The sequence below is a fragment of the Urocampus carinirostris genome, chromosome 9 (genome assembly GCF_059441175.1).
Source record: "Urocampus carinirostris isolate Australia breed hairy pipefish chromosome 9, RoL_Ucar_1.0, whole genome shotgun sequence".
In the NCBI taxonomy this organism is placed as follows: domain Eukaryota; kingdom Metazoa; phylum Chordata; class Actinopteri; order Syngnathiformes; family Syngnathidae; genus Urocampus; species Urocampus carinirostris.
The window spans coordinates 31,059,413-31,203,319 of NC_142357.1; the positions used below are offsets into that span (position 1 = coordinate 31,059,413).

Sequence of the window (143,907 nt, forward strand, 5' to 3'; positions counted from 1 at the left end):
TGAGTCTGTAAAAATGGAAGCTTCCAAGATTGTAAAAACGCTTGAACAGATAAAGGCCAATTTACTCGAGGTGGAAAGTAAAGTTCCATCTTATAAGGCTGTGAAGTCAGATTGTAAAATGGGAAGAGCATACCGGACATTTTAATTTACAATTCATGCAGCTTTTCAATTTATTCAATAGGTCTTAAAACCAAAGTTTTTTCATTATTATTTTATCTTTTATCAGTTTTTTGTACTCCTTTGAGAAGAAAATAATAATTTACTGTAACAAACTTTGTGTACTAATCCATGGCGACTGTTTTCAGATATTCAATTCCATGATTTACTTTTTTCTTTTCATTTCCCAAATAAGGTCTAGGAAGGATGATTGTAGCACTGAAGTGCCAAGATGGCTTGGTACTATTCTGGCTGCCCAATTATTTTTAGTCGAAATGCGACCTAAAAAAAACAGTTATCAACACAGCCCAGAAAATCACTGACTGCCATCTGTCCTATCTAAAGAAATTTATCAAGCGGTCTGTTCATCCAGGCCAACCTCAACCCTAAAATGATCTACACATGTGCGGCCACGATCCATTATCCCAAATCTTGTATTGCTAAGAGTGGGGATCGGCGGAAGGAACTTTTGACGGTAGGTGTGCATTTCTCGCCTACTTGAAAAAAAATGCAGGGTTGTTCCCACGTTCCCATGATCCATTATCCCAGGTTGACTACTGCTGTAATAAATGGGTAGGAATACCTACTTCACAGATTTTTGCATATTGCAGGGGGGTCTGGTCCCCATGAACCGTGATAAACAAGGGATTACAGTATTGTTCATTAATCCTAATATTTATTTTATTGCTATTTTACCTTTATTTTTATTCCATCTTTATCCTGGCATGCCATGTTTAATCTCATTGTAAATAATGTAAACTACAATGTAACCAATGATAATAAGGACAATTATATTCTACATATTATATGTAAAACTGATTACCAAACAAAAGGAACTTCTGATATAACCTAATTTTATTTGATGGTAATCAAGCAAATTGTGGATCTTTGCATGACTTGTTAAGGCGGTTTCAATCATGTTGATCTCAACAGACTGTCATTGTTTCTCTACAACCATTTACACTACAGTGAGCCCAGTAGCTCCTAAACAACTGGACACCATCCTACAGTGAACTGTGTAAAACATTATCTACGTTTTTTTCCATTCGGAAGCACTAAAATTATACAAATTTGCTGTTTTTTTATTTTACAAGTAGCGCATTATTAAGGATGTCTGTCATTTTTACCGAAAATGTTGTGCAAGTTAATGCAATGCGACAAAGAACATCTTTAATAGACCGCACAGCCTGAAAGTGTCCTCAATGACTTGATACTTAGTAGGATCACTCGATAGGGGCCGGAGTGGAATAAAGAACCCACTGAGAAAAGCTCTTATGAGGCAGACTTCATTAAAATCTATTCATCCACTATCTGAAAGGCTTTTTCCTCATGAGGGTAGAAGGTGAGCGGGAATCATCTCAGCTGACTCAGAAGGCAGGAAACAACCTGAACTTGTCACCAGCTAATTATATGAAATGATAATCTTTTAGACGCATCAGATAAACAGGACTTTTAGAGACTAAGGGTAATAAAATCAGAATGCATCATTTGAAATAAGCCCACTGGGGTTTCAAATGTTTAAATCAATACAATTTCTGACTTTCCAGAGTGTTCTTAGCATGTTCTCCTCTTGTAGATGTTCTTATGTTAGATCCAAACGACAAACATATCCTAAGACAAAACACACAGCTGATGTGAAAAGTCAATAAGTATTCACCATGTTCAAATACAAGCTGATTCTGACATGTGCATACATCTCCGTGCTATTTTAGTTCTACTCCTGAAACACTCCAGTCACACATTGTGCCCATTCTGTAGTTACCGCGTAGTCCGCAACAGAAACCGGTGTAGCCCATGGTTCTGTTCCGAAAATAGCTCACCAGTGATAGGTTATTGTGATTCTGAGAAATTTGAAAACGTTTACATTGGAAAAAAATATAGATTGTGTAGCATCTGTTTTAACTAGCAAAAGATCATTACCGCGATTTGTCTCATCTCATCTCATCTCATTAGCTGCACCGCTTATCCTCAGTAGGGTCGCGGGGGTGCTGGAGCCCATCCCAGCAATCATCAGGCAGTAGGCAGGGGACACCCTGAACTGGACGCCAGCCAATCGCAGGGCACACTGGGACAGACAACTCGCTCGCTCATTCACACCTAGGGACAATTTGAACCGGCCAATCCACCTGAAATGCATGTCTTTGGAATGTGGGAGGAAACCGGAGTGCCCGGAGGAAACCCACGCAAGCACGGGGAGAACATACAAACTCCACACAGGAAGTCCGGTAGCTGGAGGTTCCCAAGACCTTAGAACTGTGCTGTACACGCGCTAACCACTGCGCCGCCGTGCTGCCCCACCGCGATATGTGTCTTTACATAATTGATTAATTCATAATATCTCTGTTAACATATTTATATATAATTATCTCATTAATTATATATGCCATGACATGGTTCCCTTTTAAAGAAATATGAACTTGTGGGTAATTCAGCCTATTTATACACCATTCTTACCTAGAAACCTAGTAATACAGATACTATAGTAATAACAGGAATTATTTCAGAACTGCATATCAAACTGGTGGTACTAATCGGTAACAAAGAAGTAGCCCTCATGTCCAAAAACGTAGGTGATCTCTGATAAAGGCAATACTTATAGATAAGAATTGCGTTCGTATTCCAATCCCCCACCCTCTTCTGTCTGTGGGTGTGACGTCATTTTCAGGAATTGTGCAGTGTTGCTTTTTGGCCACACGTGGCAGTAGAGATTGGCACTTCAACTGCCTACATGGACAAGCTTCAGTTACAAGTTTTAATCATTAAAAGTGAAAGACAACCAATGTAACTCACATTTTCAAAGGAATTGAAATAGAATGAATCTTTGCCTTTTGTCTTAAACATTAGAAAGGACAAATGGCTAAAAAAAATGATAAGTGACGAAGTAATATAAATTCAAAAACAGATTATCAATATAATTCCAATGGAACTTGTGAATGTCTCCTAAGAGAAATGTGTAGGCTGGGATATGACACAGTTGATTTGCCTCAAATCAGTTTTGCAGATGATAAACTTAAACATGCGTACCTCGCTTTTTAGTATCCGTCGTATATTTGTTTTTAATGCTCATTAATTCCTATTCTATTCCGGTTCTTTCTGTCCCAACAAACATGTAAAGGAATTTAAAAGTAATTATCGAATTATGTTATGTCTTCAAGAAAAGTACAAAAAATTAAAGTAATTTAAAAGTAATTTTTGAAGTGTGTCATTTTTTTCAGAAAAAGTACGATACATAAAACATTTCTTATACCCACAAATGTAATTATTTTAAATATAAGTCAACATTCATCTTAAGAGCCCCAAGGAGTAATGTCTTGCTCAAAATGTATTGCAAGATAATTTTGCTTATTATAAGTGTTGTTCTTGTCTTACGATGAAGAAAATGTTGGGTGAAAAAAAAGATCCATTTTTAAAACATGCATTTCCTGTTTTTTTAATTACTATTTTCTTATTTTACCAAAGAAAACGTTTTAAATAAAATGTAAACTTAAGAGCCAATCGTAATAAAAGAAACATAATATTTTAGAATGAGCTAAGTTATCAAAATTCCAATTTTGAAAAATGTTCAAATTAACTTTTTTGCTTTATTTTACTACATTTTCCCCTCAATTGATTGGAATGTATGCAGCATAGAAGCCTTTCGTTATTGAATTGAAATCTTTATTGTCATAGATATCAATGTTGTGAAACATTGTATGCAGCAAGATTAGACGTGGCACACCAGGTTAAATGAATGAATGAATGAAAACTTTATTTCGAACATTATAAAGTAAAAACTGGACCAAAATAACGACTTAACAACAAAACTAATGTTAACATAACATGTTCGAAAAAGGGTAGTAAGAAGCAGACGCTTATTTTCCCTACCCCTTCATCTTCCATATTAAATACATTTTACAGATAACTCCTCTTGTGTCTGATATAACAAAGTATCACGGATATACATGTTAAACATGAAATAAAGACTGCAAAGAGGAAAAAAAAGATAAAAGACTGTCAGGATAAATAGGCAGAAATATTTGCAAAGTAGTGCTTTGGGACTGGCATTAAATAATAATAATAGTGAAATGCGTATGAATCATAAGTTATAATTGAAAAAGAATAGTGCATCGTAACAGTAGAGCAATGGGGAAAAGTTTAAAATAAGTTATCATTTTTGTTAAATCCTTTGAGGCGACAATAGTTTTTAAAGTTTAATACATTTGATACATATATATTTTTGTCATTGTTATTATTATTTTAGTTATTTTGGTTTGGGGTGTTTGGCTAAAACCTATTTTAACGGAGGGTTTCGCGTCCACTACTGCAACCAAAAGACTATCATTATTGTAAACAACCACATGATGGCAGCGTTGACTCACGTTTGCAACATACTGTAAATATTTTTCTGTTCTGCCTCTAAAAAGGGTCTGAAAAATCATGTTTACTGTAATTAAATTTTAAGTACCCTCTTTCTAAACGATACAGACACAAGCAATTCTGTTCTGTCATTCACAAATATTCTCCTTTGCTTGTCGTACATTTCAGCACCACGGAGAGAGTCAATTCAACACCAAGGACAGCGCTACGGCGTTTTGCTGTCGACGACGGTATAAATGGGGATTAGTTAATACCACGAGATGTCATGGTTTGACGCTTTTGAAGTGAAACAGAGTTTCTCCTCACATCGTCGTTTAGCTGTGTTACTCGAATGTAGGACAACATGGCGGCCACGCTCTTGTTGTTCGTGGTGGCCCACTAATGACAAAAGAGGTGGAATAGTTCAAGCGCACTCTGGGTAGCTAGGATTTCCTATCACCTAAAATAAGTTTGGTGGATGGATTTGTGATCACCTGCCGATGTCACCAAGGACTGCGTCACTATATACACGTCAGAAATGAGAAGGGGGGTGGAATGGTGGGTGGGTGGATTCTTTAACCACTCGGATTGTATTTCCTGTGGTAGAATAGACTCATAAAAAAGGCAAGGTGGTGGGGTTCAGTTTCGTTGTGTGAATCCCACGTGGATTCACGTGTAATCCCTGTAAGTAATACTTTGTCCTGGTACCCCTTAAACACATCAATATGATGGTCATATAGAGACATCAATGATCTCTTAATTTGGTAATTCACATGAAAAGTTTAATAATACATAATTATTAGTAGGTTTCATCTCTTAGGTATGTATGTAGGTAGGTAGGTAGGTAGTTGGTTAGCTAGCTAAGTAGATAGCTAGATATAATAGAATAGTTAAGTAGGTAGGTGGTTAGCTAGACAGTTAGCTAAGGAGGTGGCTAAATAGGTAAGTATCTAGGATAAAATAGAATAGAATAGGTCTTTAGACTATATATTTTTTTTAATCTTACAGTCTACATTGTTCATGAGATTAGACATGGCACTCTATGATAGACATAGAACAAAAGTGAAAAATAAAATAACAATAATTAGGATTAAATATGGGGCAGCACGGCGGCGCAGTGGTTAGCGCTTGTGCGGCACAGTTCATGTCATGGGAACCTGTCGTGGGTTCAAATCCAGCTCCAGACTTCCTGTGCGGAGTTTATATGTTCTCCCCGTGCTTGAGTGGGTTTCCTCCGGGCACTCCGGTTTCCTCCCACGTTCCAAAAACATGCATTTCAGGTGAATTGGCCGGTCCAAATTGTCCCTAGGAGCGAATGAGTGTTCTGTCCCTGTGTGCCCTGCGATTGGCTGGCAACCAGCTCAGGGTCTCCCCTGCCCACTGCCCGGAGATGGCTGGGATGGGCTCCAGCCCCCCCGCGACCCTAATGAGGATAAGCGATACGGCTAATGAGATGAGATGAGATGAGATGAGATGAGGATAAATATGCAACCTTCACAAAGAGGTGGTTGTAGACTTGCCTAAGTTGTAAGTGTATCAGAAAATAGTGCAGTTACATTACAGTGTGCTTACTGCCAGGGGGAAGCAGGTCAAAAAGGTGGTGGCCAGGATGTAGAGTCCTTAACCCTCGTGTTGTCTTCATTTTAAGGATCATCGTTGTACCTTTTTATACAGCTTACATGGAAATGTGGATAAACAGCATTTCATTTTTTCTACTGTCAAACCAATCTAAGAAAGGTCATAACATTTAAAGATAAATAAAATATAATTTGAAGGATCGTTTTTTGGGGTTTTTAACAACACAGTGGTGAGTCATTTTGATTTTAAGACAACACTAGGGTTAGTAATATTGTCAGCTCTGTTGAGATCATGGGAGCCGGAAATGTTCTCCAGACTGGGCAGATTCCAAGTCACATTCAAGTCAAGTCACATTTATTTGTATAGCCCTTAATCACAAAAATGTCTCAGGCTCCGTGCTGGAACATAGGCGGAAATCAAATCTGAAAGATAAGAGGGCACAAGTCCATGCAGACATTTGTATGTTAGTAAGAGAACCTTAAAATCACATCTTAAGTGGACTGGGAGCCAGTGCAAGTTGGCCAATACAGGAGTAACGTTCTCAAACTTTTTGTCATAGGCAAGAGTCTCGCTGCCACATTCCAGGTTTTGTATCTTAGCTAGGTAGGCAGCTGGCTAGCTAGGTAGGCAGCTGGCTAGCTAGATAGGCAGCTGGCTAGCTAGGTATGCAGCTGGCTAGCTTGGTAGGCAGGGTTCAAGTCCAGCTACTGCAGTCTCCCTGTGTGGAATCTGCATGTTCTGCGTGTGTTTTCTCCAGGCACTCCGGTTTCCTCCCACATTCCAAAAAACATGTATGTCAGGTTAATTGTCCTAGGTGTGAATGAACAAGTGAGTTGTCTGTCTCTGTGTGCCCTGCGACAGTTCAGGGTGTCTCCGCCCGCTGCCCAAAGACGGCTGGGATGGGCTCCATCACCCGCGACCATACTGAGGATAAGCGGTGCAGATAATGGATGGATGGATGGATGGTTTGAATTTGCAACGTGGAACATGAATTGATAACAAAAACGTCTGGGGACTCACTTTACAAAACAAAGAGAAGTCCCTGCAAATTAGATTAGAAATGCATACAACTTAATCTTCAAGGTTGTATAATAAGATAAGGTTGATGTATCCATCAGAAGACCATTTCTGGAAAAGTACTGATATGAAACAATACATTAATTTGAATACAGCAAGTAAAAACTTCAGTAAAATATGTGGATAAACATGAGTGCGTTTATAACAACTGTATGAATCGTATAGTTATCAAAGTAATAATAGATAGATAGATCGATAGATAGATACTTTATTCATCCCCGAAGGGAAATTCACATTTCCAGCAGCATCCCTGAGCTGAGAACAATACAATAATAAAGCAAAAAGAATACAATATACAAATACCCAGTGTGACGTGCAAATGCCCACTGTAGCGTGTTATATAGAATAACTAAATAGTGCTACACAGAATACATATTGCAATAAGATTCGGTAATATGCAATTTAGGTGGTGTGGTTTACTGTAGGCTTTTACTCTGCCGGGTAGAGTTAAAGAGCCTCATGGCATGAGGAAGAAAAGATCTCTTCAGTCTGTCCGTAGTACAAGACAGTGACAGCAGTCTGTCGCTGAAACTGCTCTTCTGTCTGGAGATAATGCTGTGTAGTGGATGCGATGGATTGTCCATGATTGACCGCAGCTTTTCCAGTGCCCGTCTCTCAGCTACTGTTGTTAGGCTGTCCAGCTCTTTGCCCACAACAGAGCTTGCTTTCCTAGCCAGTTTATTGAGACGAGAGGCATCCTTCTTCTTGACGCTGCCTCCCCAACACGCTGTCGCATAGAAGAGGGCGCTTGCCACAACTGTCTCATAGAATACTTTCAGGAGCTTTTCGCTGATTTTGAAGGAGGCCAGCCTTCTGAGGAAGTAAAGCCGGCTTTGCCCTTTCCTACATAGAGCTTCTGTGTTGGCAGTCCAGTCCAGTTTGTTGTCCAGCTGCACACCCAGGTATTTGTAGGTCTGGACAAATTCTACAAATATGATGTGATGATTAAATAATAAGAGAACATAGTAATTCTACAATTTTTACTTAAAGTCTTTAATAGGCCACATTGAAATGCATACATTGTTTTCAACAATAGGCTGTTTGAGTTATCATGCAGGGAGGAAAGTCAATATTCAATGCAAGCCCTATCTTAATGAAACGGTCCACCAACAACACATGCAAACGTGCAATGGACCGATCTCATGCAGGAGCACAGCTTGCCTAATACAGATGGTGTTGCCGAAGGCTTGTTCAAGGGGGGAATATATACTATGCTTTGGGATTCTGTATTTTCACACACAGATTCCAATTATTTGCACATTTTTTTTTTATTTTGGAAGGAGATTTTTATTCAATTATTTAATTACCTTTTTAGTTAATCCTCCTTTTGTGTTAGTTTTCAGGTAACAAGTAAGCATGTCGGTTGTGAGCTGTGTCTTCTAGCTGTAAAATACACTAAACACATTACTCCATCATCCATTATTGTCTTCTCTTGGTTACCTTGCCAGGATTTCCTATCCACGAAAATATTGTTTTTTTTCTGTTTTTGTTGTGGTTTTCTCTGCCTTTTCTCCGCCAGTATACCCCTCAATTTTGAAAGAAGTTAAAATCAACCTAAAATGTATGACATAAATCGATAAAAGGTTGTTTTGTTACCTATTACTTAGGGGTATTATCATGTGTGTGTGTTTGCAAGTAGGGGAGACCGGGTGCAGTTGTAACATGGTAAAGTTGTGATAATTAAAGTCTGACCAATTGGAAAAGAGTTTAATTGACGCCACTGATATGGAACACTCCCATTTCCATTTTGACCTCACACAAGTTTGAAGATTTTGAGTGAGATTGTCTGAATTATTTAGTTAAACATATATTCAGGTATATGGAGTTTGCATGTTCTCCCCGTGCTTGCGTGGGTTTCCTCTGGGCACTCCGGTTCCCTCCCACATTCCAAAAACATGCATTACAGGTGAATTGACCGGTCCGAATTGTCCCTAGGTGTAAATGAGCGAGTGAGTTGTATGTCTCTGTGTGCCCTGCGACTGGCTGGCAACCAGTTCAGGGTGTCCCCTGCCCACTGCCCAAAGATAGCTGGGATGGGCTCCAGCACCTCTGCGACCTTATTGAGGATAAGCGGTGCAGATAATGGATGGATGAATGGATGGATATATTCAGGTAGGATTTATAACTTTTTCTTTCTCACTGTTTTTGGATTTGTAATAAATATGCTAAACATTGACACATTTCTGACACATGGCTATAATGTACACATATCTGTCTTCAATTCCATATGTGTTTTTTTATCATTCTAGCTAACAACCTCATTGAAAAAATGTTAGCTTGATGATGGCTGATAGGTTCGGGATAATTGTAACACATCCAAAGACAGTAAAGTCTGTATAGTCTGTATGCACAAATGCAAGGGCAAAGAAAAGAAAAAGAAAAGTGCATACAGTGTTTGGATTTTAAGCAATTTGCCCACAAAGGCTGCACCCCAGGCACTGGCTTGACATTTGCCACAACTGCTTGGCAGACTCTGATTAGCAACGCTGTCCATACAGAAGGATAAATATGACGAAAGCAGGCAGCACGGAGGCGCAGTGGTTAGCGTGTGTGCGGCACATTTCTGAGGTCATAAGATCAAACCTTCCTGTGTGGAGTTTGCATGTTCTCCCCGTGCTTGTGTGGGTTTCCTCCAGGCACTCCGGTTTCCTCCCACAATCCAAAAACATTAATGTCAGGTAAATTGGCCAGACCAAATTGTGCCTATGTGTGAATGAGCGAGAGTTTTGTCTGTCTCTGTGTGCCCTGAGACTGGGTGGCAACCAGTTCAGGGTATCCTCTGCCCACTGCCTGAAGATACCTGGGATGGGCTCAAGCACCCCCGCGACCCTACTGAGGATAAGCAGTGGAGATAATGGATGGATGGATGAATGGATGGGTGACAAAAGCACTCAGTTCTATTCCATGCTCTTTTTGCAGATATTTCTATTAAATAAAGAGTAATTAAAATATTGGACTATCTGAAGCTTTTTTGTAATAATAAATCACACAGTCACAACTGTCCTCTAGCAGTGTTACAACCACACGAGTTACTGGGTAAGGTCATAACACTGTGTACATCTGTTCGAGAGACTGTCACAGATTTTTGGAGCTACTTAGCACTCTACCATTAATGTCAACTTGTAAAGGACCGACAGGGAGGGATACAGCAAAATGTGTTAGCACTAGACCCGGTCTCCCCAATGTGTTAAGAGGCATGTGTGGCAAAAATGATGTATTACTTGCAGTTGATGCACAAAATGTCCAGTCCATGAATGATTCTGGTGTTGGTCGCAGAGTGTTTTCTAATCTTGTTTTAGTAGTTGGCCTAAAAATGTAACAATTTCAATTACAGTATTTCATAACGTGGTTTTCTTTTATTTTGATATTAATTTTCCTCATGCTGGGGTTTTCGAATTTTCCCTCGCCCTCATGTAGGTTTTAGATCAGGGGATGGTGTAATAATAGTCCGCGGTTTGCAATAGTATGTGGTCTGTGCAGCCCTTTGAGACCCCTAGTGATTAAGGGCTATACAAATAAACAAAACTTGACTTGACGTAAAGTAGACATTTCTGACAAAGTCAAGAAGCATTGATGCAATAAACAAATGTGTCAGTGGCGACCCTACCTCAATAGGAGGCTTAAGTGGGGATAAGCGATGCAGAAATGGAAGGATATATATTAAAATTTATATCTATTTCTGGCAAAGAGTATAGATGTCTCCCCGTTTCAAAACGAATTCACTCGCCGTAACAAGTGACATCAAGCCAAGGGGGGATCAATACAGTGTGGGAGGCTCACGATGGGGGTGGAGGCGTGCAAGGGGTGGGAGGGGACGGGGAGGACGGGGTACGTGACGCTCTCAGCCGCACTCTTGGTGGAGATCGTCGTGAGGAAGGCCCACAATAGTAATCGTTGCGAGATATCAACCCTCCTCAAAGACGACACTTCCCCTGGATCGACCACGAAGCGGACCAGCCAAAACAATTTGTAAATAGGTAAGGACACCTTTCATGCATCACAATAGATATCTCTTGACGGGTTGAGCAGCTTACTACTCTTTGAAGACCCGTGCAATCGGCGTTAACGTAGCGGATACTTTTTATTTCCGATCCTATTATAAAGACTCTCAATCATTCAAACATATTCTGCATGCGATATTTTATCTGCAGCATTCGCGTTGGCGGCTGATTCAAAAATTAAACAGCTCATTTTTATGGTGCAACCCCGTTGTTACCCTTCGTGTGTGCTTAACACCGAGATGCGTGTAGAAATGGAGGTGTTCCCATCCCCCATTAATAAATGCCACCTCCGTGAATTTGCTGAGCAGTCCCCTTTTAAAAAAAAGAAATGGCCTGCTTTTTCCCAGTAAGGCATCTCCCCACCACTGAGCGTAGCATTACATGTGAGCAATAATTAATGACCCCCCTCCACAATTAACCATTTCATTGAAATCGTTTTACTTTTGAATATTTAATGCATGGTGGAGGATGCCGAAAGGAGCTCTGAATGCATGAGTGAGCACTGTGGCTATATTCCTACAAGCCAGTTGACCGGACTGCAGTGGTTACGTTCTACCACAAGGAGCGTTGCACCTCACATTTTCTCTAACCACATGATAGCCAATTGCTTGTTTTAAATGGAAGCATTGAGCTTCTTCACGCCTCTTCTGTTGGCAAGACACTTTGCATGACTATTCCCAGTAATTGACATCCATGTTCCCTTCTCAGTAACTCCGCCAAGATGGACGTGTTAATGAAGGGTTTGTCCAAAGCCAAGGAGGGTGTGGCTGTGGCTGCAGAGAAGACCAAGGAAGGAGTTGCTGTTGCAGCTGAGAAAACTAAAGAAGGAGTCATGTTTGTAGGTAAGATGCCTGGCATCAATATGAGGGAAATATCTGTGTCCCGAAGAACCATTGGTCACACGTGATGTGAATATTCCATTCGATTCTAACACCATGTGTCACATGTAAGTAAAGGATGGTTCCACCTGTTAAAAAATAGTTATCGTGACACCATTACGTCTATAATTCATTCAGCGAGGCGAAAGATCAATACCGGTGTTTAAAGTATCACGGATCAATGCGCTGTGCAATTAATTATAGAGGCCGTCTCAACAACCAGCTACTGGAGAGCATCAATTTCAATAGTTGTAAGATGTAGTGCACTGTGGTGAAGAGTAATCACAGCTGATGTGATGCCCTGAATATCCTTACGGCTTCTCGCCTCACTTGACTGGGGATGCGGTTGGGGGTGGGGCAGCACGTGCCACATGTCTGTGCATTTTATGGCAGGGCAAGTCTGCTGGCTCGCGAAATAATTTTACAGTATATTGTGCATGCAATATGACACGCATAATACTTTCCGGACATGCTGTTGTTTAAGTTATGTTTCAGCATCACATGTATTAATGCCATTATTATTAAGAGATCCCTATGAAATCAGGACTGTCACATAGCATGTTTATTCAAACTAATACCAAAAAGGACTGATAAGGGCACTCAACTCTGGAATACCATTACCAAGTACTGATACATGTAGTACTCTAATACATAATTTCCACTTAAGTCGAATTGTACTGTAAGGTGTGTGTTACATACAAAATTTGTAAAAAACCGAGATGAAAATCTCTCGCCTATAGGAGAAATTCCTAGTTTTGCAGTCAAAAGTGTCACCGACGTAAATTGTATTGATCCAAGGAGAAAATATTTTGATGTAGGGAGGGGGGTATTGTAGGGGGTTTTTCAGAATGAATTGGGCATTTGAGGTGGTGTCTTTCAATTGAAATCAGTGTACGTTGCGCAGGCAGGAGTTCTGTATTAATTGATGTGTAACACGCATTAAAATTCATCTTATTATCACACTATTTTTATTAAGGTACTAGAGACGAATGTAATAGAATGGAGACATCAGAAAGTGGTCCTAGAAGATATAAATAAATGCATAAAAGGACAATGAGGGGAACAACTCTTTGGTATATCTGATGATAAATGGGACTTTGAAGGACATTAAAGAAATACATTGTAGATGTAATGTCGATATTGCGTGGGTTTCCTTCGGGCACTCCGGTTTCCTCCCACATTCCAAAAATATGCACGTCAGGTTAATTGGCCGGCCCAAATTGTCCCTAGATGTGAATGCGTGAGAGAATTGTCTGTCTCTATGTGCCCTGTGACTGGCTGGCAACCAGTTCAGGGTGTCCCCTTCCCACTGCCTGAAGATAGCTGGGATGGGCTCCAGCACCCCGCGACCCTATTGAGGATAAGCGGTGCAGACAATGGATGGATGGATGGATGGATATCTGCCAACATAGGTCACAATCTCAATTTTTTTGCTTTGTTCTCCATTCATGAGACAAAAAATAACGATTTATTGGTTGCCCAAAGCCACTGTGGTGTCCCGCTCAGTTGATTACCACAATAAGTCTACACAAAGAACCTTCATTTATCCTGGTTGTTACGTTCCAAAAATTAACACGTTCACATCCTTTTTTACAATTATTCTATGAGTAATTAAGCTTTCATACACTGAAACCAAAGAAAAAAATACCTTTACGTGCTCAAACATTTGTTTAACAAATACAAGTAATGCATAAATGTATTTTTTACTAATAACTACTATACTGTCAAATAATAATTTTAATGAAAATGAAATGATCTGCATTTATATAGCGCTTTTCAAGTCAAGCGCTTTACAGTGTGCTTCACATTTCCCAATAGCGGCCGTGCAGCCATGTAAGGCGCTAACCTGCTTATTGGGGGCATTAGGGGTTCAGTGTCTTACCCAAGGACACTTCGACATGTAACACGGAGGAGCCGGGATTCGAACTGCGATCTCTTGATCCCAAGACGAGCGCTCTACCTAATCATCACTGTTGAATAAAGGAGGATGGACTCTTGAAGCAATCTGATTGCAGAACACAATGCAAAATGCAAATTAGTGAAGTGGCGAGACCGAGAAAATTGAACTGCGTTATATCGAGGGTTTACTGTAACTCACTATTGTTGCTGTCTAGAAAATGTTTAAAAAAAAGCCCCAAAATTAATCCTAAATATGCTTTATCAGTGTTTCAAGGTAGAAAACAACATACATAAGTCAATCTGAAGTACAACTCGCAGGAACTATGAAATTTGTGGAGGGGAAAAATGTGATTATTGTCTGGAAATTACAGTACACAAGTTGCACTGGAGCATAAGTCACATTTTTTTAGCTAATGGAGTCGTCTAATCATTGAAAAGGTTTACAGAAAGCTAGTAAAAAAATTTAATATTACTTCTAAGAAAATAAAAAGTATATAATTAGGTTGCTGTTGAGTGTTCTAGATGTTGAAGATTGAATGTGACGTGCAGAATTTTTCTATGGAAATACCTTAAATTTTTAAACTCCACAGCTTCAGGATAGTATTCCGGCTGCTTTATATATTTCTACGCTAGAAGGCGGAAACCCCTTGTGATTGTCACCTAGACATAGTCACACTGTGTTCTATACCGATGCATTCACCCATGATGCGGATACAAAAGAATTTGTCTGATGTATCCGCAACAAGATCTTAGCTGAAATCCAATTACCGAGTGCCTGTCACTCATTGTGAGCAGCAAACATGTCAGGCAGCAGTCAAACTGCATGCTGGCCCCTTTTCACATCCTCCACAGTCGTTGAGCTTGTTTGCTGTACACAAAATGGAACACGGCACAGCAGTGTGTCGGTGCTTCTGCATCCTGTTTGTTTGTGGTGCCGTGGGATAGTAACTCTCAGTAATTCTCAATCAGCATTTTCATTTATCCGAGACAATGATTCATGGTGGCATCCGGAATAATTAAATGCTGTCTTATTGGATGGTGGAAGCCAAGGTACAACGCTGCACCGTAACCTCGTATGTCAACAGGTGGAGTTCAAAAAAAGACTTGACTTCCTACCTCTGAAATATTTTGTATCAACTAATCATCTCTCCAATTTAACGACATGCCAATTACTTGATTTGATTAGTCCATAGCCATTGACACTGTTGGTAAATCATTTTCAAGCATTGTCGCCACATGGTAATTCTACAACATTTTTCAGACTAGTCTGTTGACTTGTGACTCAAGTCTTCATGGATACCGAATAATGGTTCCTCAGGAACATACAATTGCGTCCATTATTCAAAGAAAAACCTTTAAAACAAAAGCTGAAATTGCATTTATTAATGGAAATTTGCTATTCCTATCATTTCAGGTCCCATTGGTGAAGGGTGCGTAGTTTGTGGTGTCCTTAAAAGTTGAATAGTTTCTCTATTAAGTGCGGGTTACCACTGCCGACAGAGTTCAAACAGCCCTTATGCTTTATTTTCAGTTGAACCTTACTGCTTTATCCTACATTTATCAGACCTGTTTGGGGAGGTACATATTAGGTTAGAGGAAAGGGGGCTGGGTGAAATTCTGGAGAGATGTCACACTAGGCTCTGCACGGGTTTGTTTTTTAATTTTTATTTGTCAGTGGAGCATAGAAATTGTAAAAGTGAGAAAAGGCCTGCTTCTAGTACAGTCCAAATGTCAACTCAAACCGCAAAAAGGAAGACTTTATCCGACTGCGCCAAGGAAATGCATGCACGTATACGCAAATAATGAACATGCTGCCTAAGGCTGCAATCATGACTTAAAACCAGGAGATGGCGATAGAGAGAAACAAAACTTTTCATATCCCGCACGCCGACTTTAAATGGGCAGTGGAAAGTTGCCGATAGTGGTATCAGATAGCATGCTAGTACTGAAATATGTCAGACATCAACAACGATACAATTCCTGGTATCTCGCTATTAGATAGATAGATAGATAGATAGATAGATAGATAGATAGATAGATAGATAGATAGATAGATAGATAGATAGATAGATAGATAGATAGATAGATAGATAGATAGATAGATAGATAGATAGATACTTTATTAGCCCATCCCAATGTAAAACGTTCTTAGCCTCACTCATAGGTACATGTTTTCAATTGCCATTGGAAAGGAGCCGATAGTTGTATTGCCTATCATGTGAGTTCCAATGCTTTAAATTTGTATGGTATTAACCCCAATATGATTCCCGGTATCAGTAGTCACCCAACAATGCTAGCGTCATTGACAGAATGGATGTTTTCTGTGTTTTAGTACTTCATGCAACCATAATGAGGATACAGAGTGAGGCTGTCTGGCCAGATAGATAGAAGAAAAGATCCTATACTACCAAACGAACTGTTTAAATCAAAATGGTACACATATTTTCCTTTATAAGTGCTTATAACAACCTTAGACGTATTCAATTGAATTCTACCCAATGTTTTATTGACCTGATCATTTTTTAGAGGAAGCCTTTCTTATTTTTTTGAAGCGTATAACAAAACATTCCTTCTTTTACAAAAGCCTTCATTCCTAGGTTCGTCATAGTATTTCCTGCAGCACACACACCACAACAGCCTTGTTTTCACATGGATGCGTTTTGAGGATTTAGGTTTGCTCTGAGGCTGCCATTCGTAGAATGTTTCATCATTTGGCTTCTCCTTTGCTGATTTTCAATAGTGTCCTCAGGGACCAATCAAGCATGTGGATGCTACCCGCTTACTTCCAGAGCCCCGTGAGAACTGATACAGGACCGCCGAGCGCATATTGTTGTAGATTGGACAAATAGCTCAGTAAAGTGCAGACAGATGAGAGCTGCCAAAAGCTAAAACAATTGAACAATGCTTGGGTTGTGTTTCAAAGTTGTTTAGTTCTCTTTGGATCTGTGGCCAGTTTGAAAAAGTGTAAACTGTATATTCTGAGTTAATCTGATGGAATAATTAGATAAGACGTGACATAAATTGAAATAATTGATAGAAGAAGCACAGTTATTTGGATAATGGGTCTTCTATAAGCCATAAGCTTCAACGTGCCATGTTTTTTTGGTTCTTGTGTTTTTGTTTTTTTGTAAATGTTCTGCATTTACATAATGCTTTTCAAGTCAATAAAGACCTCCCAAAGCGCTTTACAATGTGCTTCACACTTTTCCCTTTTTCACACTAAATAACCGATGGCAGCGTCAGGCATGCAAGGCAACTACCTGCTATCGGGGGCATTAGGGATTCAGTGTATTGCCCAAGGACACTTCGACATATCGGGGATCGAACCTGCGACCTCTTGATGCAAAGACGAGCGCTCTACCTCCTGAGCTAATAAGATATTGAAAAAAAATTGCTGGCCTACCTTGGCTTGACCAGACCACACCAACCACCCCCTAGTTATTTAAGAAAAAATCTTATGTTACCACAGCAAGATGACAAGACACTCTAAAGCAGGAGTGGGCAACAATTTGGAGGGGCCGGTCTCATTGGAATAAAAAAATTCTAAAATAAACGAGCGGACATCTACTTTTTATTCATTTATATTTGTTTCTAAAAATAAAAATGTCATCAAATTGCATTAGAAACACTCACAATTAAAGCAAAATAATATTTTAGTACCCTGTTTTAAGCACGGAGTTTGATATTTAGTTTATAGTATGACTGCAGTATTGTATTATTTCCGCAGTAGTATTTTTGTCGTATTTATGTAGTATTTTTTAAGTATTTCCGTAGAAGAATTATTATAGTATATTTGTGGTATTTTTGTAGGATTACAGTGGCTGTATTTCTGTAGTAGTATTTTGGTATTATGGTATTACTGTAGAAGCACGGCGGTGCAGTGGTTAGTGCGTGTGCGGCACAGTTCTTAGGTCGTGGGAACCTCCTGCGTGGGTTCAAATCCAGCTACCGGCCTTACTGTGCGGAGTTTGTATGTCCCCGTGTGCCCTGCGATTGGCCGGCAACCAGTTCAGGGTGTCCCCTGCCCACTGCCCGGAGATGGCTGGGATGGGCTCCAGCCCCCCCGCGACCCTAATAAGGATAAGCGGTACAGCTAATGAGATGGGATGAGTATTACTGTAGTGGTATTTTTGATTTATTTCTTTAGAAGTATTTTTAAGTATTTACATTGTAGTAATTTAGTAGTATTTCTGTTGGAATGTTGTAGTACTTCCACAGTATTTGTAGTGTCATTGTAGTTGTATTTCTTTTTTCTTCTTCGTTTTTATGTATTATACCATCACTTTAGTGGTATTTCTATAGCATTTTTTTCTTTTCAGAATGAAAGCAAAATAATATATCAGGTCTTTGCTTTCAAGCACTAAATTCCCCATTTAGTTTTGTAGTAATTCTGTGGTAATGTTGTAGTATTTCTGTAGTAACTTTTCTGTAGTAGACACACAAAGGGACAAAGGAGGCAAAGTTGGTACCAAAAAATAAATCTTTATTAGCACATTGTTCCTACAGCTTAAGACAAGTCTTTTAAAGACTTTTTAATACATTTTGAAATCAAAATTAAAACCAAGTCGACAAAAAACACAATCGAAACAAACAAAACCAAAAACATACCACATGAACTAATGGGAATTTCAAACACATTTTTATTTTATTTCTGCTCTAGAGTATCAATTACAGCATCTGACACATTCTCCAGTTGGCTCTTTCACCCTCTCAATATGGTACGAAAAACACATTTTGGGGTTCTATGCTAAGCTTATCAAACAGTCGAACTGCATGTTGTTATTGTGCTGGACAACAACTAATCCCAACAAAGGCACTTATGTTCTTATAAAGTGAGGGAGGGGCGATCCAAGACAGCCTCCAAATGATATCAGTCTTAGCGACACTCCCCACTGAATCCTTAAAACAAAACAAAAATCCTACCCAATTTGCGGAAAATGTTGCTCCTTTAGAGTACTGTATTTTCCAGGCTATAAAGTGCACCAGATTATAAGGTGCACCCTCAAAAATAGTCTTTTGTAAAATGATTTTCATATATAAGGCGCACTGGACTAAAAGGTGTGTTAAATTAAAACTATTATAAGAGCTAGGGTTGCATAAAAACAATGGGGGGAAAACCCTTCAGTATATGAGCAGCCCAAAAAATAAGGCGCTCCTTTGAATTTATAGTCCAGAAAATACAGTCGATTTTTCTTATTTTAAGAAAATATCCCTGCCGCAAGCAAAATTGTTTTTGGGAGAGCAGACGTGGTCGGGATCAAAACAAGTCGGGAGCAAAGACGGGGCAGGTGGGAGTCAGGGTCAAAAAAGGCTTGCCTTGTATAAACAGAGGTTCACAGACGGACTGACAACAGGAGAGTGACAGGACTGGGTTTAAATAGGGACATGGAGCCAATCAGAGCCCGCAGTGGTTGGCGCCAAATGAGCGGGCACAGGTGATTCACATCGGTAATCACGACACTAGTTACCTAAAAAAAAAAACATGATCTACCAGCTGCAAGATAAGATCAGTTTACATGTTTTATTCTACTTGAAAAACAAGTTAAATAACTTGAAACTACAAAAAATGGACTTAAATTGAGCCGTTTTTTCCTGTAAATAGGGTAAAATACAATTTCTTTATCATGTAGAACTGAGAACAATTTATAGTAACGGTCTCCAACCTTTTACAAGCTGAGACCTACCTTTTGCTATTAATTAGCAGTTTGACAAGCATTTCTCAAATAACTACTTATCACGTTATTTGCTATGTTATTAAATTCCCAGGTTATTAAATGGAAGTAGGGTTAAAAGATGTGTTCAACCACTAGAAAAAAATAATGCAACCAGGATATCACAATGGCCGAGCACTGGTGAACTATTTTCAGGACAGGTCCGCAGGCACCTCAACTGTTCTTGGGGGACGCCCTTTGGCCCAAAGGCACCATGTTGGAGACCCCTGATTTACATCTACTGTCTAGATTTTTTTTGATTAACGTAGATGCTCAATGTTTTTTCTTGAAATGTAAGGTATATGCTCTGCTTGCTAGTCATGTTTGGGAATCATTCCATTTTGGGTGATACACTTGCAGTGATTCTAATGAAAAATAACCAACTTCTATTAAAATCTGATAACATTTTCATGCAGAGTCCAAGCAGTTCTTGCTAGACTATCATGACACGCTATCTTTTGAACTAGGAAATTAAAGTCTGTTGGGACTTTGGTGTTTGTTTTCAGGCAGACTGATGCAATTTTGGACTGAGGACAAGATGATATATTACATTTCACTAGACATTTTCACAGTCTGTCTCCTTTAGGACTTTGGATAAATGAATCATCCTTGTTGTGTCAGAGACACAAACTCCATATTTCTAAGGTGGTCATGAAAATACCTTGGCTGAACTTTCTCTTGTTATTTTATAGGTCTTTGCAACAAGGTCAGGAAACATCAAGTGGAATTCCCACAAGGCCGCAAAATGGGACTTCCAGACAGTTTTGAATTGCTGCGCTATGAGTAGCTTTAAAATCATTGGAGACCAAGTTTCTCTTACAATGGTGATATCAAATTCATTGACCGTTTATTAAATAACAAGAGAAATATATCTCATTGAAGGGAATTTGCTTGTAAATTTTTGAAATTGTTGCCATGTTTCTCAACAAGTCTGCTCAAAAATGACATCAACACTTCGCTCTGGAGGCTCTACTTTGCATTTGCATTTATTCATCCCTCGTGGTTAATGCAGCTGGCATTAGTTTGTAAGGCATTTTCTAATGGAGCGTCATTGTCGACTACGGGCCATGCCTAAGAGGACAGGTGCGTGCTACACCTAAACAGGGCACTATGAGTTGGGAATTAGTGCAAGGATTACAGATCATTTTTTTACATTTATTATGGGCCATGCAAAAAACTAAGGTTTTCCAGTGGTAAATCGTAATGGGTGTCCAGAAACGGACACAGGAGTCAATAGCGCTCGTCTTCTCAGTTTTTATTTGAAAAGAGAGGGAGGGTAAGGCTTGCTTGCTTGATCCGAGTGCTGACGGACAACAGGAGCGAGCGAGGTGGGAGTGACACTTCCGTGTCGGACGAGGAGGAACGGAGACAGGCGGGAGTAGCAAGTTGTTGGCCGGGACTGGAGACAAAAGGCGATATCGAGTTTGTAATAAAGGATGTAGGCAGGTAACGGGGCAAAACAGGTCAGGTAACAGGCAGGCGTAATCAGGTCCAGAAACAAGTCAGCAACGAAGATCAGGCAGGAAAAGGCTTTAGCAAAACAGGGTCAGACTAGAAGGCTAACTGAGCAGAAGGCAACAGTTTGCAACGATCTGACAGCTCCCAAGAGGAAGCCGGGGGTTTAAAAAAGGAGTGTCCACCAATCAGCTGTCCGGGCTTTTGGCGCTAATTATGCCACCGCAGGCAGCCGCGTTCAATCGGCAATCATGACAATGGGAGGAACTTTCTGCAATGGAAAATGTAAGCCACATTTTCACCCAACACCAATATGGGGAGAGATTTGTCTCAAACATATTGTTTAGATCTTTAAATATATTTGCGATTAACTTGAGATTTGAAAATCATATGTCTTGATGAATGCACACGCCGCCCCGGATTTCTTCTTTTAAAAGTAAGGAGGGATTGGAAAATTGGCTTTGAAAGGGTGCTCAAGTTTGGCCATGAAAAAAGGTGTATGAACTCTAGCCAGTGATTTAATACAATACTATTTTATTGTGTCTGAATTATTTCTTCAATTTGTTTTTGTTATTTAGGAAACAAGGCCAAAGACAGTGTCGGCACAGGTGAGTTTTTATTTTGACCTCAACTCTGCAGTTTGATTTAGCACACTCACATTGTGGTAAAAATGGACAATGTTATTAAGTGTGCCCTGGGAATGATAACATTTTATCCTCCGTAAAATTCAATTTTGGAATGATTTTGTGTTCATAGTGGCTGAGAAGACTACTGGAGCGATGGGGAACATTGCTGCCGCTACCGGCCTTCTGAAAAAGGACGAATTCCCATCCGACATGAATGTATGTACAATATGATGCCACTGTTTTACAGATATTATTCAATTCATGAATACAATTTACACTCAGTGGTTCTCAAATGGGGGTAGATGTATCACCGGGCATACATGAGGCATTTTAGGTTCATTTGTCCCTAAAAATTAGTTGTTTTAAAACCTTTAAAAAGTGTCCATTTAACGGCAATTGGGAAAAACTTGTATTCAAACCCGCCAAATCTGGGTTGTGCTGTACAAAATATCCCCCAAAACTGAATAGTGTTGTTTTAAGCAACCCATTTTGTTTTAAATTCCCCAAAATGTCTTTTCCTGATGAAGACAATCAAAAGAATCCGGTCATTTGAATTTAGATTTTTTTTTTTTTTTTACAAAACCACCTAGGAAATTAGACAAAATCGATTTAGGTGGTGGATTGGTCGACCTAAATGACTAACAATGAGTGCACCTTTAAATGTTTAAATGCACTTGCTCTGTGAGGGGCTCAGATGTCTGTGAGAGGAAACACTGTTAGGACAGCATTATGAAGACCAAAATACACACCAGGCAGCTCTAGGATAAACTTGTGGAAAGGCTCAAAGCAAGAATGGAATACCAGACAATTTTGCAATATTTACACATCTCCAAGAGCGGTTTGCCAACAATTTGGCGAAAGCAAAATGCCACTGGAAACCTACCAACACCTAGACGTTCTTTTTAAACTTCTGGCCAAAACAAGGAGAAAACTAATCAGAGAAGCAACCAAGAGGTCCATGATCACATTGGATGGTCTGCGGGCATGCACAGCTATACAAAAGACAACCAATAGTCATACTCTGCATAAATCTGCCTTTTATAGAAGAGTGGCAAGAAAAAAAGACCTTTCTGAAAGAATATCTTTCTTTATGCAAGAAGACACATAGGAGACACAATTCACATGTGGAACAAGATGGTCTGACAGGACTAAATGGAACATTTTGGGCTGAATGCAAAGCGGTACATTTGGCATAAGAGTAACACTGCACATTACCCTGAAAACACCATCCCCACTGTCAAACATGGTGGTGGATGCATCATGCTCCGGGATTGCATTTCTTCAGCAGGGACTGGGAAATTAGTTAGAGTTCATAGGAAGATGAAAGGAGCCTAATACAGGGCGATTCTGGCAGAGAATCTGTTGGAGGTCTGCAAGTGACCTGAGGATGGGGCACAGGTTTACCTTCCAACAGCAAAACAACCCTTAACATAAAGCAAAACCTTTTATGGAATAGTGGGCGGCAGTAGCTCAGGAGGTAGAGCGCTCGTCTTACGGATTAAGGGATCCCAGTTCGAATCCCGGCTTGTCCGTGTTACATGTCGAAGTGTCCTTGGGTAAGACACTAAACCCTTAATACCCCCAATAAGTCTTACATGGCTGCAATACAAGGCTGCTATTGGGAAATGTGAAGCACACTGTAAAGCGCTTTGGGAAGTCAGACTTGAAAAGCGCTATATAAATGCAGATCATTTAATCATTTCATTTAAAACTAACAGTATTAAGGTTTCATAATGACCAAGCCAAAGTCCAGAACTCAGTCCTATAGAGCAAATGTGTCAAACATGGGGCCCTGGGGCTAGATCAGGCCCATCAAGGGCTTTAATATGCCCCCCGAGACAACAACCAAAGAAGCACACGAGAGAAATTAGCTACAGTTGGAAATATGTACACTTGATTTTGACAAAGCCAGAGACCATTCACAAATTTTCTCTCTTTGTTCTTTTTGCCTGTCTGTTATTTGTTTTTCTCTTATTCTTTTTCTCTCTTGACTTGACTTGATAACTCTCATTTTCTTTCTCTCGTTCTCTCTCGCTTTTATTCCCTCTCTTTCTCTCTGTCTTTTTCTCTCTCGCTCGTATTCCCTCTCTCTTTCTCTCTTTATTGTTATGTCTCTCTTATTCTATCTCTCATTCTCACTCTCTTTTTTTTACTCGCTCATTGTTTTTCTTTCCCACTCTTTGTCTCATTCTCACTTTCTGTCTCTTTCTTGTGCACTGTTTTTGTCTTTCTTTCTTTCTCACTCTCTGTTTCTTTCATTCATGAGTTCTTTCTGTATCCCTTCATTTATTTATTTCTCCCTTTTGTTTTTTCTTACTTTTTTTTCAATTTTTAATCTACTTGTCTGGCCGCCAGGAAAGTTATTTTCTACCATGTGGCCCCCAAGCTAAAATAAGTTTGACACCCCCGCTATAGAGCATTTTTGGAAAAATCTGAAAAAATGCTGTGCACAAACGATCACCATAAAACCTTAAGTAGCTGTTTTTAAAGAACAATGGGCAAATATTTCTGTTTCAAAATGTACAAAACCTATAGTGACATACCCAAAATGACTTGTGGCTGTGATTGTAACAAAGGGGAAAATATTTGTTAGTGCAATATAAAATGTTGAATAAATTAGATTTCTTTTCACGATTGTGCCGCACGTGTTGATTCTTAGAAAAAAAATGAGTTTTTTTTTTTATCTATAACTTTGAAGCCTGAAACATGGCAATATATAAGTTCTTGGAGGGCGAATACATTTGCTAGGCACTGTAAGTCTGAAGTCATTTTTAGCCACAATGATGCTTTTCACCCTTTATCACCTTTTATGCATTAGTGCATTGTGTCAAATTTACACATTGTCATGGTCTGGAAAGCTGTGAGTAAAGGCAAGCTCCTCAACAGTTTTTTTCCAAGCTTTTATCTTCTTAGTTGGGCCCTCTGTATTTTCACATTGTTCACACTTCAGAAGGAGAAAAACTGCTGTCTATTTTTAAACACTGGCACAAGGTCTCTTACAGACAATTTTTCAACTTGTCTAATAAAGATTTTTAGAATCCAACCTGTGTGCTAAATCAGGTCACGTTCAAAAAGCGAGTTGTTTATGTGCGCTTTCACTCAGGGTGGTTCAGCCTTCACCTGTAGTAAGATTGAGCAGATAGGATTATAGCGAGTTCTCCGACCTAATTGACTAGATTAGCGAAGGTTTAAAAATAAGAGTGGTGACCCACTAGCTTTGTATTTAGGTCTCATTCTTGCATAGCTGAGAAAGGAAATTATCTATGCTTTGTTAAAAAAAGTGATTGACGTAGATCCCTCTACCACTGAAATAATAATCATGATGATGACAAGGACAACATTTTATACATATTGCAACTTCCATTTCATGGAAATCTAAAAAGAAGTACAGTTCACGGATCCTTTAACCACTGGGGTGGCAGGGGCACAACTTGGTGGTGTGTCTTGGGCAAGTACAGCCTGGCAGTGCCTTTCCCTCTCCAGGCTGTTTTATTGGGCAGGTGTTTTCTCCCCCACATGAAACAAAAAGTACTGGTTACCATGAATATCAGTAGCAGGAGAAGCCTCCTGATCTCCCTCTGATACAGCACCTTCATCATCTGGTCGCTGTTGTTTTTCAGTGTAAAGCAACATCCTGCTCTTCAGAGATGAGCCAGACCTCAGCATTGATGGGCAGCGGCTTGTGACAATACTCATACTGGGGAAACACATTCCTGGTCCAAAATAATGTCTGCTTTGACCTAATAAATCAGATTGAGTTATTGCAAAACATGAAGTTTATTTGCTTTGGTTTATTTTAGGGAATGGCCACATAATAATACTGGCCTGCTTCAAATTAGCAGGAGAAATAGGCAAGTTTTTCCCACAATGATACATCAAAATTCAAAAGGAAATATAATATAAATAAATTACATTGTATTTCATGTTTTTTTCCCTGGTTTATGTTTATATGCTCTCTAGATGGATGAAAATTGCCGTCTCTTTCAATTTCTCTTCTTTCTTTTAATTCCTATAATCTAAAGCACATTTGCTAATTATATATTTTTGTTAAACTAAAACAAAATGTATTTTGAGTCATATGTTGGACTGTCTTAGTAAATAAAAATATTTTAATCAAGTTTTTTCTGTAATTCAATTAAAAACACAAAAATATCATACATTCCTGGATTCACTACAAATCATCTTTATTGTATTAATATTGCTGATTATGGCGGCAACTCAAATATTTCAACTTAAAATACATGATATCACAAAAGAAATATACTGGACAGCCATAATTAGCAATATTTAACTAAGAAAAGGCTTGCAATATTTTAGTTAATTTGTAATGAATCCAAAATTCTTGACATTTTTTTGCAGAAAATAAACAACTTTATCACAATATTCAAATTTTCTGAGACACTCCTGCATACCACAAAATGAAATAAACATATTTATACACATTAACTTAAAATATTGATGGCATTTTTTACCTATCTTTATATTTTTAACACAAGCAGTCTTAAAACTCTTTTCATATGTGTCCTACAGCCTGAAGAGTATGGGCAGGAGGCCACAGAGGGCCAGTCAGAGGGAATGCTGGAGGCAGAAGGAGAGACATACGACTCCCAGCAGGTGATTATATTCCAGCACGGCGGCACAGTGGTTAGCGCTTGTGCGGCACAGTTCATGTCATGGGAACCTGTTGTGGGTTCAAATCCAGCTCCGGACTTCCTGTGCGGAGTTTGTATGTTCTCCCCGTGCTTGCGTGGGTTTCCTCCGGGCACTCCGGTTTCCTCCCACGTTCCAAAAACATGCATTTCAGGTGAATTGGCCGGTCCAAATTGTCCCTAGGTGTGAATGAGCGAGTGAGTTGTCTGTCCCCGTGTGCCCTGCGATTGGCTGGCAACCAGTTCAGGGTGTCCCCTGCCCACTGCCCAGAGATGGCTGGGATGGGCTCCAGCCCCCCCGCGACCCTAATGAGGATGAGCGGTACGGCTAATGAGATGAGATGAGATAAATATTCTCATCTGGTGCATCCAACTATGTATTTTTGAAACGCGGAAATATTTTTTTGCTTTACGATCAGGAGGAGTGTGTTGATTAACTGCTAGAAGATTATAAATGTAGCAGTATTTAAGGGCTTCATATGCTAAATATTGTTATCTATGGGCATTGCTTCTTGCTTTCTTATCATACACATGCTATGCTGCAAAACATAACTCTTGTTTTTTTTTTTCGCAGCCCTTATGATATGTGATTATTTACATGTGCATGTTTTTCAACCATAACTATCGATATACAAGTTGTCTGCAGTCATTCTTCAGCAAAATATATATTATATATACATATCTATTGTGTATATATTGTGCCTGTGTTCCTGTGTGTCTTTTTGACAGCACAGGTCAGCCAAATAAGCGATTTGGCATTTTCTATCATCCACATTCCTGCCAGGAAGAACCTCGTCCCATCCATGTCCTGTTTTTTTTTCTCCTCTCGTCCTGCATGTTCTTCCCCTCCCCCATGCCTCTCCACTCAGTGATGCACACGAGCATGGTTTTTATGGGTGTGGTGATGACGTCCAAACTTAGTGCATTGTGGGTAATGTCAGGGCCTCCCTGCATTGCTGTAAATGTGAAATCTGTTGTGGGGAGGATTTGCATTAAAGCCTGTCTTTGACTGGGATGATGGAAACCTCCCTTTTGTTAAATTTTAATGTGGGCATGGATAAAAATGTGGATAATATTACACAGCTTGTGAAATTTAAGGTTGTCATAATGTGAGGAGGCGTGAGCGAGGATGCTGGGGATGAGCTCACGACTTGTCCTTGAAGCTCTTGCACGGCCCAGTGCTGCCCTCTATAGGCTGTGTGGTGACATTGAATCGAGTGCAATTTTGAATGGTCGTCATCTTTTCTGTGCACATTAGGTCAAAAACTGTTTCCTAGAAACAATGACTCATGAGTAGTATTTAGTTATTACATAGTCACAATGGACAACTCATAGAACTACGCAAAATGCCGAAAATGGGTTACTATGAAAAACTTCAAACACAAAAAGTTGAAAGAATACAGTAATCTGAAGCAAGAGTTCTTTAATGTGTTGCAATTGTATTAACCATCTAGTTCATGATTACTCAAAGTTACATTTATATTTACATTTTAAAATTCTTGAATAATCTATTTTGCAATAATGCACAAGTAATGCAGTGGGTCTATTTTTCATTATCTCAGAGTTTTTTTCGTGAAGACTCGATAGGAAAGGTTATTTATAAGAAATTGAAGCATGTCTTTGTAACAATATCCAAGCTAAACAAGAAAGTAAAACATTTCATCTTTTAAGTCTCTGTGTCTGCAGAGGTTAGATAAACAATTTTTCATCATTGACAGATTTTTATTTTCAAGAGCTGACGGGAAAAGTTTAAGGCTGTCCGTCATTTTGACGGATTGAAAATAAAGCCATCAACTACAGCAGCAGTACGTCCTTAAGATTCTAGTGCTCCACTTTGAGAGAGAGAGGCAGAGAGACAAAAAGAACAATGACGGCTGGACTTTAGACCGCGACAGAAGGGAGTTCTTTGAATTGACATTGCAAGAGTTTAGTACAGTACATGTTGTGTTGTTGTTTTGTTTTTAGTTTAGCATCCACAGATTGTTTAAGTATACATTTTAAAAAAACTTGTATTTAGTTTTTTAAAAGTCAACGAGAGAGAAGCCCGGCCTGACCCACACATAATGATTAACATTATATACCTCACCTTGGATTAAATCCGGGTTTGGGCTTAAACTCTTACCTATGAATCTCAGCCATTTAGTTTAGCTCAGAGCAAATTTATGTTCTATATAATATCATGCTGTTCAGAAAGTATGATACTTATTATGTCATATTGCTTACAATGGTTAAATAAAGACAATTCTAGTTAGAGATTAATATGGAAAAAAACATTTTTGGTGTTTTGAAAACTGCAACCTGAACCTTGTTTGGGGGAAGGGGATTTTTTTTCTGATTTTATACTAGTCGTCACGGTAACAAACCCCCCAATTCCAACTCCTAATGTAGAGCGTCAATGGGAACCAATGATGTAAGTCTTAAGTATGACTCAGCCAAGGCTCGAACCTGTGACCTCCAGATCTCGGGGCAGGGGCCCATCCCTAAGGCCACCAAGATGGTGCAACCTTAACCTAAAACCTAGCGTCTGTAGAACTGTTCTAGCATATAGTGACAGTTTTCAGAAAGTAGAAATATGGTATACCCCTAGATACGGTTATTTAATCTGACAATTCATGACCTCATGTTTGTTTACCCCGCAGGAGAGCCAAGACTACGAACCAGAAGCATAAAAGCGTGAGTGCAAGCCACAATTCAACCAGCAGCACAATAATATTTATATCAATAAAGGACAAATACTATTCCAATTATTCTCCAGTTTAGACAAAAAATCTCCAAAAAGAAAAGAATGCCCACTGAAAAATGTTCTTCCTTCAAGACAAATCTTTTACGATTATATATTGTAAATGTTATTAATGTAATGTGTTGAGTGTCGGTAATTATTGAGCTGTAGGATTGTCCTTCACTGTCTCATTTCCTTGATTCCCTCCCAATGAAATGAGACCAGAAGCAGGGCTTGTGAATGTGTACTTTGTGTGTATATGTATTTAGAAAATAGTGTAATCGATGTTCATCAACTTCCAATGAGACATTGGGACCAGATAAAAGTGGTCCAAGTTGCAAGCAGATATTAATACAATGATATCCTCTTTTAAGTGTCGACAATGCCTGTTTGTGGGGTTCTTCTTTTTTTTTCTTTTGCATTTCCTTTGGGAACTTTTTTGAATGTTTTTAAAGTCAAAAGTTTATTGTTTTATTTTTTACTTGTATCTTTCTAGTTGCTTGTGAAATCATTCCAGTAAACTATTTGTTGGACATGAACAGTATACATGTTTTTGTGTGGGCGTGTTTGTGTGTACTGACGATTTTAACGAATTAAAATCAATATATTATGTCTTGAAATCATAATGGTTGTCATATCAAAAAATGTGCTTTAAATTGCGGGAAGTGTCAATAAAATGGTTTATGTGTAAAGCCAGACATGCAAATCTTCTGTAAATAAAAAAGTGAAAAATCATGATTCCTTATTTCTCATGTAACTGATTGTATTACCGAACTTGTCTTTGTTGCTTGTTCCCTTCAGACGGCTCAGGATGTTTAAAATTTGCCGTGATGGCCGGTCTGACCAGGCCTCTTTGAGGTGTTTTGTCTGAGTTAGAACAATTGAAGCGTGCAAGCTCACTACTGTCTGCTCCAAACCGAGGGTATTTAAAGGTGGGTCTGCTCTGATCAGTGGACCCTGCAGGGACCCAGAGTGGAGTCCTTTGAAAGCTTAAAGGGCAGCAGCCACTCTGCGGCTAAAGGGGTCACTGAAAGTGCAGGTAATTACACTTTTGCCATGATGATGCCTGCGTGTTTTGATTCGTTTCACAAAGCAGTTGTATGCCCTCAGTGCAGGTAGCTCAGGAGGTTGTGGAGCAGACTCCCGGTTGTTTGGATTCCTTAACAACTAGGGTCGTACGGGTCACAGTTTCCTGTAGTGTGTTTTGGGCAAGTACAGCCTAGTGGCGCCCATCCCTCTCCAGGCCAACAAAGGTTTTCACCCAGTCTCGAACTGGGTACCTTGGCGTGTTAGGGGAATGACCATTGCACTACGGAAACACTATGATATAATAATTCAAAAGGAACTGCACAAAATTTGAAACTTTGTTACTCTCTGTCATCATCTCTTGGCTAAAATTGTGATTGCAACCTTAACTCACTCGTGATGAGCGAGCAAGTACGTACATTTCTTCGACAGGCTCGGATAAACTCTTCCTTTTACGTCTTTATTTGGATTTGGGTTGGCATTTGGACTTTACTAGAAGCAGGCCTTTTCTTTCACAATTTTCATGCTACACTGACAACATGGTAACAAACCTGAGCATCCATCCATCACTCTTCAGCATCCCCCCATCCTTTTTTGCGAACCTAATGTGTTTTGCCCTGAACAGCTGTGATAAAAGTAAGATGAAAGCAAAAAGGCGAGAAGAAAAATAGATCATAATGGCTATTTGAACTAAGTTGGGCATTGATAAAGCATACTAAATAAAGGAGAAATTGTATTTAAAACTTTTTAAGGACACAGAAAACGACGCATCCTACCTTTAATGTATTTAGCAGGGGTTATCAACGGTTTTGAAGCTGAGAGGAACGTCCGTGTTACCTATTAGTGCGAAGTGCTACCAGTTTGATGTGTATTTCTAAAATTAATTATTATTACTATGTTATTACTATGTTATTATCAGTTTATTACTTGGTTATTACAAGGAGGGTTAGGAACTTAGATAGGTTCAGTCGTATACTATAATATTAGCCTTGTATTAAAGCACCGATTAATTTACACACACAAATTAAAGACAAATTTTAAATAATTGGTTGATATTTAAAGATTTCTCAGTTAGAAATTACATTTCTTAGAAAATCTCTAAGACTCATCACTGGTGAACTATTTTCACAACCAATCTGGTGTTTTTTTGTGGGCAACCTGGGCACCACATTTGTGACTTTTGGTATAAACAGTAGTTCAACAAAAATGATTTGAAACCAGAGGACATGTCTACTTTAACTATAAAGGCCCGGGAACTTGTTGATTGTATCTATATTTGTGCTCATCATTCTCAAAATACACTCAATTGGTCAGGAAGCCAGCAAAAAGAGCCAAGCTGCCATAGGCAATTCTGCAGAGGAGGCCACGGATGCCATGGATGCCATGAAGGAGTTGGGACAGAAACGAGAAACCAAGTAAAGCCAGCTCATCATTATCATCTTGAGAAGGGTTTTAGACTACTATGTCACAATGGGCTCATGAGAAACAACAGTTAACTAACATTCAAAAACATGTTGGTCCTCTAACTTGTCATTATAAAGTTTGTATGTGCCTGGTTTGGGGGAAAAAAAGGAAATACTTGTTTTTTTCTATGCATACAGATAACGATGTGGCTAGTTCTCATTGAGAAATCGTTACAAGCAAGCCTTGCTGATAAAATGGCCTGTGGCAGTCTCAGGAGTGTGTATGTGTGTTGGTTTACCTTGGCCCTGGGCAACACACCTCCATCCACCACACTATGTTGTTGCTAAGCAACAGAACTCAGCGGGGGCCAGGGATTGGTGGAGGCCTTTGAATTAGTGGTGAGAATACTTCAGTCAGGCACACAGTGTTCAAACCAAGCTACGACTGATTATTGTTGTCCGGCAGGAAAGAGAAAACCTGAAAATTAGGGAAACGCAAATAAATGCTCGTACACACGTAGAGCATATTTTGTGAAGCTTTTCAAGTCTTAAATTGGAGAATGGTGTGTGGATGTGTTATAAAAGATACAGTGGTGTGCAAGTGTTTATGTGTGGGTGGTTTCTTTCAGCCTCCTTCAAGCTCTAACCTTCTTTTCTGCACCACACAGACATTTTGACCATATTTGTGCTTTAAAGTCATTACATTACAAGTCAGTCTAAAACAATATTAAAATTGCAGAGAAAAAAATAGTTGTCATCTTTGCACAACACACACATTCCAACATGAATGTGACACAATTATTTCAAACATAAATTTTCAGAATCTTGTTTTAATACAAGATACTGTTGCGCAACACGTAGTTGAAGCCCCCCGTCCCCCATCCTCACCCCTGAATGACTCGTTAATTACTATGAAATGATGAATAGAAAGGAGCCAAACATAGAATTTTTTCTCCCCTCCCCTACATTACCACTTGCCACGAGAACCCGAGCGTGGTTTCCAGGGAAACTGGAAATGTGAAGCTTTTCAACAAGCAGAGCAGCCACAGTTTCAAGTGTGACGATTGCCTCAGACAGATTCTTCTACAGACGAACCTGTAGCCACGACAGTTTGTATCAATCAAGAGCAGGAAGGTCAAAAAACGAAGAAAGAGTGAGTCTATCAGCGTGAAGTTTGGACAATGGTTGACCTGAACGCAGAAGCTCATCTTGCAGAGACTCCTTTAGTTTGAATTGACTGCTCAGGTACGTCTTCTGCTGTTTGATATTTCGGCAATTCTGATTTAATGAGCATTGATTATGTACTTAGTTGAATTTAATGATCTCATCATTTACCAATGATTATTGATGAAGTTGAGGCAGATAAAATGAAAGACTATGACTTTATTACATGCAAAGTGACGACACATCTCAGTTCATAGTGCCTGTATTCAAAATAACGAATAAACATTGCACATTTTAGCCTGATTACTTTATGTGCTGGTTGGTTAAATAATATCAATCAGCACTATGTTTTTCCCAACAGGAATATCTTCCCCTGAAAAAAAAAAACAATGGGAAGTCTTAAGGACGAAATGAGAGGTTTTAGTAAAGACAATGGCGAGGATTTGGAAGGAGACCTCGCACTCAGAGAAAGTCTTCGAAAATCAACAGGTGAAGGGGGCAATCGGATCGGACTGGTCAGCACCAGCAAAGATGATGACAGTTTTGCAGAGAAAACAGCGGAAGAACAATCACTTAACGTCTGTGACGCGAGTCTGAAGTCCGATTTGAAAGATGAAGCCATCCTTTTGCAACAACAGCCTGACAATGACAATACAACAACTAACTGTGGAGATGACATCTTGTTTTCTCTCCCTTTAAATGCAAACCCCTCCGACCCAAACTCCCCTGCACCCTTCGGGCAGCACCACATGCGCACACAGGTCAGTTTGGAAGTTGTTCAATGTCGATCAGCAGCCACCAGCCCCATGACTCCTCCCAGGGGCGGCCATTCTTTTATTTTCCCAAGCTCATTTCGTAGCTCTGGAGCGGACTCTGCGATGCAGGTGGGTCAGCAGGTTGAGTTTTCCTCCGTGGCTACTTCTCCCATGACTCCAAAATCACCCTCCATCACAGCTTTCCCAGCACTCGCTGGAAGAGATGGGAGTGGGACTCAAACAAATACTCCAAAAATAAAACAGGTTGAGTTTTGCTCCGTGGCCACGTCTCCAATGACTCCAAAGACACCCTCGATCACAGCTTTCCCAGCACTCACCGGGGGAGATGGGAGTGGGACACAAACAGATACTTCCAAAATAAAGGGGTCCAATGTTATCACATACCCTTCAACAGAAAAGGCCACTGATTCTTCTGCCGCAGAGGCTCAAGTGGAAGATAACAACCACCAGTCTAAGCAACAAAGGACGGGGAGTATGGATCAAGACATCACCATCTTAGTTACCCACTATGATCACGATAAAGTGGAAGAGAAAGAACAGGATAGGTTATCTGGTAATCAGGTAGAATTTATCACGAAAGAAAAAGAAGAAAATGTCAACATGGATTTTAAAAGGGAAGAAAATGGAGGTGTCGACTGTGAGCAGGGATCAAACACAAATCAAACACCAAGCAAAATGCAAACAAGCCATACATCCTTCTGTTCCAATCAAACACCTCTAAAAACAGATTTACATGAGGAAATACAAGTCTCAAAAACACCTATCCCGGAATCTCCAGCGCCGGACGGCTGCCATAACATTCGCACGCAGGTGAGTCTGGAAGTAGTCCAGTGTCATTCTGTGGCGACCAGTCCGATGACCCCACCTGAAGGCGACCAAGCCTTTCTCTTTCCAAATAACAGCGAAAAATCCATAGCCTTTACAACCGACGCAGAGATACAAGCTTTTCCACAAGTGGAGTATCGCTCCGTCGCTACGGCACCCATGACACCGAGAACACCCACCAATACGACTTTTCCCGAGATTATAAAAAAGGAAATCAAAAACAATAATGGCATTGAAGAGGATGAGAAAGAGAAAGAAGAAGGAAAAGCTATAGACGAAGATAAGAAAGACACAAGAGAAGATGAAGCGGAAGAGGAAAATGACGTGGAGGAGAAGGACGACGAGGTGGTGCAGGAGGTGAGCTGGGACGAGAAGGGCATGACATGGGAGGTGTACGGTGCAGTGGTGGAAGTGGCAGTGTTGGGCTCCGCCATCCAGAAACACCTGGAAAAACAGGTAAAGAAGCAGAAGAGCCAGCCTTCGCTACCACCTCCTCCGCCCCTCAACCCTTCGGCCACACCTCTGGCTTTTGAGATAGGCCAGGGGGGGTCGGGCAGGTGCCGGGAAGGGAAAAGGAGAGAGCGAGATGACAAAGTGGAAGGCAACAGAAGAAACCCGTTTCGTCTTCTGATGGAGAACATGCAGCAGCCACACTGTTGCTCTCGAGCGCACACCACAGAATGACTTATGAGAAGGTTAATGACAATCAATCAGTGTGATACCCCCGGCAGTGTGCAAGGTCTTCAGTGATTTTGAGCAAAAAGTCGCATTGTGCTGCATGCATGAAGGCTGATGCATTGCCCAGGACTTTTCTTTCAAGGGTTAAAGTGGAACCTCCTATGTTTAACACAACCTTTTTCATGATGCTGGCGTCATTTTGAAATTGTTTAATTGTTAAGAAATGTTCACTCACAAAAAACTTTTGCCTACCATAGTCAGCCTAGTGTAATTTTAGGATGAACCTAACACTCTTGACAATCATTGTGTAACCTTACAAATGTTCACCTTCTCATTATCATTGTATTTTCGAACAACATAAGACAAGAGTTTGATCCATCTCCATGATTACATTTCCTTGTTTGATTTAAATTCGTATATCAACAGTCATCATCATAATTTGGTTTTGTAATATTTGACTTTAGGAGACATAAACGATCAAATAATTGATTCGGATCATGGATCAAACATTTAGCGATTTTCCAAACCAAGATAAGATAAGCTGTAACTAGTTTTAAATCAGTTGACAAAAATATTTCATTTAACACACATTTTTACCTGAAGAAAACTAAAGTAAACTTGAAGAAATCCCAACTTAACAATGACCAAAACTGAAATTGGTGTAAATAATCAGTCAATTTATCGACATTCATTAAGAATGTTGTTCACTTCATTAATGACTGGACCTAATACTGATGAATGATAAATCGTATGATTTTGTTTAAATACGAGCTTCGTATCCACCAGAAGACAAAATAACAATTTCTAGATATATTCATTGCATTGTTTTTCCTCAAAACTAGAAAAATGTTATGTGAACTAACTTTAAATTAGAATTAAACACTTAATAGAAACTAATGATAGAATCTAAAAGTTTACATGTTTTCTCCTGAGTAAAGCTCGACTAACATTTTGTTTAATTTGCAATGACTAAAACCCAAAGAATAAAATGTGTCCGAATAGGACAAAAAAAAAGGATACATTATCTTCTGGTACAGTATGTCTAAATTAAACATGATGAAGGTCACTAAATGTTATTTAAAGATAAATCAATTAAAAACAGGGCAACTGAAATTGGACTGAGACTGAATTTCAAAATGGTTGGTAAAATAAAAACACGCGGTTATATCTTTACTAAGCTATCACAAAACTTCGTTTATTTTTCAGGAACATGTAGATTTACTCTTATTAATGTTTTTAAGTTACATTTTTGCACCTATCATTCAGTGGTAAAGAAATTGAAAACTCACCCTTAGAAGAAACTCATCACTAATATGGAAACCGGACGAAAAGGTTTTTAGTAGAACAATGTCATCTAGTGGAGTTTTATATTATTGCTGTGGATATTGAGTAGACATTACTACATGTGAAAAATAATTTTAAAAAAAGGAATTCAAAGTCTTTTTGGAATACTTTTTAGCTTCCCTCAATTTCTGACGGAAAGCGTTTCTGTCAACAGGAAGTGCTCGAGCTTGACGTTTTCATTTTTGGTACTTAGCACTTTGTAACTTAAGTGATGTTTTTCTCAATTGTTTGTAAAATATTTTTTGAATAATATTTCCCCAAAATTATTTCTCTCAATTTTCATGTAATGTATTATTATTGTTGACACACAATGCATGCTAGTTATCTTAACAAGGGATGGATGGATGGATGGATGGATGGATAGATAGATAGATAGATAGATAGATAGATAGATAGATAGATAGATAGATAGATAGATAGATAGATAGATAGATAGATAGATAGATAGATAGATAGATAGATAGATAGATAGATAGATAGATAGATAGATAGATAGATAGATAGATAGATAGATAGATAGATAGATAGATAGATAGATAGATAGATAGATAGATAGATAGATAGATAGATAGATAGATAGATAGATAGATAGATAGATAGATGGTTGTACGGTTTGACTGAGGTGGATGGATGGGTAGTTGAGTGGATGGATGGACAGACGGATGGATGGATGGATGGATGGATGGGTGGGTGTGTTTATGGACGGGTGGATGGATGGGTAGGTGAGTGGATGATGGATGGATGGGTGCGTGGGTGTAATGGTTGTATGGATGGACAGATGGATGGATGGATGTGTGTGTGAACGGGTGGATGAATCAATGGATGGGTAGGTGAGTGGATGGATGGAGGGACGGATGGATGGATGGGTGGGTGGGTGCACGTATGGATGGAGGGAGGAAGGGAGGGAGGGACAGAGGGAGGGACAGATGGCTTGATGGATAGGTGGGTGTGTTTATGGACGGGTGGATGGATGGGTAGATGAGTGGATGGATGGACAGATGGATGGATGGGTGGGTGGGTGGACGGATGGATGAATGGAGGAAGGGGCAGAGGGAGGCACGGACGGACGGATAGATAGATAGATAGATAGATAGATAGATAGATAGATAGAATATACCTTTATTGTCATTGTTACAAATGGGCTAACATATTGTGACAACGAAATTGGGCATGACACTCCAGTTTTACACATAGTGAGGGTATGAGCAAGAAGATAAAGGAACAGAGAAGATAATGTTATAAAACAAGGGGAATAAGGCTATAGTTATAATTTACATGGTATTTACACAACAATGTCAGCATGTGGGATGTTACATACAGGGTTGTCGTGATAACGTTGTATCGTAACGGTTGTGCAATATTGCATTTGGTGCAAAGTCATCATGGTGCAAAAATAGTCCGCATATACATTGGTGCAAGCATAGACATCATAGTGCAAAAAAGGAAATGGTCAGACATTGTGCAATTTGAGCATTAAACGTAGTGCAGTCGACATGTGCAAGAACAAGACTTGAGTAACATTATATTCGTATGAGGTAGTGTTGGCACGAGTTTTCAGTTTTTGTGCGGTGTCTGTTGAGCAGTGAACAAACATAGTGCAGACAGCATGTACGTGAGTACCATTTTACATACGTGTGAGGTTTTTTTTTTTTTTTTTTGCAACAGTTTTCAGTTGTTTGTGCGGTGTCTGTTTAGGGTGGTAATGGCTGTGGGGAAGAAACTGTCTCTGAGTCTGTTCGTTTTTGCTTTGTGTGACCTGTAGCGCTTGCCGGAAGGCAGCAGGTCGAAGAGATGGTGGCCGGGGTGAGAAAAGTCCTTGACGATGTTTTCTGCTCTGCTGAGGTAGCGAGAGCAGGCAATGTCCTCCAGACTGGGCAGAGAGCAGCCGACGATTCTCTGGGCTGTTTTTATGATCCTCTGGAGCTTTTTCCTGTCTGCTGCTGTGCACCCCGCATACCACACCGTGATGCAGTATGTTAGGATGCTCTCCACTGTGGCTTTGTAGAAAGACACCTGCAGCTGCTGTTTTAGGTTATTTTTCCTGAGCAATCTCAGGAAGTGCAGTCGCTGCTGGGCCTTCCCTACCACCGCTCTGGTGTTTGCAGACCAGGAGAGGTCGTCGGAGATGTGCACGCCCAGAAATTTGAACGAGTGGACTCTCTCTACGCAGTCTCCTTTTATGATGAGTGGTGCTGGATTCCTGCCATTCCTTCTGAAATCCAGAATCAGTTCTTTTGTTTTTGTTGTGTTCAATATGAGGTGGTTTTCCGAGCACCACGTTGAAAGTGACTCAACCTCATCCCTGTATGCCGCCTCGTCCCCTTCAGAGATGTGGCCGATCAAGGTGGTATCGTCAGCAAACTTAATAATAGTGTTTGTGGGGTGGGTCGGTGAGCAGTCGGAGCTGTAGAGGGTGAAAAGCAGGGGGCTCAGTGCACAACCTTGGGGGGAGCCAGTGTTCAGTGTTAGGGTGGGAGAGACGTGGGTACCGAGTTTCACCGACTGTGGGCGGTTGGAGAGGAAGTCCATTATCCAGTGGCAGATGGAGGGAGAGAGTCCTAGGTGTGCAAGTTTCTCCACCAGGATCTCCGGGATAATGGTGTTGAAGGCTGAGCTGAAGTCCAGGAAGAGCATTCTGACGTAGCTCCCCCGGTGGTCCAGGTGTTTCAGCACGGTGTGAAGTGCTGTGTTTATGGCGTCATCAGTGGAGGATGGGTGTGTGTGTGGGTGGACAGATGAATAGATGGGTGCGTGGGTGTGATGGTTGGATGGATGGATGGATGGATGGACGGACCAATGGACAGATGTATGGATGGGTGTGTGTGTGTGTGTGGACGGGTGGATGAATGGATGGATGGGTAGGTGAGTGGATGGATGGATGGATGGATGGATGGATGGATGGACGGACGGACAGATGGATCAATGGATGGATGGATGGGTGTGTGGGTGGTCGTATGGATGTATAGATGTAGGGAGGAAGGCAGGGAGGGAGGGACAGAGGGCAGGACAGGCAGACAGAGTGATAAATGGATGTTTGGATGGGGGTGGACAGATGGATAGATGGATGGATGGATAGATGGGTAGGTAAGTGCGTGGATGGATGGATGGACGGACGGACGGACAAATGGATGGATGGATGGATGGATGAATGGATGGACGGACGGATGGATGGTTGTGTGTGTTGGGTAAGTATATTGATAGATAGATTTTATTGTCATCAGACGTGGCACGTTAGATCAGTGTTTCTCAATTAGAGGGTCAGGACCCAAAAGTGGGTCGCGGCCCTTTTCCTTGACAAAATAATGCCAAAAAGAAAAACAAATGGAGGTTATATTACACTTCTTAACAAGAAATGACAATAATACCCTGCTCTATCTCTTCTCCCTGTTCAGTCCATCTACTAGTTTGAAAGGGACCACATTTTATTTTATTGTGATTTTTTGGTTTTATTTCCTTTTTCTGCCCACAATAATCGGGCCAATGAAAATTTGTGAAAATAGGGAAAGAAGAGTGGTAAACAGTTACAACAATGATGGAGTCAAAATAGGAAGGTATTGCAATATACAAAAAAAGGTATATGGGTGTCTTCCATCGAAGCGCTGCTGGATGGTACAGAAGATGGTTTAATTTTATGCTTTTTACAAGTATATTAATCTTTATCAACCACATTATTAAATAATTAGCCATGTTTAGGTACACACTTTATTCATGTTTTGAATTTTGAATTTTAGTATGTGGCTATTTCTAAAGCAGTTATAGGGGTCACTTATGTGTTTTGTAGGTTTATATGAGAGTATTTACGGCACTTCGTCATTTTGGTTTTGCTTGTCATTTCGTTTTTTGAAAAAAAAGTAAATACATTTTTGGTTTTAAGAGGCACAATCCTTTCATTGGATAAATGTGAGAAGTGTAATTGTTTTCTTCATATGGGTTGTGCTTGTCATTAAGTGGAATGGTGGGTTAGACCACTTAGACCAGTTGAGAACTAATGCTTTAGTGTCAGGACCAGAACGAAGTTTGTCTGAGTTTTATTAGGAAGCAGGGAAAGGGTAGTAGAATACAGGATCCGGAGATCGTAGATCGTGGGGAGCAGGTTACTCAGACGCGGAAGTGGAATTTCCGTGGCGAGCGAAGGCAGTGTCGAGAGCGGGGAAAAACAGATCGATGGCCAGGACGGGAGAGCAAAAACGCAGTCAAGTTCAGAAAAGGGGTCGTAGCTGGGAATCAAACAGGAATCAGGACAGGAGAAAGTCAGTGTCGAAAAGGCTTGCCTAGCCTGAGCTGAGGTTCGCAGACAGACTGACAACCGGTGACAGGAAGACGGGAGTTTAAAAAGTGACAGGCAGCCAATCAGCGTCCGGGGCAGTTGGCACCAAAGGAGCAGGCATAGATAGATTAATCTTAATTGACGTAGCATTTCAGGACAAATGTGTCATAAAGGATCAAAAAATCAAAATAAAAGTATTAAGATATTGAGGTAAAATTGACAAGGTAGTGGTTGTAGACTGGCCTGTATAAAAATGAATATAAAATGTATCATACATAATCAATATATCATTTTTGCCCCACATTTTTTGTGCTTGTGCAGTTATACTGTCAATACACAAGACAATGAACTTCACTCGTTTTTTTCTGTTTAATTGAGGAGGTTCCACCATGTGTTCCATCAAAATCACTAATTTTGCTTCGTACTGTTTATTCCTATTGAGATCGTTTTGTAATGCTAAAGTACAAAATACATGAAAATGATCAAATCTTTTTGCTGAATTTGCTCCCATTTCCAGGCTGAAACTGAGTCACTGCCCAAAAATGACTAATTTTGTGTTGGTATTTGTGGACTTTTTTATTAGTTGGGATGTGAACTTGTTGTGTGTCAGTGCAGGCTCTTGTGTAGTCTCTAGTACTGTGCTTTTGAATTTGGCAGCTATATATATTTTCCAACTTGTTGTTTTAGTCCATAGTCAATTAAAGCACAAAAGCACAATCATAATGACCTACGGGGGTTGTACGCACACGCATTTTTGCTTTTTTGGGGCTTTTATTTAGAATGGAAATGAAGCAATCACGTTATACATATTTTATACGTTGGTGTTTTGTGCTTTGGTTTTGGAATTGTTGGTCTGTGATATTGCCGTGCAGACAACCACTTACATCAACATTTGACGTATTCGTTTATTCTGTATCGCTATAGATTCATTCAGATATGACTAAATGTATTTTATGCTTGTGGTAATGAACTCACATTTGCATGAAGTCACAAAAAGGCAACGTGAACACCAGCGAACGTGATATAGTTATACATTTTTTTTCCAGACGTACAATTTCGTCATTCACTAAGGCTTTGCAATACCCATTTTTTGTCAGTGTAGCATTAGCTGCATTGGATGTTGCTCAAAGCGGGACACTGTTTATTTGATAGCACATTGTTTTAAAATATCTGCTTTATAACAGACTGACCAAAATAAAGAATAGTCTGCATAAAATATGTGGGTTCTGCCTCCTTATCATGTGAGTGTGATTACAAAAAAGACATTGGCACAATGTAAACATAATTTAATAAGTAAAGTGCAATAATGGATGTGGAAATGAATGGATGTTAAAAAGGAGAGTGTTAAGAAGTATATGAAGCTGAAAGATTTCTTCAATCATACTTTGAAAATTCAGTAGAATTAGTACAGACGCTCCCCTACTTAAGAACATTCGACTTACATAAAACAGTAGATACGAACATTTTTTTGGGGATGTTGAAAAATATCCGGATATTGCTGTAAGTAAGATTTTGTATTGTGTACACCTTTTTCAGAGTACAGGACAGTACTGTAGTGCATCCACCCGAAGAAGAAATCCGGCTTCTAATTCCTAGTTTGTGTGTGAATATACAGTACTACGTGTACTGTATCTAGCGCCCTTGGAAAATTGTTGTTTGTATTGTTAAATATCTCATGCATCCATTCAATATTGTTTGTATAAAGTGTAAAGAAGAGGCGAGCCGTTTCTTTTGAAATGAAATTGGAATAAGGAAGCTTGATGGGGTAGAGAAAATGGTCGGAACGCTTTTTTTTCGGTCACTTTTTACCACGGAGGAGGACGTCTTGAAGCTCATCTTCCAAAAGTAAGTTAAACTCAACTTTATTTATCTTTATAGAGCATATTATTTTATCAAATGTTTTTTTTTGGGTACAAAACAATACAGGTTACTTATACAAGCCTTAAACATACAAAATATAGCACTGAAGCAACTTACGAACAAATTCCACTTGCGAACGATTGTCTCGTTCGTAAGTGGGGCAGCGTCTGTAGTTACCCTTATTGCTAGAGGTAAAAAGACCATGGCACAATTTGGAAATGTTCCTTTTCGTACAACAGATTTGAACAGTTAAGAACAGTCAATCCATTTTTGATCACTATTTACAAGACTAAAATGATCTCTGGATATACCCCCCACAACTGTTGGTTGATTCTATAAAGACAAGTAATGCAAAGCACGCATTTTATGTATTTGTCTTTAGAAACTTAAGTGTGTTTTATTATGACAATCATACTATAAAAATGATGTGATTATTATTTTACCTTTAATTAAAGTAATATTTTTTAAACTGGTTAATGAACCAATTAAAATGCTTCAAACAAGCAAGTGTATGATAATGACACGCATCTGATATAGAGACGTTGTTAATGTGGAGTCAATTTGGCCATTTTCTTTCATTTTTCTGTGAATAGATTCTCACAATAGTCAGTCCACCATTTTAATATTTACATGTCATCCAGTTATCTCAACAACATCTCCTGTGGAGCTGTGTTTTAATTTCAATTCGGTCATGAAATTGCAGAGCGGTCACATCTATAGTCCAGGTCCACGATCACATCACAGGTCTGTTGTGCTGAATGCAGGGTTGCTGATACCCACTTTGTAATCGTCTGAACCTTTTTTCTGGATCCTCTGAGCTAGTGCTGCACCCAGAGGTTCGATGTACTCAGGGGGCCCATTGTCATCTGGTTCCTCTTCTTCCTGGATCTTCTGCTGATAGGTATCAACTCTATATTAGGTGCCCTCCTCTACAAAAAAATCCAATAAATGTTCTTTCCAATGTGTTATTTACCATGGAAGGTTTTGCATCCTTTTCTTGTGTGTTCATGTCATCGCTGTAGTCCAGGGAGTCAAGACTTGAAATAACAAGGGAGGAAAAAAATGAAACAAAACATTTGAGGAGCATGGTTGTTTACATAAAATTATCATTCACAAAATGCACGGCTAGAGATCCAAATCTATCATGTCATTGAGTTGTGTAATTGGTTTGATGGACTCCACTGAAACCCTAATTCTTTCTCAATTCAAGTTTGGAATAAATCAGTGTCCCAATACCAACTTTGCAGAGACACTTGACTTTACCTGACTTTGTCTACATCTGAGCTGTCCCCATCTAGGTCCAGGACCATTGTTGTGTCAATGTTGAGATTTAGAACAGGGTTTGCCCTAACAGTGTGAAAAGATTTGAGTTAGGAACAAAGCAGGTTATCTACAGTTTATTGACAATGGGGTCGATAATAATTATTGTATTGTCTTCTAACCCCTCCATGGTGTACTTGTTGGTCCCTGGCACCACAGGTCCGCTTTTTAGTTTGTCAGATGCCACCATGGTCGCATTGTTCATGGCCTTAGCTGCCTTGAGCTTCCTCCTGTAGCTGTGGAAGGAGAAGTTGGTTAGCACATGCTGCAGGTCAAAAAATTAATGACGAGCCAAATACTTACTTTCTCCGAGTGCAAACCAGTGAGGTGATGAGGACAACAAGTACAATTAGGAGACCTAATATGACGCCAAGTAGGATGAACCTAAGAGGGTCAGATTCTGTCGGTTTGACTGACGAATCAGTCTGAGACAAAGCAGAGCATTTTTCAATTGGTTAAATGGTAATCGTCGGATGGATGGATTTCAAATGGCAGAATCTGAAACCTGGAACGTATATAAAAGTTTGAGGTCTTCTATTATGCTAGGATCTTGCAATGCGCTTAAATACTCACAATGTACATGAGCCCTAACTGTTCCAGTACAAGAGCATGCTGGGATTCAGCAATCATCAATTCCACTGCTTTTGGTGTGAGAGCAGTCCCGTTGGTATAGAGAAAATATGTCACCATTATTGCACCTACTGAAGCCCTGTGAGAAAGTAAATCAAACCGTTGATTTTTAAATCCGATGAACATATTGGAAGATTATTTAAACACCAAAGGTTGGTCGAAAGAACGCTCGTACCCTCTACTGAGTAAAATTGGCTCTCAGCTTTTATTATTGTCCCAAGTATGTATTTTTAGAAGTGAGTCAGTTTTAAGCTCAACTAAAAGAGTGATACTTCACCTGGATTCTTCAGGAGTGTTCTCCCTGATGGAAATCACCTCAACCACAGCTTTGGTAGCGGATGTGAGGGTTCTGGAGTGAAGGATAAGGGAGTGGTTGGTTCAAAAAGGTCATAGATAGTACTGTTTGTGTTTCTGTTAAATCAACCCATCGCTTCTAATGATAGATTATTAAACTTATCAAATATGGTGCCTTTTTATCCCCTTTTTACAGTATGCAGCATAATATTGTTAGCATACCTTATGATAGCAGGTTCATTCTGTTCAACTTCTTCTCTGGTTTTTCTAAATTGAAGTTCAACTCTATAAGATGTGTCAACAGTGAATATCTGCAATGTTGACATGGAAATTTAGAAATTAACAATGCACCACATAAAAGTTCAGAATCTATTTACTCACTTCCAGTGTTGTGTTGGTGGAGAGGCCACCAGAGTCGGTAGCAGACACGGTAACCCAATATTTTCCTTTCAGAGTTACATCAAGTCCTTCTGTGGTTCTAAATGCAGGAAGTGGGGAAAAAAAGATGATTTGTGATGAACATGTGTTTGAACATGCTGAATAGAGAGACGTGCACAAAAGTTGCTAACTTAACACTCACTGAATAATTCCAACGTAAATGTCCTTTTGCTGTGTGGTAACAGCCTCAAAGAGAGACCTTGTGCCACTTATGTTTTTGTTGATGTCCTCAAATCGCACTTCACCCACTTTAAACTCAAGCTGTGCATTTATTTCTGTATCCCGGTCTGTAGCCTAGGAAAACAGGACATGATATCACAATTTGTTTAATTTAAGGGCTTAATATATACAAGAATTTCATGTATACTCACATAGACTCCCCCAACAGATGTCCCCTTACTTGCGGTCTCTGATACCACAACTGACGAAGACAGAGAATACTTTGGTGAACTTTTTGATCATTTTTGCATGATACCTGGGTCAGTCAAGTAGAGTATTATACTATAGAACTTGCAAAGTGTCAAATACTCCAGTAATCCCCCAATCATATGTAATCTAACTATCCATTTTTGTATATTTTCAAGGCTATAAGAAGGAGAATCTGATACCAACTTTTTGATTGAAAGTCAGATAACAAAAGGACTGGTTCTGCACATGTAGTTAGACAATTAATGGGGAACCAATCAATCTAGTATGATAATAAACTAATTATATACAGTATCAAGAGATTTTTTATGCCTATAATTGTGTATATAAATTGATCATATTAAAAAAAAAATATCCCACCAAATATTTGATCTGAGAAGATAAATTGTGGGGCATTGTCATTGATGTCCTCGATGATGATCTCCATTTCTCCTGTAAAGGAGCAAACAAAGTCCAAATTGATGTTGATGCATGGTATTTAAATTCATACTGTAAAAAAAACTACTGGAGGAAGTTGTACTCAATTGCAAGCAGAGACAACATTTCCACATGGAAAGCTCTTACACAAAAAATATAAAACACGTGTATGTTTCAAGTGAGCAGACCTGCATTTACACTGTAGTTCTCCCCTTTCTCAGTGTACTCGTCGATCACCCGAGCCTCCATCACCGCCCAGTCACACAGCTCATAATCCAGAGTGCGTTCTGGATTGACCAGCACGTCTCCGTTCGGCTCCAGGACAAACCAGTCACAAAGTGATAAAGAGCCATTGCATCTGCATTTGAGGGACTCAAACTCATAAGTCAGTGAGTGGTTTCCATCTTTATCCCATGCTTGGTATCTCCCAGCAACCTCGGTCATTGTCGTGTTTTCTTTCACTTTCACCGGCTTTGATGGTAGGAACTCAGGCCTTTCATCATTCACGTCCAAAACATCCACCTCAACTGTCACCACTTCTTTTTTCTGTCCCAGATCTGTAGCTTCAACTTGGAGTTTGTATTTCTTCATAGCACTCTCATAATCCAGATCGATACCCAGGTCTACTGTGATGTTTCCCATGTAAACATTCCCGTCAGAAGAGGTGAGGACGGTAAAACTGTCAAAACTCCCAGAGACGATTCTAAGAGCGATGCGGTTAAAGTCCATTGTTTGGTCCAAGTCTTCAGCCAGGACCGTCCCCACATAGGCACCTGGTTGCGTGAAATAGTTTTCTGATCACAATCTACTGTATAAATATTAGAATTTACAAGGTTACACTGACCTTTTTCTCCTTCTGGGACACTGAATTTGTATGAGGAGTTCTTAAATGCTGGTGTGTTGTCATTTACATCCTGGGTTGAATAAGATTGAACATTTGAAGAGGATTTGCAGCACCAAACAACATTCTAACTCAACAGGACGCAGATACCTCTACATTGACGATCACGCTGACCATGCTGGACAGGGGAGGTATACCCTTGTCCGTGGCAGTAACATTGAGCTCGATCTTGCCCTTCAGCTCAACATCCAAAGCCTCACGGTCCAATTCCATCTTGTTCTTCAACACCCCGGTATCAGGATCAATGGTGAAGTTGTTGCTGTATGTGCTTGGCAGGATTTCAAACATGATTTGACTGTTTATTGTACCAGGCTCATCTGCATCAGTCGCCTATTGAAAGTGAAAGAAAACATACCCCCCTAAAAAAATGCTTGTGATCCCGGTTCATGGTTCACAAATCCCTTGACCACGAGGGTTGTAGGGGCACCACTTCATGTGGTGTGTCTTGCGCAAATACAGCCTGGTCGCACCCATCCCTCTCACGGCTGTTTTTTGGGTAGGGCTTTGCTCCCCTACCAGGAGCAGAAGCCTCGTGATCTGACTCAAAAGCAGCACCTTCATCATATGGTCGCTGTTACTGTAAAACGTCATCCTGCTCTTCAGAGATGAGCCAGACCTTACTATTGACAGGCTGAGGCATGTGACAATATAATGGAGCTGAAGCGTGTGCCTTCAAAGAAGGCACATCGTGGAAGCCCAAGTGACACTAAAGGAAGAAGTTGGGGGAGCTAACAATGATAATAGCAGCTCGCAACGAGTCATAGCTTGGAGCCAAGTGGCCAAGATGCGTGGCTAGAGGACACAACGGGGAAGAAAAGTTTTTTCTAAATATTTTAAAAATGTTCTGATCTATAATGCTAACAATCTACAACAAATAAACATGCTATCGGAAGAAACCTAGATGTGCTTGTGAGTTAAATTTGGATGATTGTTGAATGAGGATAAGCAATCTAAAATGTACTAGTAAGAAGCTGCCCACTTTCCTGATCCAGCACAATTTAAACAGCTGTCATATGGCACATCAGTGCGAGATGGACAGAGGAAGGGAAAGGTTATTACTGTATTCTACAGTTGTAAAGTAAGCTACTTTTAGTTATTGTGTATTTCTCAGACTCCTATGTTTCAAATTAATTTGCTAAGAAATTAACTTGTTTAACCTGATGAGAATAATTTGTTTAACCTGTTTTTCTATTTCAATACACAAGTAATCATTCACACACACACACACACATATATAGACTCACTCAAAGATAATCGCATTTCAGAATTTCTCCATTGTATGTAATGCGCATGCGTGACTTTTCAATAATTACGCGATACTGAACAGGAAGTGGTCAGAAAGATCCGGACAGCGAAAGGTGCCTCGTTGCAACTCGTCGCTGACGTATCTTTTTCCTACTGCAGTAGCAAAAACTTTAATTCTTGCCTTTGCCTGAATTCCTTGGTCAGCCTTGGGTTTACCTCTTTTAAACCTGACAACAGTATAATTAGAGTTTATTGTCCCTAGACCAAATCAACTTTTTTTCTATTGCCAACATGTGAATGTTTTGCTCATTTTGTAATACAAGACTTAAGTAATACATGCTATGCAGATTTAATTAACAATTGATGATAGCTAAATGGTTTCCAACCACAAACAATCCAGTACTGGTCCATGGATGATTTAGTGCTAAAAATTTTACTATTAGCCAAGCAGCAGAGTTTGTTTCCTCTCTTTCCACCTCCATCAATGTATGTCTGCTGCTCTCTTAATTAGAGTGAACTACTGTATATACTGTATACAGTACACAGGTTCAGAAAGATAATTCTTCACAACAGTGACATTTGCTACACCATCGGGATTTTGCTTTATGTATTGGCTTGAACTTAAAGGGACAGTGTGTAATATTTAGGAGTACCAAAAACCTTAATTCAGTAAAAAAAACAAAACATTGATTTAAATACTGGGAAAAAAATACATGAACTATGATACCAATTTTAACTTCTATAAATATTTCTACGTCGAGAAACGTGTACTTATTTTACATAGCAGAATCCATACCTGGTAGTCGCCACCATGTTTTTTTTTGCAACTTGCTGCTATGCTGTGCTCATTTGGCACCGGTTTTTGTTCGCAATAGACAAGACAGTGCCATCTAGTGGTCAAATATTATATAATTTTCTGTACCTTTAATGTAAAGTGGCCAATTGTTGTCAACAGCAGCAATCTCATGGGCATGGGTGGGCACACTTCAGTCTGGAGTTTTTTTCATTGCCCATCTTTTCAAACTCTCTCAATATCAAGGTATTGGATTGAAACTACGCATTCTTACATAAAAGTAACTAAATCAATCAATATTTTTTTTACTTCCTGTACTGGTCACTCTGCCAAATTTTTTAGCTCAATAAAAGTTTTCCCTCCTTTGCTCTAAGACCCTGACCATTTACTCTTTTTAACCTTACATCCTGTAATGATTACTGATGTGACTCATCTGTGCCCGCTCATTTGGCGCCAACCACCGCGGGTTCTGATTGGCTCCCTGTCACTATTTGAACCCAGTCCTGTCAGTCCCCTGTTGTCAGTCCGTCTGCGAACCTCAGCGTGTACTAGGCAAGCCTTTTTCGACCCCAACTCCCACCTGTCCCATTTTTGCTCCCGTCTGTCTACGGCTACGACCCGTTTTGATCCTGACCACATCTGCTCTCGCGTCCCGTCTTACGACCTATTTTTGTCCCCGACTACGTCTACTCTCCCTTTCTTGGTAATGACCCGTTTCCGACCCCGACCACGCCCGTTTTTCCGTCCCTGACACCGCCATCCACTTCTGTGTTCGGATCACAATCCAAGTACGAGAGCGACTTTCTTCCCACGTCCAGCGAACACCGGATCGTGGGCGCAACCCTTCCTCTTTCCTTCAATAAAACTTGTGAGAAACGTAACACAATTGGCTCCAGTTTCTGTTCTGGTCCTGACAACATCCCTCCTAATGAAGCAACATTGGGAAGAAATTAATGCAGTAATCAGCACATGCATGAAACAACATGGGCACTGGATTTTGTTTCAATAAAGCCCTGATATTGTAAAACAAAATACTCAATAAATAATTGTATCTTACCTCTACTTGAAGTTCGAGCAGTGAACCCTCTTTAACAAATGCCTGATAATATTCTTTGTTAATGACTGGAGGTTGGTCGTTGATGTCCAACAGAATGATTTCCAATAACGCAGTTGCAGGTTTGCCACCTGAGTCTTTAGCCTGAAGCGTGGCGGAGAACAAGGGTCTGACTTCACGATCCAACAGGGTCTTGTTTTTCACGTAAATCACGCCCGTCTTTGGTTCCACGTCAAAATAAGTCCGTCTAAAATACATATGGAGTTTGTGCCGTTTTTCAGATATTAGCTGACCACATTGAATCAAATGAAATGTGACCGACACATACATGCTTTCTGGAAGTAGAGTGTAGGTAATGTTGTCTCTGTCCATTGTGTCAGGATCGTCTGCCTGCAAACGGAAATTGATTTGATTTTAAAGTAAACTGTATTCTGCATCTACTTTGAAATTCGAAAAACTTACGGTGATGATATCGACTATAGTCCCAACATCAGAGTGTTCTGTCACGTGCAAGTCAAAGAAAGTATCCTTTGGAAATTTGGGACTGTTGTCATTGATATCTGTTATCATAATAGTGATGGTGGCAGTGGAGACAAAGGTGATTTCTTTTGGATCACTGGCAATCACCTGTGGCGTAACACAGTAAACGGCTTAAAATACACTGGTAACCCCCAACCCCGCCCACCCAAAAAAAAAAGTACAATACAATAGTATCACTCTGAAATAGTGTCACGGTTGCCATGGCGCCCAGTTGGCCCTGCCCGTGTGGCGCCAGCTGCGGCTTGTTGACAGATTGGCTTCAATTCTATTTAAGCTCACTCACCCTTGATCAGTCCGTCAACGAACCTCTGCACCCGCAAGATGTGTTTTGACTCTGTCTGGTTCCCTGTTGGTGTTTCCTGTATATTTTGTCCTGTTTAATATCGGTCTCCAGTTTCGTTCCCGTCTAGTTTGTCCCGTTTAATTTCGATATCCAGTTTTGATATCAATCCTGTCTGTCCCGGCCTGTCTGGTATTGACCCCATCTGCCCGATATGTGCTCGTGCAATTGGTATCGATCTTGTGGCATCGGGCTTCCTGTCATTCCACGCCAGACTGCTGCCTTACGTCTTCCGCCCAACTATCGCCGAATCACTGGGGTTTGGGTTAACCTGCATGACTGCCCCATTTTTCCCGTAAAATAAAAGCTTGCGTGAGAAACGTCACGCATTTGGGTTCTCCTCTTGTTCCGGTTGTTGACAAATAGAGTGCACTCCAACATCCTCAGTGTTCTCGATTCCTTTGTTGTATTTAAATTTGTTGGACAAATATCTATGCGGTAGTATGAAAAAGTATATTAACCTTTTGTAATTCATCGCACTTCTTCATAAAAATACCAGATCTGATCTTTGTCAAAATTACACTACGGAAAAAAACTGACTCTTTTAACTAAAACGACCCATTCAAAGGTTTCCATATTGTTTTAATGAGGACAGCATGTAAACACTGACTGAAGGGGGAGGATTAAGTAACTGAACCGTCGCATTTATTATTTTGCGGCCAGTTTAGCAGCAGTATCTTTAACCACACTAAGCCTGGTACATCGATCTGGACTGGTTTTGGTCGATTCTTCTTTACAAAACTGCTGTAGATCAGAGTCTCAGGTTCAGATACTTTTTCATACCACTGTGGCTTGTTCAGAAAGTGATTGTTAGTAACGTAGGTCCATCAGTGAGAAATTTTACTCAACAAAGTCATTTTATACTTGTCTTACCTCCACAACCATTTGCTGTGTTATTTCATAATCCAGTTTTTGTGGCTCCTTGACCACAAGTTGAACAATACTGTCGACTGTAGAAAATTGAGGCTCGATAGAAAACACGTCTTTGTCAGCTCCACTTAGGGTTAATTGAATGCTTTTAATCTATGAAATGACAAGTTGCAGTTTAGTCGCCCATCAATACAATGCTGAAAAGGATCCAGTAAGAAGTTCTTACCTTGTCTGGGTCCTTGACTGTCATATTAATGGGCACACTTCCCAGTGAATGCTCAGCTACTTCCACTTCAAACTGACTTGCTTTATCACAGACTTGCAGCTCTCCTGAGCCTTCACATTTGTAAAAATCTGGTTTATTGTCATTGATATCATTGATATTGATCCGTAGAGGAGCTGTGGTGCTGGCAGCCACGCCATTGATGTTTAGCTGGGATTCGGTTGCCTAAATTATGAAGTGCGTGGGCACAAAGTAAATTATCTCTTTAATGGTTGTCTTTTAACCCTTATTTTAAGAGCCTCAAGGGCAGTGTTCCCTCTAAGCTGCATGCGTGCGCAGTTGCGCACTGCTCGCCCATTCTCAGCGCACAAGAAAATCTAGCCAGCGCACAAAAATGAGGGCTCAAAATGACTAATTAAGAAGCGACTTAAGGCAAAGTTACAGTACATGAAGGTAAAAATACAAGGGTTCGCCTGACGTTGTGTCCTAAATGCGGTATTTTGAAGTCGAGTCGAAGGAGAACGAAGTTGAGTAAAGTTAGTAGAGTTTGTCGGGGAACCGGCTCCTTCGGCTCAGCTCACTAAAAGGAACCGGCTCTTTCGGGACCTAAACGGCTCTTCGGGTTGTTTTTGCTTCTTTAATCCCAACATGACCAGATATTATGTAAAATTATGCACAAAATGACTTAAAGGAAGGGGGAATAGAACAAAAAAGAAAGAAATACCAAAATAAAAAAGTAGTGAAAAGCTGAGAAAAAAAAGAATCAAAATGAAGATAAAAAAAAAGGAAAATTTAGAAAAAAGCCAGAAAAAAAGAAAAGAAAGAAATGTAGGGAAAAAGTTAGTAGAGAACAAAAAGAAAAAAGTAACTGCTCTGAAAAAATAAACACAATGAGATTTTTTTAAAGAATTTAAAAAAAAGTAGAAAAAAACACGGAAAAAATAAGAAAAAGTTTGTGTTGCATTCAAATAATTTCCAATTATATCAAGTGAATCTTGTTGCCAACATTGTACTTCCACTAAAAAATGTGATTAAGTACAGTTGTGTATCGTGCAACCGACTAAATAAGCCCCCAAAAATGGAAATATTATGCGACAAAAAAAATCAGGAAATGAAAAGAAATGGATATCTTGTGAAAGAATTGTAAGAATAAACGACGTAGGCCGTACAACCTTTGCAATAGTACACGAGTCACTTCATTCAAAAGAGAAAAATAATTTTGCATTGCCGGAAACTCAGCACAATGTAACTTGATGTCAAGTTTTGGACATGTTTGATAATTAATTATCTTGCCACACTTGGGATTATGGTGGCTCACTGTTGTTTCAAGCGCTGCTCACCGACTTTGTGTGAACGCTCAGACCCATGGAAAATTAGAGGGAACATTGCTCAAGGGCGTAGTTTTGGCATGGGTGGAGGGGAAGTGTCCCCACCAATATCGAGCAATCATTGTTTTGTTCCCACCAATATTATGTGATCACTTAAAAGTGCGCTATGTCCCCTCCAATGTTTAGCAATTACTGTTTTGTTCCCACCAATGGTATGTTATCAGTTAAAATCTACCTCCACCAATGCCAAGACCAAACCAACACTGTAAAGGTGAATAATAACCATACCTTGATCGTCATATGAACAACATCACCAATTGTTTCTCTGTCAATTTCTGACGCTACATAAATAATACCATTACTGCTGGAAATTGTAAAGAGGCCGTCCTCAGTGGAATCTGATGAGCATAAACAATGAAAGAGGTTAATTCAGGGGGGGCGCATTGGTTTGAAAACATTAGTATAAGTGCAAGGCTGGCTGGAGAAAATAAATAGCTTATTTATGTATTTAATGTTTTGTATATGCCGATAGAAAGTCCTCGTGGGGAAAATAGATAACGTAAGCAAATCCATTTTTTCTCGTTTTTGTTCACTTACACAATAGATGTGTTTCATTGTTCATATATTATAAAGGGACCATTTTATCTAATGGGTTTTTAACAAAACAAAGAAATACAAATAAAGATATTCATTAACAAAAAACTTTAATCAAGAGTAATAGCCAAGTAATATCTTCCTTTTGGCACTAAATTTAATCATTTCTATTGAAAAATTTACTGCAAAAGGGCTACTTCAAAACTATTTTATTACATGAAATATAATATCTTGATGAATGATTTGATTTTTAAAAAAGCATTTACAGAAAATTGAGTCCAGCTGTTTGAATTTTGGCTATGAGCACGATTAGAAAAATATCGTCTTTTTATAGGGGTAAACAAAGGGACACAGGCTAATTCAGAGTGAGTAAATTAGCATTGCCTTAAACAAAGACTTCTATTTTAAATCAAATAACATTCTGATGAGCATTTGTACAAATAGTCATAATAGAAAAATAGTGATAAGTACAGTAAGTAGTCCAAATATACGTCTACAGTGGGTGGAGTCGTGCGAGGCTTTGGCGACATCCAGTGGACATATTAAAATTGCACGTCATTGCTTGACTAGAAGCGGCTGATTTCTTTTTCTTATGTTCCTCTAAGCATCAATTATATATATATATATATATATATATATATATATATATATATATATATATATATATATATATATATATATATATATATATATATATATATATATATATATATAAAGAGAGAGAGAGAGAGAGCGAAAGAGAGACTGTATATATAAATATAGAATAGAATAGAATAGAATAGAATATGCCTTTATTGTCATTGTTACAACATGGGATATGCTGTGACAACGAAATTGGACAGATACTGTGGATATAGATATATATAGATAGAGATAGAGAGATAGAGATACAGAGATATAGGTATATCGATAGAGGTATATAGATATACTGTATATATATATATATATATATATATATATATATGTATATATATATATATATATATATATATATATTTATATATATATATATATATATATATATATATATATACTTATACACTATTTTTATTTAAATAGATTTTTTTTTAATTCAACCTTCAATGCTGTAGATGATCTCATCATTGATGTCCGTGTCTTGGTCTATGGCTTTAACAGTATAAACAAAATGGCCCTAATAAAAGTAAAACATTTCCAAGTTAAGATTTCAAAATGTATTTGGGCATAAAATACAAAATGCAAACTGGAAAAAGTAGGAACTCACAAATGAAGAGTTTTCATCTACGCTCCCGATGTAGGGTAGGTTTAAGAATATGGGGTCGAGATCTGGGACATCCAAAACGGTGATGAAGTAATAAGCAATGCTTGAGAAGTAATTAGTCTCACTGTAAAAACAATTGCCCCCGCCATCCTATTGCGGGAAATGTAGGAAGGTCAAAATTCTGCAGTAAAGATCATTTAAGCAATGCGTCTATTTCTAGGGAAAGTTGTAATATTGTCTTTTTTTTTCTTTTTTTACAAAATACAACATTATATTCATCAAATTATTTTGACATCGCACCCGATGAAATCAATACTCACAGTTGCATTAATCTTCAGCCGATAATAGCTACTAAGTCCGGTGAAATTTAGTACCCCGGTTAAAGTGACTTCACCCGATGTGGGATTGATAGTAAACGGACTAACTCCAACATTTGGGTTCACCTGAAAAGTAAATTATGTTTCGGGAATTTATAGTATATCGTCAACATTCGGCAACCACAAATTAGTACTTATTACATACTCACTTCATCAATGCTGTATTTAACCTGACCACCTTGGGAAATGTCGTCGTCAGTGGCCTGGACTTTAAAAAGACTTGTACCTCGTGTTGTATTCTAAGAAAGCAAAAACAGTGGAAGGAATGAATAACCATCGATTGTGTAAATATTTTGAACGATAATTAATGATTTCCATTCCAAATGTATTGTAAAGTTTAATCATAGTATTGGCGATATCAGGCAGAACAAACACTAATATAAGCATGTCAAACATACAACCCGTGGGCCAGATCTGGCCTGTTAGACGGTCTAATCTGGCCCACCACAAATTTCTGAGTATGTCAAAGAAAAAGTAAGTCTCTTGGTAATTTATTTTAAAAGTGATGATAACAGTGTCTGAAATAGAATTAGAAGAATAGAATTTACTTTTTACTGTCATTCTTTGTAACCATGCACACAGAACGAAATGTCGATACACCTGACCCGTACAGTTAAACTGTAGCGATGCAGCCGCAGCCAAACAGGGCGCCATCATTTTAGACCCAACTGCTGTGTTCGGAGTCATTAGGTGACCAAACCCCCCAATTCCAACCCTTAATGCCGAGCGCCAAGCAGGGAGGCAATGAGTACCAATGTTGTAAGTATGACTCGGTTGAGGCTTGAACCAGCGACCTCCCAGTCTCGGAGCGGGCGCCCTACCATCTAGGCTACCGAGCTGGTAAATAATGTCTGCTCGGACGCCCGGGGCGTGCATCATTTATGTCGGGCGTACAACTTACACAACGTCTCTGCCCGGGTGGCCGACAACTTGTTCAAGAAAGAAAAGAAGAAAAAAAATCTTGAGTTTTTTTTTTTCAAATCAAACATTTGCTTTATTCCGATTTCGAAATCTTCATTCGGTTTGGAAATTTCGGAATTTCGGTTTGTTTGGCAATTTGCATACACTGCAGCCAATGAGAAGCCTGCATCGAATAACTTCGTGCTTCCGGACTTTCCAGAGCCTTATAAGGTCGTGCATTTGCATATCATTTTCCAAAGTAGACGCATAGAGAACACAAGAAAAATGGATAAGGGGTTGGGAATCAAGCCAAAAACTCAGCCCCTGAAGAAAGATTCAAAAGAAGCTAACAAAATTGATGACGCTGCAAAACGTAAACATACATTAAAAGCATATTGGAAAGAGGAGTTTGCGTGGCTTGTAGAAGACAACGCCACGCAAACATTGCATGAATGAAGATGAATAAATACAGGTACATACTAATGCCAAATGGAAAACAGCGATGTCATATCCATGCAATGAATGCATATATGTATAATAAACTTAATTTTAAAGTGTTGTTCTGTTATGTATTCTGATTATCAATCTTTAATACGTTGCAACAATGGGTTTTTTTTTGCGATGAGTCATCTTATTGTGTTTCAGGTTGTGAAAAATGGGGCAGGCAACTTTGTGGCTGGGCAAGCAACTTTTCAGAGTTGTCTACCCTGGTGTCCGGTAACTTTTTCTCCTGAGTTTCAGACACTGATATATTTTAAATGAATTCAAACCAAATTTTCTCTCCCGCTGCTAGAGGGCAGTGCTGTTTGTATCGCATGGTGAGTTGGTTCAAGTGTAAAATGCATTCACTCAGTTTGTAATAACCCAGTTAGCCCATTCAATGCCAAACATGAAATATTTCTCCCCTTGTTTGTGAATAAATGTGTTGTGTATAAAAAAATATTTGTTGTTATCTGTGATTATAATCTGTAGGGTAGGTTACCAATGAGGGCTGATAAAGCATAATACTGAAAAACAAAAGTAAAAATTTGGAGTTGACGTCCCTTTACTGAGCTGGCCCACCCCAGAACAGAAGTTTTGGATCCAGCCCCACAGCATAAAAACATGAATTTAACAAACAAATGAGGAAGAAAGATATATAACAAACCTCTTTCACTGAGAATTCAAAATTAGAACCTTGAAATATGGGTCTATTGTCGTTTGCTTCCTTCAAACGTATGGGGATATTTCTTTCTGCCTGAAATACATTGCAAAGCACACAGAGTCATTACGGGGTTCATTTTAATCAAATGGGTAAGAAAATTAAAAGGGTTTATATGACTTACAGAAGAACTACCAACTGAAGCAGAAATTCCAAGAAACAATATATCAAAACGCTAGGAAAAGAAAAGAAAAAAAGCACTGCATTGATAAAAGGATGAGAAATTTGAATTGAAGGTATGTTGTTGTTATTTTTACCTCTCTATCAAGCGTCCTTGAAACTGCCACATCTCCGGTTTTACTGTCCACGCTGAAGTACGTTGCATTTTCTCCATAGAGGGAATATGTCAATGGTTGATTTTCGCTGTCCTCGGCATCGATTTTGAATGCATGACCACCTTGTGGAGATTTTCCGATTTATAGTTAGTAGTCAATGGAGCGGGAGTCACTATCCCTTTTGAAAATGAGAGCTACTTTTTTTGTTAAGCTCAAATTTGATATTCATTTATGAAATAACAAGTTATCATGGTAGTAATATGGTTGTGTTATGTTATTACCAGGTTTGTCATGATTACAGATGTGAATCACCTGTGCCCGCTCATTTGGCGCCAACCGCTGCGGGCTCTGATTGGCTCCCGGTCTCTATTTAACCCAGTCCTGTCAATCCCCTGTTGTCAGTCCGTCTGTGAACCCTATACCAGGCAAGCCTTTTTCGACCCTGACTCCCGCCTGTCCCGTTTTTGCTCCCGTTTGTCTCCGGCTACGACCTGTTTTGATCCCGATCACGTCTGCTCTCCCGTCCCCGCTTACGACCCATTTTTGATCCTGACTACGTCTACTCTCTCGTCCTGGCTTACGACTCGTTTCCGACACGACCATGCTTTGCACTCCATGTCCCGGCTACCAACCAGTTTTTCTGTCCCTGACACCGCCATCGCTCGCTACGGAAGATCCACTTCCGTGTTTGGATCACAGTCCGAGTGCGAGAGTGACCTGCTTCCTGCGTCCAGCAAACACCGGATCGTGGGGACAGCCCTTCCTCTCTCTTTCAATGAAACTTGTGGTAAACGTTACGCAATTGGGTCCTGTTTCTGTTCTGGTTCTGACAAGGTTGTGTTAAAAGTTATGTTAAAAGAAAGTTCAGTCAATCACTACAACAGGGGGTGTCAAACTCATTAGCATAATGGCTGTCCTCAAAGGGCCAAATATAACTTTTTGAATGATTTTTTTGTCATTGTCATTGATATCAACGCACAAATGCTTTATAGTGAACCCCCCCCCCCCCCCCCCCCCCCCCCCCCCTGTTTATTTTCGATATCCTGATTCGTTATCCATCCTGTCTGTCCCGTGCTGTCCGGTATCGACCCCATCTGTGTGATATCAACTCGGGCAATTGGAATCCATCTCGTCGGTCCCTGACTTCCTGTCTTTCCACGCCAGACAGGCTGCCTAACGTGCATGACTCCCCATTTCCCGTAAAATAAAAGGCTTGTGTGAGAATGTCACACGATTGGGTACTGGTCCTGTTCTGGTTCCTGACTAATACGCACACTTGTTTCAGCATTAAAGGTGGTCGAATGAGACTCACATCAAATAGGCCAGTACGCCGGAGCGGTCGCATCTAATAGGCCAGTGCGCCGTACGAGCCGACCAAAAAAATAATTCGAACCAAGGAGAGTGCGCCCTTTAAGACAGTGCGCCAAATGGGTGTGGAAATCCGGTGCAATAATGTGTTTTTATATTTTAACATAAAGGCATAATCGAACATACCATGAGACTGGAAATAGGCCAGGGCACGAAGCAGATTCACCCCTTTTCTCGGGAAATTTGGTTTATGGTGCTTTTGTATTGTTTAAATATCCATCCATCCATTATCTGCACCGCTTATCTTCAGTAGGGTCACTGGGGTGCTGGAGCCCATCCCAGCCATCTCCGGGCAGTGGGCAGGGGACACCCTGAACTAGTTGCCAGCCAGTCGTAGGGCACACAGGGACCGACAGTTCGCTCGCTCATTCACACCTAGGGACAATTTGGACCGGCCAATTAACCTGACGTGCATGTTATTGGAATGTGGGTGTAAACCGGAGTGCCCGGAGGAAACCCACGCAAGCACGGGGAGAACATGCAAACTCCGCACAGGAAGGTTGGTAGCTGGATTCGAACCCATGACCTCAGAACTGTGCCGCACACGCGCTAACCACCGCGTCGCCGTGCTGCACATTGTTTAAACATATTAGCGCATATTATTTACAGTTTTAACACAAATTTTTAAAACAATTTGAGGAAATAACAGTTAATTAACAACACTGATCAGTTAGAAATCAAATTTCCAGGCAAATCACCAATCACTGGTTAGCTATCTTTAGAACCAGTCTGTGGGCTACTAATCTTTTTAACTGGCACCAGGCAATCAAATGGACAACTACCTTCAGGAGTGTCTTCGCACACGCTAGCAAATGCGGTGTTGATTGAAGGAATACTTTGTGCAACTAAGAATAAAACACACAAGTTTTCAATAGATAAGTAACGTATATTTATTGTTGAAAAAACAACAACATTACTCACCATTAATTAGGCTAACGAAGCACAGGAGCAGGACACCTACGGGGATCCACTCCATGGCTAAAACAAACATAAGAAAATATGAATTAATAATGCCACACACAACTCCAGAAGCTAACATCTAATTAGTGCTGTTATATCATCAAATAGTGGTGCAATATAGACCGATATGAGTCACTGAAAAACTGTAAAAAAAACAACAACAACAAACTGTAAAAATAATCAGGGAAAAATATATATATATATATTTTTAATTAAAATTATATATACACACATCCATCCATTATCTGCTCCGCTCATCCTCAGTAGGGTCGCGGGGTGCTGGAGCCCATCCCAGCTATCTTCGGGCAGTGGGCAGGGGACCCCTTAAACTGGTTGCCAGCCAATCACAGGGCACACAGGGACAGACAAATCACTCGCTCATTCACACCTCGAGACAATTTGAATTGGCCAAATAACCTAATATGCATGTTTTTAGCATGTGGGAGGAAACCGTAGTGACCGGAGTAAACCCACGCAAGCACGGGGAGAACATGCAAGCTCCACACACAAAGGTTCGATCTCATGACCTCAGATTTGTGCCGCACACGCGCTTACCACTGCGCCGCCATGATGGCCATTCTAGTAACACTACCTTGTAAGTATTACCTATCTAGTTTAATATTCCTATTATCTTATCATTAAGTCGTTATTAAATGCATATATTACATACTGGGGTACCATGATGTAAACAATGTACAGTACTCTAAATTGTAATATATAAGAATACTGAAAATTCTATTTCATTATAAAAGTAATAATAATTATTATTGCTTGAAAAAAAATTATTTTTACAGAGACAGAATCACTAAAACATTTTCAAATGAATCTTTGGCAAATAGGTTTTAGCAATTTGAGTCATTTCCCATTTCAGAAATGAACGGTTTAAAAAAAACTATAAAATCTGGAGGCAGATGTTAAAAAAAATGCTTGCTAGGTTTTGCGGGTGGACCCAAGTGAAAAAAGGAGAAACTGAGGCGGGGTTACTTAGAATAAGGATAGTATTTATTAAAAAAAACTAGGAACAAAGTAGCAAACCAACAAGGGGACACAAAACAAATAACAGGTTTAAACAAAAACAAACCCGACAAAATTCACAAGAGAAAGAAAGACTAAACTGGAAATTAAACGCAAGGAATAAAGTAGCAAGCAAACAAACAAGCGGGTCACAAAGCAAATAACATTTCCAGACAAAATCAAACCTGATAATATTCAAACCAGAAATGGGTCGGATCATTCTGGCATGTTTGTGGAGCTGGCCCCAAATGCAGGGAAGATTGAACGGAGGCCGGTATGCTCGGCAAAGGATGACATTTTTCACCTCCACCATGTCTTAAGTAACCTTGTCCCGTTTGTGTTTTTGTTTCTGGTTTGAACGCTTTGTTAGTTGTCTCAAGACTTTCTTTGTATTTATTTTTGCCTGTTTTTTTTTTAAATAAAATCCATTCTTTGATGAGCACTCCTACCCCTGCGTTTGGGTCCACCTCCACAAACATGACGATGATTTTTATTAAAAACAGTTATGCTTCAATTGTTTTATATCCAAATAAGATTGTAAGTGGATGAATGTGTCTCTACTGACCGGATCATGTCAAATGTATAGATCTTACAACATGATCTTGAGCGAGAGATCATTTTAATTGTATAATTCCATAATCAGACTTACCTGGCGAGACGCGGAAGGCTCTTTTCCCTCCGCCGGTATGAGAAGACCTTTGGCTCCTGCTCCTTCGAGCGATAGCATCTCTATAAATATAAATGATTAACGCCGCCGACAGCCAATGACGTGGAAGCCGTCACCCATATGTGCGGTGGTCATAAAAACTCCAAAAACATGACATGAAATGTGGGAAGGGGGATCGTGGGAGACATGGCGAGGCTCCATGCTGTGATGTACAGTGAGCGATCCACAAGTAAACAAAAGGAATGTCCTGGTGAAAGCCCATGAGAGCTCGCCCGTAACAATCTGTATCGTCATTCAAGCATTCTGATGAATTTCAAAGCACCTCTAATGAGCTTTCCCAAATGAGGGGCTTCGCAGGGTCTTTGCACTCATACACACTGGCTTAATTCACAAACAACCGCTTCATGTTTCTATCACAATGTATTGTTTCCCCATAATAGTCCATAATAGTCATCTTTGGGGTGCAACAGATTTTAATTCCATATCAACAAAATGCCAGTGTCTAATTTAATGTACCGTATTTTCCGCACTATAAGGCGCACATAAAATCCGATTTTTTTTTTTTAAGCTGACTATGCGCCTTATAATCAATCCGGTGCGCCTTATATGTGGATCAATATTGAATTACAAGGTCTCGCAACTAAGAGAAGCAGCCACCGACTCCATTTTTCGCGTAGAAGAAGAACGTTTACTTTACCATAACAGTATCCGACGTTTTTTTGCGTGTTGACTAAATGGAGGAAAAGTAAAATGTTATGCCTTGCTGTTGTTCAAAGATGTTAAAGATGTGTCACGAAAATGCTTTACCTCAGAGAAAATAATAAAACAGCTGTTTATTCATTTTGGGAGTGAATGGAGTTGTGGAAAGCTTGTTTGTTATCTATTAATAAAGTTTGACTGACCTATCTGACTGTTTTGTTGACATTCCCTTTAGCGCGGCACCATCTAATGGTTGCATAACGTAACTACAGCCTCTACTGTAGCGCCCCATAATGCGGTGCGCCTTAAGCATGGAAAAAGTTTTAAAATATATCATTCATTGAAGGTGCGCCTTATAACACAGGGCGCCTTATAGTGCGGGAAATACGGTTTGTTTTTTTTGTTTTTTTTTAATTTAAAAAAGTTTTTGGGGTTGAAAATACAAATCTACTTGCAATGTTGAGAATATCAGTCATTTATAATCTGAAAAAAATATTTTGAATGTCACGGTTGCCATGGCGCCCAATTTGCCCCGCCTGTGTGGCACTAGCTGCAGCTTGTTGACTGATTAGCTTCCAGTCAGTATTTAAACTCAGTCCTGTCAGTCCCCTTTGGTCGGTCCGTCTGCGAATCTCTATTTTTACACGGCAAGCCTGTCCTGCTCCTTTTTGTCTCCCGTTACGACCTGTTTTGATCTTGACCACGTCGGTTCTCCCGTCCCGAATAACGATCCGTTTTTTATCTTGACCATGTCTACTCTCCTCTCCTGGCTTTCAACTTGTTTCCGATCCCGATCATGTTTTGCTCTTCTATCCCGGCTACTTACCCGTTTTTTTCCGTTCCCAACACTGCCATCGATCGCCACGGAAGTCCCACTTCCGCGTTCAGAGCGACCTGCTCCCCGCAACCAGCAATCACGGGATCATGTGTGTAATCCTTTCCCTTCTTCCCAATAAAACTGTGAGAAACGTTATGCGAGTGGGTCCTGTTCCCGTTCTGGTCCTGACATTGAATTGTTAATTAACATATTTGTTAATAATTTCACAATTTTAGGCAACTTTGTTTTGTTTGTTTTTTTAACACAAAAAGAAAAACAGCATTTTTTTAAATTAGTATTTTTATTATTATTTGTTTTTACTTTGAGAGAAAATTAAGTTAAATATCAGTCTTTTTTTCTTTTCGGCTCTTATTTTGTAATGTGCTTTTGGACAGAATGGGATCAATATAAATGATGCAAAAAATGTGTATCCATCAGTTCATTATCTGCGCTGCTTATCCTCAGTAGGGTCACCGGGGTGCTTGGAGCCCATCCAAGTCATCATCGGGCAGTGGGCAGGGGACACCCTGAACTGGTCGTTTTTTTTGTGTGTTTTTTTATTTTTTATTATTCATTGTTTTTAATTATTATGATTTCAGGCAACTTGTGTTTTCTGTTTTAACACAAACTTTGCCCAAGGAAAAAAAAGATATGTTCAATCTTTTTAATGACATAATAAGAGGTTAAATACCAGAGATAATTTTGAAGTCATATTTAGTAATATGCTTTTAAACTGATTGGTCTCACTATAAACGATACACTTAATATTAACCATGTTACAAGTAAATAGAATACTTTCAACACCAGGGTTAATCAACCTTTTTGAAGCTGATAGCTCCTTTTTTGTTACCGATTAGCACAAAGAACTACCAGTTTGACATGGATTTATTATATACCAACTTATTATGTGATTACAATGTTGTTACTTCAACTTTATTGTTAAATATGGTTTATCACCTCAAACAACGCACTCCACCGCTAAAAAATTGAGGTTCAAATGATACTCCTGTAATTTTGCTATTTATTCAAATCAATATTGATTTGTTTTTTTTAATTCACCATATTATTATCATATTACTACCAAGTTGTCATTACAAGGTTGAAATAGACTCAGTCCATGACAGGATCATGCTCTGGGGTGCTTTTCTTCAGCATGTACTGGGAAGAGAGTTTAGAATACTGACAGCCCAATGGAAGAAGCTGTCCTAGAGCCTACTGGTTCTGGCTTTGAGACTCTGTTGTCTTCCCCTGACTGCAGCAGGTTGAATAGGCAAACAAATGTAAAATACCTGGGGGCGAGCAAGAAAATTCTCTTTACACTACCACTGTCCACCCCATTCCTCCTACCTAATGTGTTTTGCCCCGATTGGCTCTACTAAATGTAAGATAAAGGCAGATAGGTGCAGTGGAAAATAAAGCATAAGTGCTTTTTGAGTTCAGTTGGAGTTTGCTATCACATACTTAGTAGGAAAATCTTAAAGCTTTTAAGTCACCTCAAACAACGCGCTCCACCGCTAAATAAATGCAGGTTCAAATGATACTCCTGCAATTTTGCTATTTATTCAAATCAATATTGATTTTTTTTTTTTTAATTCACCATATTATTATCATATCACCACCAAGTTGTCATTACAAGGTTGAAATAGACTCAGTCAACCAAGAAAAACTCACTTTAGTTAGAAATCTTTCCTAATTTCTCTAGAAAATGTCAAGGACCCATCACTGGTGAACTACTTCGGAACCAGACTGTAGGGTACTCAACTGTTCTTGGGGAGCTAGCCGGTGCCCAAGGGCATCACATCGGTGAACCCTGGTCTACAATATTAACTCTGGAAAACTGGACAAGAATAATGGATGACAGCATTATTCCTAATGTACATTCTTGCCTTAATCTTATCCAATAGACTTTGGTTTATGACTTTCAGTCCTGGCACACCTGTTTGAGCAATAGGAATACAAATTAAAACGGTGTGGCTGTTATAAAAGACTGCTTAAGCCCTCCTGATAAAGAAACAGTCTTTCCTTACCGTGCTACTGCCCTCGCCATTGATTTGGAAGCAGATAACATGTAAAAATACAAGACTTACAGTGTACTAGGAAATGTAAAGTGCCAAAAATGTAAATTAATGAGGCAAATTTCGTTATTTTAACTTAAAACTGGGTGCTAGTTTGGACGTTTTTCCCCTACTTCATAAAATCTGTTTGACTAATTTGGTCTACCTATGGAAAATTCATAGAAAAGAAACTTGCCATAAATCCACGAAATTACTAGTCAAATCTTATTCTATCTATCTGTCTACCCTGGTCATATCCCTCGAGAGGGGTGACCAACACATACACAAAAAACAAAGAAAAGAAAAAGGAAAAAGTAGCAAAAAACACACAAAAAATTGACAATGGCCAACCCAAATGCCCAAACACCCGAACAAGTTATGGACCTCGGCACCTAAGTTGGTCATGCTTTCGTCCCTCCAAATGAAATGGGACACAAGACAGAGGCCATGTCACTCGGGTCAGGGCGGACAATCATATCAGCTCCTCTCGGTGTGCCTCATATTCTGTAAAATAAAAACAAATTTATTAACCAACAATGGTTTACCCCTGCCGTATCATACGCATTGCATCAGTTGTGGCATTCTTATTTTGTTGATAAACAAACTCCATACCTGTCAACCTGTACGTTTTTGCAGTACAAAGTACGTTTATTATGCATTTTAAGACGTGTCCGACGTACAAGAAAATCTGTACGGAAAAACGCAACTTTGTCAATTATGGGTACCATCCGGTATACACCGACTATGACGAAACAGCAAATCAATCAAGTCAAATGAGTTTGCCGCGGTAGCCTCTATCTCTGTATTGGTTTTTTTTCGTTGCAAACGAAGCGAGGGGAGTTTGATGCTACTGTGCGCATGTATCTGCCGCCTCGGATTTCATGTGGTAGTTATGTAGTGAAAGGTAGTCCGTCTCTTTTTAGGGAACCGGCTTTTTCGGCTCAACTCATTAAAGAGAGCCGGCTCTCAAACTCCTCACTTGCTTTGATGCATTATATTACGAATCATTATTGTTGTATGAAGAAGTTAAGAAAAAAAAGAAATATAAAAGAAGATAAAAAAGACAGGTTTGTGGTTATCCCTTTAATCAGTATATTACCAACAATGATTTAATGCAGAAAATGAATTCATAATTTGAATAAGAAAATGTATTATTCTACTTAATTATATTTGCATGTATTTTTTCCTTCTTCAGTAGACATCCAACCTACTTAATTTTTGAACTTTTTTATAATAAACCTCATTCATGTCGAGCAACTCAGTATTTCACACCAAAATGTTCATTAACAATATATATGATACAACCAAACACATGTACAATATAACATGTTAAACTACATCAATAAACACGTTTGAAAAAAATATTATTTTGTATTATGTAAGGGAAAATACAACATTTTGTAAGGGCATGGAGCCGTGGAGCTTGACAGGTATGAAACTCAAATGCAACGGGATTATGTTCTTTGATTTTGTGACATATCAAAGGCTCTTTGTCGAGTTTTGGAGATATATTCAAATGAATTGTGTATTTATTTTGATAAAACTAGCCAAAGAGCAAAGCAAACCAAAAAAATAGAAATATGTGTTACATTTTTTTGCAGCTGTGTGTGCAATATAGATAAATCCACCACTAAATGCAAGATAGTCTAGATTTAGTTGCGTAATGTGAATTTTCTGATGAGTTTGGCACGTAGAGTTCTTGCAAATCCACAGTTTAAGGAAGTGCCGGAGGAAGAAGACAACGGTGGGCTGGACTACGACTCCCCAAAGCAGAAAATGGCGTGTGCGGGCTCAACGAAGCGTGCTGCAAAGACATAAAAGTCGCGTAATGTCCACACAAGACGAGCCCTCGCAAGATGTTTTGCAGGATTTGCATTTTCTAGCGTGTTTTATTTTTGCAGCAGTGGTAAAAATCACGGAATGTTCCACTCGGGAACATCAACGCCACAGGAAACCGCTCGAACGGACGAGATGTGAACATTACACGGGATATACCAGTGAGTGGATGTTTGCACGTTAACAATCAGGTAATAACACAAACTAGATAGATCAAACGGATCGCTGTATTTGTTTCTGAAAGCCGAAATGTTGTTATGGCGCTGATCGCGATCAGCCTCCAGCCACCTCACCGCCCCTCCTTGTTTTTGCTGCCACTGAGTGCGATGTTGTAATGTTTACATAGAGCGAAGCAGGCTGACATCCCTGAGCTTTAGTTTTACCTTTACCTAGAATTTGATCTTGAAATGCACACGATTCATGATTGAATGTTATTCAAACACCAGGCCTGGGGGGCGATCGTGTTTAACAGTACACGATACGTGCTAAATTCACCGGTGTGTAAAATGCAAAGTGAAAAAGTGCAGAAAAGCGGAAATTGAGGCTTCTTTCTCCCTTGATGTGCAAGTGCAAAATTACATAACCTATTGGATAATTCTTAGAGTCACAGGACACCGTGGCCTATGATTTTTAGAATAGAACAGAATATAATAGTCTTTACTGTCATTGAAAACAACGTATTAGACGTGGTCCTTTGGGATAAACATGTAATGAAAGACTTAAAAGAAAATAATCAGGTTTATTAAATAACATTGGTGGGTGGGTGGAACCTTTAACCACTATGGGCACTATTTCTGGTGGTGTGTCTTGGGCAAGTACACCCTGGTGGCGCCCATCCCTCTCCAGGCTAAGACATGTTTCCATGGGCAATGTTTACAGTGTAGTGCTTTGGCCTAATTCACACAACTTCAGCCAATTGCTACCTTTATTAGTATTGCAATTCCCCATATTGAGTAATAATAAACCTTGCAAACACACCGTGGCACCTAATTACTTACAGCAAGACAGACTCTGCAGAATAAAAACAACTATATTTTATGTAAACAGGTTTATTGACCAAGTAAACCATACAATTGTCATGAACCAGAACCGGATCAGGACCCAAACGTGTGACGTTCTCACACAAGCTTTTTAATTGACAAGAAATGGGGAGTCAAGCACATTAGGCAGTGGTCTGGCATCGAAAGACAGGAAGCCAGAAACCGACTCCAATTGCCAGAGTTGATATCGGACAGATGGGGTCGACAGGATAGATAATGAATCAGGATATCGAAAATAAACAGGACAAACTAGACGGGAACGAAAACTGGAGAAAATAATAAACAGGACGAATGTAGACGGAAACAAAACTGAAAACCGATATTAGACGGGACAAAATAAACGGGAACAATACCGGACAGGAAACACCAATAGGGACAGGACTGAGTGGAAACCCACGTCTTGCGGGGCAGAAGTTCATTGACGGGCTGACAAGGGAAGCGTGACAACGCTGAGCTTAAAATAGACAGAAAGCAAATCTGTTAACAAGCCGCAGCTGGCGCCAATCGGGCGGGGCCATTTGGGCGCCATGGCAACTGTGACAACAATTCTTCAAGCGTCTTTCCTATTTTTTCCCTCACTTGCAGTAAATTTAGCTTATTATATGTATTTGTATACTTTTCCCAAACAACATTTGTTATAGAGCTTACAAAATTTGAAATTATCAAAAAACGTACAAGTCGGCAGGTATGCTAATTGCAAGAGATTTACAAAATTGTCAAATGACAACATTTTTTTGTCACATTCATATTAATATTATTTTGGCGGCATTAGCTCAGGTCATGAGATCGAACCCCCTGTGTGGAGTGCGATGGTTGAGCGGTTGAGTTGGTAGAGCGCTAGTCTTGGGATCCAGAGGTCGCTGTTTCGATTGGTTCCTCCGTGTTAGATTTTGAAGTGTCCTTGGGCAAGACACTGAATCCCTAATGCCCCAAATAAGCAGATAGGCGCCTTGCATGGCTGACTCCCAATTGGTGTGTGAGAATGGGTAAGTGTGAAGCACATTGTAAAGCGCTTTGGGAGGTCTTCATTGACTTGAAAAGCGCAATATTATAATTATAATCATCTGATGTGACAAATCACATTTGGAATAGCTGGAAACTTGCATTGTTTGTTTTCTAGATTTTAAGACTACACACATTGGGAATACTGTTGAGTTAGCTTATTTACCGTTACGTTAGTTACTGTAATAAATAGAACCTCAACAAAGCATCTTACATGTCAACCTCAGCCAATTGGTCCCCTTGCATTTCCCCGTCTTATAAACATCACAAACACAACGCGGCACCTATTTATTCACAGGAAGACAGACGATGTAGAATAAAAACATAGATTTCGTGTGCCTAGATGTATTTAGCAAGTAAACAACTCAAACCATTCTTTCAGCATATTTCCTAGTTATTTTCCCACTCGCAGTAAATATTGTGTCGCATATTATACATAGCAGTGTATTTTTCCCCGTACAAATAAAAACACAATTTGAAAGAATAAAAAATGTTTAGAATACGGGAAAACGTATTAATCAACAGGTATGAGCCTCAGAAAAATAGTGAAACGACACGGGTCTTCCGTGTTATATGTCGAAGCGTCCTTGGGTTGCTTTGCATGGCTGACGCTGCTATCGGTTAGTTAGTGTGTATAAGGGTAAAGTGTGAAGCACATTGTAAAGTGCTTTGGGACGTCTTTATTGACTTGACCATTTCCAGATAAGGTCACCTTCCTGTGTGGAGTTTGCATGTTCTCCCCGTGCTTGCGTGGGTTTCCTTTGGCCGGTCCATATTGTCCCTAGGTGTGAATGAGTTGTCTGTGTGTACCCTGGCAACCAGTTCAGGGTGTCCCCTGCATGTAAGAGGTTGACATGTAAGATGCTTTGCTTAGGTTCTATTTACTACAGTAACTAAAGTAACGATAAATAAGCCAACTCAACAGTATTCCCAATGTGTCCCACTGCCCGAAGATAGCTGGGATGGGCTCCAGCATCCCCGCGACCCTACTGAGGATAAGCGGTGCGGATAATTGACGGATGGACATTAGATGCACAGTTCCGGGTCACAACCTCATAAACATTATTGACAATAATGTAACAAATCCCATTTGGAAATGACTGGAACCTCGCATTGTTTATTTTGCAGATTTTAAGTAAACGTGCAATTAAAATTCAGATTGCTCGATTACAGTTGCTATGGTGACTGTAATAAATCTAACTTAAGACAAGTATAGATTACTGTAAAATAGCTCACTTTTCACCAGCCCCGAGTTGAACGATGAGGCGCATAGAAATAAAATATGAATGTTTATATCAGCGATCTTTTGTTTGCATCTCGAAAAAAACAAAACGTTTGTTTTTGTACATCGCAGCCTTCGCCGTCTGGACGTCTGGCGTCTGCCGCTCTCCAATTGGTCGATACAAAATCCGGGGGCGGGGCTTCGCCATAACAATGCAGTGCAGGGAACGTGCAGGCGGCAAACGGGATTTCCTTTCTTCGATTATCAAAGAGACAACTTGAGTATATTTCAACGTCATTAAGTCGTTCTGTTATACGTGGCGCATAACGGACTGGTGCGCTTTTTATACGTATTGCGACGTGGTCCCTTTGCCGTGAAAGGAATGCGTGCGATCGCTGTCTCGTGCTAGCAAGCTGGACAGTCTGTTACTTTTTGAAATCGAAGACATCGCTTGTGGAATCAATTCGATTTACTTTATCGTATCGGGGATTTTTGTCCGGTTTGGGGGGCTTTTATACCCCAAACACGTGGATGGGAGACGGGATCTTTCAATCTGGAACACCTGCCATCGCTTCTCAAGGAGCACTAGCCACCAAAAGTAAGCTCTTCTGCTGCCACAGCGACTCCAATCATAATTTCGGTTTGTGCAAACAATATATGTCGTGCAACTCTTCTTTTGAGATGTTTTTATTTTGTTTTGACACAAATATCCCGAGGTTACGCGACTGTCCTTGCAGCGAGCCCGCTGCACAAAGCATAGCATTTATAGCATAGCTTTGCTAACCTAGCTAGCTCTTCTCCCCTTCAACAGGGGACGTTGAGTTTTACCCGGCAAAAAAGGAATAAATAAGCCGTCACCCGCCGCTAAGATCATGTCGCATATCGTTTGTGCAAAGGTTTGTTGTGCGTTTTTAAAAATGTCGGAGGGAAAGTGAAACGGAAGAGAAACGAGCGCCGCTGCAGCTTTTGTTGTTGCTTTGTCTGCTGAGCACATGGCTTCCATGTTTTTGTTCAGCCATGGAGCAACGACCCCTATTCATTCATACTCACTGGACTGGGGATGTTTTGGTTTGTCTAGGGATTATTCCTCTTTTCGAGTAACGATCACTGCACTGCGATATTTGGACAGTTAACGAATTTAATTTGCATCTCTTTCTAGTTTCTAGTCATGTTTGTCATTGAGGTACCGCAATCTTCCTACAATTTTTTTTAGGGTTTATATGGTTGCTTGAAAACGCTTGAATTTTAATGTATTTTTAAGGATTTTTAAGTGCGTGGAGTTTTGAGTTAAGTGCTTATAAATGCTGGAAATTGTTGCCATGTTTCATATCTCATTAGTTGCACCGCTTATCCTCAGTAGGGTCGCGGGGGTGCTGGAGCCCATCCCAGCAATCATCGGGCAGTGGGCAGGGGACATATCAAGTCTGCTTTAAAAGGACGCAGACAACAAATGCTCTGGCGACTTCACTTTACCATTGCATTTTTCTTCCCTTGTGATTTTCAGGAGCTGGAGTTGGTTGTATGGCATTGACCTGTGAAGCGTCATCATGATTAAAAATTGTATGTCGCAGATGTATTGGTCCTTCCAAAATACATGATTCACATTTATTTTTTTCTTTTAATGGTGCTGGAGAAATTGGAAAATTCGCTTTCAAAGTCCTTGAAAAGTGCTTGAATTTGGTCATTGGTTCAGTGCTCAAGGGAAATGTGCAAATATCCTTGTTTTTTCTATTATTTGTGGCGAATATTCCTACCAGGACTGCAAGGCTCTTGCCACATTTACTGTCCATTTTGATTACTTATTGTACTCATAGCTCTATTTCCCAAGATGGTTTCCAGTTTTGTAAAATGTAGATTTACTGGTCGTCTTTCTCTTTTTAGTTGCTGATTCTGCCCACTGAGGAAACTGAGCGCTTGTAATCACACAAACAAGCAGATTTTGTGTACAATTGCCAAAAGATAAATTATTTTTCACTTCAGTTGGGCATTATTCTGTGCACAATACAGTGCAGTGGTTAGCACCTGGAGTAGGCTGGGCACCACCAGGCTGAACTTGTCCAAGACACACTGCAGGAAATGGTGCCCCTACGCCCCTACTGGTTGAGGGGACCAACCAATCATAAATCATTACAATAACAAAGATGTTATATAATGAAATTGTGAATATGCTTGATTGCTATTAAGATTTTCGAGAAGGGTTGCTCAAAGCTCACATTGTGCTTGCTGTTAAAAAAGTCATATTGAAATATAATATTGTGAATGTGCTTAATTGCTGTTGAGATTGTCATGATTGTTTTTTCTGTTATTAGTGTCAATAAATTTGTTCAAAAAAATAAAATAAATAAATCATTACAATCGTATTGAAATATTTTAGGGATAAAAGCATAAAATACAGTGCAATTGTGTAGGGTAACAGGTATACAAGTCGGTCACTACCATGTATGTATAGTTCATGTTTTTTACTCCCTTAAAAGAATTGTTGCTGGTGTACGGAACAAATTAATGAGAACCATGAGCAGAGCAATAAAAACCGAGTAACTGTCACCGCTACCTACTTTTTTTCCCAGTGGAAAGCAGTTCATTGATTAGGGATGTTCAATACCACATTTTAATAATCCTGAGTGGCCATCAATACCAATTCCACCGATTAACCCCATTAGAAAATTAAATATCCTGAAAAAATGAGTGATAGGTTGAAAGAAATACCTAAAAATGTCAAAACTACTTATTTCCTTAGTAGTCATGTTTATTTGTATAGGCCTTAATCACAAGGAGTCTCAAAGGGCTGCACAGACCATAGATTATTGCAAACTGTAGACTATTATTACACCATTCCCTGATTGCAACTTAATATTCTTTTAATCCCAGGTTCTCGATTTTTATATGGCTACTATAAGGCACTCAGTACTGGTATCAGCTACCATTGCAGCGACAGAATCTGCACCAATACGTGGTCCCAGGTACTTACCCATCCCTTGATATGATAACTATTTGCGGGCATGCCAATAAAAGAGCGTTTTGGAGCGTCATATGAAACATTTGAAAACAGGAAAGAGTATTGTTAATTCCCATCCTGGCATAGTTTTTGTCTACATGTTCCCTGTAGCTATCTGGTGACCAGTCCAAGTTACCCGCCTAAAGTCATCTAAATAAAAAAGCTACCCAAGCTGTGACCCAAATAAAGAGAACCTCTATTGAAAGCAGTTGAAGGAATAAACAGCCATCAGAAAGCCCTCTTTAGGCCACATGCAATTCAGGGTCCGTACGTGTGCTTGAAATTTTTGTAAATGCTTGAATTTGAACGGTTTTACTGTTGATTTCAGGGATTGTAAAGTGCTTGAATTTTTAGTGAAATGCTGGGAATCGTTGCCATGTTTCTCAACAAGTCTGCATAAACACGAGGCAGGCACAGTCAGCTTTTACTATACAAGGCACAAAGGCCTGGAACTGTTTACCCACTGAACTAAAGGAAGAGTCACACTGGGTTCTTTATAAACATAAACTTAAAGACTTTTTAATCAGAGGTCAGATATCTGACTACCTGTAACCTCTGCAATTGTGAGATTTATAATATTGTGTATTTTATGTATATTTTCTTTCTGTAAAAAAAACCCTCTGGGGACAGACATCTAGAATAAGCCTTGTTATATAGTATGTGACATGAGTTTATGGAACGTACTTGCCCCTTTTCAAATAAGAGAAACTATAAACTGCTCACTAGTGGCTTTACTTTGCCATTGAATTTATTTTCCCCTCAAGATTAATGGCAGCTGCATTAGTTTGTATGGCATTGTCCCATGAAGTGTCATCCCCCTATGGGTCGCACCCAAGAGGACAGCGGTGCATACTACTCCTTAGCAGGGCACTAAAAATGTGTATTTGTGGACATTTATTATGGACCATGCTCAAAATGAAGGTAGTCTTATCCCAGCTGTAAATCATAAAAGGAAGAACTTCCTGCAACTGATAATGTAAGCCACATTGGACTATCATTTCTACCCAACACCTATATAGGTCGCTGGTTCGCGCCTCGGCCGAGTCATACCTGTGACTTATAACATTCCTAAGACTTAAAAAGTGGTCGGCGGCGCCCTCTGTTGGCTGCGGCTGCATCGGCTCGCTACAACGGGTCAGGTGCAATCGACATTTCGTTCTGTGTACATTGTTACACAGAATGACAATACAAGGAAATTATTATTATTATTATTATTATTGGTAAAATGGCGGCGCCCTCTGTTGGCTGCGGCTGCAACGGCTCGCTGCAACGGGTCAGGTGTATCGACATTTCGTTCTGTGTACATTGTTACAAAGAATGACAATACAAAGGAAATTATTATTATTATTATATGGGGAGAGATTTGTCTCATAAATATTCACAAGTATATTATTCAAATCCACAATTCTATTCATTTTACCCAACACTGATTCGGGGAGAGAGAGAGTTGTCTCAAAAACAAATATATTTGTAATTTATTAAAAATGTCTCCATAAATACACATGCAAGATTTAAAATCGGATATGTAAATCACCTTTATATTTGGGGTTTGCAAAATAAATGGTCCACACTGGATTTTTTCTTTTAATAGTGCTAAAAAAAATTGAAAATTGGCTTTGAAAGTCCCTATGCTTAAAATTGGCCAAGAAATATGTGTACAAACCCTGTAAATTGCACTGGTTCCTTTTGGGTGTATAACACAAAAGGTGCACCAGGCAACATACATTTTGTTTACCTCTTAAAATGACAAATACATTTGTTCATTATGATTGTACTTTGCTGTGCTAATCTTTTTTATCACTTATACAAGTTTTTTTACATTCTTTCAGTGCTTTATAAGGCTGTGAATTAATAGTAATGTCCACATTTTCTTTTCCCATAGGCAACTCCATTTGCCTTTTTTCACCCCAATTTGGAGATTTTATTAGTCAAGTCATGTTTAGTTGTATAGAACCCCTTAATCACAAGGAGTCTCAAAGTGCTGCACAGACTATTGCAAACCACAGACTATTATTACAGCATCCCATGATCTAAAACCTACAAAACTCAGAAACCTCAACATGAGGAAAATGAAGAAACCTTGAGAAGGGACCGCACTTGAGGTAATCCCCCTTCCAGGATGACCAGGCTGCAACAGATGTTGCAATGACAAATAATACACGGATGTTGTCAACGGGAAATATAGGTCATTCATAAGCTAGAGAATGTTTTCACTGTTTTCGACTCAAACTAATCATTGCAGCCCTTTGAAACCCTTTGTGACTAAGGGCTATACAAATAAACATGACATTGTCGGTGACAAATGTACAAATATACATTTCTATCTTTTCAAGACAATTCCTTCCCACAATTCATGCGATAAATATAAACACATTTGCCTGTTTATGTTGTTATTTTATGTTCTTTTTTAAAATCTTTATTATGTGTTAATCCTGAAGTGCCTTGTCAAATGTCGTGGCAAACAATATTTAATACATTGTTATTGATGACAATTAAGACGATTCTAAGTGTAAATAATCATATGTCGTTCATTGACGACTAACCATGACATAACCATGGCTACTAGACCTAGCAAGTTTTCTGAGGGAAAACGTTGCATTTTTCTTCTGCTCATAATTAAAAAAAAAACTTAGGAAAAGTATGAAAAGCGGTGCATGTGTGTACTTGTGACAGCTACTATCAGTTATGCCTCGTGTGTTTTCTACACAAATTTAATTCGTCTTTTTGCTGCGTTTTATCTCTCGTCTTCTCACAGGGTTAAGACAATCGGAGGCAACATCCAAGTGCCTCCTCCACTGTGTAGTTTCCTTTCCCGGAGAGTGACTCGTCTGCAAGACGTCACCAATGCGACCATGGGAAGTAGCAGTAAATAGGCTGCCCCCAACAGCCCCCTTGAACCCGAGGAGGTTCCTTGGAGAGCCCTGTACCGCCCCTGTGCATCTCAGAAGAAGGTACAGTATAATGCTGTTTATTGTGTTATATCTTTTTATTTGATTTTTTCATCTACTATTGTTCTTTGGACGGTTTGGTTCGGCTTGGTGTAAGCATGTACAATGGAACTTCGGTTCTCGACCATAATCCGTTCCAGGACCCTGTTCGAAAATCGATTTGTTCGATCACCGAAATCATTTTTCCCATTAAAAAAAATGTAAATCGTTTTAATCCGTTCCAACACCCTGAATGTTTACCTTGAATGTTTAACGTAAACATAAAGCTAACCCAGGCTAATCGTACATTCGCGTTATCGTAATCTTCCTTACGAAAGATTACGCTAACATGAACGTGTAAAAATAAAAAAATCAGGTCGTTTACAAGTCATTTAGCACCCGGGTCTCCACAACAAGTTGTGAGCGGTTCATTGGAAAGGGGGCTCCGTTCCAACACCAAGAATGTTGGGCTCCATTCCAGCACTCTGAATGTTTACCTTGAATGTATAACGTAAACATAAAGCTAACCCAGGCTAATCGTACGTTCACGTTATCGTAATCTTCTGTATGAAAGATTATGCTAACATGAACGTGTAAAAATGAAAAAAGGATAAAGAATAGAATTATGAATAGGATTTCTTACCTTTGTGGTGGTCAGCAGAAGGCGCAGGTGGACGGTGGGGAGAGGGATGGAGGAAGGAAAATTATTGTTTAGAAGTATGTTCTTTTCTCTTAAAATACCAATCTAATGACACTTGCTTCTGCCTTCTTTTTAGCACTTTTTTGAGTGACTCATGACAGTGTATTATTCTTTAGTATCGTACTGATCGTAGATTTAGCCATGCTGTATTCCCTAGCGGGATCAGACACTCGCACACCTCCTTTATATTTTGCCATTATTTCTTTCTTAAATCCAATAGTTGTACGCACTACTTTTCTTTTTTCACCTGTAGCAACTTTGCTGCTTGCACTGACTTTCTTCGGAGGCATACTTAAGGGCTAAAACACTTCGTACACCTATATTAAAAGCGAAAGCAAAACGAAACAAGTCCGCACATGATAACAGTTGGTCACGAAAAGAGCGGTCTACACCCGTACGCCGCTCAGCATCGCACCCTAGCGTACGCACTCACGCATTACCGGCATTCGAACTACGATTTTTTTGACGGAACAGCAAAGCGAGAATTTCTCGAAATTTTTGGTCGGACTCCGATTTCTTCGAACTGTAATACTTCAATTTTACTTCAGGGTTGTGATGCCCCTTTAACTGGTTGACACATTTTATATTCGCTCGCACAAATATGAGGTAATTAGTTGAAAAATATGAAAGAATGGCAACTTGTGAAAGTATAGTAAATGGTCTGCATTTATACAGCGCTTCTCAAGTCACTGAAGACCTCTCAAAGCGCTCTACAATGTGCTTCACGCTTACCCATTCGCACACACACTCACTCACCAATAGCCAGAGGCAGCCATGCAAGGTACCTAGCTGCCTATCAGGGGAAATCGGGGTTGAAGGGGTTAAAGAATAAACTGAAAGGTGATAAAATAGTACTCACCTTTTTTTCTATTTAATGAAATAAGTTTTAAAAATGTACTGTGAGTGATGTTGAACAAGTCACTGCTTTTTGCTAGTTTCGGTTCCGGTTAGCATGCTCCCTTAACGTAAATTTCTAGTCATTATTTGGTCATCATTTACTTTTACGCTCACACTCCTATTTGTAGTATTTGATCAACGGAATTAACATAACCCCTTTTAACCGCTGTCATTTACATTTTTAACAGCTTATGTCGCGAGCATTAGCAACTTGCGAAGCTCAGTAGTTGCAAATGGTTGCAGGCTATGTTAACTCTAATTTTTCATGTATCTGAGCAAACACAGAAGCTCCCTGAGCAAACTGAGGACTACTGTGAGCAACATCAGAAATGCACGCTTTATTTTTAAATAAGTCCACTTAAAAAAAAGACAAAAATCTGAAAAATAGGATGTGTGGATGTTATACATTATATGAGAGTCCTGCTTTGGCCATGGGAAGAGTCCTACTTTGGCTTGGCCGAGGGTCCTGTTCTGGAAGATATGAGACATATACAGGACTGTCTCAGAAAATTAGAATATTGTGATAAAGTTCTTTATTTTCTGTAATGCAATTAAAAAAACAAAAATGTCATACATTCTGGATTCATTACACATCAACTGAACTATTTCAAGCCTTTTATTATTTGAATATTGCTGATTTTGGCTTACAGCTGAAAAAAACTCAAAAATCCTATCTCAAAATATTAGAATACTTCCTCAGACCAAGTAAAAAAATAATTTTATAACAGCAAAACAATCAAACATTTGAAAATGTCCATTGATGCACTCAGTACTTGGTTGGGAATCTTTTTGCACGGATTACTGCATCAATCCGGCGTGGCATGGAGGCAATCAGCCTGTGGCATTGCTGAGGTGTTATTGATGCCCAGGGTGCTTCGATAGCGGCCTTCAGCTCATTTGCATTTGTAGGTCTGGTGTCTTTCATCTTCTTCTTAACTATACCCCACAAATTCTCGATGGGGTTCAGGTCAGGGGAATTAGCAGGCCAATCAAGGACAGTGATGCCATGGTCAGTGCGCCAGTTACTAGTGGTTTTGGCACTGTGGGCAGGTGCCAGATCATGCTGGAAAATGAAATCCTCATCTCCATAGAGCTTTTCAGCAGATGGAAGCATGTAGTGCTCTAAAATCTCTTGGTGCACAGTTGCATTAACTCTGGACTTGATGAAACACAGTGGACCAACACCAGCAGCTGACATGGCTCCCCAAACCATTGCTGACTGTGGGAACTTCACACTGGATTTCAAGCAACTTGGATTTGGCTCCTCTCCAGCCTTTCTCCAGACTCTGGCGCCTTGACTTCCAAATGAAATGCAAAACTTGCTTTCGTCTGAAAAGAGGACTTTGGACCACTCTGCAACTGTCCAGTGCTTCTTCTCCATAGCCCAAGTCAGACGCTTCTTCCGTTGTCTTGAGTTCAGAAGTGGTTTGACCATGGGAATACGGCTATTGTAGCCCATTTCCCGGACACGTCTGTGAACTGTGGCTTTTGATACCTGGACTCCAGCTTCAGCCCACTGTCTTTGAAGCTCCCCCAAATTCTGGAAGCGGCTCTTCGTCACAATTTTGTTAAGGCTGCGGTCATCTCTCTTGGTTGTGCAGCGTTTCCGGCCACATTTTTCCCTTCCAACAGACTTTTTGTGGATATGCTTTGAAACTGCCCTCTGTGAACAGCCTGCTCTTTGAGAAATTTCTTTTTGTGTCTTACCCTCCATTAGGAGGGTATCAATGATGGTCCTCTGGACAGCAGTCAGATCAGCAGTCTTCCCCATACTTGTGATTTAGTTTACTGAACCAAGCTGAGTGTTTTTAAGGCTCAGGAAACCCTCGCAAGGTGTTTCGAGTTAATTAGATGATTCAGGTGTAGTTGAATAGCCTACTTGTATACTTTTTCATGATATTCTAATATTTTGAGATATGATTTTTGAGTTTTCTTAAGCTGTAAGCCAAATTCAGCAATATTAAAATAATAAAAGGCTTGAAATAGTTCAGTTGATGTGTAATGAATCCAGAATGTATGACATTTTTGTTTTTTTAATTGCATTACAGAAAATAAAGAACTTTATCACAATATTCTAATTTTCTGAGACAGTCCTGTACATCTTTCAGACATAACATTTTGCTCACATTAAAACATTCACATTTTGCACAATGCAAGCAATACTACCAAAAATACTACAGAAAGACTACTATGGAAACATTACAAAAACACTACAGAAATAATACTACAAGAATACTACACAAATAATACAAAAAAAATATGACGGAAAAATTACTAAAGAAATACTCAAAAAAATACTACATAAATACCTCTATGGAAATACTGCTGTAACACTACAGAAATACAACTACAATATTACGACCAAAATACAACTATAAAAATACCCCATCAATTCCCCTACGAAAATACTACTACGAAAATACTGCAGTAATACTGCTATGGAAAAATGAAAACCGAAATACAATGTTTTGCAGAGTAGACCTTTCTCACTTGAAAAAGAAAAAATCTCACCCAATTTCACCGCTTTTTCTTCCATTTGCACATACTCCGTCAACCATTCCATCTTAAAAGAACTGCATTTCTTTTTTTATTGTGGCTTGGTGGGTGGATGTGTCGCTACCTGTTCGTTTCGCCATGATGCGGGGTTTATATTAGATAGATAGATAGATAGATACTTTATTCATCCCCGAAGGGAAATTCACATTTCCAGCAGCATCCCTGAGCTGAGAACAATACAATAATAAAGCAAAAAGGATACAATATACAAATACCCAGTGTGCTACACAGAGCTACACACACACACATTAGCATCTATTAACCTGCTAGCTAACCTGCACAGCGCATATAGGCGGGGTCCAGACGCAAGCACCGTCAATGCCATGATTGGCTTTGTACCGTAAGTGAACTGTATCGTATCATTGGCTAGACACCTGTCACTCACTGAGTGAGAAACAAAAAAAACTATTATTGGGCAAATTTATTAGATTAAGTTTTTTATGCGCAATTGCGCACGCGCGCAGTTTAGAGGGAACATAGGTTGCAGGTCTAGCTTTTTCCTATTTTGGCTGGTGTTGCTAATGTGGCTGCTAGCATTATCAGCTAACAAAACTTTGCAGAAGCGAATGGTTGCAGTTCGAGTTAGCCTGATGCTAATGTGACTGGTGTTGCTAATGTAGCCAATAGCAGCTAGCAAAGCTCACTAGGTGCAAATGGTTCCAGCTAGCGTTAGCCCAACGCTTATGTGACTGCTGTTGCTAATGTACCGTATTTTCTGCACTATAGGGCGCACTGGGTTATAGGGCGCACCCCCAAAAATAGTTTTTGGTCCTATATCTTCCATAGATAAGGCGCACCGGATTATCAGGCGCTACAATGGGAACGTGGACAAAACAGTCAGATGATTCAGTCCAACTGATTACCCCCTTAACATTCTCAAAGCTTGCAAAGAAGCAAATACGTGTCGTAGACACGTGCGGATGCGATGTCCGTACAATGTCACTAAAATGCGTCATTTCAAATATCATTCGGAAGGTTCAAGTCTTGGGATTCAAGAAATGCCAAACATTTCTATGTTTCTATTTTCTTTTTCGCTCACAACTTTACTGTGCATATGACAATAAACACTTGGAATTGAGTTGAATTCACTCAACTCATCACAGCAACATCAAGATCGTTCTAAAACAAGATACCGGGAAAATATAAAGCCGCATAAATCACCTAAGTTCTCACGTTCAATAATGATACGCAATCATGGTCTTCTTACAACCGTGAGTGAAGTAAATCCAGTAGAGTAAAATATTTGCAAATACAGACTAATAAAACATGTTTCTTTATGGTGTACTTTAGCAAGCTTGCTACGCCATTGCTAAACTCGGCCGATTGCAGGGTTTGTTTTGGCCAGCTAGCAAATCCGAGGCTCCGAATAATTTCAGCCAATAGCGATCGATTTAACGGATGATTGACACATCTTTTTCGGCCAATTGCAGGGTTTGTTTTGGCCCTCTAGCCAATCCGAGGCTCCGAATAATTTCAGCCAATAGCGATCGATTTAACGGATGATTGACACATCTTTTTCGGCCAATTGCAGGGTTTGTTTTGGCCCTCTAGCCAATCCGAGGCTCCGAATAACTTCAGCCAATAGCGATCGATTTAACGGATGATTGACACATTGATTAGCCAATGAAACGCCGGTATATAAATCCCAGCATACACCGCGGACTTGCTACGCCATTGCTAAACTCGGCCGATTGCAGGGTTTGTTTTGGCCATCTAGCCAATCCGAGGCTCCGAATAACTTCAGCCAATAGTGATCGATTCAAATGATGATTGACACATTGGTTAGCCAATAAAACGCCGGTATATAAATCCCAGCATACACCGCGGACTACTCCACGTTCGGGGTAAAATCGAGTCGGCGGCTGTAGAGTAAGTTGCGAGACCTTGCGAATTTAATATTGAGCCATATATAAGGCGCACTGTGTTATAAGGTGCATGGTCAGCTTTTGAAAAAAATTAAGACTTTTAGGTGCGCCTTATAGTGCGGAAAATACGGTAACCACTTGCCGCTAGGAAAGTTCACTAGATGCAAATGGTTCCTGCTAGGTAGCCTAATGCTTAGGTGACTAGTGTTGCTTCTGTGTACAGAACTTCCAAATACTACAAATGTTGCATTGTTTACGGCACCAGTGTGTAGCAAATTACAAAGTCCTCCTTTACTATTGGAAAAAAAAACATTTGTCATTTTTGTATTGAAAATGCTGTTAGAAATAATCATATAGAAATATTTTTACAAACATTAAACAGTTAATAATCCTAGGAAATTTGTTCTATTGTTATTAATGATGGCTTCTTTGTTAATTACATTGTTTTAAAGTGATGCTATTGTCATTGTCTAAGAACCACTTTCAACCTAAAATGGCACTCTTAAATGCTACTAGGAAAATGTCCTCCAAATCTTCTGAAATGTTATTTTCAAAGTTGGCCAGCTCCGGAGGCTAGCAAAGCTTAGTAGAAGCAAACGGTTGCAATTTGAGTTATCCTAATGGTAATGTGACTTTACATGGCCACTTGCAATAGCAGCTAGCAAAACCCTGTAGAGGCAAATGGTTGCCGCTTTAGTTAGCCTAGCTTTAACGTGACTGGCTAATGTTGCTGCTACCATTAGCGACTAGCATCACAATAAAAGTATCATGACGGACAGACTGACAATTTATAGAAAAGGATTCAAAGGCAAAATTTAGTCAAATCCCCACCTTGAATTTAGGATCACATAATCTCCTCTTGTACACAGAATGACTTGTTTGATTCGTTAAAAATAAATGCTTTGTTCATTCCAGCCCACCAGTGAGACGCCAGTGGGGCCTCCGAGACCGGCCTGTGCTGCACACTTCTCTGGTCCAGGATGAGAATCTCCATCATCTGCTTTTCTCCCAGCATCACCAACAGGTCCCTTTAGATGAATCCCGACAATACAGCCACACCAGCACAGCGCCACGCATGCTTCACCCTGCGGCCCACCTGCCCCAGCAGAACCCCATCATGGTGGATCTACACGAGCAGGTAAGGAATGTCGGCTTCTTTTTTTTTCATTTTACCATATTTTCAGGACCATAAGATACACCCAAAAAAACTAATGGACCCGAATAAATGTCTACTCTCTAATGGTCATCCTTTGGTTTTTAGATAAATGAATCAAATTAGAATTGTCAGAGCCTCCTTTGGTTTCCTTTTTCTCAGATGGTTAGTCTGTGCCATGCCATAAGTGTATTTATTTTATCATTTAATTGTTTTTAAATTGTTTTTTGTTTTTTATTTTATACATTATGGTTGTTCCCAGTTTCATATAATTGAATGAAACTGGAATTAAACCCAGTTTGTGGCGAAAGAACGTTGTATCCAATCCCCTAGAAGACGAGAGATATGCGTTTATATATTTCAGGGCAACCGAATTCCTTCCCACAAATCTGTTCTCTTCATTTAGTTCGGAACAACCGAGTAACTCCCCACAATGCCTTTCTCGTCATTCAATTCAGAACCTCATGGACTTAAGTTTTTGAAAGTTGGCTGTACCACAGACCGGTTTAATGTCTGACAATATTGTCACCGCCTGGCCTAATAGTACAGACGCTGCCCTACTTACGAACGAGATTCCGGAGGATCGTCCGTAAGTTTGATTTGTTTGTAAGTTGCTTCAGTGCTATATTTTGTATGTTTAAGGTTTGTATAAGTAACCTGTATTGTTTTGTACTAAAGAATAAACATTTAATAAAATAATGTACTCTATAAAGATAAATAAAGTTAAGTTTAACTTACTTTTAGGAAATGGGCTTCAAGAGTTAGGCTTCTTCCACCTCCGTAGTAAAAAGTGGCTGAAAAAAAGCAATCCAGTCATTTTCTCAACCGCATCAAGCTTTCTTATTCCACTTTCATTTAAAAAAAGACTCGCCTCTTCTTTACACTTTACACCAACGATAGTGAATGGATGCAGGAGATATTAAACAATAAAAATGTCAAGGTTCTTAGCGCGCTGCAGATACAGTATACGTAGTATGTTAACACACAAACTAGGAAGAGGAAGCGGATATTTTTTCTTCCGGGTGGATGCTGGGTGAGCTCTCACAGCGCTACACACCGGTAGCGGCGGAAAGAAGCACTACACTAAGGTCCTGGACTCGGAAAAAGGTGCACACAATACAAAAATATTTTTCGACATCACCCAAAAAATGTTCGTGTCTACCGTTTTTCGTAAATCGAATGGTCGTAAGTAGGGGAGCGTCTGTATAACCGATTTTGTACTGTGGCTAAAAATAGTGTGATAACGAGATAATACCTAATGCCTTTTCATGTGTTGTCTGTATCCCTGTCGGTCTAGTAGACAGGATCCAGGTCCCGTTGCATCAAATATGATGCAATTGTGATCGATTATGTATTCCAGCTGATTCATCATTGCGCAAATACGCACTTTGTATTTTTTTGTGCAACCCTAACTGTATTTTCAACTCTTTATATTTGCTAAATAAATCACAAAAGAACATTTTTGGGGGGATTGCGCCTTACAGTGGTAAAAATATGGTCTTTATTTATATTTCTGTGTTATTTCAGATGGCCCAGGGATCTGTCCCGATCTCATACACTGTTACGACGGTGACGACCCACGGGTTTCCCATCCACACCGGGCAGCCTTTGCCAGGGTGCAACACTCAGCAGCTCCCAGCATGCTCGGTAATGTTCAGCGGACAGCTCTCTCTGCTCTGCTGCCTTCCTCCTCCTGTGAGTTCGAAATGGGGGAAGCCCGATTGTCAGTGGCGTTCACGATTGCGAGCCGTCCGTGCAGAGTTTAAGCCGCAATGTGTCTCGTGAAGAAGCTGAACTAGGAGCATGAGTTTGTTTTCGGTGGAAATATGTCGGCATTGTTTGGTGTTCGCTGAACATCCGTTGTGGCAACACCGCCAGTGCTAGTCTTATGTAATGTGTCACTACATGTGTTTTTGATGGAGTTTTTTGGGGGGAAGGGCGGGGTTGTTCAATGAAACGTGCAAATTGTCCACTGTTAACTCAGCGTGTGAAAGAATGAGTGGGTCAAAATCTATAGAACCAAAGGGCCTCAAAGGTAAATTCCTCTCCTCACAACATTTTTTACAAGGCTAGCTGGTGTAGAAATGCTCAAATTTTATTTAAAGCGAGAACCACCAACTTTATGAAGCTGAGATGTACTTATTTTGTTACTGATTAGCAAGGAGGGCTACCAGTTTGATAGACAGATGATAGATAGATAGCTTATTCATCCCCATAGGGAAATTCACACTTCCAGCAGTATCCTTGTGTTGAAAAAAATAAAATAAAGATATAAAATAAAAAAATACCCAATATAACGTTTCGCTGTAGAGTATAGGGTAATATGCAAAATGTAGGGGTGGGGGTTTATTGTGGGCTTTAACTCCCCCGGGTGGAGTTAAAGAGCCTCGTGGCATGAGGAAGAAATGATCTCCTCAGTCTGTCCGTGGAACAAGACTGTAACAGCAGTCTGTCGCTGAAGCTCCTCTTCTGTTTGGAGATGATGCTGTGTAGTGTGATAGGAATTTCTGGAATAACATTGTTATTACTATGTTATTACCAGGTTGTAATTATCAGAAGTGAGGTTAAAATACGCTTAGTCGAACCTTGAAACATCTGCATTGGGTGATTTTACATGTATTAATTATTAGACATTTAAAAGAACATTGGAGGAATGGATCTTATATTTAAAGACAATGATCGTCTCAATGATTTCTCATACCAGTTGGGATTGAAGTTTCCTAAAAAATATTAATCACCCATCACATATATTATTAAGCATTGGGTTACTCAGGGGTTCTCTGGGACCTACAATGGGCACCCCATCGATATGTCCGTAGTACTAAATACAGGGTTTGTAGAGGTGCTCGAAATCCTTGAAAATGCTTGAATTTTAATGTTGTGTTTTTAAGCATTTAAGAGTGCTGGAATTTTAGTGAAGTGCTTGTAAATGCTTGAAATTGTGGCCATGTTTCTCAACAAGTCTGCTTGAAAATGATGACAACACCGTGTTCCGGTGGCTTCGCTTTGTCAAGGCATGTCTATTTGTCTAGTCCTCGATCATAAGAAGTCTCAAAGGGCTGTACAGACTACCATTACACTATCCCCTGATCTAAAACCTACATGATGGCAAGGAAAAACCCAAATACCTCAGCTTTAGGAAATTAAAAAAAACCTTGAAAAGCAGCCGCACATGAGAGCCGGCATTGTCCTATGATGCGTCATCGCCCCCTATGGGTGGCACTCAAGAGGATAGGTGTATTCGACACATAAACAGTGCACTATCAAATGCGTATTATTGTAAGGTTTATTTATTAGGAGCCATGCAAAATACTAAGATACTGTTTCCCAGTGGTAAATTGTAATGGAACCTCTTGCAACTGAAAATTTAAGCTACACTTGAGAATTTACTTTCTTTGGCTCGTTATTGTTTGAGGGATCAATAATGATAATGACGATCAATAATAGTTATTATTAAGAATATAATAATTGATTATTTCTTCTTTGAACTGTACTGGATTCATTGGAAAACTGGCTTTGAAAGTCCTTAGAAAGTGCTTGAATTTGGCCACGGAAAAGGTGTGCCAACACTGTTTGGATTTTATCTCATCACACTATTTTTACACTCTGTGCCACATTGTGCAATGTCATAATGGACCATTATGGGAAAGAGTTCAGTCCAGGTGAAATTGTACGACGTGGTACAGTGAGTAAAAGTAGTGTGATGATGAGATCAAATCTAATGCCTTTTCTTGCATCATCCACCCTAGTGTTTAAGATCCGGGGCCTTCATAGCCGCGAGCTGGGTTTGAATCCCGTTGCATCCAATGTTGCGCAAAAGTGGTCAGGAATATTGTTCAACTGGGCTAGCGATGATTTTCAACTCTGCTTTTGTGGCCGACCATGCTTAATTTGAGCTAAGAAAGGTGAAAATTAGGGGCCTTTGTTAGAGTGCGCATTATACACAAATAAGGAAATGTTGTTTAATCAGCTAAATGAGTCAGAACTCAATGTTACCGGTCTTAAATAGCATCTTTTGGAGTTGTTCGAAAATACCGCAAGTAGGATTGTTGCATAAAAGTCTCTCTGCCTTTTTTTCTCCCCTCAGCTCATTCAAGCATGTACCATGCAGCACATGCCGGTGTCTTACCAAGCTTTCCCGCCCCTGATCTCCAGCGAACATTTTGTATTGCACCCGACCCAATCCGTCCCTCCCCACCAGCCGCCGCACCTTGCTCCTTTGAGCCAGTTTGTCCCTTTACAGCCTCAGCACCCACGCATGGTGAGTTGTCGGCACGGAACAGTAACGACCGCGCAATCTCTGTTCGATCCTTACGCCGTTTCATTCGTACCGCCTCTCACATCCAGCCTCTGCAGAGGGTAGAGAATGAAGTTGACCTAAGAGGGGACCAGCACCCGCTAGGAACCTTCTCCTACCCTCCGTCACATCACCCACCAGCGCTGCCTCCTTCTCTGCCCATACAGTATCTTCCTCAAGAGCATCTGCATCAGGAGCTTCCCTTTGGAGTGGTAAGACAGCCTGAGAAATGTCCCGTGCGATCGTGTTGTTACTTTGTACTTTTTAGTTTGTACAGTCGTACCTATTCACAAGAGGTTCATTCGTTCCAGGATTGCGCTTGTAGCTCAAATTGTTTATGTAATGAGCATAGGGTGTTCAAAGTTCTCTGAAATGCTTGAGTTTTAGTGTTGTGTTTTCAAGGGCTGAAAAGTGTTTTGAATTGTGGGTAAAGTGCTTTAAGAATAGAATAGAATTTACTTTTACTGTCATTCTTTGTAACCATGCACACAAAACGAAATGTCGATACACCTGACCCGTACAGTTAAACTGTAGCAGGGCGCCGCCATTTTAGACCCAACTTGCTGTGTTGGGAGTCATTAGGTGACCAAACCCCCCAATTCCAACCCTTAAATGCCGAGCGCCAAGTAGGGAGGCAATGAGTACCAATGTTGTGGGTCTTGGGTATGACTCGGCCGGGGCTTGAGCCAGTGACCTCCCAGTCTCGCAGCGGGCGGCCTACCATCTAGGCTACCGAGCTGGTGACAAAAAAATGAAATGATCTGCATTTATGTAGCGCTTTCCAAGTCAAGACTTCCCAAAGCGCTTTACAGTGTGCTTCACATTTCCCAATAGCTGCCGTGCAGCCATGTAAGGCGCTAACCTGCTTATTGGGGGTATTAGGGGTTCGGTATCTTACCCAAGGACACTTTGACATGTGACACGGAGGAGCCGGTATTCGAACTGCGATCTCTTGATCCCAAAATGAGCGCTCTACCCCCTGATCCACTGCCGCCCTAAAATGCTTGAAATTGTTGCCGTGTTTCTCAACAAGTCTTCTCAAAAATCACGCTGACACTCCTCTCTTGTGGCTTCGCTTTGACTTTTGTTCTTCCCTTGTGATTAACGGCAGTTGGTATTAGTTTGTTTTGACATCGCATTTCTTCTTCCCTTGTGCAATTAGAACCATACACAGAGTAGGATATTGGGATCATACTAATATTTTATTCTTGCAGTCCAAATTATTAAAATTGGATAATTTAGTAAAATGTTTCACTTCACAACTGCTATTTAAGGTCAACAAAAACATAGTGCCAGAAAACACCCAAAAATGATTTACTCGGAAAAGTGAAATTATAACTTAAGGGGCTGTAGGAAATTCCAAATCCCAAATGTGCGAACTACCAGGAAAAGTACGTGTGTTTCTGTGTGTGAAGTCCAACCTTGGAACAATTTACAAGACGAGATCAAACAATGTCCAACTATTCACGTGTTCAAATCTAAATACAAAAAAACATTACTGGCAGAATACAGAGAAGAAGAAAATGGCGTATGAGTGATACTACAGATTAGAAGTACTGTATTTACAACTATAGTTAACCTTGTTGTTACTGTTACTATTATTATATCATAACTGTTATTATTGCTATTGTTGTTGTTATCATTGGTACCACAATGATATTTAGTTACTAGTAGCATTATAAAGTTCATAGATGGGTACTACGATGATTAGTGTATAAAATATCTGACTATTTTTATTATTACTATGTAATATGTATATCTGTGAGATTTTGTTATATTAGTCACAAAAGAGGAGCTATCTGTAAAATGTAATTAATAGGGAAGATGAAGGGGTAGGGAAAATAAGTGCCTGCTTCTTACTACCCCTTTTCGAACATGTTATGTTAACATTATTTTTGTTGTCGAGTCATTGTTTTTGTCCTGTTTTTATTTCATTTTAAATAAAGTTTTCATTCGTTCATTAACGGCAGTTGGCATTACTTTGTAATGTATTGTCCTATGACGCTTCCCGTACGGTTCGTGTGTATTGAAATGTAAATATTTCTGTCATTTTTACAAAACACTTCGATCCCTTCCCATATGTCTAAAAATATATATTCGCGATTTCTCAAGATATTAAAATCATGTCACGATAAATGCACACACAAGATGAAAAATTGCATACGTAAATCGCAGTGCCACAAAATCCCTGATTTCGCTCAATACACGAGTAATTTGAGCTACGAGCACGGTCCTGGAAGTAATAATCTCGTAAGAGGTACCACTGTATTAACTCTCTACTGTCCTATTCATTTCTCCCACTAGCCATATCACCACATGCTGCCCCGGCGAGCGAGTGGGCAGAGATACCGGCTGCAGCAGCCTCTCCCTCCTCCTCCGCCACCTCCATCTTACTACCCAGGCTTTCTCCCTTACTTCCTGTAAGTCCGCAGCAAGAAAGAGAATCGACTCGTCAACAGATGACAATTCTTGTTTTCAAAGACTGCGTTCCATTGTTATTTGTTTGTGCAGCTCAATGCTTCCTGTGCCTCCAACCGCAGTTGGCCCAGCAATCAGCCTCGACCTTGATGTGGATGATGTGGAAATGGAGAACTATGAGGCGAGTTTGACGAGTTTTATAACAGGGTTCCCGCGGGTCCTTAGAGTCTTAAAAGGCATAGATTTTTATTATTCTGAAAACGTGACTTTAATTGGTATAAAATGTCTTAAATCAAATTTTGGAAAGTCTTAAAACTTTGAACAGAAAGATTTAATAAAATTTAGCAATTATAACGTTTTTCTGATGCTACACTAAAAATTGTTCATGAAGATGGCAAAAAGTTTTAAACTGGACAAAATGGTAAATAAATCCCTAATACGGATCTTTGATTAGCTTTAAATTAATCATTCCAAAAATAAGGCCCTTATTGGCAGTAACAAGTCTTAAATCTAATTTTCAAAAGTTTTAATAAATGTGAACACATTGATAAGATTTATATTTGTTTAAACTAAAAACATTTCGTTAAAAAGTCGGTTTTTTTTTTCATGCTTCCTAATAAAAATGCTGAATGTAGTAGAAGAGTTCTTTGGAATTTGTAGTTATTTGCCAGTTTTGACTGAGGATTGATGATGTACTGTAAATATCCTTTTTATGTTTTTGTTATCCATGTCTAAAACTTTGGAGAGTGCGATGTTTTTTAGATGAAAGATTTCAACTGGACCAAAATGTGTTTTTTTTTTTTTTTTTGAATGAACATTATTTTTCAAATATTTGCCTTTTTTCCCTCCTTCAAAAAATTGCCTCTAATTCATGTGGGGTTGATTTGTTTTTCTCTGTGTTTTTTTTTTTCTTTTTTGTCAACTAGGTCTTGAATCTGATTTTGAAAGGTATTCAAAATCTCAAGAAGTCTTGAACTGAACTTGCCTTAAGCTGTAGGAACCCTGTATAAGTCGATACTTGTCCTTATTTAGACAGCACTTCACCCAATGTTGCGTACAAACTGCCAAACCAGTGATAAACTATCCTCAAAATTGTTTTAAATATCTAAAAAAAATAATGAAATAATCAATAAAACTGATTTAGGCTCAATCCCATTACTTCCCCTTTCACTCACCCATTTGGTCTTGTTTACCTTTCTTTTCCCGGACACTCAAAATAAGGAGAAAACCTTGGTTCTGAACTCGAAAGCAGAACAGGGAGAGAAGCGTTTAGATAGGAAATCCCACCCTGTTTGAAGGCCCTGCTCGAAGCCCTTTTCGTGAAATCTTCAAGGTTGCAAAAAGTAGAATTAAAAAACAGCGACATGTTTGACCAATGGTGTAAATAGTGACTTTCATCAAAACAATGAACCACAGTGTGAAATAATAGTCAGAACAATGATCAGTGAGCCCAACAAACTGTATGCAATAATAATAGATGAAATAACAAAAAACTACCATCCTCAGAAAACTGAGTTGCAGGTGTCCGATAGTAGAAAACAGAATTATTTTTTTACTTATCATTCTCATTGTTCAAATCATAGTAAAGAAACAAATCAATCATTCAATTATTTATTGTAACATACAACAAATTATTTACTCAACAGTAACATTGGAACTGGTTACAGCAATAAACTAGTTTTTATTAATAAAATGTGTGCCGTCAGACTATTCCTGCGCTTCACTCTTTTATTCTTCCTGATAGATACTTTATTCATCCCCATAGGGAAATTCACTCTTCCAGCAGTATCCTTTTGTTGGAAAATAAAATAACAAAATAAAAGATATAGAATACAAAAATACCCAATATAATGTGTTGATTTCGAGTATTTAAATAGTGGTACGGAAAATACACACTGTAATAAAAATAGGGTAATATGCAAATGTGGGGGTGGGGTTTATTGTGCGCTTTTACTTCCCCGGGTGGAGTTAAAGAGCCTCATAGCATGATCTTTACAGCAATGAAATTAAATGAAATGATCTGCATTTATGTAGCGCTTTTCAACTCAAGACTTCCCAAAGCGCTTTACAATGTGCTTCACATTTCCCAACAGCGGCCGTGCAGCCATGTAAGGTGCTAACCTGCTTATTGGGGTTATTAGGGGTTCAGTGTCTTACCCAAGGACACTTCGACATGTAACACGGAGGAGCCGGGAATCGAACTTACGATCTCTTGATCCCAAGGCGAGCGAAAACTTCTCTTGTGCCTCGGTGCTTTCCATTTTTCACAGCGCCCTCTATAGGAATTTACGTTTCATAGCACAACACAAAATAAACATATTTGGTGTATCACCTTCCATGATTGCTTCCAGCTGGTTGGTAATACCAAGGGGGCGTAGCAAAAGAGAAACAAAAGGAAGCTCCAGACCTGACTTGGTGCAAAAGGGGCTTTTGTCTCTCTCTTAAACCTTACACTACGCTTTTCAGAAATTTGAGACTTTCTTATTCTCATTTGCTTGAGTAAAGGGTTGAATTAGGTAAAGAGGTAAAGGGTTGAGCCTTATTCACGTAGGTAGTGTTTCAATAATGCTCCCGGAACCTTACAATTTGTTAGCCAAACCATAAAACTGTGCTTTTGTTTTTGCAGGCTTTACTGAACCTGGCCGAAAGGCTGGGCGAAGCCAAACCACGTGGACTCACCAAGGCCGACATTGAGCAACTTCCATCCTACAGGTTCAGCTCAGAGAATCATCTGTCAGAGCAAACGCTGTAAGCCTCCTCTTTACCTTATTTTCCTTGGTTCCTAAGATTTTTTTTCATCTTCTGGACCAATTGGTTTACTTTTTTCATCTGAATACCGACTGCTCCATAACATGTAGGGCTACCATGTGATGTGTAAATACTGTAAATCGATGTTGCAATTCTTTTATTTGAACGCTGTTCGCCGTTTATGGAAGAACGACTCGGAGTTTCAATTTAAGTTGGTCGATGAGGATCTTCAAGATTGATTTGTTCTCCTGGATATTGGTCATGTTTGTCTTGTAACACCGCCTTCAGTTGTTTGATTCACAGCAGGAATCGTTTTTCTGTAAACAGACGTTATTAAAATATTGCGTTTTTTTGGGGGGGGGGGTTATTTTAATAAACCATAAAATTTAAATGAAAGTATATAATTTGGAAAAGTATTATCTTTTTAAATGTAAAAAATATCAAATCATTGATCAAGATTGAAAAGTATACAGGGTGGCCACAAAGTCACGCACCAATGTTAATTAAAGAAGTTATAGTAGTAACATTTGTTCAAATTCAAAGTTCTTTACGTGTATTTTGAAGTACAGACGCTGCCTTACTTAAAAACAATGTACGTTCCGAGCGATCGTTCGTAAGTTGAATTTGTTTGTATGTTGCTTCAGTGCTATATTTTGTATGTTTAAGTTTTATTTAAGTATATTTAAGACAAAGATAAATAAAGTTAAGTTCGACTTACTTTTGGAAGTTGAGCTTCAAGAGTTGGGCTGCTTCCTCCTTCTCCGTAAGTAGCCAAAAAAAAAAAAAGCGATCCAACCATTTTTCAACCGCATCAAGCTTTCTTATTCCACTTTCATTGAAGAAAAAAAAACTTTCCACCAACCATATTGAATGGATGCACAAGAAATGAAACGATAGAAACGTCGAAGTTCTTAGCGTGCCAGAGATACAGTGCAGTGTGTATACACACAAACCAGGAAGTAGAAGCCACTGTTTTACGTAAGTCCTAAGTAGGGGAGCGTCTGTATAGTAAATACATTTAATAATGTTGAAATGAATAGCCATATTACATAATTGCCTGTTATTTTTCAAATGTTATTTGTTTTTTTATTGCTTTTTTGGACTCTCGGTTTTCCATAAGCAGCCGACACAAGTATATTGCTTTTAAGGACAATGCAAACTGAAAAGTGGCACTGATGTCAGTTTCTTGACTCAAATCTGCAAAGGAAAACATGGTGTTAGTTGTAAAGACTCCCTCATGAATATAAAACATTTAAAAAGCTAATTTCTTTGCTTTTTATCAGACCTTGCCTAATTGCCTTGATTGTACTATTCGTTTTGAGAACACGAGTCCTAAGAGGTTGCGCTCACGTGGGATATGTATTTTGTAACTGGTGTAGAAACTTCTAAAGGGACCATCTGTTTACTGTTAAGTACCCAACAATAGGATTTTTTTTTCTTAAATCAAAAAAGAGATCTTAGAAGCTATGTTAATGTTACGCTAATGTCAGATCACAATGTACAAAAGCTATTTTTTTTATACTTTCTTCTTTTCTTAACTTCTTTATACAACATAATTCGTAATATCAATCATCAAAACAAGTGAGCCGTTTGAGAGCCGGCTCTTTTTAATGAGTTGAGCCAAAAAAGCCGGTTCTCTAAAAAAAGACTGACTTCCTTTCACTACACAACGAAATCTTGTTTGCCGAGATGGGCGTGCAGACGAAATCTCAAACTGCGAGACCAAAACAACAATGGCGGATCTGCCTGACGAAAAGTTTGGAGTGCGATAAATCTTTGTTTGAAAAAAAAAAAGTAATCGGGTAATAATGACAATTTTGTGTCAAAAAGGTTGCGTCCCAGGGACGCACGTTGATTTGAGACTATGCGTCCCCAGCAAAAATGATGCGTCTAGGACGCGGGGACGCAAACGAGAACACTGCATAAGTAGCCGGTGGTGGGTCGTTGTGATTTTCTATGAAATTTCTTTCAAAAAGTTTAGCGACCTCTGCTGTATCTGTTTTGTATTTTTCAGGTGCGTCGTATGCTTTAGCGACTTTGAGTGTAGGCAGCTACTTCGGGTATTACCCTGCAACCACGAGTTCCACGCCAAATGTGTGGACAAATGGTTAAAGGTAAGAGAGCGACCGCCGTTCCTTTTTCGCCGTCAACATCTCCTTTTTCATATTCATATATTTCTTTTTTGGCTTTTTCCAGACCAATCGCACTTGCCCAATCTGCCGAGCCGACGCTTCGGACGTGCACCGAGACGGCGAGTGAGCAGGGAGGAAACAAACGTCGCCCGCTTTGAAGAGTTAGTCCTAAAGCTACGGACGCCCGCCACAAACTAACCACCCACTTCCTGAATAATAAGCAATCTGGGAGGGTTCTCGGAACCCTCGGTACCTCTGCTGTGCTTCATTCGTCCCGAGTCTTGTGAAAAAAAAAAAAAAGAAGAAAAAGGCGGAGCTTCTCGGGCCTCGCCGCTTCCAAAGAGTTTCCCCATCCGCGCGCATTATTTGCTGCTTTTGTTTACAGGGTTGCATTAGTTGAGTATGGCGGGAGGACGGAAGGCTGGACGCAATTAAAGACTCTCTCGGAGAAAAAAAACACGCGTAGAAGCGCCCGCGGATGCATGTCAGCGTCGGCGAAAAACGGGATTTCTGGCGATCTTCGTCCTGCAATACTCGGTGGATCGTTCGGCCCGCTTTTTTTTTGTTGTCGCGCTCGAGCTTTTAGACGAAAGAGGTCGCCAAGAACCTCGTCCGTCCCGTTCACAGAGCCGACGTTTGGCCTAACCACTGGAGACAGGGCGGCATGCTCGGATTTGCATGAACTGTTGATTCCGACTTAGCAATATTTAAACCAAGCATTACCACCAAAACGATTTAACTTGAGTAGAACAAAAAAAAAAAGAAAAAACAAAGGGGGGGGGGCTTGCTTACTTGGGAAGACGGCCTGTTGATGTCCGTGCGGACAGCAATACGTTGCTCCAGGCGACTTTTGAATGGACTTTATTTCCCTCATCTTCCGGTTTGAGGAAGACGGCGGCCGCCTGAGTCGGTTCGTGAGCCAAATCGGATATATATAGAGATCGCCTACTTTTTTCCACATGTTAGACCTGCCTTCTTATATGACCTTGACAAGCACAAACCTATTACTAATTCTGTCGGATGCTGTGTCGTTTTCACCGTTTGTATAAGGTTTTATTTATTGCTTTGTAATCCTTTTTGGAGAAAATGAGTCGAAGGAACGCGTCGGGTGCGCTATCGGTGTTTGTGTAGTTCTTCTGCTAGCGAGTTTATCGGTTTATTAGGAAAGTTGACGCAGAAAAAAAAACTATTATTGATTATATAGTCTGTTTGGCCCGTTTCAACGCGGTGTTCTGATGATTATTGTGTTTGTTGAATATGGACTAAAATTGTATGTAATCGGAGAAACTATAGGTCAGCAATTTAAACAAAAAAATACAGGGTTCGTACGGGTGTTTGAAATCCTTGAAAATGCTTGAATTTTACTATTGTGTTTCCAAGGATTAAAAAGTGCTTGAGTTTTGGGGGAAGTATTTGTAAACGCTTGAAATTGTGGCGATGTTTCACAAGTCGACACTGCTTTGCCACTGCATTTCTTCCCTGTCAATTAACAGCAGCTGGCACTAGTTTGTATGGCATGGTCATATAAAGCGACATCGCCCAAAAGTACAAGTTCATGCTACATCCAAACAGGGCACTATGAAATGTGTACTAGTGCAAGGATTGCTGATTAATTATGGGTCACGCAAAAAAAAAAAATTAAGTTATCATTTCCCCAGTGGTTAACTGTAATGCAACTGAAAATGTAACATTACCAGCATTTTGACCAACATGGGAAGAGATTTGTCTCATAAATATTTCCAAGCAGATTATTCAGATCCACGATTATATTCACGATTAACTCAAGATATAAAAATCATGTGTGTCTTGATAATAAATGCAAATGTAAATCACAGATATATCTGTGACTCTTCAAAATACATGATTCCCACTGGATTTCTTCTTGTAATGGTACTGGAGAAATTGGAAAGTTAGCTTTGAAAGTCCCTAAAAAGTGCTTGAACTCTGGCCAGGAAGAAAGTGTACGAACCCTGTATCTAAAATAAACTATTGTTCAGCAATTTGAAGTAAAAAATAAAACCGAGTAGATTTTGCTTGCTAATTATTATTCGACGAATATGATAATAATTAGAATATCGTGACCATATAACGTGTTAAATTTTGTTTGCTGTACTTACTTTTACTCATTCACTGCCAGCCTCAGGACCGTTTCAGAAAATCAGAATATTGTGAAAATTAAAGCGCCTTTTGTTGTGAACCGTGCCGTTACGGACCACCTTAAATGAAATGCAAAGTTGTGGCAGCAATCCATTATCTCCTGTTGACTATTGCTGTGCAGGGGCCCAACAGGGGGCTTTTGCTTTTGAGTTCTGGCTCCGGAAGGACGCCATTGTGGCTCACCTAAAATTGCCTTTTTTCATTTTTAAGCCACAATTCTTTCTTTAACCCTAGCTTGGAGCGGTGGCAAAAAGACAGCACCCATGTGGCCATTATCTGTTATCCCTGGTTGACTGTTATGTAGCAGGGGCCAGCTGAGTATATTTTCCTTTCGATTCAGACCCCTAAAGCGTGCCATTATCGCCAGCCTAAAATGGACTGCATTGATACAGCCATGGTCTACTATCCCCTGTCGACAAGTTTTTTCTGAACGGCACCAGTGTGGCAACAATCCATTATCCCCAGTTGACAATTGCTGAGAGCAGGGGCCAAAAGAGCAAATTTGTGCCATACTGTTTTACTGTCCTTTCTGCCTAAATTGAACAGCAGCAGTTCGTCCACAATCTATTATCCCCAGCCAACTATTGCAGAGAGAGCAAATTTTTGATATGTGTGTCAGCTCTTTCGTTCTTTTTGTCCTAAATGAAAGGCACTTGTGTGACCGTGATCCATTATCCCCAATTGACTATTGCCGAGAGCAGGGGCCAAAAGAGCAAATTTGTGCCATACTCTGCTTTTCTGTCCTTTCTGCCTAAATTGAACAGCACCAGTTCGTCCATGATCTATTATCCCCATCCGACTATTGCAGAGGGAGCAAATTCATGACATGTGTGGCAGCTCTTTAGTTCTTTTTGTCCCAAATGAACAGCACTTGCGTGACCGTGATCCATTATCCCCAGTTGACTTGCATGTGCCGGTTTTGTCAGGGCCTGTCGATATAAAGCAAAATGTTTGTTTAGGCCAGGCATTAATACTCTTATCCTACTTATAAATGTGGTATAATGCTAATATATCTATTTACAGTTTTGACATACACTTATTTACGTCATATATGTCCCCGAAAAGGTTTGCCTGTGTAAAAATGAGGGGAGTTGTGCTAGTTAACGGATTTCCAGGTGGTTCTGGTCCCTATTAACCCTGATGAATGAGGTGTGACTATATTCTAATTTTCTGGGGCAGTCCTGAATTTTAATGAAAAAAGAAAAGTTTACACTTGCCAATGGCAGTGGATAAGTGCCGTCGACGGTTATACACGTCAAACTCCAAATTTTAAGTAGGACCGTAGTTAAAAAATGAACTCTGGCATCTGATAAAAGAAAAAAAAGTAGTGTATGCATAACTTGCGCGTGAATGCTTTTCGACCCGAAGACAGAAGAATGTCGTAGAAGTCACTGGAAACACTGTCGGACTTCTACTTTACCGCTCGCGTCGAGACTTTTTTGACGAGGAAAAAAAAAACGAAAAAAATAAGCACTAACGGGCAGTTTGTAAGCGTCGCTTTTCCGTGTAAAGGGATTCTTGCCTTTTTCTTTACTTCAGTGTCTTAAGTGAATGTGAGTCGTCGACGTGTGTGCCATCTCGGAAAAGAAAGAAGAAGAAAAAAAAAGAAAGCCATTTAAATGAGTTCTACCCACAGCTTTGAGAATTTAATCTACGTGTACATACATATCTATTCGCAGGCTATATCGTACGTTGGATTTAAAATAAAAATTGAAAAAAAAACTCAGGGCCACTCGGTATATGAGGATACACGACCAAGATGAGTCGAAAACGGAAAGGACGCCATGAAACGGAGCTATGGGGGGGAAAGAACATTTACGTTTCGGTCCTTTTCCTCCGACCACAAAAGGGGTTATCAGATCCTCTTGTGTCGGGAATAGGACACCGTTTAAAGGGGCAGTGTGTGGTTGGCCACTAGATGTTGCTGTATTTTCTAGGGCAACTGTAAGCGAGCGCTATCAAGGTAGAATTCAGAATACGGAAGCTCAAAGTTGACCAAACCGCACCGGTTTTCTTCTCTTTCCAAGGTTTTTGGGTCTTTCGGGTACCCGTAGAAGCAAAATGGCCGACGATTTTTTTTCTGCTCTAAGTGAGATTCATGTTATGTCAAAAAAATGCAGAGTTCTGGACCTACAAGTATTTAAAAAAAAGGCACTTATATATGATAGTTTGTGTATTTTTCCTTATTCAAATCAATATTTCTTTAACGAAAAAGGTTTTTAAACCACTAGGAGGCGCTAAATAATACAGTGCCCCTTTAATAATTCACAACAAAATGCTTGAACGGAGCTGAAGCCTGTGCATTTGAAAAAGCCCGCATTTTACCACGAAAAAATATACATTTTTTAACATTTCACGTATTTGCTAATTATTTTTAGATGTTTTGTTTTTACCACTAGTTGGCGCTAAACTATTGAAGGATCTGTTTACTGTTAAGCTCAGAATAATAGTGTATTCTTTAACACATCCTGGTAGTAAAATAAACGTAATTTGAAAAAAACTATTATGAAAAGAAATGATCTGCATTTATATAGCGCTTTTCCAGTCAATGACTTCCCAAAGCGCTTTACAATGTGCTCCACATTTCCCAATAGCGGCCTTGCAGCCATGTAAGGCGCTAACCTCCTTATTGGGGGTATTAGGGGTTCAGTGTCTTACCCAAGGACACTTCGACATGTAACACGGACGAGCCGGGATTCGAACTGGGATCCCTTGATCCCAAGACGAGCGCTCTACCTCCTGAGCTACTGCCGATTAGTTCATGTATTTTTGAATACTTTTTAAAAAAAATCATATAAACGTATTTTTGAAAATACTCATGGATTGAGAACAATTATGTATTATTTTGCGCCTCCTAGTTACAAAAAAAAACTTGATTCTTTGAGAAAAAAAAACTGAAAAAAGGGCAATACATAAAATTTATAAACGTGGATTTTTACTGGTAGATTGAGAGCAGTAGGTATTATTTAGCGCCTCCTGGTGGTCGAAATAGAATTTCGTTTGAATAAACAATATTCACATGAAGAAAGCAAATATATATATGAATTATCATAGGATGGTATTCTTTTAAATACTTGTAAGTCTAGAAGTATTATTCAGTGCCCCTTGGTAGTACAAAAACTTCATTTCTCGAAAAACTTGATTTAAAAAGAAACAAAATTTATGAACCATTATATAATAATGTATCCTTTTATAGTAGTTGTTGGTTGTTGCAAAAAAGTATTTGAGAAAAAAAATATCGATCCAAAAAAGAAGCAAAAATACTTGAACTCTCATACTATAAACATGCAATTCTTTTTAAATATTCGTAGGTCAAAAACATTCATGTATTATTTAGCGCCTCCTGGTGGTAAAAACTATTGATCCAAAACAGGCAAAAATATACATTTTTATATGAATGGGTATTGTTTAAAATCATATAATGTCGGGAAATGTGTATATATTTTCCATAAAACAAGCCTCTCCTAGAGGGAGCTGACATGATTGCCAGCAATCTTGATTCTATGGGTACCTGGAAAACCAAAAACAAACCTCGGAAAGGCCGGACAAAAAACAAAGAGTGTACATTGTTCACTTTGAGCCACCGTGGTTCGTGTTCTTATCCAGTGGCACTACACAATACAGCGACATCTAGTGGTCAAATATAACAAACTGTCCCTTTAAAATAAACAAAGCATGTTTTTGAAAAAAAAAAAAAAGGCATTTTACAAACCGGTTTGACTATTTGCTCTGGTCCAACTTCTCAATGTACGCACACTCCTAACCACTCCAGGTGTTTGCATGCTTAACAGGGGGGGGGGATATAACGTAACAAAAAGACGAAGGTTAAGCTTCCGATGCTGGGGACCTATTTTAACAGTGCACAATATGCATGCTTGTGGAGGTCGGGATGGTTTCGCTCAGCTGATAACTGCCACGCATCGTACTGCACACGTTTCTAATCCAACCGAATGACTACAAGATTTTATTGCGCCGTGGTTATTTGTTTTTATTTTTCGGTCCACGTGTTACTGTTCCCTGCCCTTATGACTGAAAACCTGCTCTGAGACTACTGTAGTTTTGATCAAAAAGCCATAGTGACAAGGTGCTAGATGTTCCGCTTTTAGCTAACTCCACTCGCGCGAATGCAATAGTTTTGTCACGGATCTCCCGTGTTTTTAAAGCATGTCGTACTAATAACCCGGTGGAGAATTCCGAATTCTCGTTTAAGGTTTTGGGGAAAGTTTTGTCGGACTTATTCTGTTTGTGGTTCTGTACCTCGCCTCTCAGGCTCTCAGTGTGTCTATATCTTAAAATGTAAACGGTCATGTGTTATTAGCATTTATTTTGGGGGGATACAGTGATACCCGATGTTAGACCACCAAATCGTTTGAATACCGAAACATTCATTCCTATTGGAAGTAATGGTATTTGTTTTAATACGTTCCTACGCGTTCTGTTGGGTAATTGTGTCAGAACACCAAATGTTTCGAATACCGAAACACGTATTTCCATTGGAAGTAATGGTATTTATTTTAATTGGTTCCTTCGCAATCTGAAAGAAATGTTTTTGGTTTATTAAAGGATTTTAGTTACCGCCTGGTCCAAAATGTGTTGACAAATATAACTGTTGTTGCCAAAATGAAAAGCAACACACGGCCATTTTAAAATTTGTGGATAGGATGAAGTTGAAAGGTATTATTTAACTCCCTTCGCTAATAAAAAGAACAGAAAATGAAATCCTAAAATATGCATAAAATGACACTGATACCTTGTTACGCGATCTGAATCCAATCAGGGTCAGTGATCAGCTGCCAAAAACGAAAAAAAAAAAAAATTCTCTAATAGCGATTTTCACGAATGAAGTAGTTTGAATACCGAGGTATCACTGTATCTCAATTGTTCTCACTTCTCGGCAAGAGTAGCCACGCATTTAGCCGTATTCGAATTTCCGTTTTGTTTCGAATATAGTCGGTCGAGTTCACTGTATCGCAATTTTTTTTCTCCCCATTGGGCAAGAGTAGCCAAGATGGCCGCTCATCCTACTCGGCCCAGCAATCAGCAATGTTTGATTTACGAGAGAAACATGCTCTCCAAATAATTTGCTGTAATAGCAATTTGTATCAATGCAGATATTCAGAATACTTTGGTATCTAAGAAGAAATTTCCCGACCTGTCAAGAGTAGCTCGGCTGTATTTAAGTTCCTACTAAAGTCGGTCCAGTACCAATGTATCTTTACTTAACAACGCCACTTACTAATTTTTTAATGAAGACAACACAAAATAGAGTCTTGTAGTCTTTCTGTTCAATAATCTCACAGCTTGTCCGGCGCAAAAAAACGTGTTCCTTTAAGCAGCTGGAATTTGTGATTGCTTTGTGGATGCCATGGTTTGTTTACCAATGATTTTGAACTTCATTTTGTTGCTGTGGTGGGGTCGTGGTTTACTGTTCTTACCCTCCCCGGTCATTAAAAGGGTTTTTAGCCCACCCACCAACAAAGCCAGGGGCACGTGTGGTGTTAGCCAGATATTTTTTTTTGTTTTTTTGCTTTTGGTACTTGCACATTTACAGTGACTTGCAAAAGTAGTGGCCCCTCAAAAATGTAATGACGTATTGCAACAGTTCAGGCTTCAAACTAAGATAAAAAAAAAAAAACAACTAAATATTCATAATTGTGAAAAGGAACCAAATGTATTTAACATTTTATATTGTGCTGACTAATGAAAAATGTAAAAGTAGTTGTTGCAAAAATATTGGGCCCCTTTGGTGTTATTACTTTGTACAATGTCCTTTTGCTACGATCACAGCCACAGGTCTTTGGCGTTGTTTCTATAGGTTATGCACATCTTGAAACAGAAATATTTGCCCATTCTTCTTTACAAAACTGCTAAAGTTCCTTAAGGTTTGATGGTGATCGTTTGTCCCCAGAATTTTGTTCAGATCTTTCCCCAAATGCTGTATAGGATTGAGGTGTGGACTTTGACTTGGCCATTCTAACACCTTTATATTGTTAGTTTTAAAGCATTCCGTTGTAGATTTTGATTTATGTTTAGGATCGTTGTACTGTTGGGAGGTGAACCTGAGGCATTCTCAGGTCGCTTGCATACTCCAAAAGTCTTTCTGCTCAATCCATCTTCCCGTCAGCTCTAACAATCTTCCCGGTTCTTTTTGGAGAAAAGCAACCCCAGAGCATGATGCTGCCACCACCATGTTTAACAGTGGAATGGTGTTTTTAGGGTAATGTGCAGTGTTACTCTTTAACAAACGCTTTGCATTCAGCTTAAAAACTTCAATTTTAGTCTCCTTTGACTATAACATCTTGTTTCACATGTTGTCTGTGAATCCCATGTGGCTTCTTGCAAACGCTTAACGGGCCTTATCGTGGTTTTCATTCAGAAAGGGCTTTCTTCTTGCCACTCTTTCATAAAGGGCAGATTTATTCAGAGAACGACCAATAGTTGTCTTATGCACAGATTGTCCCACCTCAGCTGTGTACACATACAGTTCATCTAATGTCATCGTGGGCCTCTCAGTTTCTTCTCTGATTAGATTTCTCCTTGTTTGGGGAAAAAAAAGAGTGACGGCCAGGTCTTAGTATGTTTGGAGTGGTTTTATGCTTCCTCCATTCTGATATTACTCCCACAATGCTCCGGGATATGGGTAAATGTTGTGAAATCTTCAATCCCATTCTTGCATTGAGCTTTTCTTCAATTTTATCCCGGACCTGCCTGCTGTGTTCTTTGGTCTTTATAATTCTTTCAGTATTTCAGTATCTCATTTCACAACCCTCCGAGCCCATCACATAGCAGGTGCATTTAAACAGAGACCCTATTTGTCTTTGTTAGTCATTTAGGTTGACATTGGATCATTCAGAAGTCATCAGGGAATTTCTGAGTTGTCAGAACAGGAAGGCAATATCTTTGCAACACCTACTTTTTAGTTTTGTTTTTTTAAATATATGTAGAAATCATTTGGTTCCACGTCACTATTGTGTCTCGTATGTTGTTGATTCTTTGAATTTTTTTTTTTTTTTTTTTTTAGCTTTTAGCCCGAAATGTGGCTATATGGCAAAGTTTTTGTTTTTTTGGGCAATGCTTTTGCTTGGCACTGTACAGTTACCTCATTTTTACATGTTTGTATTGCAATGGGGGCGGGGGTGGGAGGATTGTTAACTAATATATATATATTAAAATATATATATATATATTTACACACATATATATATATTAAATAGAGGAAAACGGCCGGTTTAATTTCTCATTCCATCGGAATCATTGTTTGTAGCATTTAACATGAACTAGTTAGTGTATTATATGCATCTGTATACTGTTTGAACTTTTTAAGATTTGTACTTTTTTTAAAATGGACAAAAAAAGTTGCTAGTTATGCTTTACCAAGTAGTGCAATCATATTTTTTGTGGCTGATTGGAGAAAGGTTTGTTTCACTAATAAATGTATTACGTATAACAGTTACCACGCTCGTCTCGTTTCAAGCTGTGATGCCACAAAAAATGTTCAATAAACCCACATTTAAATTGCTACGTTTTTATTTTTTAGATTTGGAGGCGGGGAAAGCACGTGTTTATTCGAATGGTACGAGAAACGCAACGGCGGACTTGCAGAGCATGCCACATGGAGGAAGAAAGTGGCCGTAAACGCGATAAAATTCGGAGTAGGGGGATTGCTCATTTCTATGGAGATTTATGTACATGTCACTCATTTATTACAGGGTTCCCACATTTACTTTAAATCGAAATTGAGCACTAGTTCAAGATTTGTTCACAGACAAATTGGTGGTATAAAAAACGATTAGTCTTCACTTGTTGATTCAACATATTCAAAATAAAAAAAAAATTTACTTGAACAAGTGTTGCTCAAACACTAGTCAAGTCATGTTTATTTGTGACGCCCTTAATCACAAAGAGTCTCAAAGGGCTTCACAGACCACAGATTATTGCAAACTACAGATTATTATGACACCATCCCTTGATCTAAAACCTACATGAGGGCGAGGAAAAACTCAAAAACCTCAACATGAGGAAAATGAAGAAACCTTGAGAAGAGACCGCACATGAGGTAATCCCCCTTCCAGGATGACCAGGCCAAAATGGATGTTGCAATAACAAATACACAGATATTGTCAACATAAAATATAGGTCATTCATAAGCCATAAAATAGAAGTGTGTTTTAAGCCTAGATTGAAACATTTCCACTGAGGTTGCAGATCGAATCTCGGGGGGAAGAGCATTCCACAGCATCATGGCGCGAATGGAGAATGCTCTCGAAACTGCGGATTTCTTCTTGGCTCTTGGGATCACCAGTAGACCAGGGTTTTCAGAGCGAAGGCCCCGGACTGGAACATAGGGCGAAATTAAATCTGAAAGACACACTTCTATACTCTATAGAAGGGGTCTCAAACTCATTTTAACTCAAGGACCACACGATAGAACAAACATTTTGTCGGGGGCCGGACTAGTAGATTAAAGAGAAAGAAAAAGAGAGATAAAGAAATAAGAGAAAGAGGGAGGGAGGGAAAAGGAGAGAGGGCGGGACAAAGAAAGAGAGAGAGAGGGGGAGAAAGGGTGAGAAACAAGAGATAAAAAGTTGTGAGAGAGGGGGGAAAGAAAGTGAGCAGAAGAAAGAAATCCAAAGAGAAATGGAAAGACAGAAGGAGAGAAAAGAGAAAAGAAAGCACGAAGAGAGAGAAAAGGAAAAAAGGAAATTAGAGCAAAAGGAGTTAAAAGACACAGAGAGTGAAAGAGACAGAGTGGGAGAAAAGGGGTGGAAAAGGGAGAGAGAGAGAAAAAGAAATACAAGTACAGTGTCTATGTTCGAGGCATCTTTCTTTGGCAACATCAAGTTGACATATTTCAACCTGCAGCTTGTTTTTCTCTTGCGCTTCTCTGAGTGTTGTCTCGCGGGCCGGATTCAATCCCTTAGCGGGCCTGATCTCGCCCGCGAGCCGCCTGTTCGACACCTGTGCTCTAGAGCATATGACTAACCTATATTTCATGCTGATTATATGTGTATTTTTTGCCCTCATGTAGGTTTTAGATGAGGGGATGGTGTCATAATAGTCTGTGGTTTGCAATAATATGTGGTCTGTGCAGACATTTGACCCTTTATGATTAAGGGCTATAAAATAAACATGACTTGACTGATTTCCAACTTTTTTTAATGGTCTTATTTATATAGTACTAGTCGAGGGTCTGAAGACTTCCCAAAGCACTATACAATGTGCTTCACACATTCACACACAATTGGTGTTAAATCAACACAGTCCAGTGTAAAGAAAAAACACTTTAAAAATGTCAGTTTTACAGCTTAACTGGTGTTACAAATCAACAGTAACACTTTGAAGTGTTAAATCTAAGCTTTTCAATGTAAAATAAAACACGTTGAAGTGTTTTTGGAACTCAACTAGTGTTAAATCTGCACTGCCCAGTGTAAAGAATTAACACATTGATATATCGTTTTAACACCGAATTGGTATTGAATCTAGTTTTGTGTCAATATTTACTTAACAATTGATTTTAACCATAGTTTACACTTAACTGTTAATTCTATAAAATTGTGTCTATAAGTAACATTTTAATTATTTGTAACACCGATATTGTGTTAATTTACACAGTTCAGTAGAAAATTAAAATACTTCGAAACATTTTAATAAAACACTGGTGTGGATCCTTACTAGGGTTAATTTTAAATGTTACTCAACTCAATTGATGGTTAAAATGACACCATCGTTTTATTGAAAAGTGTTAACGATAAACAACACTAGTGCAGACACAAACACTAGCTTTATTGCTAATAAAACATTTCAGTTTTTCAGGGTTAAGAAATTAAGTGACATCCATCTTGTGCAGCCCTTTGAGACTTAGTCATTCAGGGCTATACAAATAAACGTGATACAATTTCTGTGTAATAGTTGAATCTGTTTAAAAGCATTTCAAACCAGTCTTCTGTCTGACATGAATTTTTATTTATAAAAGCAAAGAAAGTCAGATACCACTAAGGTTCAGTTTTGGTCATGCATCTAGTTCAACCAGGAGACGCCGCACTAGTGCATTTCAACAGGGAGAATTACCAGCCTTTGCAAGGGATTGTGGGTAAAGCCAACATGAGATGAGCTATGCAAACGGAAAGTGCTCAAGGAAGAACTTCAAGAAATATTTATTTGATAAAATTCAAGACTTTCCAGGCTATTGGGAACCCTGTCGACGCAGGTGCACAACGGAGGCCCGAACGGAGTTTGAACGCGATACCCGAATTTTACTCAATGATCCCATAGTGGCCATTCGAAACAAAGAAAGGTCGGGTTGGGGCGGAGTCAGGTACGGATGAACATCGGAAAACCCACGCGGAACTCGCGTGAGGTCTTTTCGTTAGTTTTTTTTTCTCTCTCTTTCAATCGTCCGTCAGATCCTGAACAAAAAGGACCTCGGAGCGGCTGAGTCCTGCCTCTTTGAGCGTCGGGGGGTTGGGCTGTTCCTCGGTGGGAAGGCAGGGCAGCACCCGGCGGGGGAAGTTGGTGACGATCTGAAACTTCTCCGGGCTTTCTTTCAATGAGAACAGAAAGTCGTAGATGACCTGGAAACCGAAAGAAAAACCCTGCGTCGTCTTTTTATCGGCTGATAAAATGGTTGGTCCCGCCCGTGAACCCGGCACTCACCGTCAGCGACTGCCTGAAAAGGAATCGTCTCTCCACGCGAGTGTCGTTGGGCAACTTGAACATGATTTTGACGCTTTCCGGATCGTCCGCCAGCGGTTCTGGCGGCAGACACTCAGACTTCCTCTCCTTCTCCTCTTCCAGGTTCTGGCAAAAACCATAACGTAAGTCCCAATAGTGCTATTTTACAGCACTTCGGATTCAGATATACTTTATTGTCATTCTTGTACACGTGTATACAGAACGAAATGTCGATACATCTGACCCGCACAGTTTCCTTGAATGTACAGATATAAATAAAATGTATTGAGTTGGAGTATTGAAGTACTAATAATATACTAATAATTATAGCTATGTATAGTAGTGCAAAGAGTGCAAGAGGAGCAGCTAACCAGATGTGCAAAATGGGCAGTCAGGTAAACAATAACAATAACACTGGAGTACGATAGTGCAGAGGAGAACAGATGTGCAAAGAAGTGGCTAGGTATAAGAGAACTGCCAGTAGTGCAAAAAAGAGTACAGATTAGCAGCTGTGAAGGCTTACTATGTGTTTGATTGACCATTTAACAGTCTAATGGCCAGGGGGACAAAGCTGTTGCAGAACCTGGTGGTCCTGCACCGCACACTGCAGTACCTCTTCCCAGAGGCTAGCAGAGTGAACAGTCCATGATGGGGGGGAGAGGAGTCCCTAATGATGTTCTTTGCTCGGGATGTGTCGCTACCTCATTTTACCTGGCCTGCGAGGGCTTTAAATGTCATTAGCTTCCAAAATTAAATGGCTCAAAGTGTTTTGACCAAAAACTACATTTCCCAGCACCACTACACACCCGTAAATCCGCATCGATGAATAGATTTGAGAAATAAATAATCCTTAATGTCCACAAAGATTCCGTTATACAGTGATACCTCTACATTCGTCACTAACCTGTTCCCGGACTGAGCTCGTATCTTGAACCAGTTTTTCTGACACGAAATAACTGAAAACCGATTAATTGGTTCCCTATGTATCTACCTTGTTCATATCCCTCAAGAGGGGTGACCGACGGCAAGACAAACACATACAATAACAAAGAAAATAAAAAAGGGAAAACAAATAGCAAAAACACACACACAACATTTTTGGGACTATGGCCAACCCAAATGCCCAAACACCCAAACAAGTTAGGCACCTCAGCACCCAAGTTGGTCATGCTTTCGTCCCTCCAGAAGAAACGGGACACGAGAAACCGGGCTTGTGTCTCGGGTCAGGGTGACAAGACACACTCTTCTGTTCAACAGCAGGGCCCGACATCTTACACTGGTTTACCCCTGCCGTATCCAAACATCCCACTATCCTTTTACAACAACTCTCCACTCATTCCTATCACCAACAAGAGCTCTAGGTTCCACTACATTTAGACCTCTTTCCTCCAGTGCACTCATAACACCATCCATTCACGTCCGGGCCTCCCAAAATTATCCAAGTTCAACCTCAATAGTTTTAAAACACGGTCCTGTTTATTGAAAACGCAATCAAGTAGTAATTGAACCTAAAAATAAAGATGAGAAATCTATCTTGAATTTCTCAGAGCATGAAAGTAGAGGCATCACTGTATTCAATAACATATTTGTGTGGTGACATTTTTTAAAAGTGAGTTAAATATTTCGTAAAATCCGAGTTATTTTACATGAAGTTGTAGTTAAATTCATTTTACATACCATTTACATTGTTACGTTTATAGGTTACATCAGGCCCTTTAAGGGCAGCCATTGCGCTGATGTGGCTTTTAGTGATAATGAGACAACTGTTTTAGGGGACGGGTTCAGAAACTGACTCACCAGTCGCCTTCGTTCCTCGGCCAACGCACACTGCCGGACTTTCTCCTCCTCTTGTCTTATTTTTTCTTCCTTCTCTCGCTTCTTTCGGTCCTTCTCCTGATCGGCACGTAGAGACGCTTGGTAGGCCTCGTCCTGCTGCTGCCTCAACACTTGGGTTTCACTCCTCTCCTCCCTGGAAACGTTCAGAATTCACATTGATTTTAGTAACACGCTCTAATGTGTTTGATCATAAAAAACAAACAGGAAGTGTATCACACTAGCACAGGGGTCCCTAACCATTTTAAGCCTAGTGCTACTCGTACAAAGGGCTATCAGTCTGATATGCATTTCTGAAATAATTTGCCATTTTACCTTTAGAGCTGCCAAACATTGAAAAAACATTTTCAGGAAGTTTTTTTCCGCCTAGTAATAGTTAAGAGCACCATTTTTATGTCAAAAAATATTCTTAGACAATGTCTTCTCTTAAGAAGAAAACTGCTGTTACTCCAAGAGTCCAGTAGTCGACACTAGTGTACCATATATAACCAGAGAACAACCGACAGTCTGGATACTAAAATGAGCATTGATGAGTACCAATTTGGAATGAATTTCTGAAATAACTTGTTATTACAACGTTATTGTACTACCTTTTTTTAAAGCTGGGAGGTATTTTGCTACTGATTAGTACAAAGGGCTACAGAAGAAATGAATTTATGAAAAACAACTTTCTACGTTAATACGTACCTACTTCTAATACAGAAACTCCCCTACTTACGACCATTCGACTTACGAAAAATGGTAGATAGGAAAAAAACATTTCGAGATGTCGAAAAATATCCGGACATTGCTGTAAGTTAGATTTTGTATCGTGTGCACCTTTTTCCGAGTACAGGACATTACTGTAGTGCTTCTTTCCTACGTGCCAGGCGTGTGGGGCTGTGAGAGGTCACCCAGCATCCAGCCCGAAGAAGAAATCCGCTTCCTCTTCCTAGTTCAACATGCTATACTGTCGATGTCTATACTATCTCCAGTGCGCTAAGAACTTTGACATTTTCCTTGTTTAATATCTCGTGCATCCATTCAATATGGTTGGTGTAAAGTGTAAAGAGGCGAGTCGTTTCTTTTGAAATGAAAGTGGAATAAGAAAGCTTGATGCAGTTGAGAAAACGGCTGGATCGCTTTTTTTCGGTCACTAACACGGAGAAGTACCTCTTGAAGCTTATCTTCCAAACGTGAGTTACACTTAACTTTATTTATCTTTAGAGCATATCATTTTATGAAATGTTTATTTTTTTAGTACAAAAACAATACAGGTTATCTTATATAAGTATGAATATTTCTTTTTAGAATGAGCTCATTTTTCGGAAAGCATGTATATACGCATATCTACAAATCACACCGACTCAACGCTGATGAGGATATTTGTGCTATTCGTGAGCTACCCGGGAGTTGTTTGGGGGCCTACATGATGCCCGCAGGCACTACATTGATGACCCCTGGACTCGCATAATTTAAATAGAATATTATCAATCGCGATTTTTTTACACCTAAAGAAATTAACTAGTGCCAGTTACCGTTCGAGGCGCTCCGACATCAGGTATGTCTGGTTGGCATCCATAATGAAGGTAAGCTGACTGATGAAGTCCTCAGGCTGGATGAGACCCTCCAGGCGGCCCACGACCGTCATCTTTCGGTCCTTCAGCATGATCATGGCCAGGAATGGATAAGTGTTCTCCCGTAATGCTTGGGAAACTGAACAAGCACGAATAAGAACAAAAACAATTGAGAAGAAGCTGAGAAGAACGTCATTGTTGAGGAACCAATCAGTTTACCTCTGTAGCCTTCAGGCTTGCTTGTTGAACAGGCCCAGAAAAGCATTCGGGTATTGATGAAACCTACCACCTCCTCTGTACATAATGTGGACCTACAGAGAGAGAATGGAGTCAAAAATGAGTACAATAGACTCTGGGATGAGAAGTTTTTACTTTATGGTGTGGAATAAGATTGTATGGCCCTTCTTTACTGCATTTTCCCCGACATACCGTATCAACAACAAATGATTTTACATGCCCTTAAATTCAAACCTTTCTTTGTTTGTGCCTTTGGAGAGTTTGTCTCCTGTCCGCTATTAGTCGAAGTCATAAAATGCTGGTTTGCTTTTGGTCGGCATGACAGCATATTGTCAATACAAAAAGGCTATTGGCTGAACTTCATAATCCTACCCTTGTTATTCAGGAAATACGAAGAGGGCACATAAATCAAATTAAAAATAAGGAGACAATTAAGGCAAAAAAATCTTCAAAGAGCATGACAATCTTCGAGGGTGGAAAGCTGTGTCTCCCCTTACTGCATCCACCTGCTACTCCTATCGAGCAGCTCAAGTCACATCACACCAAAGGTAAATAAAATGCATTTGTTCTTTTATGTGTATTTGTTCATAATGTTATTTAATCGTATGCAGATATATTACGTAATAGTACTTACTTTGCACTTTTTTGTTAATTCAATGTTTTTACTTGGGGTTTGGAAAATATTAGCTTATTACCATAGGTTTCTATCCATACAAAATTTTAACTTTTTTTCCACCTCAGAATTGCCTAGTGTTGTTTCCCCGGGGGTCTACTGTATACCTTCTAACACTATTAAATGGATTATTAACAGACATAAAAATCAAGCTACAGACCGGCAAAACTCATCAGTGTCTTGATGGTCGTCTCCATGAAGGTACACTAAAAGGTAGCGCAGCTCTCGTTTGGCATCGTTTAATGCCTGTTGAGAGAAATTGTAATCAAACGAAGTTACCGCTGACGTCTTAAATCAATCAAAGGAATCTCTTGCTCACCTGGCTGTAGGCTCCCTGGTAAAAAACTGGATGTGAGCGACCGTACTTCTCCTCAAAACAACGAATAAACGAAACCACGTCCCCGACGGGGTCCGTTACACGCCCTCGGGGGTCCGGCCTCACGAAGCGCAGGGCAAACCTACAGGAAAAAAGATACGTGTTTAAGTCAGACTTCTATGATGTTTATTCTTTTTTTTCTTACCTAAATATGTCCAGAAGTGTGTAATAGGTAAATCTGAAAGGTAGCATTATCAAGTAATAACTCCATCCTAGCAAACCCTGGAACACAAAAGCAGGTGACAAACATTTAAGATACCTTTTGATAACAAAAATCGGATCTAAATTGTTGATGACATACTCTGGGTTGTGGCCTGGACACGATATAACTATATACTCTGTGGTCTGTTGTGTTGACTTGTAACGGTCGAGGAGGCGGGGGGGTGAACACACTGGGAACTCCTTCCTCCTCATTGAGTCGGTCTTGTACTGCCGCCTAAAAAGAAAACCGGGAAAAACATTCATTTAAATGCAAAGTGGTCTACCTTTTAAGATGATGTTGTGATGACATCACGTCTAAAGTGATGAGAACCATGTGCAGCTGGCTTTACTTGGGGGTGAGTTTTTGAACGATACATATGCTGATTATTTACTTAACACACAAAAAGGAAGGGGACGGAGGTCGAAATGTACTTTTTACCAACAAGATATTTTTTAAAAAAGTTCATTTGTCCTTCTGCTTTCAAGATTTTTGGCTAATCTTTACATGCTAACAGTACAGGATTAACTTACAACAGTTGAGCAATTTTGATTTGTTCCATACTATGTGTGAAACTTTCAATTCGTTCGTCCCTAGAGCCGATTGGCTAGCGCTAAGCTATGTAATGTGTAGTTTACTGACTGAGTTTACTTTGGCGAGATTGCAAGTGACTCATTTGTTGCAGTAGTACTGCACCACCATGCTAAATCCTCACTTGCCTCCTACTCCCATTCCCATGTCACGTTCAAAGTTAATGAATGAATGACTGAAAACTATTTCGAACATTATAAAGTAAAAACAGTACAAAAACAATGACTCAACAAAAATAATGTTAACATGTTCGAAAAGGGGTAGTAAGAGGCAGACGCTTATTTTTCCTACCCTTTCATCTTCTCTATTAATTACATTCTAGAGATAGCTTCTCTTTTGTGTCTAATACAACAAAATCTCACAGATATACATATTACATAGGTAGGATATCAATAATTATAATAATAACGATAGTCACATATTTTATACACTAATCATCGTAGTACCCATCTATTAACGTTATAATGCTACTTGTCACTAAATATCATTGTGACACCAATGATAATAACAAAAACAGCAATAATAACAGTTATGATATAATAATAACAATAACAACAAGGTTAACTACAGTTGTAAACGCAGTATTTCCAATTTTTAGTATCACTAGTACACCATTTTCTTAATCTCTGTATTCTGCTGGTAATGTTTTTTGTATTTATATTTGAACAAGTGAATAGTTGGACATTGTTTGATCTCGTCTTGTAAATTGTTCCAAAGTCTGACTCCACACACAGACACACACATACTTTTCCTGGTGGTTCTCACCTTTGGGATTTTGAATTTACTACAGCCCTTTAAGTTATAACGTACCTCTTTCGGAGTGAGTAATTTATGTATGTTTTCTGGCACTGTGTTTTTGTTGACCTTAAATAGCAGTTGTGAAGTGAACAATTTTACTAAATCATCCAATTTTAATAATTTGGACTGCAGGAATACAATATGAGTATGATCCCGATATCCTACCCTGTGTATGGTTCTAATTGCACGTTTTTGGAGGATGAAAAGGGGCTTTTGACAGTTAAAATTTGTATTTAAAAAGAAGGAGAGCAGCAGCTACAAGCTGTTTATTATTCATTATAACCAGCCACTTACTATAAGTACAATTAAATTGTTATTTCCCTCACCTTTTGTATCACCTTGTTAGAATTTTCAAATACATAAGTGTCCTTTTTGTTATTGTTTTATTCAAATGTATTAAATTAAACACTTAACATTAGCATGTAGTAAAATGCCCTTCAGTAATTTGTCATTCTGTATTGTACCTTTTTTGCAAATAATTGGAATATAGTATTTAAGTTATTATTCAATGTATTCATGTAGTTGTGTTTAATTTTTGGTTCCCATCAAAGCGTTTCACATTTTGCGTTTTCAGTTTTGTCCCGATTTATCATCTTGGTGCATCTCTAAAATGTACAAAGTTAATTAAAAGAACACACACAATTGGACGATTGACTGATATCATCAACGCAATGTTTCGTGCTGACATCCAAGTGTATTGTTTTGCAGCTTACCTCAATATTCCAGTTATGTTGCTCTAAAGTCCTCCGACATTGATCGATTGAGTCCAACCCGGTGAGGTCCTATCACAAACACAATGCATGAAAACAGAGAGAGAAAAATATGAAAAATTGGTTTTAAAAACCACAACATACATTTGTGCTAGCTGAGGAACTGCTAGTCTGTAATTTCAATTCTGTAATTGCCAGTGTACCAGTAGGAATCAAATGGTGGATTGCAATGGTTCATTTTAAACGTAATAAAATAAAAATACAGAGACACGACATAAATATATAAGTGACAGGTTAGGGATTATTATTTAGATCATTCCAATTGATCGAAACAAGGAGTGGGCGATGTAGTGACACCAAAGCCTGCATCTATGAAAACCAAATCCAAACGAATGTTTAGTCAACTCAACAATATTACAATTACAGCTCTGGCGAGGACACAATCAAAAGTATGTGATTCGAATCCATTTAAACCAATTTAAAGTCCGCAAACTTATAAAATATGCAAGCTAATGCTAGCTTGAGCTTGAACGTTAGCACTGAAGTTGACCAACATCGAAGTTGAAGAGGGAGGAGGAAAAAAGACGAACACTTGATAATTAAGCAGAACAGTGCCATTAAGTGGCTAATGTGGAGTTTCTATAATAGGATGCCGCATTATGAACGAGTTTGGGTCGTGTATTGGGGATGTTTTACCTGAAATTGGAGGAGTTTTTCGGTCTGCGCCTGCGATAATTCTGGCTCCTCAGGCGCCGCCATCTTAGCTCGCCAATCACCTAAGCGAGGATCAGCGCGACGTCAAAGCAACAATTTCCTGCACGCTACTGACACCTAGCGGCTCGGATGATGTTGCCCCCAAACGCAAAACGATTTAACTTTAAAAATCTATACTTTTTTCTTCTTTAAATTGATTAATTTTAAACCAGAAACTGCCGGGGTAATTCTGAGGAACCACAGTGGAGAGCAAACTGACATAGAGTATCACAGTTTGGTATGTTGGGTGCACGGCAGCAGACAGAGGAACCTTAAAGTCATCAACACATCCTAAAAAAATATCCGTTGTTCTTTGCCTGGTCTGGAGCTAATTAAGGACGCTTCTCACTTGGACACTATAGAGCCCCTAAAACAAAGACTAACAGGCTTAAAGACAGATCATTCCCGACCTAAGCAAGCACACAAATATTATTTTTGTCTCTATTCAAGTATTTTATAAAGTTTTTATAAAATGCCAAGGCTAACTCTTAAGATTACACTAAATGTCTAGATAAAGTAATCCTGATTATTTAATGAATTTTGCCTTTCTATATAGTGTATATTTTTCCCAAATCATCTCACAAATTTGTTTGAAGTCCGTCCCAGGGGTGCTGGAGCCCACCCCAGCTATCCTCGGGCAGTGGGCAGGGGACACCCTGAACTGGTTTCACACCCAGGGACAATTCGGACCGGCCAATTAACCTGACATGCATGTTTTTGGAATGTGGGAGGAAACCGGAGGAAACCCACACAACCTCTCGGAGAACGTGCAAACTCCGCACAGGAAGGCTGGTAGCTGGATTTGATCCCATGACCTCAGAACTCTACCACGGACGTGTCAACCACTTAGCCTCTGTTCCGCCCAAATCAAACTATACTATGAAAATGTCACAAGTCAAATTTCTTATAAGTATTTATTCTATTTTATTTTAGTTATTCAACACCTGCTATTAGATAACAGGTTTTCCTTTGTTATTTACTCTACATATTGTGTTTTTTTGAATTGGATCCCAAAAATTGAATGAATAATGCAACCCACTTACTTTACTCTTTCAAAATATTATTATATATTAATAATATTTAATCTTGCACATGATCAAATGCATTTTTAAATTTGCAATTGATTGGACAACACATGTGAAGATAAGCTGTCTGGGGCTTAACTAGAATTTTATTGATACTAAAATAAATTACATGAATTTTTAGTTGACCTTTTTATTTTCTGAACTTTATTCATCATATCTAAATAATTAAATCCAACAAAAAATAGAGGTGATTTGGAAATTTCAAGTCAAGTAATGTTTATTTGTACAGCCCTGAATCGCTGAAGTCTCAAAGGGCTGCACATGCTCGATGTCACTTAATTTCTTGCATCTTAACCCTGAAAAACTGAAATGTTTATTATTAGCAACAACGCTAGTGTTTGTGTATACACTAGTGTCATTTATCGTTCACATGATTTGGCATGTTAATATTGCACTAGATAGTGTAGTTTTAATGTCAATTAAGTGTTGAGTAACACTTAAAATTAATGCTAATCAGGTTCAAGGGTCCACACCGATGTTTTCTTTTTAATAGGTTTCAAAGAATTTCTTTGAATTTTCCATTGAGCTGTGTAAATTAACAGCATATCAGTGTAAAGAATAAATATGTTACTTAAGGCAAGTACCCTCAGATCATCTTCCTTCCTCCATCCCACGATACAGCCTGCTCACCGCAGCTCCATCGCGAGCAGAGCTTTCAGCCGCTCTGCCCCCCAGTTCTGGAACTTATTGCCACCTCCTAAATTCTGCAACCCTGTCCTCCTTCAAATCCGGACTCAAAACTCGCCTCTTCAGAGCTGCCTTTTCTTGACCATCTGCCTATTTATTACTTGTTTGTTTTACTCTTCCTTTATTGTTGTGTACTACTTCTATGTACAGCGACCTTGGGTGTCCTGAAAGGCGCTTCGAAATACAATGTATTATTATTATTATTATTATAAGTAAATTTGACTTCTGGATGTTATACAAGATGGACAAATGTTAGGCTACATCAGAGTTTTCATCTTATATATCATTCATTCATTAGCCGTACCGCTTATCCTCATTGGGGTCGCGGGGGGGCTGGAGCCCATCCCAGCCATCTCCAGGCAGTGGGCAGGGGACACCCTGAATTGGTTGCCAGCCAATCGCAGGGCACACAGGGACAGACAACTCATTCGCTCATTCACACCTAGGGACAATTTGGACGGGCCAATTCACCTGAAATGCATGTTTTTGGAATGTGGGAGGAAACCGGAGTGCCCGGAGGAAACCCACGCAAGCACGGGGAGAACATACAAACTCCACACAGGAAGTCCGGAGCTGGATTTGAACCCACTACAGGTTCCCATGACATGAACTTATATATCATCTTATCATCTTATATAATTCCAAGCAATTTTGCCAATATGCCTACTATCTTGTACAACCTATCAAATTGATTATTGCCCTACAAGTCAGCCTAATTTCTTTAACTAATAACATATAAAAATATAGTACTTTAGGTTGTGCATATGTAAGGTATTAAGAAATAGTCTGATAATGTAGATACTTCTTTTGTTTTCCCTAGCAGACATTGTATCAAGAAAGTAACACAAATAACAAAATTCACAATAAAGCTCAGAGTAAAATTGAATGTCCAGATTTATTGTTGTGACCCGTTATTTTTTCCCCTCCACCATAATGATGTGATAACCAAATTTGGTTTTGACAGGGGGGTCGGTGTAAACTGGCTTGTCCATGGAAGAAATGGCCAAGTTGAAAGCAGCCTCTTGGAAAGGTCCAACCATGGATCCTCGCGTCATCCAACCCAGATCGCCCTGTCCAAAACACAAGACATTGGCCAACATATTTTTCATAAGCGCTTTAATATTATTACTAAGAGTGTAACAAATTTTGGGCAGAGAAAATGTTTCAGCTGAAAATGAGCAAAAGTGCAATTTTGATTTTAGGCAAAATAAAAAGAAAAAAGAAAAAAAAAGGCTACTAAAAGACGGTATGATGACATCACGTCTAAAGTGAGGCGAGATGTATGAAGCTGGCTTTCACTCAGAGGCGAATTTGTGGATAAGGCGGCTGTTTATTTGTTATGAAGAAGAGATAGAGGTCAAAAATTGAGCTTAATCAAGCTTATTCGATTCCCAAACATTTTCTACAAAGTTCGTGTGTCCTCCTGCTTCTACATTTTTGTTAGCCGCTAGTCAGACTTTGGCTCATGTCTACGTTCTATTACTTCAGGGCTAACGATCTACAGTTTGGCAGTTTTAGTTCGTGAACATGAATTTTGTGCTTGACATTGGAATTCTGTTAGTCCCTCAAGTTAATTAGCTGGCGCTAAGCCGTGAGCGAAAGCGATTCAATTTAGTAATATTACTTCATTACGGCATATATGCAAATGTGACTCGTTTGTAGCATTGGACATTGCCTAATACTGCACCATCATCAGTTCCCTTTTCCTACAATTTTATTGTCTGTATTCACTGTCCCGTCCATTAAAAGCTAAAGTGCCCCAAAAAATTGTACGTAAATAAAAAGAGAGCGAATGTGCAGTTAAACAGCTAAATGCTATTCATTGTTTAACTAAACCAGTCACTTTACTGCACTTTGCTGCTTTTTAATGCACTTAAATGTCAAGTAATGTTTATTTGTGACGCACTTAATTATAAGGAGTCTTAAAGGCCTGCACAGACTATTGCAAACTACAGACTGATCTTACACCTGAGTAGATGTTTTTTTTTTTTGCCAACAAAGTTGGACCTCTCCACACGCTGAACCTGCTCAGTTCCACATGCAGGTCTTAGGCACTTACTTTTATTTAATAATCTAACAATCTAATTTGAAATCAGCAGCTAGTAATAGTAACTTATTCAATATTTTATATCGTGCTTTTCAATCAAGTCACTGCAAAATAAACGCTTTATTTTATTGTATGTCATTTATTTCCATGCTGTTTAGGACAAAGTTTAAGTATTTTTTGTGTGGGCCCCGAAATTTTGTTTTGCTGCATCCCTCCACATTATCTTTCTTTAAATAAGCATTTAAACAATGGTAACCGTGAAACAATATCAAATAGCACAACATAACAACAAAAAATACCATATATGATGAAAATGTGATTGCTTTTGAAAAAAGACTTCAATAAATCATCTTACTCCTTGTCTCGCTTTGTCCTCACTGTACTGAGATGCAACTTCGCTGAAACGGACACCCGCTTTTAACTTCTCCATTGCCTCCATGCATTTGCCATGTTTTTCGCAGAGGATATGGCGAACCTGGAGAAAAGGTATACACATAAAGTTTGGATTAAGTCTACACAAACTAACTTGCATAAAATATAAATAGAAATAAGATATCTGACCTTAACTGCAGTGCCTCCTTTTGGTGTTTTATCCTTCTTGTCAGTGTCTGCACTACCCGATGCACCTCCTCCTAAGTGGAAATTCCAGAAATTAGGATGATTTACATATATATAAGAACATATGCGTGATAATAACAACCATTAGGCATTGCATGCATTACATACAACATCATGCATGCATTAGGCATGCAAGTGCAGTAGCAAGCCAACGAGTCTTGACATAAGACAATCAAACAAGTTTTCAGCAAAAACTCAAAATAAAACAGTACAAACCCTTAGCAGCCTTGCCACCCTTTCCTTTTGGTGGCATTTTTCAAATAAATCTTTGCTGAACGTTTAAAAAAGAGGAGATGTGAGAAGTTTAGCATACAATCATGCTTCTGTTTTGATGGACATGCGCAGTAGACGAAGGCACGAGTCTTCTTCTACGACAAAAAGTCGAAACAACGTAGCCCGGTCGTGTTTATTTCGCCATCTAGCGTACAATGTGCGAGTGATTTTTTTTCCGATGGTTTCTCCGTTTAATAATCCTCAAAAATACAACTTGCAATCTAACTAAAAATGTAGGCACTCATTCATATTTTAAACATATATTTCTGATAGTGTTCCACTACTTCATTATTTTCGTGACTGTTTTTTGTTCGCATTAGACAGCATTTTCGTCTGGTGGTCAAATATTACACACTAGGGCATTAATAATGCGTTACAAAAACACATTAAACACTTCCAAACAAAATTTCCACCGCAATGTTGCGTAATCATTATAACCAAACTGTACAAACAACCCAAATGACGAGGAAATATTAATGAACACACACACTACACCATAAATACACCCAAATGTTTACAAATATGATTAGTTTTAATGACCTTCTTGTTGTCGTTTTTTTAACTGTTGTTTAATACATTTATTTTATTTATTTTATGGTGTATCTATCCATCCATTATCTGCACCACTTAGCCTCAGTAGGGTCACGGGGTGCTGGAGCCCATCCAAGCTATCTTTGGGCAGTGAGCAGGGGACACCCTGAACTGGTTGCCAGTCACAAGGCACACAGGGACAGACAATTAGCTTGCTCATTCACACCTAGGGACAACTTGGACTGGCCAATTAACCTGATATATATGTTTTTGGAGGAAACCCACACAAGCACGGGAAGAACATGGAAACTTCACACGGGGAGGCTGCGGTAGATGGACTTGAACCCTGAACTTCTGCACCATGGGGCTGTGCGCTTAACATCCACCACCAAGCCACACTCCATGGTTTATATTTTATGTTATTATTCTGATCTGTACTCTGATTTTTTTTACATATGTATTTATTTTGTGCTTTTATTTTATTCTTTTATTGTTTATTTTATCCATCATAGGGTTTCGTCATGAGGCCGGACACGTCCGAGCTTTTTCTTTTGGTCTTTTTGTGCATTTATGTCTATTGTTGAATTTGTTCTATTCATCCATCCATTGTGTGCACCGCTTAGCCTCAGTTGGGTCACAGGGGTGCTAGAGCCCATCACAGCTGTCCTCAGGCAGTGGGCAGGGGACACCCTGAAATGGTTGCCAGCCAGTCGCAGAGACAAACAACTCACTCGCTCGCTCATTCACACCTAAGGACAATTTGGACTGGCCAATTAACCTAACATGGATGTTTTTGGAATGTGGGAGAAAACCAGAGTGCCCGGAGGAAACCCACGCAAGCACGGGGAGACGGGGAGAATATGCAAACTCCACACAGGAAGGTTCAATCTCATGACCTCAGAACTGTGCTGCACACGTGCTAACCGCTGTGCTGCCCTTGTTCTATTCATTTTTATTTTATTTGTATTATAAGGACATTGTTATCAGTCCGATAACAAAAAAAAACACAAAATAAAGTTTAAATTCATATCTCAATTTAAGTCATGTTTATTTGTATACAGTATTTATTTGAATTTATTTTATTTCATATATTTATCTCATAAATCTCTATGAACATCTCAGCTTTTTCTTAGGGTATTTTTGTGCATTTATTTTTATCGTTTAATTTATTTTATTTATTTCGTTTATTTTATTTATATTGTTATTGTCATTGTTATTGGTCCGATAATAATTTATGCACATTTTTTATTAATTGATGTGATAGTCTGTGGTCTGTGCAAGCCCTTTGAGACTTCTTGTGATTAACAGGCTATACAAATAAACATGACTTAAATTAACTTGATTTGAGAAATGATATATCATGTATTAGGTAAAAAAATATTCCCATTCTAATAAAATATTATCGTAATTATCACAGTATATTGAATAAGGCGTATACAACTTGTTCCATCTTTATCAGAAGTGACAATTTTTACTCTTGCTTTCAAGTGAAGATTCATCTGATTAGATATCATGTAAAGCCTAAAGCCACATTGTATATTATTTAGCACCTTCAGGGGTAAAAAAAAAAAAACCCCACACACATTCATTAGAATTTTTTTTATTAAATTGAGTAATAAGGAAAATTACATGAACTAACATATTTAATCGTCTATTATCTTAAATACTTGTAGGTCAAGAAATGTGTATTTATTTTACACAACATAACATCTCTGAGGCTGCGAGGCGGCTGGGTGGTTTCGCGCGCAGCCTTAAAGTGCGGAGGTTCAGGGTTCAAGTTCAGCTACAGCAGCTTTGCCGTGTGGAGTTTGCATAATCTCCCCATGCCTGCGTGCGTTTCCTCCAGGCACTCCGGTTTCCTCCCACATTCCCGAACACCTGCATGTTAGGTTAATTGGCCGGTCCAAATTGTCCTTAGGTGTGAATGAGCGAGTGAGTTGTCTGTCTCTGTGTGCCCTGCGATTGGCTAGCAACCAGTTCAGGGTGTCCCCGAAGATGGCTGTGATGGGCTCCAGCACCCTCGTGACCCTACTGATGGATAACATCTCTGGTTGATCAATTATAGCCAGCAAATAGAGCTACAGTTTGTGCTTTGATGCCTGAATTTGGTGAGGTGTAGCGGACATATTTAAAATGACAGGTTATTGTAAAACGCCATGCTCATTTTTCTCTCGTGCTGCTCTTAGCATTGTCTCGCGGGCCACATAAAACAATGAATGGGCCATGTTTGGCCCATGGGCCATGAGTTTGACATTGGTGGGCTTTGCAGTGTTTCTCAACTAGTGGATCGCGACCCAATAGTGGAATGGTGGATCTTCACTTCAGCAAAATAATGCTAAGTAGAAAAAAAGTACACTCCTTAAAAGTAGATGGCGATAATGCCCTTAAAATGTGAGTTGATACCTGCCATTTCACACCACAAAAACAGATGTTGACCAATCTTTTTCTTCAAGAAATTTAAGAAGTGATTGTTTTTTTATTTGGATCGTGTATTGTAATTAAGGTGGTCCTCCAGTCAGACCAGTTGAGAAACATTGTCCAAGAAAATGCTTCGGGTTGACTTCTGCTTTAAACATTTTTGGATTTAATACAATTTATAATTATGTACTAAATACTATATTCCACTAAGATGCAAGAGTCAGTTCATGTTCATATTCAAAATTCAAGTAAGATCCCATTTTGTTGGAATTATCCAGGAACAAAACACAAAGGAACCTCCTCTGTTTACACATAGTATCTGGTCTCCACGGCAACCACCACACAAAAGACTCCCCTGACAGTCTCGCGCGAATCAGATCGGCGCCAGACGGCTCCGACCGGGGCCTCGTACAAATGGACAAGTACGAGAAGGTGATGTCTCTAGGCCGGGGCGCATCGGGACAAGTCTTCTTAATGAGGCACACGGAGTCGGATACCTTGCACGCCGTGAAGAGGATCAAACTGGGGAGCTCCCGAACTCGTAAGGCCGTCCTCCAAGAGGCGGAGATCATCCGGAAACTCAAACAGCCTCATATCGTTAACTGCAGCGAGGTCTTCCTCAGCCCCGAAGACGATTGCATCCACATCGTCATGGACTATTGCGAAGGAGGGACATTGGACGACAGGGTCAAGGAAAGACAACCCAGTGACTATTTTGCAGAGAGGACGGTCGTGCGATGGTTCGCACAGGTGGCTTTAGCCGTGAGTTACATCCACCAGGTGAAAATTCTCCACCGGGATGTCAAAACCTCAAATGTTTTGCTAACCAAACAAGGTATGGTGAAGTTAGGCGATTTCGGGGTGTCTCGGGTGATGACCAACACAGCGGACATGGCGTCCACATGTGTGGGAACCCCTTGCTACTTGAGCCCCGAATTGTGCCAGGATGTTCCTTACAGTTCAGAGTGCGACGTCTGGGCTCTCGGTTGCCTTTTATACGAGCTCTGCGCTCTCACGCCTCCCTTCGCCGCCTCCAATCTCCTCGGACTTTTGTGTAAAATCACCAAGGCGGAGTACGAACCCGTCCCTGACCTCTACTCGGAGAACGTGACTACTTTAATCGGGAGCATGTTGAACGTCGAACCGCGAAATAGACTGAGCGCGGCCAATATCGTTAAAAGTGAATTTGTGCAAGATCACTTGCAGGCGGTGGGATGTGAGGAGGCCCAGGAAGAGGAGCACGGTGCAGAGGAGGAGGAGGGTGAATGCGCCGGTGGACAGAATCTTTACCCAGATGACTTCGATGAGGACGATGGGGGGAGTTCTTCTTCTTTGGGGGAGCAAAGCCAGCATTCGTTTTTGTCAACGAGTGGACTTTCTGCCGAACTTCTTGGTAATTCATACAAACGTCACATCAAAAATTATTTGCACTGCAAAAATATACATTTTTACCCCAATGGCAGAAAAATGTGCTTATTTCAAATACATTATTTTTTATTTTAATAATATACAAAGAAGTATAGTCATCCCCAGAAATAATGGAGTTTTACTACTTTGCACATTTTCATAGTGTTCTGCATTCTGCAGTAGATATTTGTTGAAAAATACATTAATAAAAACATTTACACAGCATTTTCTATTTGTTTAACAAAGCTTGAGCTTGTAAAGAAAATATTTCTCCTTTTGGTTTCAGGGTAGAATGTTTAATAATCGTAAAAAAAAAAAAAAAAACTGTCGGAACCAGAACAGAAATAGGACCTAATTGTGTTATGTTTCTCACAAGTTTTATTGGAGGAAAGAGAAAGGGCTGGGCGCACGATCCGGTGTTCGCTGGGCGCGAAAGGCAAGTTGCTGTTGTACTCGGATGGTGCTCCAAACACGGAAGTGGATCTTCTGTAGGGAGCGATGGCGGTGTCAGGGACAGAAAAAAACGGGTCGGTAGTCGGGACTAGGAGAGCAAGGCGTGGTCAGGGTCGGAAGCGAGCCGTAAGCCAGAACGGGACAGTGGTAAAGTAGGGGGAAAAAAGAGGTCGTAAGCCGAGACGGGAGAGCAGACGTGGTCAGGATCAAAACAGGTCGAAGCCGGAAACAGACGGGAGCAAAAAAACGGGACAGGTGGGAGTCAGGGTTGAAAAAGGCTTGCCTAGTGTTCACTGAGGTTCGCAGACGGACTGACAACAGGGGATTGACCGGACTGGGTTCTAGTACTGACAGGGAGCCAATCAGAACCCGCGGTGGTTGGCACCAAATGAGCGGGCTCAGCTGAGTCACATCAGTAATCATGACCAAAAATAAGTCTTCTACTTCACAGATTTCTTCTTCTTTTTGGAATGTAACTCCCGAGATAAACAAGTGGTTAAAGTATACTGGCAGGAAACATAAAAAGTATATATTTTAAGTTTTTTTTTCTAGTATAGAAAGGGAAGAACAGTGCAATCAGCAAAATAATGTGCTATGTGCGAGATAAAATAATATTGACTGGTTTTCTTGTTCTGTTTAAGAAACTAAATAAAATATCATAGAATAAGAAAAAATGAGCAGCATGTTTTTGCCTGTCGGGTAAGAATTTATTTTTTGCAGTGTATATTAACTTTGTTACTCTCCGCTGCGATCTCCTGGCTTAAAGTTATGTTCACATTCATTATGCGCATGCAAGTGCATGCATTTCTTAGATGCACTCGAAAAAGTTTTTTAAAATCTTTTATGGGGTTTGTGTTGGTGTTTGGACTGTACTTGAAACCAGATTTTTTTTTAACTTTTACCTTTTTCACCTTACACTAACAAAAAACTGGAATGACAAGCATAAAGTCAAGCTCTAACCAAACCCCTCCCCACCATCCCTCTGTTCCTTCTGTTTAATGTGTTAAGCATCCTGAAAGGCGTTGCTAAAAGTTAGATAAAAGCAGATTTTTTTAAATGGGGGAAAATTATAAATATAAAGACTCTCTGAACTCAGTTTGGCGTTGTTGACACATACTTAATCAAGAGAAAAAACATTCTATTTAAACCTTTTTAACTTTAAAGGTTCTATGTTTACACAAGCACAACATCCAACATTAAAAGTCAATTTTTAGGGCTTAAAATAAGCAAAAACACTTGTTGGCATCAATTAATCCATGTCCATTATCACTTTTACCTATTTCAATGCTTATTTAACAAATAAAGACTTCAAAATAAAATATATCAGAAAGTTAAACAATATTAGAAGACAAATAAAAGTAACATTTGAGTGACAGTGTAAAATAATACTTCACAATATACAAACATGTTTTGTTCTTATTATATGTTATAAACATAAAATGTTTACATTTGTCTTTTACTGCGACGAGTTGACCATAGTTGTCCACAGGAAATCACAATGCTGAAGGGTTTTTATGGTGCATTCGAAGACAATCGAAAGTCAGATTTTTCAGGTTTTGACCCAAGAACGGGCATAGAGAGACAAAATACCTGTACAACAAAAGGCAGTTATATTACTGAGAAGATTTTGTCGTACATCAGTTGACAATAGAAACTGTGGAAAATAAGCTGTGTATGATTTTTTTTTCTAAGTTTAGTTAGGCAATTTATTTTTCCGTATACACTACTACATTATTCTACCAACTTGACATCGCTTTACGTCACCAAACCTAATTTGGATTGACGCTATTAAACACTACAATGTATTTTTATCAGCGTTTTTTGTTGTTGTTGTTGTTTACATTTCCTCTTTTGCGTAGAGGTTAGAATTGGAACAATCTCAGTGGGATTTAGTCTGAATTGCTTCTCTAAAATGCAGCGTCTTCATGACCAAATATAGGAAAAAAAAGTGAGCTGTGATTGGTTAACCAAGCCTTTTGGTACCTTGACGTCACTTTGACAAAATGTCCGCCCTGATAAAATATGGAATCATAAATAAATGCAATTAAATTAAAAGAAATTTAAGAAGTATAATATTGTAATATAAATATTACAATTACTGTAACTTCAAACAAAAAGATATTATAGCTACAGTAAATCGCTTAACTTTTCTCTTGCAGGGGAAACCAAGTCACACTCGTCCAGAGGGGAAATTCATAAGTGTCTCAACCGAAACAAGAGTCACGCGTTTTGTCTTGCATTCAACCTCAACCTTAAAGTAATCCTGCCAAATATGGCAACAAATATGGTGTTTTGAATTGATATTTGTGAAAAACTATCAATCCCTCAAAACGACACCCCTGTCACTGTAACAAGAATATTCCCCGCTGCCTCGTTACATGTGACGTCATACGATGTCATACTACATTATTTACTTATAAAGTATATTATTGTTTGATTATTATTAAGTTAAATTTACATTTGAATTATTTATGGAGATTTTTTAAAAAATATTTTGTATTTATATTTTTGTAATAATAGTAATAATAATTGGAGGGGGTGGGGGGATGCTGTGAGTTGTGCTACAAATTAATAAACTAATCCCTGTTTTCTTACAAGATATTTCACAGTGTTGCCAAGATGTTGGTGACCAAGTGGAATATCCGGACGATTTTGAAGAAGAAGAGGAAAAAGATGATTACGTGCAAGCAGCCGATTTACTACACACTTCCGATCTTGACCGGGACGATTCCTTGGACGAGTTCCAATTCTGTGATGATGGCGGAATGCCCGTCACGCTCAAAGCAATGAAGGAGAAGGGCTAAAAATAAATAATACATAAGGAACATTTGGACTGCGTGTGATGTTTGGAGAGATTAGAGAAAAAAAAACATCTCCGCCATAAAAAGGCCATTTCAGGTCACACGTGTTCATGAGTAAGCGTGTGGCTGCATTGATGGTGTTTCACCACTAGGGGTAGACAAACTCCCCTGAATTTACAGTACTGTATGTGCAAGTCTGGTCAGCATAGTTACAAGACACATTGTGATGACGAGTTCGTCTTCTTGACTACATTTTTCACAATGCAACGAGGAAAGGAAATTTTGAGGACTGTGAAATGCGATATGTTCGTTACAAATTGCCATCAACATCAATTGAATGTTAAAATGAGGAATTTTCAACTTCTATGCAAAATGAATGTACTTTTTGTTCTCCTGTCAATGGGCTTCCATGTAAAACAAACAAGCGAAGAAAATGCCATCTGTGCCGTTTTTTCCAAAGGGCTAAAGTTTGAATATGCAATCTTTATTTAGAACATTTTCACTGTTATGAGAATATTTCTCAATTCCTAATTTATTCATTTTTATTGCTATGGATTTCTTTTAAGTATAGAGTTCATTCACATGAAATAGTTCATGTTTTCTATATTAAATGCAGCTGTTGAATTGTTTTAAGTGACCTTTTTAACAATTGATTAATATGATGATTAATTTGTCAAAAAATCATATTGTCATGGTTGCCATGGCGCCCAATTGGCCCCGCCCGTGTGGCGCCAGCCGCGGCTCGTTGACAGATTGGCTTTCCGTCTGTTTAAGCTCAGTGCTCTCACTCTTTCTTTGTCAGTCTGTCAACGAACCTCTGCCAGCCAAGACGCGGGTTTCGACTCGGTCCTGTTTCCTGTTGGTATTTCCTGTCCGGTATTGTTTCCGTTTATTTTGTCTTGTTTACTATCGGTTTTCAGTTTCGTTCCCGTCTAGTTTGTCCTGTTTAATTTCGATATCCTGTTTTGATATCAATCTTGTCTGTCCCGTTGTTTAATATCGGTTTCCAGTTTCGTTCCCGTCTAGTTTGTCCTGTTTAATTTCGATATCCTGTTTTGATATCAATCCTGTTTGTCCCGTTGTTTAATATCGGTTTCCAGTTTCTTTCCGGTCTAGATTGTCCTGTTTAATTTCGATATCCTGTTTTGATATCAATCCTGTCTGTCCCGTCCTGTCCGGTATCGACCCCATGTGTCCGATATCTGCTCGGGCAATTGGTATCGATCTCATCGGCCCCTGGCTTTCTATCATTCCTCACCAGACTGGTGACTAACGTGTATGACTCCCCATTTCCCGTAAAATAAAAGGCTTGTGTGAGAAACGTCACGCATCTGGGTCCTGTTCCGGTTCTTTACACATATTCACTCATGCCCACAGCAGCGTAATGGATGGCCTCAAGGGACTTGATATAACTTAATTGTAAGTATATTTAATGGAATAGTATGTAAAGAATGTTAACTTTTCCGTAATATCTTAAATAACTGAATTTATTGCTTATTTAAGTATCAAACACTACAGTTTTAAAAAAAAAACATACAAAATGTTAAATACTAAATATAGTAAAATCGTTTTGAAGTTTTTGAGGATACTTTATTTCTCAATTCATTGGCATTGATATGTAAACACTACTGTGTAGAAGTGCTGAGCTGTCACTTCCTAGGTATTGAAGTCAAAAGGGAATGCTGTTTTTGGGCAAAACACTCTTTAGATCCATATATGTTTTCAAGATCAGACATTTTAAGTTCCTGCAGGCCTAATAAAATGATGTGAATTAGTTAATCACCTTTGAACTTCTCTGTTTGAAAAATACTTCACTTGAAATAGAGTGCAGAATACACAAAAATATAATAATCAGTGCTTTCCAAATACTTTTTCTTATTGTGTTTATTAACTCAAAGACTTCTATGGAATAATATTTTCCAATAAAAAGCTGAAATTGGTATCATTTGTTGAAATACAATTTCCTAAATTCAATCTGTAGCCCAAATTAGTTATTAATTTATTTTGGGGATGGATAAAATACTCTCATAGACCCTCTTAGGGAGCGGAAGCAAAGGGCAGAAACACAGAATGGTACCGAGGTCTTTAATTCAGGCAGGGTTCGATACACATGAAGTCAGAGAGGCGAGGGAACAATCGTGGTCTGAGATGCAGGCAAGCTGTCGATGTTCCAGTAAACCCAAACAGCGAAGGTGACGGTCGAAGAGTCTGTCACGCGGCACTCGGGCGGGCTAAGGTTCGGTACACTGAAATAACAAGAGGGTTAGACAAGAGTGCTTGGGACGTGACATGCAAGGCAACAAACTAGCAAGGAACCAAAGGGAACTTATTGCTATAAAGGGAAGAGACCGTTCAAAACAAGTGCCAATAGCTGTGAGGAAATTCGCATCGAAAGTGTGTGACAAAATAATTTAAGGTCAAGCAAGCAAGAGTGAAGGATGTGAAAGAGAATGCACAGTACAGAGAAGCAGAACTGAAGCGTGCAGGATCGTGACAAATACAATAGCAGTTATTGGGGTAATTGTCATGATTCCTCATTGCACTCACCTGCACCCGCTCGTTTGGCGCTAGCTGTGCTTGTTGCCTGATTAATTCCCCTCTTATTTATACACAGTGCACCAGTCACTCCCTGTCAGTCCATCAGCGAACCTCTGCATACGCAGGGCAAGCACTTTGACTCTGGCTCCCGTCGGCCCCGTTTTCACGTCTGTTCCTGATTCCCCGTTTGGCTCCTGCTACAACCCGTTTTTGACCACCGACCACGCTCTGATCCCCAGCTCCGGCTATCGACACGTTTTGCCCGTTTGACCACACTGTGATCTCCTGCTCCGGGAGATCCACTTCCGCATTCTGATCACACTCCGATCCCGGAGGCGGCTTGCTTCCTTCGTCCAGCGAGCACTGGAACGCTGGCGTTTGTTTTCCTCTATTTCTCAATAAACTTGAGAGTAAACATTACGCATCTGGGTCCTCTTCTTGTTCTGGTTCTGACTGGTAATACTTGTCCTTCCTTATTGTATAGTATTAGTACTTGTGAAACTGCCAGATACTGGTACACTCTTGTGTTCCCTCATGATTAGGAACTAAACATTTGTAATAAACTGCTTTATTTTTTAATAACCACCATTGTGTTTCCACAGAAAAAAATTGCATCGCAGTATAAAAAAAAATTAAACTCAATTTTACGGATTAAAGTTAATCATAAGTACTTTTTGGTCGTAAAATAAGAAATATCATTTTACAATTAGAACATCTTAGTTACCTTACTTAGTACCAGTTTTAACACTTAACGGATGCGTCAGATTGATGATTAATCACCATCTTTCAAGAGAATATGTAGGTTTCACCTGCTTGCATTACAATATCTGTTTTTTTTTATCAACACAAACACCATTAGTCACCCGTGGTAGACGCATTTTTCATCATAGGCCTCACTCCCACTCTGTATGTGTCCATAGTGATGTCAGACAGTTTGATCCATGATCAGTATCTCTATGCTTCTCAGTGATGGAGTATTCTGTCTTTTGTTTTTTGCTCCATTAACATCCATCCATCATATAATTTTAGTCACGATTGAACAGCCAGTTATCCTTTTCATTTAAGCCAGGATCGGGAAAACAACAGCTGGAGGGCCACATATGAGTCCAACAGTTTTAAAAACTCTAACCCTTTTGTGTGTCGCCAGCCCCTTCATAAAATTGTCAGGAACAGAACAGAGACAGGACCCACTTGCGTTGAGTTTCTCACAAGTTTTATTGGAAGAAAGAGAAAGGGTTGCGCCCACGATCCGGTGATTGCTGGAGGCGGGAAGCAGGTCGCTCTGATACTTGATACTGATACATACCACGCTCCGATCTCCCGCCTCTCTTATCTGATTATCAGATACCAAAAATTGAATATTTTATCTTTTTGGTGTGGCCTTCTGCCAAATATTTCAACCCAAATTTGCTTGTTACTATAGAAAAAATGCCCACCCCTGATTTAGGCCAATAGTGCAAAGTTTGCCCGTTTAATACAAGAAAAAAAATCTAATTTAAATAGCCAGTGCTCTACATGTGGTATATCAACTACTGTACAGAGATCACTTGGTTTTTAAGGTTAATGGGGACCAGAACTACCTGAGAAAAGTGAAAACCCACAAAGTAGTGCGCACCTTCATAAAAGCCCCCTAAGGATTTAACTTACTTAAGATTACGTTAATACTAACTGAGAGTTCATGACTGTCACAAAATAACAACTATAGATCTACTAATAATAACACACAACACCTAATAGCTGTTGAATGAATTGTTTTATTGTCCTCATACAAAAGTAAACCGAAATTAGGAGGGGCTACTCTGTTTAGTGTAAGAAAGCAATTTAGAGAGCGTCTGGTTAGCCGTGCTCAAATGGTGAAAGATTAATAGTCAGCGATTAATAAAACAAAATAGTCTAGAATGTAGCAGTTTCCCACAAGTTGTTGCTCCAAATCATCCGTTTCATGGCTAATGAACCTGGCGTTGGTAAGATACGGTTGTTAGCCTAGCCATTAGCAGTAAGCTGAATCAGCACCACCAATCTTGCATTCTCCCAGATGCCGCCCAAGTCACTTCTGGAAGCCGATAATAATCCCACGAAGCATTTCTTTGCGTTCCACTGTCTTTCCCCAGAGTCCGACTTCATTGATGAATTCCTTTTTAATGTAACGAGCCGCTAAAAGCTAGTGGTCGCCATGCCTTCCAGGTTTGTCTCCAGAGGTGGTGCCTGCCTTCTGTTTGACTGACAGTTTACAGCAGCCTATCAGAGTCACGCACACAGGCAGTCACACCCACCCAACAGAGCACCCTCCCAAATCTGTCCCCACTGTGTGCACTCTAGCAGAACACAATGCACAATACAATGATATTGAAGACATTAAAGACAAAATCAATTCAATTCAAAATCCACGAAGGAGTGAACCAGCAATAACCGAAGCGCGAAGTAGTGAGAGGTCCCTTCAAAAATTGAAATGAATTGTCTTTATCGTCATTGATAGCGATATAGTGAACATTGTGGCACTACAGGATAATCATATATAAAAGACTCAAAGGAGAAAAATAGGGTGAAAGAATGTCAGGATAAATAGGCACATATTTACAAGGTAGTGCTTGGAGACTGGCCCAAATTTTAATAATAGTGCAATAAAAAATGGTGTATATATTTTTCACAGTTTTGCGCGCTTATTTAGGATAGTGATGGCCCTGGGGAAGAAATTTTCTCTGAGCCTGTTAGTCTTTAAAAGAGAATTGGGAGATTAGGAGTTGAGCAGTAAAGTTAAAGAAAAATACATTTGCTAAATCATGCCAGCATCCCCCTCCTTGCAAGCAACTCTTCAAAGTGACACTCATCGGGCTGTCTCGGCCTTCACTGATGGTGTAAAGACAAAATACTTGTTTCCAGGATGATACACAAACACAGTAGCTGCATTGCATGAGTCACAAAGTGGCCACCACATGTGCTACATGAAATATACCTATGAGGTTTTTAAATCTGTAGTATGAAATTGTGAAAAAAAAGAAAAAAATATGCATATATATATATATATATATATATATATATATATATATATATATATATATATATATATATATATATATATATATATATATATATATATATATATATATATATATATATATATATATATATATATATATATATATATATATATATATATATATATATATATATATATATATAATATTATATACACAGTCGCAAAACTTTGGTAAACTTAATTTCATGTCTCAGATATCACTGTGTTTGTCTGCTATTTGATATATTTAACAGAAATTGCTGATCCGAACAACCAATGAATTATAAAGGAAAATCTTGAAAATGATCAGGGGTGCCCAGACCTTTGCATACGACTAATTATATATATATATTTATATATATATATATATATATATATATATATATATATATATATATATATATATATATATATATATATATATATATATATAGTTTACTTTTGTTGTGAACAAAATACATAAATTGCAGTAGCATACGTCTATTTGACCAGTTGACTCAGGCTTTCCGAGTAAAATGTATTTTATTGAACTCACTTTGTATTTTTTACTGTTGATTGTTATTTTGTAATATTATTTTCTGTTTATTTTTGTTCCACTTCAAGTGTAGGATAAATCTGTTATTGATAAGGTGCAATCAATATTAAAAGGTTAACACAACTACCTATCTGTTCTTTTCAATTCAACTGACTCTAATACTGCTAAAAAAAATTCAAATGATCTGACATACAACAACTTATTTTTAAAGTAATGGAAATAGTTAATTTCCCCTTTAACTGGTTACTATTGTGGAGTAATTCACTGAATAACTCAGTTACTTTTTGTAAGAAGTAGTGATGTTGGCCTGGAGAGGGATAGGCGGCACCAGGCTGTACTTGTCCAGGACACACCACAAGAAATGGTGTCCCTACGACCTTAGTGGTTAAGATATACAACCAACCACCCAACCAATGACCAAACGACCCAACGACCCAACGACCCAAACGCCCCAAACGACTCAAACGACCCAAACGACCCAAACGATCAACCTACCAACCAACCAACCCAAACCAACCAAACAACAGTGAGTAACTGAGAGTGAGTTGTCGGGCCAGGCTAACCACTAGGCTAAAGGGCTAAACCCTTCAAAACGCCTCTCCCATCCATTTTCCTCTCCAACGTTCGCTCTCTGGACAATAAACTGGACCATTTACAACTGGAACTAACATCGTACTGAGAGATGACGAACTGCTGTGCTATAATTCTGACAAAGACATGGTTAAACTTATCTATCCCAGCTGTCGCTTAAGGAAACTGTGCGGGTCAGATGTATCGACATTTCGTTCTGTATACACGTGTACACGAATGGAAATAAAGTATATCTGAATCGGAATCTGAATCTGGACTATAAATAAAGTCACTTGCCCAATAATGCAAATTTCCTAGAAAATTGCAATGACCCATCACAGGGAAGCCATTTTCAGAACAGGTCCTCGGGCTTCCCACCTGTTCTTTGCGGGCTACTTAGTGCTCGCGAGCACCACGTCTGTGACCCCTTCTGTAGACCGTCTTACTCTTGAAGAACAGTCAAAAGATTAGTCTGAACATGTCTACATTAGATGTTTCAGAACTGATTTTTCATAATACAAACAACTTCTTTCATTTTTCTCCAAAACCAGTTTGTTATTTCTTACGAATCGCACGAATTTCAGTCACAACAAGACGATCTAATCTCATCAGGTGAGCGAGAATGCGGGGAACCGCGACCGGTGTGAAGTGTTGAGCAATTTCAAATTTGGACAGCACATCGACACCTTGAGTAGACGAATGAAAGCATGACATCAGTGGTTTCCCTTTCCCACCGCAACTTTGTGAATCAAATAAAATGGGCCCGGGACGGCCAATCGCTAGCAATTACGCTTGAGACGACCCAGCGGGACACAGGGAGAAGAAGTTGGAGGTAACGGTACGATGAAGAACGTGTTTTCACTCGTCTTGCTACTGCATTTTTGCCACGGCGCTACGGTCGACTTCAACCTGCACAAGGAGATGATTGAAAGTCTGGATCAACTTAACAAACTCTACAAAGAGAAACAAGTCTGTGTTACATCTGTGAGTAGGAAGGTCTTTTCTTTCTTATTTTCAAAGGACGGCTTTCTGTTCGATGGTAGTATCTTGACTTGGGGTTCATTTAACAAAGCGGTTTGGTGAAAAACCCAGAGTTGGTTGACACAATGAGGGAAACACTGAGTTTTAGACAAACAAGTCAATATTACATCTGTGAGTAGGAATGTCTATTCTTGCCTTCCTTTTTTCTGAGGTCAGCTTAGTCTTCAGTGTAAGTATCATGACTTAGTGTCTATTTCACAAAAGGGGTTTAGTGAAAAAGCCCGAGTTTGTTAACACTGTAATGAGGGAAACACTGAGTTGTAGACAAACAAGTCAATATTATATCTGTGAGTAGAAATGTCTATTCTTTCCTTCTTATTTTCTAAGGTCAGTTTACTCTTCAGTGTAAGTATCATGACTTAGGGTCCATTTTACAAAAGGTGTTTAGTGAAAAGGCCAGAGTTTGTTAACACTAAAATGAGGGAAACACTGAGTTTTAGACAAATAAGTCAATATTACATCAGTGAATAGGAATGTCTTTTCTTGCCTTCTTACTTTCTAAGGACGATTTACTGTTCGGTGGTAGTATCATGACTTTGGGTCCATTTTACAAAAGGGGTTGCGTGAAAAAGCCCGAGTTTGTTAACACTGCAATGAGAGAAACACTGAGTTTTAGACAAGTCAATATTACATCTCTGAGCAGGGTTGGGTAGGGTTACTTTAACTTGATTACTTTCAATTACTTTTGGATTACTCCAATACCAAACATGCTAATAAAAGACAAAATAAACTAAATATGAATAAAATTATGACTCACAACACGTGGTAAGCTTTCTCTCCTGGCTTTGATCTCTTTGATCTCCGGCAAAACTAACATAAAATGCGACAGAAACAAAATGAAAATCAATCCAAACAGCTTGCCAACATCATTTTTGCCGTTCCATGTGTTCCGTTACTCCCCAAGCCTCCAAAAAATTTAGTAATTTTATTCATAATTAGTTTCTTTTGTCTTTTATTAGCATATTTGGTATTGGAGTAATCCAAAAGTAATTGAAAGTAATCAAGTTAAAGTAGCCCTACCCAACCCTGTCTGTAAGTAGGAATGTCTTTTCTTGCCTTCTTATTTTCGAAGGACTCTTTACTTTTCAGCGTTTCTATCATGACTTAGGGTCCATTTTACAAAAGCGGTAGAGTGAAAAAGCCAGAGTAATGAGGAAAACACAGAGTTTTAGACAAATAAGTCAGTATTATATCTGTGAGTAGGGATATCTTTTCTTGCCTTCTTATTATCTCAGGACGATTTACTGTTCAGTGGTAGTATCATGACTTCGGGCCCATTTTACAAAACTGGTGCAAAAGAGTCTAATACATCTTATGCATTCTTCACATCATACGTATCTTCACTTTTTTCTATCTCTGTAGCCGGACGTAATGCGAAGGCCATCTGCACAAATGCACAAAAACGCAGTAAGTTTTTTTCAATCTACTTTTTATGTCGTTAAAAACCCAGAGTAAACCCTTTGTTTCTTTTCCTCCCCAGGACTTCTGCGTGACCGTTTTCCGCAGAGAGCTGATGACCTTTCTTGGAAATGTGTCGCTGCACCGTGAAAGCGAACATATCCTCACAGAGCTCACACAAAACCTGCAGCTTCTGAAACCTCACGTTGAACAGGTTCGTTTTTTTTTGTTTGTTCTGCATTTAAGTCCTGGAAGCATTTTTTCCATGAAATAATGTAAAGAAAATATTCTTCATTTTTTCATTGCGGTTTAGGAAGCAAATGTTTTTTTATTGTTAATGCCCCTTGTATTTTCTATGATGACGCAATCGCTTATTTGATTCCTATCACAATTAATAAACATTACTATACATACAGTACATGTATTACCCTAAAATAAATGTAAATAAAACTCTATGTAAGGTAAAAGACACTATTTAAAGTAAGAAACAATAAACATTCAGTGTAATAAAAAACATTAAATAAATAAATACAAAATAAAAAAAAATACAAAATAATAAATACATGCATAAAATATATGAATACATAAATAGGTAGAATACATACATACATACATACATACATACATACATACATACGTGAATAAACTATATTTAAAAAAAATCAGAATCTTTTAAAAAACATTGCTAATATAATACAGTAATCCCTCGGTTATCGCGGTTAATGGGGACCAAAACCACCCGCGAAAAGTGAAAATCCGCAAAGTAGCGACGCCCCTTCAAAAATGCTTTTTTAATTATTTTATTTAATTATTATTATTTTGTAGACCCGCGAAGCTCTGAACCCGCGAACGTAAGACCGTGAAGTAGTGAGCTCCCACTGTGTATATAATTCATAAATAATTGTCTAAACGTTCTTACAACTTTTTTTAATTGAAAAACGTTTTTTTATTTTACTACATTTAAAAACGTTTTTTCTATGAAAATAAAACAATAATATTCAAAGTAAATATACCAGATAATTTTGCTTCTAAATAAATTGGACCGTGTTTACTAAAATTAATTCCTTTTTTTTTTTTTAAATGATGATAATAATTATAAAATAATAAATGGATGGGCTCCAGCCCCCTCCGCGGCCCTACTGAGGATAAGGGACACAGAAAATGGATGAATGGATGAATAATATTAGTGTTAATAGTGATATTATTATTATTATTATTATTATTATTATTATTATTATTATTATTATTATTATTAATAATATTAATAATAGGTTGCCACGGCAGATAGGTGGTTAGCGCGCATCCCCACGGTGCAAAGGTTCAGAGTTCAAGTCCAGCTACCGCAGCCTTCTTGTGTGGAGTTGCATGTTCTCCCTGTTCTTGCGTGGGTTTCCTTCGGGCACTCATTTTAGGACATCATGTGAATCTAAAAAGAGATGGTAGAGCAAAGAGCTGCACAACAGAGTACAAAAAAAAATACACCATAAATGAAAACATGCATAAATATATGAATAGATTAAATTTAGAATGTTAGAATGTCAGACTTGGCTTTTTTGTCATTGATATCTACGTTGTGAACAATTGTATCGCAACATTCATTGCAGCCTGGTCATCCCGAAATGGGGATCACTTCATGTGCTGTCCCGTCTCAATGTTTCTTCATATTCCTCATGCTGAGGTTTTAAGTTTTTCCTTGCTCTCATGTAGGTTTTACATCAGGGGATAGTGTGATGATACTCTGTAGTCTGTAATAGTCTGTGGTATGTTTAGCCCTTTGAGACTCCTTGTGATTGAGGGCTATACAAATAAGCATGAATTGACTTGAGAGTGTTCAGCACTTATTAGAATGATGTCATGAAATAAATCATGTTTATTTTCCCAATAAACTTGTCAATAACAATATTGATATATTTTGTTTAGTTTTTTTTTCCCATTGAAATAAAAATGTGATAAATGAAAGCAACCGTAAAATGGCAGTTACTTGTGTACATAACTTAGGTTCGTCAAGAATTTTACGTTAGATCTCAACATAAGGGACACACAGGCAGACACAGGCAGAAAGGGGGCAGGTGGACTGTTTAGCCATTTAGAATGCAGAACACAATGCACGCTGAAAATCCACCAAGTATCCAAACCGCGATACAGCAAGGGTGTACTGTACTATTGAAAATGTGTTCCACCACAAAGACCGGATCCTCATTATCTGCTACAAGTAATATAAAACCTCTTTTCCTCTCTCAGATTGAGCATCATTGCAAAATGGAAGAGAATACACGAAGCCTGACGCCTTTCAAACCCTTTTCGGCATTTCTGAGGAGTCTTAATGGAAGGAAACCATCATCTAAAGTGCTTTAATTGATACAGGACACCAGATGTTGAGCGTCCTAATACCAAAATGAGAAACGTGATGAATGTTATTTTCTATTTATTTATTTGACAACCTATTTATTGTTTGTATTAAGCTGTGGTTCATACAGATACAAATACTTTGCAAAATGATGAACATTTTCCCATCAATAAAACAATATTTATATTTTCTATTTGTGTCCGCCATTAATTGTTTCACAGCGGAAGCGAGAAGAAAGCCGGTAATGTACTCAGACTCCGAAGCAAAAATCTCCTTGTATCTATTTCAAGCATGGAGAATGGAGCCTGAGTCTTTACGCTGACATGTTGCGTGCTGACATGCACACGGATCGCACACAAAAACAAAACACGCACATGTTGCAGAAGGGAGAGACGGGGAATTGAATGTACGCTTTAAAAAGAAATGCTTTTAAGCTAATATTTCATATTCTGACACTAAAAGCAAGGAATATTACCTTAAGAATCATTTAGACCAAAGATTTTCTTGAAAAAAGGTTACTGGTACATGTACTGTGGTCAGATGAGACCAAAATGGAGGAATAAAATCATAAAACACTGGTTTAAAAGATATTTGCGTCAGGATTCTAGAATTAAGCAGGTGGTGGTAAACTGTATACAGATAGCTAGAGCAGGTGGTCGGGAATCTAAGGCTCGCGAGCCATATTTGTGTCATGATTACTGATTTGACTCAGCTGTGCCCGCTCTTTTGACGCCAACTGCCGCGGTTCCTGATTGGCTCCCTGTGAGTATTTGAACCCAGTCCTGTCTGTCCCTTGTTGTCAGTCCGTCTGCGAACCTAGGTGAATACTAGGCAAGCCTTTTTCGACCCTGACTCCCACCTGTCCCGTTTTTTGCTCCCGTCTGTCTATGGCTAGGACCTGTTTTGAATCTTACCACGTCTGCTCTCCCGTCCCGGCTTACAACCTCTTTTTGTTTCCTCTGTATCTGAATAGTGAAGGAGTGAATGTTCATCTAACATTGTAATTTCAATTTAAAAAAAAAGTTTTTTATGTTTATTTAATTACCAGTGTCAATATCATAAAACATGGATTCCCAAAGGTGTAAATTCAAAACTAAACCAATGCAGCCACAGGCCAGGTAGGGAGAGTTGCTGAAAGTGTGCTTGTCAGTCACACATGATGCATAAACTTCGAGAGTTGCCTAGGGCACTGGGTGAAAGAGAGAGAGGGCTGCGCTATCTCCATATAGAAACCGCATTTTGAGGAAATTGGTAGAGGAATGACATATTGATCCCAGGACTGTCACGGTTGCCATGGCGGCCAATTGGCCCCGCCCGGGTGGCGCCAGCTGCAGCTTGTTGACAGATTGGCTCCCAGTCGGTATTTAAACTCCTGTCAGTCCCCTTTGGTCGGTCCATCTGCAAATCTCTATTTTTACAAGGCAAGCCATTTTTCGCCTGTCCCGTTTCTTTTTGCTCCTGTTTGCCTTCTGCTAGGATCTGTTTTGATCTCGACCACGTCTTCTCTCCCTTCCCGAATTACGACCTGTTTTGATCTCGACCACGTCTGTTCTCCCGTCCCAAATAACGATCCATTTTTTATCTCGACCACATCTACTCTTCTATCCTGGCTTTCGACCCTGACCACGTTTTTGCTCTATCTACTGACCCGTTTTTTCCGTTCCCGACACCGCCATCGCTCGCCACGGAAGTCCCACTTCCACGTTTAGAGTGACCTGCTTCCCGCGTATGGCAATCCCCAGATTGTAGGCGCAACCCCATCCCTTTCTTCTAATAAAACTTGTGAGAAACGTTACGCAAGTGGGTCCTTTTCCCGTTCTGGTCTTGAAAAGGACAATAGCATCGAACCAATCCATGTACTTGTTTATGAACGATAATATCGCTATTGGGATCGATCTGCCCACCCCTATTGTGCATGTGTGCACACATGCGTGCAGGGCCGAGCACAACGTCCTCTGCTATCAGTGCAGCATATTAATCCGTTTGCACAAATGAGAGTAAATATTGTAAAGCAACATCACTATGCACTCTCTCGTTTAAAATTTTCAGTACTGTATGCAAATGAGCCACCCTGCGTGCCTGGTACTGACAATTAAATCCGAATGAAAGATTTGCGATGTACTGTAAGCTATTGGTCTAATTTTAGCCCCCACTCATTTGCATCACTCCTCTGGCCTGATGGTCAATCTTGTAAACTGCTTCTAATGTTGGATGCTTGAGAGGGAAAAGGCAAAAAGCTGTCGCTCCGCTTCGTGTCAAAACATGCATGGATGTGGGGCGACAGCTGCTATGTCACGATTGTTCTGAATTCCACAATGCGCCGCATGCAATCAAGTGAATAAAACAAGCGGCCGCTGTGGGGATGCTGACAGATATTGCTCGGATTTTTCCAGAGGTGGGTAGTGACGGAGTATATTTACTCCGTTATTTTGTAATTTTGTACTTCCAGGAGTATTTTTAAATCCCTATACTTTATACACATTTATACTTGAGTAAATTTGTGAAGAAAAATCGATACTTTTAGCAGTGCCTGAAATGCATGAGAAAAAGTTACCGGACACCAGAGCAGACCGGACACCTGCCCAGCCATAAAGTTGCCTGCCTCATTTTTCACAACTTGAAACACAATAAGACGACTCATCGCAAAAAAAACCGTTGTTGCAAAGTATTAAGGGTTGATAATCACAATATATAACATAACAACACTTTAACATTAAGTTTATTATAAATCTACTTATAACATTCATTGCATGTACATGACATCACTGTTTTCCATCTCCCATCAGTATGTACCTGTATTTACTCATCTTCATTCAAGCAATGTTTGCGTTGCGTCATCTGCTACAAGCTCTTTCCACGATGCTTTTAGTGTACATTTATGTTTTGTTGCATCATAATTGTTTTTAGCTTCTTTTGAATCTTTCTTCCAGGACTGAGGTTTTAGCTTGATTCCTGGTAAGGAGTGTGCAGTTTCCTCATGCGTGAGAAGATGAGCAGGACATTGTGGTTCAGCCTTTTAGCATATTTATTCCACAAAGCAAGCAATACAACAACTTTTCTTCATTTTCCTCATGTTGAGGTTTTAGAGTTTTTCCTTGCCCTCATGTTGGTTCCAGATCAGGGGATGGTGTAATAATAGTCTGAAAAAATAGTCTTTGTAATAACCTGTGAAGCCCTTTGAGACTCTTTGTGATTAAGGGCTATACAAATAAAAATGACTTGACTTGACTTGACAACATGGCTCCATTCAATACAACCTGGCAATCAACAATTAGCAAAACGAAAAATTGTGCGTGCGTAATGACGTCACACAATGGAAAACGTCTTCCCACAATGCCACGAGTAAGAGCGCTATTAAATTAACAAATCTTAACAATTCCTAACCACGCCTCCATTTTTCTTGTGTTCTCTGTGCGTCTACTTTGGAAAATGATATGCAGATGTACGACCTTATAACGCTCGGGAAAGTCCGGAAGCACAAAGTTATTCGATGCAGGCTTCTGATTGGCTGCCGAGTATGCATATTGTGTCGGGAGACCAGAACAGACCAGGAAACCCCAGAGCATTCGTTACAGTTCTTTATTTAAGATAGCGTTCAGGGCTTGCGGGAGACGTAATGGCTGTCAGACGTCAGCAGCGGAGCCGGAAAGAAGGCTTCGGATTGGGTGACCATTCGGAGGGCTGAAGACAAGCAGGTCGAGTTTACCGGGGCTGGAGAGAAGATTGTAGTGTGGGACGGAAGCAGGTTGGGTCGGAGGCAGGCAGACACAGGTAAATAAAGTTCTAGACGAAACGGGCAATCAGGAGAGTCACACAGAGTTACAATCGTACTACTCTGACGAAGAAGTCTGGGCGCAGCGCGCTAAAGAACGAAGCGTCAGCCAATCAGATTGCTCCAGGTGGCCAGAGTTAGCAAACGAACTGAAATTTCGGAATTTCCAAAACAAAGAAGATTTCAAAATCAGAATAAAACGTTTTATTTGTTAAAAAACAAAAAACAAAAAAAACGATTTGCCTGCAGTTCCTGCCCAAAAATTATATATTTTTTTTTTTTCTTGAAAAAGTTGTCGGCCACCCGGGCAAAAACGTTTTGTAAGTTGTACGCCCGATGAAAAGGATGCACGCCTCGGCGTCTGGGCAGACGTTATTTCAGACACTGCTTTTACTCCTCTACATTAGGCAACATTGAAGTCGTTGCTTAATAAATCTCTTCACCTAACTAAGCATCTGTCTGTCTCCGCTAAGGCTCTACCATGTTTAACCAATCAAACGTAGCAGCTGCGTCACGTGACCTTATTCAACTTCAGCGGGGGAAAAGTTGTTTGCGGATGAAACAGCATATTCGCACCTCTTCAGACACTTTATAAATAGCTGACAGTTACTGCTCA

General features: G+C 39.4%; 8 protein-coding genes across 9 annotated transcripts; 5 read left to right on the forward strand and 3 right to left on the reverse strand.

Annotated features, from left to right (window-relative positions):
* The first annotated feature begins 10,962 nt into the window (after positions 1-10,962).
* sncb (synuclein, beta) lies at positions 10,963-29,822 on the forward strand. Its single transcript, XM_088343486.1, has 6 exons — positions 10,963-11,123; positions 11,856-11,989; positions 21,669-21,698; positions 21,847-21,932; positions 26,247-26,330; positions 29,005-29,822. Exons 2-6 carry the CDS (start codon positions 11,869-11,871, stop codon positions 29,032-29,034), a joined length of 351 nt encoding a protein of 116 aa, XP_088199612.1. The 5' UTR covers positions 10,963-11,123; positions 11,856-11,868; the 3' UTR covers positions 29,035-29,822.
* adirf (adipogenesis regulatory factor) lies at positions 29,467-31,529 on the forward strand. The gene is made up of 4 exons (XM_088343850.1): positions 29,467-29,472; positions 30,036-30,123; positions 30,195-30,265; positions 31,425-31,529. Exons 1-4 carry the CDS (start codon positions 29,467-29,469, stop codon positions 31,527-31,529), a joined length of 270 nt encoding a protein of 89 aa, XP_088199976.1.
* Positions 31,530-32,585: 1,056 nt separating this feature from the next.
* On the forward strand, positions 32,586-36,958 carry gprin1 (G protein regulated inducer of neurite outgrowth 1). Its single transcript, XM_088344119.1, has 2 exons — positions 32,586-32,758; positions 33,039-36,958. The coding sequence occupies exon 2, from the start codon at positions 33,067-33,069 to the stop codon at positions 34,960-34,962; it is 1,896 nt and encodes a 631-aa protein (XP_088200245.1). The 5' UTR covers positions 32,586-32,758; positions 33,039-33,066; the 3' UTR covers positions 34,963-36,958.
* Positions 36,959-41,411: 4,453 nt separating this feature from the next.
* Positions 41,412-61,980, reverse strand: cdhr2 (cadherin related family member 2). The gene is made up of 31 exons (XM_088343488.1): positions 61,825-61,980; positions 60,123-60,179; positions 59,984-60,046; positions 57,816-57,955; positions 57,683-57,733; positions 57,505-57,594; positions 55,607-55,696; positions 55,401-55,523; positions 55,084-55,230; positions 54,918-54,993; positions 53,535-53,644; positions 51,922-52,143; positions 51,699-51,848; positions 50,408-50,572; positions 50,274-50,335; positions 49,949-50,192; positions 46,944-47,183; positions 46,797-46,866; positions 46,141-46,725; positions 45,896-45,967; positions 45,481-45,530; positions 45,252-45,403; positions 45,053-45,149; positions 44,894-44,982; positions 44,655-44,726; positions 44,321-44,456; positions 44,051-44,172; positions 43,870-43,983; positions 43,691-43,774; positions 43,401-43,464; positions 41,412-43,321 (listed from the first exon to the last, which is right to left on the reverse strand). Exons 2-31 carry the CDS (start codon positions 60,175-60,177, stop codon positions 43,166-43,168), a joined length of 3,891 nt encoding a protein of 1,296 aa, XP_088199614.1. The 5' UTR covers positions 60,178-60,179; positions 61,825-61,980; the 3' UTR covers positions 41,412-43,165.
* A 5,178-nt stretch (positions 61,981-67,158) lies between these two features.
* Positions 67,159-95,452, forward strand: rnf44 (ring finger protein 44). 2 transcript variants are annotated; one of them, XM_088343489.1, is made up of 12 exons: positions 67,159-67,232; positions 67,314-67,439; positions 76,263-76,458; positions 83,368-83,590; positions 85,133-85,300; positions 87,693-87,866; positions 87,953-88,114; positions 90,207-90,322; positions 90,414-90,501; positions 92,947-93,068; positions 95,083-95,182; positions 95,265-95,452. In XM_088343489.1, exons 3-12 carry the CDS (start codon positions 76,352-76,354, stop codon positions 95,325-95,327), a joined length of 1,323 nt encoding a protein of 440 aa, XP_088199615.1. In that variant the 5' UTR covers positions 67,159-67,232; positions 67,314-67,439; positions 76,263-76,351; the 3' UTR covers positions 95,328-95,452. The 2 variants fall into 2 exon arrangements, with proteins under 2 accessions (XP_088199615.1, XP_088199616.1); XM_088343490.1 differs by lacking the exons at positions 67,159-67,232; positions 67,314-67,439 and adding an exon at positions 70,726-71,110 and having other exon boundaries at positions 85,133-85,252.
* An 11,846-nt stretch (positions 95,453-107,298) lies between these two features.
* On the reverse strand, positions 107,299-115,833 carry faf2 (Fas associated factor family member 2). Its single transcript, XM_088343491.1, has 11 exons — positions 115,698-115,833; positions 115,005-115,073; positions 113,005-113,139; positions 112,849-112,925; positions 112,647-112,785; positions 112,488-112,573; positions 111,637-111,728; positions 111,379-111,556; positions 109,826-109,997; positions 108,011-108,154; positions 107,299-107,928 (listed from the first exon to the last, which is right to left on the reverse strand). The coding sequence occupies exons 1-11, from the start codon at positions 115,758-115,760 to the stop codon at positions 107,746-107,748; spliced, it is 1,338 nt and encodes a 445-aa protein (XP_088199617.1). The 5' UTR covers positions 115,761-115,833; the 3' UTR covers positions 107,299-107,745.
* A 2,569-nt stretch (positions 115,834-118,402) lies between these two features.
* pin4 (protein (peptidylprolyl cis/trans isomerase) NIMA-interacting, 4 (parvulin)) lies at positions 118,403-120,558 on the reverse strand. The gene is made up of 4 exons (XM_088344120.1): positions 120,408-120,558; positions 120,135-120,205; positions 119,929-120,048; positions 118,403-118,596 (listed from the first exon to the last, which is right to left on the reverse strand). Exons 1-4 carry the CDS (start codon positions 120,442-120,444, stop codon positions 118,438-118,440), a joined length of 387 nt encoding a protein of 128 aa, XP_088200246.1. The 5' UTR covers positions 120,445-120,558; the 3' UTR covers positions 118,403-118,437.
* Positions 120,559-123,570: 3,012 nt separating this feature from the next.
* On the forward strand, positions 123,571-129,374 carry nek12 (NIMA-related kinase 12). Its single transcript, XM_088344121.1, has 2 exons — positions 123,571-124,806; positions 127,872-129,374. Exons 1-2 carry the CDS (start codon positions 123,828-123,830, stop codon positions 128,075-128,077), a joined length of 1,185 nt encoding a protein of 394 aa, XP_088200247.1. The 5' UTR covers positions 123,571-123,827; the 3' UTR covers positions 128,078-129,374.
* The last annotated feature ends 14,533 nt before the right edge of the window (positions 129,375-143,907 follow it).

What these genes read in the sequence shown, in the direction of transcription:
- cdhr2 (XM_088343488.1), bottom strand. Translation starts at nt 60,177, where the DNA reads ATGGAGTGGATCCCCGTAGGTGTCCTGCTCCTGTGCTTCGTTAGCCTA. An exon ending in CTTCAGTTGGTAGTTCTTCT is followed by an intron (nt 57,595 to 57,682) that starts GTAAGTCATATA and finishes AATGTATTTCAG; the next exon opens with GCAGAAAGAAATATCCCCAT. An exon ending in TTGTTCATATGACGATCAAG is followed by an intron (nt 52,144 to 53,534) that starts GTATGGTTATTA and finishes TTCATAATTTAG; the next exon opens with GCAACCGAATCCCAGCTAAA.
- gprin1 (XM_088344119.1), top strand. Translation starts at nt 33,067, where the DNA reads ATGGGAAGTCTTAAGGACGAAATGAGAGGTTTTAGTAAAGACAATGGC.
- nek12 (XM_088344121.1), top strand. Translation starts at nt 123,828, where the DNA reads ATGGACAAGTACGAGAAGGTGATGTCTCTAGGCCGGGGCGCATCGGGA. An exon ending in ACTTTCTGCCGAACTTCTTG is followed by an intron (nt 124,807 to 127,871) that starts GTAATTCATACA and finishes TTTTCTTACAAG; the next exon opens with ATATTTCACAGTGTTGCCAA.
- rnf44 (XM_088343489.1), top strand. Translation starts at nt 76,352, where the DNA reads ATGCGACCATGGGAAGTAGCAGTAAATAGGCTGCCCCCAACAGCCCCC. An exon ending in CCTGTGCATCTCAGAAGAAG is followed by an intron (nt 76,459 to 83,367) that starts GTACAGTATAAT and finishes TGTTCATTCCAG; the next exon opens with CCCACCAGTGAGACGCCAGT. An exon ending in TCTGCTGCCTTCCTCCTCCT is followed by an intron (nt 85,301 to 87,692) that starts GTGAGTTCGAAA and finishes TTCTCCCCTCAG; the next exon opens with CTCATTCAAGCATGTACCAT.
- sncb (XM_088343486.1), top strand. Translation starts at nt 11,869, where the DNA reads ATGGACGTGTTAATGAAGGGTTTGTCCAAAGCCAAGGAGGGTGTGGCT. An exon ending in AATTCCCATCCGACATGAAT is followed by an intron (nt 21,933 to 26,246) that starts GTATGTACAATA and finishes TGTGTCCTACAG; the next exon opens with CCTGAAGAGTATGGGCAGGA. An exon ending in AGACATACGACTCCCAGCAG is followed by an intron (nt 26,331 to 29,004) that starts GTGATTATATTC and finishes TTTACCCCGCAG; the next exon opens with GAGAGCCAAGACTACGAACC.
- pin4 (XM_088344120.1), bottom strand. Translation starts at nt 120,444, where the DNA reads ATGCCACCAAAAGGAAAGGGTGGCAAGGCTGCTAAGG. An exon ending in GGGTGGCAAGGCTGCTAAGG is followed by an intron (nt 120,206 to 120,407) that starts GTTTGTACTGTT and finishes ATTTCCACTTAG; the next exon opens with GAGGAGGTGCATCGGGTAGT. An exon ending in AGGACAAAGCGAGACAAGGA is followed by an intron (nt 118,597 to 119,928) that starts GTAAGATGATTT and finishes TGTTTTGGACAG; the next exon opens with GGCGATCTGGGTTGGATGAC.
- adirf (XM_088343850.1), top strand. An exon ending in AGGGGTCACTGAAAGTGCAG is followed by an intron (nt 30,124 to 30,194) that starts GTAATTACACTT and finishes GTATGCCCTCAG; the next exon opens with TGCAGGTAGCTCAGGAGGTT. An exon ending in TAACAACTAGGGTCGTACGG is followed by an intron (nt 30,266 to 31,424) that starts GTCACAGTTTCC and finishes TCAATTGGTCAG; the next exon opens with GAAGCCAGCAAAAAGAGCCA.
- faf2 (XM_088343491.1), bottom strand. Translation starts at nt 115,760, where the DNA reads ATGGCGGCGCCTGAGGAGCCAGAATTATCGCAGGCGCAGACCGAAAAA. An exon ending in AAAAACTCCTCCAATTTCAG is followed by an intron (nt 115,074 to 115,697) that starts GTAAAACATCCC and finishes TGTTTGTGATAG; the next exon opens with GACCTCACCGGGTTGGACTC. An exon ending in ATGTCGGAGCGCCTCGAACG is followed by an intron (nt 109,998 to 111,378) that starts GTAACTGGCACT and finishes GAACGTTTCCAG; the next exon opens with GGAGGAGAGGAGTGAAACCC.